General features: G+C 35.3%; 4 protein-coding genes and 1 pseudogene across 4 annotated transcripts; all 5 read right to left on the bottom strand.

Annotated features, from left to right (window-relative positions):
* Nucleotides 1–47,598: 47,598 nt before the first annotated feature.
* On the bottom strand, nucleotides 47,599–55,380 carry LOC123546631 (solute carrier family 23 member 2-like). The gene is made up of 8 exons (XM_053550949.1): nucleotides 55,116–55,380; nucleotides 54,518–54,675; nucleotides 50,655–50,743; nucleotides 50,441–50,511; nucleotides 50,061–50,242; nucleotides 49,357–49,477; nucleotides 48,564–48,720; nucleotides 47,599–48,075 (listed from the first exon to the last, which is right to left on the bottom strand). Exons 1-8 carry the CDS (start codon nucleotides 55,242–55,244, stop codon nucleotides 47,804–47,806), a joined length of 1,179 nt encoding a protein of 392 aa, XP_053406924.1. The 5' UTR covers nucleotides 55,245–55,380; the 3' UTR covers nucleotides 47,599–47,803.
* Nucleotides 55,381–56,174: 794 nt separating this feature from the next.
* LOC123546011 (solute carrier family 23 member 1-like) lies at nucleotides 56,175–110,864 on the bottom strand (annotated as a pseudogene).
* A 15,406-nt stretch (nucleotides 110,865–126,270) lies between these two features.
* Nucleotides 126,271–132,125, bottom strand: LOC123546010 (uncharacterized). The gene is made up of 3 exons (XM_053550439.1): nucleotides 132,119–132,125; nucleotides 131,671–131,709; nucleotides 126,271–130,794 (listed from the first exon to the last, which is right to left on the bottom strand). Exons 1-3 carry the CDS (start codon nucleotides 132,123–132,125, stop codon nucleotides 126,890–126,892), a joined length of 3,951 nt encoding a protein of 1,316 aa, XP_053406414.1. The 3' UTR covers nucleotides 126,271–126,889.
* A 6,106-nt stretch (nucleotides 132,126–138,231) lies between these two features.
* On the bottom strand, nucleotides 138,232–138,720 carry LOC128559221 (uncharacterized; the record flags this gene model as incomplete). Its single annotated transcript, XM_053550438.1, has 1 exon — nucleotides 138,232–138,720. A coding segment is annotated over one exon (489 nt), but the record flags the coding sequence as incomplete, so codon positions are not given.
* On the bottom strand, nucleotides 138,721–143,291 carry LOC123546008 (cilia- and flagella-associated protein 251-like). The gene is made up of 3 exons (XM_053550437.1): nucleotides 143,237–143,291; nucleotides 139,277–140,238; nucleotides 138,721–139,194 (listed from the first exon to the last, which is right to left on the bottom strand). The coding sequence occupies exons 1-3, from the start codon at nucleotides 143,289–143,291 to the stop codon at nucleotides 138,721–138,723; spliced, it is 1,491 nt and encodes a 496-aa protein (XP_053406412.1).
* Between the last annotated feature and the right edge of the window lie 888 nt (nucleotides 143,292–144,179).

Below are 144,179 nucleotides of genomic sequence, written 5' to 3'. Positions count from 1 at the left end.
CTGAAAAATGATAGATTGGGTGAAAATAAAAGATAAATATTCAATTTGGTAAAAATGCAAAAAGAATGTAAATTTTCTGCATTATTTCAAAGGTGTTTGCAATGCTTTACTACCTTCTGCACAATATTCTTGGTTATTTATAATTAAGAATGTCTTGCAAAAATGTTATGTCAATAAGTTTGTTCAACTAGTCACTTTCAGAAAACTCATTTTTATGGATCTTTGAGAGAAATCATTTTTTGCCTAATATGTGTGGGTTATTCCCTTTAAATTGGACTGCAGGATATTTTTGTAAAGACTAGATATCTAGCATTTGCAATGTTGTTGGACTGGTAGATGGGAGGACTGTGTTGGCACCATCACTATACTCCTCATGTCCACACAATAGCTTTTGTACTGATTGAAATATTTAAATCAAATATATTGTAGCTTATTGTAAGACCAGTGTTGGGATTGCATATAGTGCCATTGTTATGAAGGATAGAATTAATGAAATAAGAACAACAGAGCCAGCACAATAACACTAATGAATCAAATGAAACTAACCTACAGTAAGCTTGCAGTAGTACCAAAGCACTAAACCTTGGATTGCATGCAATAAACTTACGTCAGTACCAAGGGCTTGGATTAGTAAACATATGTCAGTACTAAGGGCTTGGATTGAATACAGTAAACTGATGTCAGTACCAAGGGCTTGGATTGAATACAGTACACTTATGTCAGTACCAAGGGCTTGGATTGAATACAGTAAACATATGTCAGTACCAAGTGCTTGGATTGAATACAGTAAACATATCTCAGTACCAAGTGCTTGGATTGAATACAGTAAACATGTGTCAGTATCAAGGGCTTGGATTGAATACAGTAAACTTATGTCAGTATCAAGGGCTTGGATTGAATACAGTAAACTTATGTCAGTATCAAGGGCTTGGATTGAATACAGTAAACATATCTCAGTACCAAAAGTAAACATATCTCAGTACCAAGGGCTTGGATTGAATACAGTAAACATGTCAGTACTTAGCTTGATAAGATTGAATACAATCTTTATCTCAGTACCAAGTGCTTGGATTGAATACAGTAATTATGCCCCTTTTTAACTTAAAATGTTTGGTTAAAGTTTTTGATAAAGTCAAATATCTCTGTTTCTATCAAAGCTATTGACTTGAAACTTAAAATACTTATTTACCATCAAAGTCTACACCAGGAGAAACAACCCCCATAACTCTGATTTGAATTTTGACAGAATTATGTCCCTTTTTAACATAGAATTTTTTGTTGAAATTTTTGATCAAGTCAAATATCTCTGTTAAAGCTTTTGACTTGAAATTCAAAATAGTTATTTACTATCAAAGTGTACACCAGGAGACACAATTCCCATAACTCTGATTTGAATTTTGACAGAGTTATGCACCTTTTTAACTTGGATTTTTTTTTTTACTGGCAAAGCTCTAATTCAGAGTCAAGCACTGAGAAAAGTCGAGCGCGCTTTCTTACGGACAGCTTTTGTTTAATTATCTCCATTTCTATGATTTACTCATAACCCTTTGTCTGGAGCATAACTCCAAACCTATTAAAGGGCATTGTTACGACTTTTCATAATGAACTCAGAATTTTGTAATTAGCTGCCTTTATTAAAGATATTTGCATGTCTGCATCATAAATTTTAATATGTTGGAAAGATTTTATTAATCTGCATACAGAGACAGAGGATATTTAGCGGTATAAGTATACTATACTATACAAGAACCATAGCTCTACCTTGTTTACTTTATAAATTAGCTCAATGTTTTTTCTTATTAATCTGCCTGATACTTAGTGTTTTCAAAACAGAAATGTACTTTGTGTTTTTGAAACAGAAATGTGCTAGGACTTGTAACTCTGTATTTTACTGACAAAACTGCGAGACAGTATTTTCTGAACAGAAGTGTGCTAGGACGTGACTTAAGCTGAATGTTTTACTTATAAATCTGCCGTATACTTATACGTTCAAAGGTGCTTTACATATAGCAAACACAGCCACACACGGCGCGAAATTCATCCTCTACTAGTACAGACACAGAGCAATCTGACCAGAGGGACAGAATGAGATAAAGCCCCCAGAACAGACAGAGAGAACGTTTTGGATACAGACGTGCCCCGGCTAACTTAGCCTAGCTCTTTGCGAATAGACAGTCTGGTTCTTTAACGTGTCCGGTGTATACTAAGCACCGATACACGCGAAGTCGTCTTTCCTGGGAAGAACCAGTATAGGCCTCTAGTTAGATGGGAGAAACTCGAGAGCATCTCAGAAATGTCCAGTGCCAGGACCAGGATTCAAACCCCAGACCTCTGGATTGACTGTCAAGCATGTTACCATTAGACCACCGGCCCACCTTAAATAATGGATCTACTCCATATTTTCTAAACAGTTGGAAACTTATATAAAATACCATCGGTTATTTACCTCATTAAGATAACATGCAGAGCACACAACCTATAGGTAGTGAATTCTTCAAAGTTGTGATATAGAACAAAAAGTCAATAGGAATATGAAGTTGTAATTAAGAGCACAAATGGTAAAGACTGAAAATTCAGTTTAAATTGGTTGACATTCACTGGATATTAGGTTGGCTAATGTAAGAGCTCTTTTGTAATGACCCAGATTCATATGTCGCATTTAAACTACTCACAGTCCCTTGTCTCCTACTTGTTTCTAACAATTTGATATGTCAGTTATGAATTGAAAGATAAAAATTCACTTAGTTGGAAGTAACTATTAAGACAATACCTGAAGCCAAAGAGCTATATAAAATGTATTTTATACTTCTTTGCTGAAGCTGAATTTAAGATTTCAGTACAGAATGATAGTATTTGTATTTTCTGAAGCATTTTCAATAATTTAATGTGTACATGAAAAAGATTGTCAAAACAACTTGATCACATTTTTCAGCATATATTGTACTATTTTATTGACCTGTCAAAATGCATATTGATTACATGATCGGTGCACAGAATATTTTAATCTTCGGTTGATTTTCGGTACATTCCGTACAGTGTACGGAAAGTAACCTGGAATTAAAATGGTTTATATTTATTTAAGCGTGTATACGGAGGTACGAAAGTCATGATAGCTCATTTGTCACTGTCGATAGCTTGTAACCTCGAGGTCTTAAGATCGAAACCGTGTAGTGTCTGTATTTTTTTTCACAAACACTTGGTACAGGTACATTTTTATCCAATATTTCCTCCATTGCATTTATGCAACTATTTTTTATTTTTATCAGTTTTTAGCTCGACTATTCGAAGAATAAGTAGAGCTATCCTACTCACCACGGCGTCGGCGTCGTCATCACACCTTGGGTTTAGTTTTTCGTACCAGTCCACATTTTGACAAAGTCTTTTGAGATGAACCTTTGAAACTTTCAACATTTGTTTACCATCATCATGGCCAGTTATAGGCAAGAGCACATAACTCCATCAAGGATTTTGGCTGAATTATGGCCCCTTTTGACTTAGAAATCATGGTTAAGTTTTTCGTACCAGTTCATATTTTGACAAAGTCTTTTGAGATAAAGCTTTGAAACTTTCAACACTTGTTTACCATCACCATGTCCAGTTATAGGCAAGAGCACATAACTCCATCAAGGATTTTGGCAGAATTATGGCCCTTTTTGACTGAGAAATCTGGGTTAATATTTCTACCAGTCCACATCTTGACAAAGTCTTTTGAGATAAAGCTTTGAAACTTTCAACACTTGTTTACCATCACCATGTCCAGTTATAGGCAAGAGCACATAACTCCATCAAGGATTTTGACTGAATTATGGCCCCTTTTGACTTAGAAATCATGGTTAAGTTTTTCGTACCAGTTCATATTTTGACAAAGTCCTTTGAGATAAAGCTTTGAAACTTTCAACACTTGGTTACCATCACCATGTCCAGTTATAGGCAAGAGTACATAACTCCATCAAGGATTTTGGCTGAATTATGGCCTTTTTAGTCCCCTACTGGTTGAAAACCAGTTTTGGGGACTATAGGAATGCTCTTTTCCGTCATTCCGTCTTTCCGTCATTCCGTCATTCCGTCATTCTGTCATTCCGTCATTCCGTCATTCCGTCCGTCCGCAATTTCGTGTCCGGTCCATAACTCTGTCATCCATGAAGGGATTTTAATATTACTTGGCACAAATGTTCCCCATGATGAGACGACGTGTCATGCGCAAAACCCAGACCCCTAGCTCAAAGGTCAAGGCCACAATAGGAGGTCAAGGTCAACAGGGCTTTTTTCCTGTCCGGTCCACAACTCTCCCATCCTTGAAGGGATTTTAGTATTACTTGGCACAAATGTTCCCCATGATGAGATGATGTGTCGTGCGTAAATCCCGGCCCCCTAGCTCAAAGGTAAGGTCACAATTGGAGGTCAAAGGTCAACAGGGCTTTTTTCCTGTCCGGTCCATAACTCTCCCATCCATGAAGAGATTTTAATATTACTTGGAAACAAATGTTCCCCATGAGGAGACGACCGTGTCATGCGCAAAACCTGGATCCCTAGCTTAAAGGTCAAGGTCACAATTGGAGGTCAAAGGTCAACAAGGTTTTTTTCCTGTCCGGTCCAAAAACTCTCCCATCTATGAAGGGATTTTAATATTATTTGGGCACAAATGTACCTCATAATAAGACGATATGTCATGCACAACTTTCAGACCCCTAGCTCAAAGGTCAAGGTCACACTTAGCAGTCAAATGTTAACATAGCATGAACAGGGTCTGTTTCGTGGTCCGGTCCATAACTCTGACATTCATTAAGGGATTTTTAATATTACTTGGCACAAGTGTTCCCCATGATGAGACGACGTGTCATGCGCAAATTCCGGACCCCTAGCTCAAAGGTCAAGGTCACAATTGGGGGTCAAAGGTCAACAGAGTTTTTTTCCTGTCCCGTCCATAACTCTGCCATCCATGAAGGGATTTTAATATTACTTGGCACAAATGTTTCCCATGATGAGACGACATGTCATGCGCAACACCCAGTACCCTAGCTTAAAGGTCAAGGTCACACTTTGAGATCAAAGGTCAGAGGATTTTTTTCCTGTCGGTCTATAACTTTGTCATGCAAAGCAGGATTTAGATATCAGTTGGCACAAATATTCCCCTGGATGAGACAAATGTCATGCGCAAGAACCAGGTCCCTAGTCTAAGGTCAAGGTCATATTTAGAAGTCAAAGGTCAAATTCAAGAATGACTTTGTATGGAACATTTTTCTTCATGCATGGAGGGATTTTGATGTAACTTGGACCAAATGTTCACCACCATGAGGCACCCTTGTTTTTAGATTACATCCTTTGTTGTTACTATAAATAGATTTTATTGTAACTTTTTTATTACTGGCAGTAGAGAAAAATCGAGACCACTTTTTCTGTGGTACAGCATGCATGTTACATCCAATTTTTAGGTGTATTTTGACCTATCTCTACCTGGTAAGAGTTTTTGTGGACTTATATTATTATTATTATTTTTTTTTTTTTTTTTTTTTTTTTTTAAAGATTAATTTCCCTTTGTTGTTACTATAAATAACTTACATGATAACATTTTTATAATCAGCCAAAAAAATTCAATATGAAAACAACTGTGGGTTTTTATATATGCACATTTTAATCCAAGTGTGTTGTTATAATGTTATAACATATTGTATATGTAGTACAATATTGTTTATACATCATTGACAGATATCAGTTCATTATGTTATACTGCAGTAGAAAAAATTAGGTGCCTTCCAGTAGGGGACTTTGTATTGCATGGCAATACTTCATTCACTTGTTTGTCTTAGAAATCTGGGTTAATATTTCGTACCAGTTCATATTTTGACAAAGTCTTTTGAGATATAGCTTTGAAACTTTTATCACTTGTTTAGTATAATAGTCTCTATCTGTAGGAAAGAGAACATAACTCTGTCATCTATTTTGGCTGAATTATGACCCATTTTGGACTTTGAAATTGGTTCTGTTTCCATACATGTCCATGTTTTGTCAAAACTATTTGACATATGGCTTTTAAACTTTGAACACTTGTTTATCATTATGATTTCCATCTGTAGGCAAGAGTACATAACTATTTTGACTGAATTATGGCCCTTTTTGGACTTTGAAATTGGCTCATATATTGCCATTTAGTGCAAGACTTATCGAAATCAAAGTAATACAGGAACATTGTTCGTCTAATGTATTTATTTCTTTTGTCTGAATATCCGTGGAAATATTTTGACACCATTCTTCAATCAGTTCTTCGAATAGTCGAGCGCGCTGTCATCAGACAGCTCTTGTTAGCTCATCTGATTTTTTGAAAAAAAAATGATAAGTTATTGTCATCACTTGAGCAGTTGTCGGCGTCGTCGTTGCCTGGTTAAGTTTTATGTTTAGGTCAGCTTTTCTACTAAACTATCAAAGCTATTGCTTTGAAACTTGGAATACTTGTTCACCATCATAAGCTGACCCTGTATAGCAAGAAACATAACTCCATCTTGCTTTTTGCAAGATTTATGGCCCCTTTTGTACTTAGAAAATATCAGATTTCCTTGTTAAGTTTTATGTTTAGGTCAACTTTTCTCCTAAACTATCAAAGCTATTGCTTTAAAACTTGGAATACTTGTTCACCATCATAAACAGACCCTGTACATTAAGAAACATAACTCCATCTTGCTTTTTGCAAGAATTATTGCCCCTTTTGGACTTAGAAAATCAGTTTTCTTGGTTAAGTTTTATGTTAAGGTCAGCTTTTATCCTAAACTATCAAAGCTATTGCTTTAAACCTTGCAACACTTGTTCACCATCATAAGATGACCCTGTACAGCAAGAAACATAACTCCATCCTGCTTTTTGCAAGATTTATTGCCCCTTTTGGACTTAGAAAATATCAGATATTTTGGTTTTAAATTTTATGTTCAGGTCAACTTTTTCTCTTAAACTATCAAAGCTATTGCTTTGAAACTTGCAACACTTGTTCACCATCATAGCTGACCCTGTACAGCAAGCAACATAACTCCATCCTGCTTTTTGCAATAATTATTGCCCTTTTGGACTTAGAAAATCATTTTCTTGGTTGAGTATTATGTTTAAGGCAACTTTTCTCATAAACTATCAAAGCTATTGCTTTAAAACTTGCAACAGTTTTTCACCATCATAAGTGGACACTGTACATCAAGAAACATAACTCTATCCTGCTTTTTGCAAGAAAGATGGCCCTTTTTAGACTTAGAAAATCATGGGTAGGACAATATTTCTATTATACAAAAAAAATCAGATGAGCGTCAGCACCCGCAAGGCGGTGTTCTTGTTTAATTTCTATTCTTTTGTATTATTTTTATTCATGGTCTAATTCAGTATATTACAAATTTCATAAATATGAATTAAAACAAGCTATTTTCATGATTCAGTTTCAATCGCTAAAATTTCAGTACGAAATGTGAAGCCCGTGAATTTTGATTTTCACGTGCCCCTTTGTAATTTAAAACATATAAATCAAAAACATATAAATCAATAAACAACTAAAACTGAAAAAAAAAAAAAATGTTCTCGCTCTTGGACTCGAACCATCAATTTCCCGCATAGTAGCCATGTGTTGTAACCAATGAGCCACCGATACAAATGCAGGTACGGGTTTCACTTACAATACTTATTTAGATATTTAGAAACTTAACCAAAATTTATTTCCGTAAAACATACGGATAGCACCGAAGTTGGGCCGAATTTTATAATATCAAAGCGTATAATGTATGCAAATTTGACAGGTTAAAAATAGCACAATAACTAATAGGATTATACTTAAGCCTAAGTCAGGCTTCTTGCCTGGGCAAGCTAAGTAAGTCCCAATGTTTGACTGGCATTCAATATGAGTTGAAATAAAATAATCATCTTTACTAAAGGGTTATGTCAGGATATGTCAAATATCATGTTTTTTTATGTCTATGACCAAAATTGGTCTCTTAACACAACTGGTCTCTTAATACAACATAATTTGTTCTGTATAAACACAAATGGAAACTGAAAAATTGGACTTTTAATGCAAGGGGGCTCTTATTAGACATGGTCTCTCAAGCAAGTTTGACTGTACGTATGGTGACAATAACAAATGTTATATCCTTTTCATGCTTACAACAACAACAACAAAAAACAGCCCAAAAACATAATAGCAACTTATGGCCCTTTCACTTTTTTCCGCCAATTATATAAAATTCATTTTGAAAATTTGGCTGAAATGTCTGTCAAGAGCTATGAAATACAGAAACATTAGAGGTCTAAGGGAAATGCAGAAAGGCCGGACAGTGATGAGTTTTAGACAACATCAAAAAGGGCATTCGAAAATATCATAAGAATGAGATATTCGAAAAATCTCCGAATATGATTGTTCAGTTATGGACCCATGTGAGATATGTGTTTTTTATGTGTGCAAATATTATTTCATAGATAAAAGGCTGATATATCACAGTCAACCCAAGATATTCCTTAATTGTAATAAAGGGCTTAAATTAGACACCTCATAATCATTAGCAAAAACAAAAGAAGTCTATTGTGACCGAGACCGAAGGTCAACAGACTTTGTACTCTCCCCACTGGACTAAGCTGGATGGCAATTTGATTTGTATTTCAATACATTTAACAGAAGAAAAAAATACTTAAAAGTGAAATCAAATTATGATTCTAACACTTAAGATTGTCTTTCATAAATTAAAAGATTTTACCATGTATTGACTTGTCGATTAAAACACGTTTCGCAAAATGACGTACTTTTGGCTATTCCGGTTTACTCTGTCCATTTACTTAAACCTAAAAAGGATTCCAGATTAGAATCCCTTTCTGGTGTTAGAATGGAAATAGATTTTGAATTTTGAGTGATTAATTAAGATGCATCTGAACGAAAAAAGTGTTTTATTTGCCAACAAAGCACGCAAAACTAAAATCTTAATTTCCTAAACATAAAATTTCTATTTTTGTGTATTATAAGTCGGTCCTTTATTAAAAGTATATAAATATTTCATCTCTAAGTAAATACCGATAGATAATCTTTTTCAAAAGCTGCCAGCTTTTAGTTTGAAAAATTGCCATTTGAAAGTCACAATTTATAAAATTAAATACATAGTTTTTCTTTAGATAATTTTATGATGCTGGAAGACCATTTGACGAACAGCAAAAGGGCATAATATCCCTCCCACACTCTTCCCCCCTGGTATCTTGACTGGTCACACTACACCTCTTATATACACAATTTGATTTACATTATCTGTGAGCATATTGACTGAATATGAAAATATCTGAATTGTGAAAGAACTTTTTGTTCCAACATTACTTCTTGAAACATCAGTTAACTCTGATTTATACATAAAACAGAACATAGTGTAGGCAATATTTTCACTTTAATATTAATTGTTTGATAAAATCCTTTCTCTAAATACTGTGGAATATGGACTTACTTTGGGGGAGCCTGGGAGATTGAACCTTTATTGAAATAGAGTCTGAAATACTCTATAATTTATTTCTAAATGGTATCTGTCCACATATTGTCTTTAGCAAAATATCTACAGTCTTATTATGTCTCCCCCAGGAGACATATTGTTTTTGCCCTGTCCGTCCGTCCGTCCGTCCGTCCGTACGTCACACTTCATTTCCGAGCAATAACTGGAGAACCATTTGACCTAGAACCTTCAAACTTCATAGGGTTGTAGGGCTGCTGGAGTAGACGACCCCTATTGTTTTTGGGGTCACTCCGTCAAAGGTCAAGGTCACAGGGGCCTGAACATTGAAAACCATTTCCGATCAATAACTAAAAAACCACTTGACCCAGAATGTTGAAACTTCATAGGATGATTGGCATGAAGAGTAGATGACCCTATTGATTTTGGGGTCACTCGTCAAAGGTCAAGGTCACGGGGGCCTGAACATTGAAAAACCATTTCCGATCAATAACTAGAGAACCACTTGACCCAGAATGTTGAGACTTCATAGGGTGATTTGTCATGAAGAGTAGATGACCCCTATAGATTTTGGGGTCACTCCGTCAAAGGTCAAGGTCACAGGGGCCTGAACATTGAAAACCATTTCCGATCAATAGCTAGAGAACCACTTGACCCAGAATGTTGAAACTTAATAGGATGATTGGTCATAAAGAGTAGATGACCCCTATTGATTTTGGAGTCACTCCATCAAAGGTCAAGGTCACAGGGGCCTGAACATGGAAAACCATTTCCGATCAATAACTAGAGAACCACTTGACCCAGAATGTTGAAACTTGATAGGATGATTGTACATGCAAAGTAGATGACCCCTATCGATTTTTGGGTCACTCCATTAAAGGTCAAGGTCACAGGGGCCTGACCATTGAAAACCATTTCCGGTCAGTAACTTGAGAACCACTTGACCCAGATTGTTGAAACTTAATAGGATGATTGGTCATGCAGAGTAGATGACCCCTAACGATTTTGGGGTCACTCTGTGAAAGGTCAAGGTCACAGGGGCCTGAACATGGAAAACCATTTCCGGTCAGTAACTTGAGAACCACTTGACCCAGAATGATGAAACTTCATAGGATGATTGGTCATGCAGAGTAGATGACCCCTAACGATTTTAGGGTCACTCTGTTAAAGGTCAAGGCCACAGGGGCCTGAACATGGAAAACCATTTCCAATCAATAACTTGAAAACCTCTCGACCCAGAATGTTGAAACTTCATAGGATGATTGTTCATGCAGAGTAAATGACCCCTATTGTTTTTGGGGTCACTCCGTTAAAGGTCAAGGTCACAGGGGCCTGAACATTGATAACCAGTTCGATCAATAACTTGAGAACCACTTGACCCAGAATGTTGAAACTTCATAGGATGATTGAACATGCAGAGTAGATGACCCCTTTTTATTTTGAGGTCACTTGATCAAAGGTCAAGGTCACAGGAGCCTGAACAGTGACTTGAGAACCACTAGGCCAAGAGTGTTGAAATTTAGCGGGATGACTGGACATGCCAAGTAGATAATCCCTATTGCAGCCAACCATCAGTGTCTCTTTGACTTTCGCTCCTGACCTCTATTGATTTCTTGCCTATAGGACTTTGCATTGGGGGAGACATGCGCTTTTTTACAAAAGCATTTTCTAGTTATTTATTGATCATAGATAAGTTTTGTCTGGTCCTTTACAGATGTCAAAGTTATTCTTCAGTTAGTTACAAATATTTCTTATGTAGGAACTTACATAAATCAAGAGAATTAAAGACTGTTACATGAGTTTTCTGAAACCTTTTCTATATTGTACATGGTCTATGAATGACTAACAGATTGACACTTGTGTAGTTACAGTTCTATAGGCTTTAATTCTTTGCTAAAACCAAAATGAAACCACTGTCCAGAGAGATGTTATGCATAATAACATAGTTAGAAAAGTGCCACTTTTAATACTACATATATAAAGGGAGGTAATAAAAACAATAGATTTAATAAAGTTTCATACTATGCTCATCAGTATTCAGTTGTTTGATGAATATTAGATGAAACATTCAAAACAATTATCTGAAATAGGATTTAAGAAATATTAATATATTTTATGGTCATAGCAAAAAAGGTGGCAGTCAGATTTTAAAGCCGTTAAGAATTATTGTATGTTCAGATCTTTGAAGTGTTGGCAAGGTTTGTGATAATATAGTCACTTTTTGCACCCTTTGATGAATGAATGAATGAATGATATTGAATGAAAAAATGAATGTGAATTAATATATAAAAATGAATGAATGAAAAGGTATATACATGGTAAGTTTTAATTTTTTTATCCAAATAATTGTAACGAAGTTTTATAATATTTTCAAAATACTCTTCATACTTTGTGATAGAAGAAATGAAGTTTTATCATGCAATACTTTAATAGAAGAGAATAAAATCAAACAAAAAAATGTTTTAAATACCGTATGTTATTTTGGTGAGTTGTTGTACAGAAGCAGGTACATTTGAAATCATAACACATTGTTGTATTTTTAGAAACTTACCTTTATTGTTTCAGATAGAAGAGTAAATATCATCATGATATCCGTGTTACCTATTTAATATCTTGTAACACTTCTACAAATTAATAAAAGTTTAAATGTATTTTTGTTCTATTTCAGTATACCCCAATCACTACTTCGAAGAATAGGTGGATATCGTTTTTTTCTAGCACGACTTTTTGAAGAAAAAGTAGAGCTATTGCACTCACCCGGCATTTGCGTCGCCACTGGTTAAAATTTTTGATAAAGTCAAATCTCTGTTACTATCAAAGCTATTGACTTGAAACTTAAAACAGTACTATCAAAGTCTACAACAGGAAAAACAATCCTCATAACTCTGATTTGAATTTTTACAGAGTAATCCCCCTTTTTAACTTAGATTCTTTTGGTTAAAGGTTTTGATTATAAAGTCAAATATCTCTGTTACTATTAAAGCTTTAAACTTGAAACTTAAATTTATTTTTTAGCTCAGGGTGAGCTATTCTGATCACTCACCGTCCGGTGTCCGTAAACTTCTACTTAAATGACATCTCCTCATAAACCGCTAGCCCAATTTCATCCAAACTTCACAAGAATGTTCCTTGGGTGAAGCTCTACAAAAAATTATTCAAAGAATTGGATTGCATGCTGAACTCTGGTTGCGATGGCAACCGAAAGGAAAAACTTTAATAATCTTCTTCTGAAAAACCAGAAGTCTAGAGCTTAGATATTTGGTGTGAAGCATTGCCTAGTGGACCTCTACCAAGTTTGTTCAAATCATGACCCCGGGGTTAAAATTGACCCCGCCCTAGGGGTCACTTGATTTTACATAGGAAAATCTTAAGAAATCTTCTTCTCAAAAACCAGAAGCCCTAGAGCTTAGATATTTGACATGAAGCATTGCCGAGTAGACCTCTACTAAAATTGTTTAAAATGACCCCGGGGTCAAGATTGACCCCACCCCAGGGGTTTCTTGATTTTACATAGATTTCTATAGGAAAGTCTTCAAAATGTTTTAAAAAATAAACTAGAAGGCCTAGAGCTTAGATATTTGACCTGTAGCATTGCCTAGTAGACCTCTACAAAATTTGTTCAAATCATGACCCCCGGGGTCAAAATTTACCCCGCCTCAGGGGCACTTGATTTTACATAGGAAAATCTTCAAATTTTTTCTAAAAATAAACCAGAAAGCCTAGAGCTTAGATCTTTCACATGCAGCATTGCCTAGTGGACCTCTACAAAATTTGTCCAAATCATGACCTCCGGGATCAAATTGACCCCACCCCCGCCCCATGGGTAAATTGAATGTACATAGAAAAATCTTCAAAATTTTCTAAAAATAAACCAGAAGGTCTAGAGCTTAGATATTTGGTGTGAAGTATTGCCTAGCAGATCTCTACCAAGTTTATACAAATCATGACCCCTGGGGTCAAAAATGACCCCGTCCCAGGGGTCACTTGATTTTACATAGGAAAATCTTAAAAAATCTCAAAAACCAGAAGCCCTAGAGCTTAGATATTTCACATGTAGCATTGCCTAGTGGACCTCAACAAATTTGTTCAAATCATGACCCCCGGGGTCAAAATTGACCCCGCCGCAGGGGACACTTGATTTTACATAGGAAAATCTTCAAAAAAAAATTAAAAAATAAACCAGAAGGCCTAGATCTTAGATATGTGACACGTTGCATTGCCTAATAGACTTCTACAAAATTTGTTCAAATCATGACCCCCGGGGTCAAATTGACCGCGTCCCTTGGAGTTACTTGATTGTACATAGAAAAATCTTCAATATTTTCTAAAAATAAACTAGAAGGCGTAGAGCTTAGATATTTGTCATGTAGCATTGCCTAGTGGACCTCTACAAAATTTGTTCAAATCTTGACCCCCCAGGGTCAAATTGACCCAGCCCCAGGGGTTACTTGATTGTACATAGGGAAATCTTCATAAATTTGCTAAAAATAAACCAGAAGGCCTAGATCTTAGATATTTGATATGTAACATTGCCTGGTAGACTTCTACAAATTTTGTTCAAATCATGACACCCGGAATAAAATTGGCCCCGCCCCAGGGGTTACTTGATTGTACATCGGAAAATCTTCCAAAAAATTTCTAAAAATCATCAGTTTGACATTTGAAACATGTAGCTCATATTACTCATGTGAGCGATCCAGGGTCATCATGACCCTCTTGTTTTATTTAGATTTATATGGCACCAAACAGGATTACAAATTTTGGTTTCACATCTCATTTACATCGTAACAAAAACATGAGGTATGAAATTAAAATTTGCATGCCTGCTGGAATCACACTGTTACAGCAAAACCAAGTGTGAAAATCAATCCCCATAACTTTGATTTGAATTTTGACAGTTATGCCCCTTTTTAACTTAGAATTTTTGCCTGTGTTTGTCGTCGTCATCTTCAGTCGCTAACAATTTGACTGTTAACACTCTAGAGGTAATAATTTTGGCCCATTCTTAATGAAAGTTGGTCAGAATGTTACCCTTAAAAAATCTTGGACGAGTATGATATTGGGTCATCTTGGGTCAAAAACTAGGTCACCACATCAAATGAAAGGTAAAGCTTTTTAACACTCTAGACTAAGAGGATACATTTATGACTCTCTCTCTATGAAACTCAGTCAGAATATTAATCCGGATGATTTCTAGGTGAAGTTCGAATCTGGGTCATGTGGGGTCAAAATCTAGGTCACCAGGTTAATCAAAGTAAAAGCTTGTCAAGTTCTAATCTGGGTCATGTAGAATGTGACCTACTGACCTACTTTCTTGTTTTTGTAAGATACAGCCTTGAAGTTTGGCTGACATGAACAGTTTAGCACACCGGTCTTAAAACTGACTTTCAGTGACCATGAATGTGACCTACTTCCTTATTTTTAGCTTGACTATTCAAAGAAGTCTTCGGGGTTATAAAACTAGTTGATAGCATCAAGTCCCATAACTCTGACCTGCATTTTGGCCAAATTATGCCCCCTTTTGGACTTAGAAAATCCTGGTTAAAGTTTTGCATGCAAGTTCATACAGCTATTACTTAAAGATCTTAAAACTGACTTTCAGTAACCATAAATATGATCTGCTGACCTAATTTCTTGATATTTTAGCATCAGTTTGACATTTGAAACATGTAGCTCATATTACTCAGGTGAGCGATCCAGGGTCATCAGGCCCCTCTTGTTTATAAAGTCAAATAGCTCTGTTTCTATCAAAGTTTTTGACTTGAAACTTAAAATAGTTATTTACTATCAAAATCTACACTAGGATAAACAATCCCTGTAATTTTGATTGAATTCTGACAGAGTTATACCCCTTTTTACTTAGAATTTTTTTGTTTTGGTTTAAAAGTATTAAGTTTTTACTGGCAAAGCTCTAATTCAGAATCAAGCACTGAGCGTGTCTGTAACGGACATCACTTGTTCTCATGCAAATTAATAGGGGCTCTTTTTTCCAAGAGACATGTTGTTCAAAAGTGAAATGGTGTGCATTAGATATGCACATTATACTGTAAGAATAACTTGATCATAATCATTATATAATTATTGTATTGTTATCCACCTAGCAAAAGAGAAGAGGTTGTCCATACAACTGTATTCCTGTCAGCTCTGTCCTCAGTATCTTCGAATACACTTGAAGGATTTATTATACCCCAACAAAACGAAGTTTGGGGGTGTGTATAGGAGTGAGTTTGGTGGTCGGTCGGATGGTCGGTCCGTCCGTTGGTTTTCATGGTTTCCGGACAATAACTCATGAAAGGTTTGACCGATTTAAGACCTGCTCCAGTCCTACCTTTTAACCTTAAAATGTCACTGACAAAGCATGAAAATCCTGATTATGAACAGTGACGCCTGTCAAAATAGAGTCTATTTTATATAAAATTCTTTATAAATTATCTGTCAGGTTTTGTATGCTAAAGTGCGGTGCGTGGCTGTTAACTGTTACCTATTGTAATCATGGGTTGCATACACACGATAGAATTGAAGTACAGGTCAAGTTACACTTTGAGGTCAGTAGGTCGAGGGTCAAGGCCACAGTGACCTGAAACAGTTAAACGGTTTCCGGATGATAACTTGAGAACATATAAGCCTAGGATCATAAATTTTTGTAAACAGGTAAAAAGTGTAATATGATAAAATAGAGGTCAAGTTCGCCTTTGAGGTTAATAGGTCAAAGATCAAGGTCACAATGACATGAAACAATTAAATGGTTTCCAGGTGATAACTTGAGAACGCTTGGGCCTAGGATCATGAAAATTGATAGGAAGATGGTTATGACCGGTAGATGACCCCTAATGATTTTGAGGTCAGTAGGTCAAAGGTCGAGGTCACACGGAACATCTAAACAGTTTTCGGCCCGCCGTTACGTAACTAAAATACTGTTGAAAAACGGCGTTAAACCCAAAACAAAACAGTTTTCGGACAATAACTTCAGAACACTTGGGCCTAGGATCACGAAACTTAATAGGGAGGTTGCTCATGACCGACCAGCAGATGACCCTGATTGATTTCGAGTTCAAAAGATCGAAAGTCAGAGTGACACTGAAAATTTAAACCTTTTACGGACAAAAACTTTGGAATGCTTAGGCCGAGGATCATGAAACTTCATAGAGAGGTTGATCATGACCAGAAGATGACCCCAATTGATTTTAAGGTCAGTATGTCAAAGGTCAAGCAAGTTTGGCTTCGATATTTGCTTAGTTCTTTGACAAGGCCATATTGTGGGGGTATAATTCGTTCAACTCTTGTGACAACTCTAGTTTAGCCTTTTGGCGGCAAGTTATTCTGGGGGCCTCTGTGGACGAGCGTTTAATGGTCGCTGACATAGAATCACTTGCCCCTCACCAATGTGGGTTCAAGTCTCACCCGGGGTATTGAATTTTTCAAGTGAGGAAGCCATCCAGCTGGCTTACGGAAGGTTGTTGATTCTACCCAGGTGCCCGCTCGTGATGAAATAATGCATGGAGGGGCAACTGGGGTCTTCCTCCACCATAAAAGCTGCAAATTTGCCATCGGACCTATACTTGTGTTGGTGTGACGTTAAACCAATTAAACACAAACAAAAAAAAAGCAAGTGATTCTGCCTTTGCGACCAGGCTGATCATGGTATGCACTGTTCGCTTTTCAGTAAGTAAATTTTTAAGTGAACACCCCTTTGAATAATAAGTGGTACTGCCCAAATTGAATGATTGACCTGTCCATTTAGCAGGAAATTTAGCAGGCTAACGAAGGGTTAGCTTGGTTGGATCATCTCATCAGTATGACCTGTAGGACACAGATGCAATAGTGCCTGTCAAATGTCAAGGTCACATTTACTGAAAGTCATATGTTTAAGCCTTTGCATTTAGTCTGCTCAGTAACTTCTAATCCCTGTAAATGGTATTTCCAAAACTTGGATGGAGTGAACATCTAATTATGACAACTGGCTGTGAATTTGTGGACTTGGGGTTTTCTTTGGGATTTTGCTCCACAAGGCCACAGTAATTACCCTTTCCTTTAGTCACAAATATGTATTAAGGGCCTGGAAGTTTGTATTGCACATATCTCAAAAGTGCTTGACCTGGAGTCATAATGTTTAAAAGAATGTTATTCAGTCTGTGAAGTGCACCTGGGATTTTATTTGGGATTTAACCCTTTGAACCCTACAACTGCCCCCCACCACCACCCCCACACCCTACACACAAACACCCACCCACCCACCCAAAAGCTCCTTCTTGTGTTTCCTGATTATGTTGGTTGTATCCATACCACAACCGTAATATAAAAGTTTACTTAGTTTAGCATTGACATAAGTAATGTAGGACTGTGTACAGTGATATGAAAAGCAGGGCACCAGTCACACATCTAATTTATTCAATAATTTTATATAAAAAACCCCGATGTAATGATAGACACAATGTAATCAAACTTGAAATGCAACTCATAGGCAAAGAATGCTTTTTAATGTTGAAACCTTTGTTTGCTCATTGAGTTAACTTATTTTTTAATGTTTACCAAAATTGGATCCAATGTTGTATAGGATAATAAATGTCAACGTCACATGAAATATGAAAAAATGCAGATTTTAAGCCTGTTCACACTCAAGTGTGTTTGTTACTTGATTTACACCAAACGGGTCAAATGATAGAAAAGTCAGGATTCGACCCTTCACTCCGTTACAGTTTCAATGAATATTTGATATTTTAAGTACAGATTTATTTAAAAAAAACATATCTGACTTAACCTTAATACAGCGTTTTACACAATGAGATATTATATTTCTAAACCACTTAGCTCAATAGGGAGAGCCCAGATCTACAGAATGCGGGGTAATAAGTTTGATCGTCAGGCGGGGCATATGTTCTCCATGACGATTTGGTAAAAGACATTGTGTCTGCAAACCTTTGTCCTCCACCTCTGATTCAGGTGGAGAAGTTGACAGTTACTTGTGGAGAACAGGTTTGTACTGGTACAGAATCCAGGAACACTGGATAGGTTGACTGCCCACCATTACGTAACTGAAATACTGTTCAAAAACGGCCTTAAACTCAAAACAAATAAATAAATATTAGATGAACAAAATATGTTGGTTCCTATCTTGAACCATTTACAACAGAGTTATGCTCACTTGTTTTTAAGTTTGTGTTCACTGTGGCACCTTATTTATTTGTGGCTGTTCCCCAAATTTGATCAGATGATGAAAGATCACAGATTTCTTTCTAAAATCAGCTTGATGGGATAATTGGTGTTGTAGTTATTTGGCCTTGAAATATTTTAAGCTAATGTAAGGATTATAGTTATTATTTACCGCTAACATTTCATTTTTGTTTTGTTTTTTAGCTCGACTATACGAAGTATAAGGAGAGCTATCCTACTCGATCCCGGCGTTGGCATATTTCCGCATTCCCACCTTGGTTAAAGTTTTTTTACACTTTCTCTTTCTTTTACTTATCTCTGTAATTACTTGATGGATTTGATTCAAACTTAAAATAGTTATTCCTCATCATCACCCACATCATCTGACATAAGGGCCATAACTCTGGCACCAATATTTCATGATTTATACACGAGGCCCCTTTTCACTTAGATTTGCAGGTTAAAGTTTTGATGCACTTTCACTCTTCCTCTGTTATTACTGAATGGATTTAATTCAGACATAAAATAATTGTTCAACATCATCACCAACATCATATGACACAAGATACATAACTCTGGCACAATATTTTCATGAATTATTCCCCCTTTTTACTTAGATTTTCACCGCCTCGGTAGCCTAGTGGTAGAGCGTCCGCTTCGAGTGCGGGAGGTCGTGGGTTCGATCCACGGCCGCGTCATACCAAAGACGTAAAAAATGGTACTAGCAGCTTCTTCGCTTGGCGCTCAGTATTAAGGGGATAGTGTTAGGACTGGTCAGCCCGGTGTCAGTATAATGTGACTGGGTGGGGTATCATGCCATGTGTCTACGGCGTGATATTCCAGTGAGGCAGCACTATAAAGATGGGCATTGTGCTCACTGCTACAAGTAGACACCGTCGTTTATATGACTGAAAAATTGTTGAAAAAGACGTTAAACCCGAACACACACACACACTTAGATTTTCAGGTTAAAAGTTTTGATGCACTTTCACTCTATCTCTGTTATTACTTAATGGATTTGATTCAAACTTAAAATAGTTGTTTAACATCATCACCCACATCATATGACACAAGGTGCATAACTCTGGCACAAATTTTTCATAAATTATTTCCTCTTTTTTTTTCTTAGATTTTCAGGTTAAAGTTTTGATACACTTTCACTGAGCTATCTCTGTTATTACTGAATGGATCTGTTTTAAACGTAAAACAATTGTTCACCATCATCACTCACATCATAATGGCACAAGGTGCATAACTCTGGCACCAATTTTTCATGAATTATACACCCTTTTACTTAGAATTTAAGGTTAATTTTGATGCATTTTCACTATAACTCAGTTATTATGAAATGCATTTGATTCAATCTTGAAGTAGTTGTGACAGCTCTTGTCAGAAGTCCCCCAAGGGGGCATAAATTATTATGTTATGACGCCGATGTCCATCCGTCCGTCTGTTAGCCATTTCGTGTCCGCTCCCTAACTCTTGAACCCCTTGAAGGATTTTAAAGAATCTTGACAGAAATGTCCACCACATCGAGATGATGTACACAGCGCATGTTTTGGATGGCTCACTTCAAGGTCAAGGTCACAATAAGGGGTCAAATTTCAATGTATATATGACTTTGTTTTGTGTCCGCTCTTTAACTATTGAAGTGCTTGAAGAATTTGAAAGAAACTTGACACAAATTTTCACCACATCAAGATGACATGCACGGCAAATGTTTTGGATGGCTTACTAAGTTTAAGGTCACACTTAGGGGTCAAAGGTCAATATATATGACTTTGTTTTGTGTCCGCTCTTTAACTCTTGAAATGCTTGAAGGATTTGAAAGAAACTTAGCACAAATGTTCACCACATCAAGACAATGTGCAGAGAGCATGTTTCAGATGGTTCGCTTCAAGGTCAAGGTCACACAATGTGCAGAGAGCATGTTTCAGATGGCTCGCTTCAAGGTCAAGGTCAAAGGTTATACCTTCGGGCGTATATTGCTCCGCGTTGTGGTGCTCTTGTTTTAGGTTGCATTTACATACCTTATACTATAATTAATGTAAAAAGAATTCTTTCTGTGTGGTGGCAAGTTTGAACCATTTTAAGACTGTGTATCTCGTTCTCCGGCCAAGTGATTGAAGTTGCAGATACTGACACTTGCCCTGCATCAATGTGGGAATGGAACTCTTGTTGGGAAATGTTTAGAAAGCTATCTAGCTGATTAATGGAAACTTTTATACGAAGTGGCAGAATCTTCCCAAACAATTTACTGGCTCATACTACTGGACCAGGTACTATAAATTGGGAAATTTTCATTTGGTGAAATTTCACACCCAAGAGACATTTTTTGTGAAGAAATGGATTAGCGAGCAGACAACTGTAGAAAAGGCAGGAAGTTTTCAGTGATTTCCATAAGATTCATGCAGTTTGATCGCAATCTGCACTGTTCGCCATTCAGTCAGTACTTTTTGGTATGCACCCCTTTAAATGGTTAATGGCACTGTCCAAATTGAAAGATGGTAAGTTAATTGTATAAATTTAGCAGGGTAAAGGTTAAGGGGAAGCTTCGGCTCTTGATGATATTCTTGATGATCTTAAACTTTCAACTGTGAAGCCAATCCAAGCAAAGTTGAAAAAATGAACATAGAGAGATCTTCAAAAGACTCAATGTTCAATAACTTTAAACAATGTTTTACAAATTCTGATGGTAGGCCCAGAGACCTTGAAAATGGAAGCCATTACTGTATATGAAAAATGTGGTTACAATTGGTAGAAAGGAATGTGCAATACTGAATTATGTTACATCGTCGGCATCGGCATCCTGATTTGGTTAAGTTTTTAGCTCCACTATTCGGAGAATAGGGGGCTATTCTACTCGCCTCTGCATCGGCAGGACCATTCTTGGTTAAAGATTTTTGGCAACCTTTGTTTTTCTGTCATATCTTTGTTACTGTTGCTTATGTCTTACTGTAACTTCACATAAACATTATCCAGTATACAAATAAAGTATGTGTAGGGGCTGAGCCCATTTTACCCAAGGTCAAGGTCACCAATGAGTTATACTTAGGTTATTTTTAAGGTTCAAGTTTTTCGGCAACCTTTGTTTTTCTGTCATATCTTTGTTATATTACTTATATCTTACTGCAACTTTACATAAACATTGTCCAGTATGCAAACAAAGCATGTATAGGGGCTGAGCCTATTATACCTAAGAACAAGGTCACCAAGGTGTTATACGTAGGTAATTTGTAAGGTTAAAGTTTTTCGGCACCCTTTGTTTTTCTGCCATATCTTTGTTAATATTGCTTATATCTTACTGTAACTTCACATAAACATTGTCCAGTATGCAAACAAATTATGTACAGGGGCTGACCCCATTATACCCAAGATCAAGGTCACCAAGGTGTTATACTTAGGTTATTTTTAAGGTTAAAGTTTTCGGCAACCTTTGTTTTTCTGTCATATCTTTGTTACTATTGCTTATTTCTTAACCAAGTACGTACAGGAATGAGCCCATTATATCTAAGGTCAAGGTCACCAAGGTGTTATACTTAGGTTATTTTTTAGGTTGAAGTTTTTCGGCAACTTTTGTTTTTCTGTCATATTTTTTTACTATTGCTTATACCTTACTGTAAGTTCACATAAACATTGTCCAGCATACAAACAAAGTATATGCAGGGGCTTGGCCCATTATACCTAAGGTCAAGGTCACAAAGTTGTTATACTTGGGATTATTTTCATGTTAATATTCCCAGTGAAGGGAAAAGATGGCGGTATTGAACAGGAAACAAGGACGTAAACATGCTTTAAAGATGGAGTCAAAAAATTGAAAAAATATCACTGGACAATTTATAAACAAATAAACAAATGAACATTAATTTCATTGTGTAAATAGCTCATCTATATCCTATGGAACATTTTTATTTTGAAATCCCAATTACTGCTTGCCTTTATTCTCTTGGCAGATCAGGAGCTTAAATATTTAATGTTTTATCAATCTCATATGAATGATGCAAACTATTTCAAATGTTTTATTTTATCAATGTAATTAAAGAAATAGTATTTTAACACTGCTCACTTTTACTTTAAAAAGAACCCTATTTAACAAACTTCGTTTTCTGGACATAACTTTGATACTATATAAGATAATGACTTGAAACTCAAAATATATCTTTACCATCATCACCTGCATGTGTGGTAACAATCCAAATAACTCTTATTTGTATTCTTGACAGAATTATGCCCCTTGGTGTATCTTCCTTTTAAAGTAGAGGTCTCTTATTGAGACATATATTCATTTTACTGTCAAATCCCCAATAGTGGAGCGCGCTTTCTTACGGACAGCTCTTGTATTTAAGCTGGTATCTCAGTAACCACTTGTGGGAATGGATTGAAACTTCACACACTTATTCACTGTGATAAACTGACTTGCATTGCACAGGTCGCATAACTCTGCTTTGTTTTTCTTTTCAAAATTATGCCCCTTTTTCCACTTAGCAGTTTTTAGCTCGTCTATTCATAGAATAGTAGCGCTATTGGACTCGCGTGCGTCTGCGCCGGTGTAATGAAGTATTTCGACCCCCATAGAATAACGACCCCCCGGTCATTATTCTATAGAAAATGTGACTCCTTTCCTGTAAAATATTGACTCCCCTTATAAAAAACTGACTCCCTTTGAAAACTCTATAGAATAACGACCCCCGGTCATTATTCTATAGAAAAACTGACCCCTCCAAGTAAAATACTGACTCCCTAAAGATGACTCCCTTCGAATCTCATAGAATAACGACCCCGGTTATTATTCTATAGAAAAAGTGACTCCTTCCATGTAAAATACTCACTGCCGAAATTACTACATTCGAACTCTCATACAATATCGATTCCCGGACATTATTCTATTTAAAAAAGTTACTCTTTCCGTGTAAAACACCGGCTCCTAAAAAGACTTTCGACGATAATATCTATTAAAAAGTGATCCCCACCAAACCTAACGGACAATTTTACTAGATCTACAACTCTAATACCCTCCATTGCCAATAGTTAACATTTTGATTGTACTACTACTACTGGTGCCACTACTTCGATTGCTATTACTACATGTAATTCTTCTTCTTCTTCTACTACTACTGCTACTACTTCTACTACTACTACTACAACAACTGCTACTACTGATACTACTATACCTGCTTCCACTAATACGTCTTGTACATCTACCTCTTCTTCTCCTGCTGCTGTTGTTGCTGTCACTTATTCCTCTGCTGCTGCTGCTGCTGCTGCTGCTACTACTACTGCAACTGCCACTACCACTGCCACTACTACTACTACTACTACTACTATTACTACTACTACTACTTTCTATTGTTGCCGCTACCGTACTTTACTGCCACTGCTATTGCAACTTCTATTAATACTAAGTTCTATGCTAGCAGTTTCTTGTGCAGTTTTTTTCTGAAGAATTACTTCATACCGAAGTTTGCAGGGATTATTGACACTGGTGTGTTTTGTGAACGTATTGTGAATTGTTATTTTCCTGAAAAAATGTATACACCAAGATACAGCGTCTAAAAATAGAATCCCTTTTCCCTTTGCGGAATGCTCTAATTTCTGTGTCAAGTGATGGTATCTGGGGCTAATGGTCAAACGGAAGGACGGACGGACGGACAAGGGCAAATCTATATACCCCCTCCCCCGAGTGGGGGCATAAAATGCAGCAATTAGGCCTTAGATACAGGAGTTATCACTAAATTTGACCAAATGACCGGGGGTCGTTTTTTTATGGGAGTCAATATTCTTCGTGAGGTTCAGTTTACTTCACGTGGGGGAGTCATAGTACTATGATCTGGAGGTCATAATACTATGACCGGGGGGTCACTTTTTCTATAGAATAATGACCGGGGGGTCATTATTCTATGGGGGTCGAAATACTTCATTACACCGGCTTCCGCGTCCCGATTTGGTTAAGATTTTGTATGTAAACTGGTATCTCAGTAACCACTTGTTGGAATGGATTGAAACTTCACACACTTATTCACTGTGATAAACTGACGTACATTGCACAGGTTCCATAACTCTATTTTGTTTTTTTACAATATTATGCCCCTTTTTTGACTTAAAAATGTTTGGTTAAAGTTTTGTATGTAAGCTGGTATCTCTGCAACCATTAATGGGAATGGATTTAAACTTCACACATTCATTCACTGTAATAAACTGACATGAACTAAGCAGGTTCCATAACTCTACTTTACATTTTTTCAAAATTATTCCCCTTTTTTCACTTTGAATTTTTGGTTAAGTTTTTGTATGTAAGCTGGTATCTCAGTATCCACTAATGGGAATGGATTGAAACTTCACAGACTTGTCCACTGTCACGAGCTGACAAGCATCGCGCAGGTTTCATAACCACAGACTTGTTCAATGTCATGATCTGACATGCACTTTGCAGGTCCCATAACTCTTCTATGCATTTTTTCCCAAAATGATGCCCCTTTTTTGACTTAGCAGTTTTTGGTTAAGTTTTTGTATGTAAGCTTGTATCTCAGTATCCACTAATGAGAATGAATTGAAACTTCACACACTTGTCCACTGTCACGAGCTGACAAGCATCGCGCAGGTTTCATAACCCTGTTTTCCAATTTTTACAAAATTATGCCCCTTTTTCGACTTTTGTATTCATTCAGTTGACAAGGATGTTGAATAGTCGAGCATTGCTGTCCTCCGACTGAGCTCTTGTTGGTTAAGTATTTGCATGTAAGCTGGTATCTCGGTATCCATAATGGGAATGGATTGAAACTTCACACACTTGTTCACTGTCATCATCTGACATGCACTAAGCAAGTCCCATAATTCTACTTTTTCAAAATTATGCCCCTTTTTCGACTTTAAGTTAGCAGTTTTTGATTAAGTTTTTGTATGTAAGCTGGTATCTCAGTACCCACTAATCAGCATGGACTGAAACTTTACACACTTATTCACTGTCACTGTCATGATCTGACATGCAGTGCACAGGTTACATAACTCTACTTTGCATTTTTACAAAATTATGCCACTTTTTCAACTTAGAAGTTTTTGGTTAATTTTTTGTATGTAAGCTGGTATCTCGGTACCCACTAATGGGAATGGATTGAAACTTCACACACCTGTTCACTGTCATGATTTGACATGTAATGCAGAGGTTACATAACTCTACTTTGCATTTTTACAAAATTATTCCCCTTTTTCAACTTTTATTTTCATTCAACTGACAAGGCTGTTGAATAGTGAGCGTTACTGTCTTCCCACAGCTCTTGTTTGATTTAGCAATTTTGGGTTAAGTTTTTGTATGTAAGCTGGTATCTCAGTACCTACTATTGGGAATGGATTGGAAATTCACACTCTTGTTTAGTGAGAAGATCTGACATGCATTGCGCATGGTTCATAACTCTACTTTGCAATTTTACAAAATTATGCCCCTTTTTGGACGTCGCAGTTTTTGGTTTAGTTTATAGGTAAACTGGAAGCTCACTACCCAATAATGGGAATGGACTGAAACTTCACATACTTGTTCACTGTGATGATCCGACTTGTATTTTCCTGGTTCTATAACTCTGTTTTGTACTTTTACAAATTGTGCCTATTTTTGTTTTACTTTTATATTCATTTAATTTAAAAGCTGTTGAAAAGTTTAGTGTTAATGTCTGACATCTCTTGTTTTGTTTTATAATCCCAAGAACAATGCCTTTCCTACATTTGAAAACACTATTTTGAAATGACAGTCAAATTTTATTATTTGTATTAATGTCGTATATCTTGGTTTATAATCCTAAGAAGAGTGCATTTTCACATTTAAAAAAACTGTTTTCGGTCTGTTATATTCTATCAGCCATGTCTCTTACAAATCTATTTATTACATGCATTTTATACTTTGCATTATAGTACACAATGTACAGTTTAAATAAATTCATCAGCTTTTCATTTTTTTATCAAGGAGTTTTACTGTTTTGAGGTGAGATCATAGTTCAATTCAATGAATTTTTGTACATTATTTCAATTTTAAAAATATTTTTCATAACTTTAACACTATAATTATGATATACAATGTCACTTGTGTCTATCTGTGCTATTTATTGCTGCCTGAAAAATGAATAAAATGCTATACAGTTGTGTTGCTTATTTTCTTTGAAATAAAAGGTCATACAATCACATTTGATTTTAGATGTTTTGGAAATCTAACAGACATTAAATGACTTCCCTTTAGTAAGTTAATAAAGGGGAGATTACTCTAACCAAATTCTTTTTTCAATCTTGAGTTATCTCCTTTACCCCCTTGACGCCATTTTCAAAATAAGGGAGAGGTTACTCTAATCGAATTTCTTTTTTCCATTTTCTATCTGAATTTATCTCCCCTACCCCATTGATGCCATTTGCAAAATAAAGGGGAGGTTACTCGAACAAAATTATTTTTCCATCTTAAATTATCTCCCCTACCACTTTGACACCATTTGCAAAATAGAGGTTACTTTAACCGACCAACTATTCCGATCAAATTACTTCCCCTACCCCTTTGATGCCATTTGCAAAATAAAAACGGTTACTCAAACATTCTTTTTTCCATCTTAAGGTATCTCCCCTATCCCCTTGATGCCATTTGCAAAATAAAGGGGGGGGTGTAACTCTTCTTTTTTCATCCTAAGTCATCTCCCCTACCTCCTTGATCCCATTTGCAAAATGAAAAGGATCACTAACCAAATTCTTTGTTCCATCTTAAGTTATCTCCCCTACCTCCTTGACGCTATTTGCAAAAGAAAGGGGAGGTTACTTTAACCTGCTACTTATTCCAATCTAAAGTTACTTCCCCTACTCTCCTTGACGCCATTTGCAAAATAAAAGAGATCACTCTAACTGAATTCTATGTTCGATCTAAAATTATCTCCACTACCCCGTTGACGCCATTTGCAAAATGAAGGAGGAGTCCCTCTACCTGAACTCTTTGTTCCATGTTAAGTTATCTCCCATACTCCCTCGACTCCATTTGCAAAATGACAGGGAGGTCACTCTAACCGAATTCTTTGTTTAATCTTGAGTTACCTTCTCTTACCACTTGACGCCATTTGCAAAACGAAAGGGAGGTCACTCTAACCGAATTGTTGGTTCCATCTTATGTTATCTCCCCTACCCCCTTGACTCCATTTGCATAATGAAAGGGAGGTCACTCTAACCGAAATCTTTGTTCCATCTTAAGTTACCTCCCCTTACCCCTTGATGCCATTTCCAAAACGAAAGGGAGGCCACTCAAACCGAATTCTTGGTTCCAACTTGGGTTTTTTTTGTTGTTGAGTTTAACGTCGCACCGACACAATTATAGGTCATATGGCGACTTTCCAGCTTTGATGGTGGAGGAAGTTCCCCTCCGTGTATTATCATAATATATGGTATAATAGATCTTTTACATTTGATACTTGCATGAATATGATGGAGCCGGTACAAGTATTTATATAAATCTAGGTTTAAAATCTTTATTCAAGTATATATTTTAGTCTTTCGCATTTGAGTTTGTTCAGTAGATCTACCAGTGAAAAATAAGACTGATATATATTCAATGCTTCGAAACTTAGCAAATACCAATCTTATTCCACTTATATATACAAGTATTTCACCAAAAAGCGAAGTGCAAATTCTATCTTTGTAACTGCGCTAGCAACGTTCGCATTGTCTGCATGACGCTGATCGTTTAATATGCTGACATCTAGAATAGCACATTTGGTAACCATTGTGGAGCTTTTTGTTATGTGCAATTAATGTTATCATTGAAAGCTAAAAAAAAACGAAATATATAATAAGAGACATAATATTTCATTTTGAAAGCACATTTTAGTCCGACTACCCGAAACCATTATTCATCAATTTATAATCAATTTTTATGTCCCGCTTTCTACATGTCTATGTGAACTGAGGTGGGTCTATTTAAAGACAAAACGGACCAACCAAACATCAAAATATTTTAAAAAATATTCATAAGATCCGGAAAAAACTTCAATTTGTGGGGTACCGTTTAGGTTATAACACACTAAATAGTTGTTCGTTATTCTATATAAAATTGACCTATTTCCAATGGCCGCAGCACACATCAGGACCCATTTTAAATGTCTGTAACCTACATTTTCTTGAAGAATAATGTCAGTGCTAAATAAAAATCAAAAGAAAAGTGGGGGTCATGTTTGATGCAAGAAAAATAATTTCAGTCAAACACAGAAGCTGCAAAATCAGCTGAACAATGAGGCCCTAAATTACACTGGTGGTGTATGATCTAAGTTTCCATGAAAATTTTTGTCATGTTGTTATTTCATTATGAAAATGCTACCTACATGTCAAGCATATATCTCTCATATGATATTAGCAAAAACATTGCAAAGAAAATAAGGAAAATAGCTCTACAGAGCAAAAAAATAACTGAGAACTATTTGTATCCGCCATTATTTTTCGCGCCATTTTTCTGTTTAGTGTCTGTATGCCTATAAGAAAAAAAAATTCTCAGACACTGTGCCAGTTTCATTTGTAATGTACAAGAAACCTAAATGCATGAAAGATACAAGGTTTTAGCTTGATATCAACAGTTTCTAAGGTTTTATGGCATTTTCAGTACCATAAGACAAAGCATCAGATTTTGTCAAAAATAGCTGTCGTGACATAATTTTGAAGCAGTTACCCTAAATGCAGCGTTGTTTTGCCCTGTTTGGACATTTTCTACTCTGATCTGCATACAAAGTACACATTTAAACTGTTAAATTTGTTCACTTTTACCTCTAGTGGCCAGAAATTGGCAATCAGTAGGCTATAAATATGCAGTTTTTGAGAAAAAAAAATACACCCAAAAACAGTGAAAATGTGATATTTTTTGGTTTTATCCTCATTTTCAACAAAATTGCAATAATTTTGTCATTTTCTATCAAATTCTAATCAAAGAAGCCCATTTCCACCATCATCTGGCCAGATTTCAATTTCTACCACTGTCATCTTATAGGTTATAACACACTAAATAGTTGTTGTTATTTATATAAAATTGACCTATTTCCAGTGGCCGCAGCACACATCAGGACCCATTTTAAATGTCTGTAACCTACATTTTCTTAAAGAATAATGTCAGTGCTAAATAAAAATCAAAAGAAAAGTGGGGGTCATGTTTGATGCAAGAAAAATAATTTTAGTCAAACACAAACTGCAAAACCAGCTGAAAAATGAGACCCCAAATTACACTGGTGGTGTATGATCTAAGTTTCCATGAAAAATTTTGTCATGTTGTTATTTCATTATAAAAAATGCTACCTACATTTCAAGCATAGATCTCTCATGTGATTTTAACAAAATAATTGCAAAGAAAATAAGGATAATAGCTCTACAGAGCAAAAACACTGAGAACTATTTGTATCCGCCATTATTTTTCGCACCATTTTTCTATTTAGTGTCTGTATGCTTTTATTTGATTTTCAAATAGGCCCTTTTCTATTTGAGTTTAAGTAATTTTATCCTTCTATACTGTGATAAGTTTGTTCAAATTAACGTAAACGTTTATATACTGTGATAAGTTTGTTTTAATTAACTTTATTTTTTAAATAGCAATTTTATTTATGTAATAGAAAAAGTGGAAAACAAACTATAGTATAATTCTACCAAAGTAGTGTCCTTTAAATTTAACTTATTGTTTCTACTGTGATCTCTTATGTGATATCTTCACATGACATACAGCACTACATCTCAAGGACCACAATGGAAATAAGAGTTTATTTAACTCTTTTTTTGTGTGTGTTATCCTTCACATATACCGTTGATTGGCATGGCTATGATAATTCATACATGTTTATCGTTTGTTGCATATATTAATATTATACTTGCCATGTAACTGTACATTTTATGTTGAAATCCATCTATCCATCTGTCTATCTATCTATCTATCTATCTATCTATCTAAACGAACGAAGGTATAACAGACTATATCAATTGTCCAGTAGGCTTAGGCTTAAAGCAAGGCTGTTGGGCTTCCCCTATTTTGTTTTTAGTCTTTACGATGAACTAATAAGACTTATTGAGGAAAGAGGTAGCAGAGGTATTCAACTTTTATTGTGAAAGATGATTTAGCCTGAACTGCGGGCTTCAAAGATTATTGAATTTTAAATGAATTTTGTAATGAAAGGAAAGCAAAAGTTAATTCTACAGAATCTAAATGTTTGGTTATTAGAAAAGTTGAAAGACGATAAAAAAGAGCATTGGGTGTATAATGGCCAAACTCCTAAGTTGTTAATAGCTTTATTTACGTAGGTGTTACATTAACTGAACAGTTGTCCTTCAATAGAATAGCAACAGATTAAGTTTCTTCTCATCTCGGTTCTGATAAATATATATGTGAATGGACAGTTACCTTAAAAGGTATGTTCAGCATGTTTGATACAAAAACTAGTCCAGTCTTGTTATACGGGGCTGAAATTTGGAGATATACATGTTAGCACCACCGGAATTAGTATATAATTATGCCTGTAAAAGATATTTATGCGTCAAACATAAAACAACAAATGCTGCAGTGCAGGGTGATTGTTGGAAGTTTTCAATGTTCATAAATACAAAGAAAGAGTCGTAAGATACTGGTGATTTTTATTCTAAAATGGGACCACATAGGTTTGAAAAAATTATCGTGTTATCCTATGCTAAAGTGCTTAGACAATAGTGTTGGCGCTGTGTTGTAAGAAATATGTTTGGTAGTAATGGGGTTGGATATGTTCGGTATGACCAATGTTTGAACAATGAAGATGTTTTAATAAAAGCCTTTGTTTTGCCGGGATGGCGCTCGATGATACATGATAACCAATTGGTCTGCGTATTGGCACTTAAGACTACTTTTGATCATGAAAAACATTTTGCTGAAATAACATGACATATCTATGCTTGTCATGTAGGTAGCATTTTCTTAATGAAACTAGAGCTGCTTTTGAGAAAAGCGCATGTCTCCCACAACTACCTAATCATCTGAATAGTAAAAAAAATATAAGTTTTGAAAGTACACTTCATGACTAAGTTTTGGTCCAGTAATTCAAGGGCCATAATTCCGAAGTGCCTTGGCCGATTTGACTAGTTATCGAACTTCGCCGAGGCCTTATTGGCAAACATATTTTGTTCATGTTTGGTGAAGATCGGATGAGAAATGTTCGACTTAGAGTGCGAACAAGATTTGTGACAGACAGACAGACACACGGACACACAGACAGGAGTAAATCAATATGACATAATAATAACACTACAGAATTTGTCATGTATACATGGTAGATCATACACCGCCACTACAATTTGGGGTCTCATTGTTTAGCTAATTTTTGCAGTTTAAGTGTTAGACTGAAAATATATTTTTTTCTGCATCAAACATGACCCTTGCATTTCTTTTTATTCAGTATTGACAATATTCTGCAGGAAAAAGTAAGTTGCAAATTCGGTCCTGATGTGTGCTGCAGTCATTGGAAATATGTGAATTTTATAAAGAATAAAGTAGAACAGCTATCAAGTGTGAAATAACTTTTAACAAGAACATTAATTGAATACATTTTACTAAAATACGATTCGCAATATCATAGAAATCTATATCATAACAACACTTCCACAAAACATATGTATATCAATATTATATATGTCAAGATACGAGTTATATGACCCAAGAAAGTGCCTACGCCTTTAGTATCTTGAACAATATAATGGGACCAATCGCTAAGAAGACTATGTCTCAGAGTAGCTGACAAACTATGTAGAATGTCCTTTGTTAAAACATATAACTGGTGAGACCATATACTTCATATATACATGTATATTTATTTCTCTGGCTACCTCGCCTAAATGATTTGTGTACCAATGATTCATAAATGATTTCAATTATGAGCTAAATAATTACAAGGATCAGGCGAATCACTCAATGTTTCAAACTAAAAGCCATCAGCTCAAAAACTTATAAGCTGGGGATAATATATTTGACTGGTCTTTTTGTTGAAGTTCCCGTCTTTGAATCGACAACATACGAGTCCTTTCGCATAGATGTTCAGCCTATGTTCTCTTACTTGAAGCTGCAACTCAATATGACTGCCCTGTCTCCTGGATGCTCAGAACTTTTATGCTAAAATATAGCATTAAACCACCATATATGTATGACCCTTATGTCTTGGCTGTTCTTCACCAGTAACTTTGAGCCTCGTCTGTGAGCTGGAACTCTCTTACTGACTCAGAAGATAACCAGCTTTCCGATGCTAAGCCTGTATTTGCAATCGTCTATCCCGTAAAGGTTCAATTTCTATACGCTGGCCCAAAAGCTCGAAACCTAGTTACAATCCTGCAACTCTTCTTTAGTCTCAAACTTCTTTTGTCTTCTTTTATATAATTTATCTGCCCTGACAGTGTAGCTGCAATAGCTCATTTATGAAAGGTACAGGGATAAATTTAAAGTTGAAAACTCGATCTGTTTACATCAATCGCTGGATACAGAATGACTTCATTGTCATATGTCCTTTCATTGGTGCTATTTTTGGAACTTGTTTCTGACTGGTCCCAATTCGAATATATTTTACGAGTACTTGCTCTAACAAACAGTTGGTTCCCTTTTACTATTGTATATAACTTAATGTGTGATGCTGAGATGCAGCTATCACTGTTATTATCCCGAGTAATCCATAACGTTACAACACATTAAATAGCTGTTCTTCTTTATTCTACATAAAATTGACATATTTCCAATGGCCGCATCAGGACCAAGTTTATATGCCTGTAGCTTACATTTTCTTGTATAATATTGTCAGCGCTGAGTAAAAATCAAAGGAAAAAGGCGGTCATGTCTGATGCAAGAAAACTATTTTCAGTCAACACACAAACTGAAAAGTCAGCTAAAAACGAGACCCCAAACTGTAGTGGTGGTGTATGATCTAAATTTCTATGACAAATATTGTCAGGTTATCATTCCATTGTGAAAATGCTACCTACATGTCAAGCATAGATCTGTCATGTCATTTCAATAAAATGATTGCAAAGAAAATATGGAAAATAGCTCTACAGAGCAAAAAACTGAGGACTATTAGAATCCGTCGTTATGCGACTACTATTAATTTTTTTTCGCGCCATTTTTCTAATTAGTGAAAAAGAAAAACCTGAAAAAAAAGTTTTAATGTAATTTTGCATCAAAACCATGATTATCAGATGGGAACTGAACTTACTAAGAAAATATGTACCCATACTCATATGTTTTGTTAGTAAATAAGGAAGTTATCCCTGCTTTACGACAATTTCTACTGCTGAATGACTCGGCAAATTTGTCTGTATACATCACTATTGCCCCGTGTTGAATCTGCTGGCAGTATGTTTTCCGTCTTAGGTAAACTGCTTACTGTTACTAACAATAACCAGCTTATTATATGTAAAAACAATGATATGAGACAATTTCACATAAAATCGACAATAATTCTGGTCAAAATGTTGCTTTTATGGCGGCCATATTGGATTTAGGACGCCATTTGTTTTCTAAATTTCTACATTTTGCGCAATATAGTAATCTAATGTTGTGCCAAATTTGGACCTCTTTATATGCTTAATTCTTTTTTTATGGGTCGATTCCAGAAATCCGCAGTTTCATTTATATCTTTAACATTTTACCCCAAAAATAGACATTTTTCATCATGATACTTTTCTATACTTTTTATATGTTGTTACATACATCTTGTATAATACTTATACAACAATTCAATTCTTTGCGAGTTTTTTCCTTTATTTGGCATTTTGGCCATAAATGGCCTTAACATTCGGTAAAATTTGTAATTTGTATTGAATAATATAAGAATTTATATACATGTATATATTTTTGCAAAAGAATTAATAGTACCAGTTTATGTTTCCTTGTATAGTATAAAATACATTTATTTGTCAATATCTTTATGTAAGCTCCATCATGATACCTTAAGACTAAAACTATTTTATTTGACTTCATGTGTCAGAAGATTATATATTATCACATACCATGTTTCCTTCTATAGTATATATTTGTGAATATCTTTATATAAGCTCCATCTATGCATGATACCTTAAGACCAAAATTATTTTATTTTAACTGGACTTTATGTGTCAGAAGATTATATATTATCACATACCAAGTTTCCTTGTATACCAAAATATCAGGCTTCTGGCGAACGTTGCGGCAGATTTGCCGCAAACGTTTTGGTGAATTTGCCGCAAACTTTCTTTTGGCAAACTTTTACCATGCAAATTAGTTTGCGGCAAATTTGCCGCAAACAATTTATGCAAATGAATTTGCAAATGAAGTTTGCAGCAAATTTGCGGCAAACCTAATTTGCATGGTAAAAGTTTGCCGCAAATTCGCCAAAACCTTTCTGGCGAACTTCTGGCAATGTTCTGGCGAGCTTTTGGCAAACTTTTTATGCAAATTAGTTGGCGGCGACTTTGCAGCAAACAATTATGCAAATTTGTTTGCCGCAAATTTGCAGCAAACTTTTGGCGCTAAAGTAACATACCTTTTATTTTTGAAGAACAAAGGATATATTTTCAAGAAAAGTAAGAAAAGTCTATTAAATTAGCAAAATATCATCTGCTAATAATGATTTATCTTTTCTAAATAATTTTAAAGAAAAAATACAAATGCACGAGATCATTATGATAAAGTATGTCCTTAGTAAATATGTTTTATGCTTACATGGGTTTGAAACTCTTTAAACAGCCAATAAAAACAAAGAAGAAATCATGTGATACTGTTCTGGCAATCCTCTGGCGAACTTTCACATCTGGTCAGATAATTAAAAGATCATATGGCGAATGTTTTGGAGAAGAAAATATAGATAAAAGATTCTGGTGACGTTTTGGTGAACAAAATCATGTGATAAAGTTTCTAGCGATGTTATGGCAAACTCTTAATTCAGTAAAGTCTGTGGTAAGTTTGCAGCAAAGTCACCGAAACGTTTGCCGAAAGGTCGCCGCTACAGGCGAACTCCTGCAAACATTTATTACTCTGTTCTGGTGAACTAAAATCACACTGGCCATAGCTTTATCAGATCAAGTGGTTCCAACGTTGTTTGAGCGGTGAATTTAACGCCGATCAGATGGAGAAATATGGCCGATACTACAAATTTCCGGTATTGTAAGTATGATTTAAAGGAATTTCTACCCGTTAAATAAGCAATCAAATGAAAACGATGGGTGCACCTGGAGCGCAAATGTGTCTATGTTTTAGCACATATGTCTATTTAGCTGAGATTTGTGCCGTTTATTCAAACACTTCTGTACAGACCGACGGGGGAAGGAGATTTTTGACAGTTTTTGAAAATATCGCCTCAAATATAGTGTTTATTGGGAGCAAGTAACTGTTAAAAAACTTTTTATGTAAAGGGCTATCTCTTAAAACAAAGCGTGTGTATTTTCATAGAATTATTCAGGGTTGTTTCTGAACAATCGGCCGAAAACCTAATGCAACGCCGTTTCGAGTGGGTCGTCATGCAACGCAATCAAGTGGATACCGTTCTGTGTCTTACTTGATAAGTCTCATCCGTCTTTAAAAACAGTCATTAAAGCCTATTCTTGCATAAAACCTTTGTTTTTTGCCGATTTCGGGCATGCACAAACAGGGAAAAAACGTGTACAAACAAGGAGATTCTCGTGAGCACGCGCTGTTGGTGAACGTTTTGAATATGCTGTTGCGGGTCCAACGTAAGCAAATTATGGATCCCGAATCAATTTTGGCCGAAGTCGAAAGGTCCGAGATTTGTGAAATCTTTTCATCTGCATTTTTATTAAAAATATCATTTTTCAACCTAACTTTACTTTAACTTGTAATAAGCGCTACCTCTCTTGATACGCGACTGAATTGACGTTCCTTATTATTGTATTGTTACGCGTATTTGACTCAAAGTAAGTTTACACGCCGCGATTTAATCCCTGAAAATGATAGGCAAACAACATTTACAAAAATACAATTTCGTTTTCCAAATTAATTTGAGTCGAGAAAGTTGACATGCTAACTATAAATCTTACACTAAAACTTTTAAAAAATGTTTGTGTCTACTTTACACATCTATTCAGTCTACTGATGTAGTGATGGTGTGTAATGTAAAGCATAAACATGACGAAGCGTAAAGTTTGAAGGATTTTTCCATAGTTAATGAACATTTGATGAACAGAAGGTATTTATTATATATTTTTCAATTTATTTGTAGATCTCACCAACCATGTTTGAGTTTATAAATCCAATCTAAGTTGATTATATCGATGTTGGAAAAATTCAAATTTTTGTGTTTATCAAACTTTGATCGCGATTGGGTGGGGTGCAAAGCAAAATTTTCTAGTTATAGGCCTAGAGATTTCATTTTTAACGACATGAAGAATATAGGTATCGATGCCAGTTTCTATTAAACGATAACATTTACATTTAAAAAGCGTAAGGGACAGACTATTAATTTAAACCAAGCAGAATTGTGTTCTGTCGGCACCTCACCTGCAAATTGTGTAAAGACAGGATGCCGTGTATGCCCTTTTCTCATAATTCCGAGCCTCTAAAGCTAAAGTTCATACCGATATATCGGAAAAAGGGGGAGTCATGCTTATTTTACATATATTTAATATTAAAGAAATTGCCACAACAAGAATGTCCGTTCGACATGTATAAAATATGCACTGTTTCTGTATGTCCTGGAAATGCATAAATAAAACATGTGTCCATAACAACCTGAAACGGCCGACTTCGACCGGCTAATGTCAGCTGAATAGTCTTGTTTTTTCGGTATTTCCAGCACTTTAGTTGTGTTTTATGCAAGAATAGCGATAACACACGTTTGTTTCGTAAAACAATATCTGCAGAATCCCTCGGGCTATGTTGGTGCACTCGCCCTACGGGCTCGTGCACCAACCAATCCCTTGGGATTCTGCAGATGTTCTTACACAAAAAAACGTGCGTTAACCCTACAACAATGAATAAATTTAGAGAGTTTTATATCATTATAATGATCCCGCCATTTCTAATATCTTGTACTAAATATATATAATGCATTTTATGCTCGCTTAACATTTAACATGTTTTTGCGGACATTGTCAAAAAAACATGAACACAAAAACATAAAGCAAGGACGAACATCGAACAATACCATTAAGTAAATAATAGTAATAATTCGTAAAAACAAGAACCATTTATTATACTGATTTAAAGAGTCAGCCCGCTTTTGGCATGCTGTTCAGTACCATTCGTGGGGGAGATAAATATCCGTGAACTGGTTCTTGTTTTAACGAACTAATACTATTATTTACTTAATGATATTGTTCGATGTTCATCCTTGCTTTATGTTTTTGTGTTGATGTTTTTTGACAATGTCCGCAAAAATCTGTTAAATGTTAAGCGAGCATGAAAATGTAAAAGTACAATTTATTAGAAATGGCGGGATCATTATGGTGATATAAAACTCTCCAAATTAATTTATTCATTGTTAGACTTTGAAAATAATGACTGTTTTTAAGACGGATAAGACTTCGCAAGTAAGACACAGAACGGTATCCACTTGATTGCGTTGCATAGCGACCCACTCGAAACGGCGTTGCATTAGGTTTTCGGCCGATTGTTCAGAAACAACCCTGAATAATTCTATGAAAATACACACGCTTTGTTTTAAGAGATAGCCCTTTACATAAAAAGTGTTTTAACAGTTACTTACTCCCAATAAACACTATATTTGAGGCGATATTTTCAAAAACTGTCAAAAATCTCCTTCCCCCGTCGGACTGTACAGAAGTGTTTGAATAAACGGCACAAATCTCAGCTAAATAGACACATGTGCTAAAACATAGATACATTTGCGCTCCAGGTGCACCCATCGTTTTCATTTGATTGCTTATTTAACGGGTAGAAATTCCTTTAAATCATACTTACAATACCGGAAATTTGTAGTTTCGGCCATATTTCTCCATCTGATCGGCGTAAAATTCACCGCTCAAACAACGTTGGAACCACTTGATCTGATAAAGCTATGGCCAGTGTGAAAATGTTTGCGGCAAATTTACCGCAACTTTGCGGCTAATTTGCCGCAAACTTTTCATTTTGGTAAGGGTTAGTATAAAAATACATATATTTGTGAATATCTTTATGTAAGCTCCATCTATACATGTTACCTTAAGACTAAAACTATTCTATTTTAACTGGACTTCATGTGTCAGAAGATTATATATTATCACATACCGAAAACACACAGCTATATTTTACATTTTGCGTGATTGTATATGTGTTTCAATAGAAGTACTTGGTAACAAAAAATTAACATTGGACCATTGAATATGAATTGTTCACAATAAGTATGTTTGGTTCCGACCATGTTATTTGTGACCAACATCAATAAAAAGAAATTGTTATTGTCATTTTTGTTAACTAATAAAATCTAAAATCCTGGAAAATAGTTTATATTATATTATTAAAGGCACTCGCTACATTTTTCCGGACGGGTCGATATTTACCCCAACACCGTGCCAATTTGGTTTCGATGTAGCTCACTGTAGACTTGGTGCGGTCTTCTGTGCATGCCCGGAAGTGATTATCTAATGTCGCGTGCGGCAAAAATAATCGCAAATTATTGTATGTTCGCATGCATTTAATGTACAAAATGTATAATATACTGACTAAAGGTAATGGTAAGTATCACCATGGTTACAAAATATATACATTTAAAGTTCTTTTAGTTCAAATTGCTTCAATCCGACATATACTGGAGTCTGTTATATAAGAAATACCAAAGTTTTCAAAATTGTTCTGTTGCAGTCAATTATTGTACGTAAGTCAATTGTCAACAATTTTGCCAACTTTCAGTTTGAAAGAATGGCTTCTGTCGGAATTATGCCCCATTCAGACAGACAGTCCACACCTGCAAAAAAACGTGTCAGGGGCATAGATAATGCCAATTTTTCATTAAATATAGTATCATACGACCTTACTTTTCTTATTTCTAGAATTTGTTTGCAAGAAACAGCTAGAAGTACACGAAAAATAATCGATTTCTGTCATTCTTACCTAAAATGGTGTCGCTGATGCAAAACTGAGATGTGGGGAATCACCTTAAAAATCAGAATTTTGCCTACTTTCCGAAAAAATCTCAAATTTGCCCCAAATATGCAATTGATATGCCACGTTTGTCTTAAAATGGTGCTTATTGCTCAATTCTGATCAGAAAGTACCAGTTTTACATCGGTTGAAGCAATTTTCACGAAGTGCGAATTTTTCATTTTAGGTATGATGGTATTAAATGCCTCCGCTACTATTTTCTATATAAAATTAACAACATATAACATATTTTTATCAAGATTTCTAGCCTTTCACTTCCTGTGAGACTACCCTTGTCTTGAAGGTGTGTCTTTAGGCAATCAAAATATACCCAGAAAATATGGGGTTGACCATAATGCAGTGAAACCATGGTCACGTGACTGAGACATGTGATGAAAACGCTAATATTGCGTAGGTAGACATCAGGAAATACCTGCTTTCACTTTCATTTTACAAGGCAGCTTCAAATCAACTTTTGAAGCATATAACGTAGCTTAAAATCATCTGCGGACATTCATTTTTACAATCGAGCATCAATAAAGCTTATATCTGGCATGAAAATCGCCTTTACTAGGCGGGAAAATTGCACTTTATATTGATATGGACTATATTCGAGTGAACCACGGAGGCATATCCGGCTAATTGCCCCCTTCATGCCTATAATACCAGCGCTGAAACTCTGCATTGAGTCACAGCTGTTTCTAATCCCGTACCGTACATTCGTAAACTATAGGTTTTGTTAAAAAAGGGGCGGAAACTTGCATCGTTCTATGCCATCAAAACGCTTCAGAAACACCTTAAAATCCGCTTATTAAGAAATCTGCCGTTTGATAATTATATATATATATTTCTAAGTCATTTGCTCAAACACTGAATGAGTATTTCGTACAAACCTGCGTAGTATAAATGCCCGCCACACCCCACCTCGTTGTAATTTGATTTAAGCGAAATCCAATATGGTGACCTATCAATTTTCTTTTTGTTTTAGATTAGGTAGACATAACCAAAGGTATGTGCAGAATTTGATTAAATTCTATTATGTGAAACTCGATAAAATAGCAGAAGTACCAACTTAAAATTGACAAAAATATGCAAAATTTTGGGTCTGCTGAACAAGTATTCTTTTCTTTACAAAATCATGTTCTTTTGATTTCCCTGAGCATGTTTCAAATAGATATATTGTTTTCCGTTATAAAAATGCTTAGATAATCAAATTTGTGCTGATTATTGTACTTTACTGAAATATATTTTAAGATTACAGAAATTTTGAAAAATGTTTAAAATAGCACCATATCTAGGGGCAAATTAAATTGAAACAAAGCTGGTGACCTAGTATTTTTATTTATTTTTCAATACATCATAACATGATCTTTTAATACAAAACATTTCATCAAAATCTATTATTGAGAAAAAAATTACGAAACTGTAGCGAGCGTCCTTAAAAGTCCACAAGAGTTTGCTATTTTTACTAGCTAACAGTCTATGATACGTTAGCTGAGAAGAACTTAGCTACAAAGTATATTTTTTATGTTTCCTTTTTGATCACAGAGTTCATGGAAATCCCTGCGTGGTCCTCTAATGCAACTTGATTCTCATATCCACCGTTTGCTAATGTGTTCTCTTTACTATTTGAACGACAACATGTACATGTAATTTCCTTGTCAAAAGTTGGAGACACGGGTATGTATGAGCAGCACTTGACTCGTTGTATAAATTTTGTAACATACGGATACTTATAAATATCGGCAGAGTGGTTTGGGTCTATATCCTCGGAATCTTCATGTAAATTTTTTCGCCATGAAAGAAGTCCCCTTTCTTTATCTGTTCCTACAATTTAATTAGAAATAGCCATTGTTGAAATGATTTATGAATAGTAAAGAAAATATTCAGTAATATTGTGTTCAATTTTTCGAAATAGTGTTGTCGTTTTTTAATATTGAAAATGAACAACCAATTGATAGGACTGGAAACGCGGCATGTTTCATCAAAGTAATTCTGCACGTTTAGAAAGTATTTTCTACAACGTAAACATAATTACAAAGCTTAGGGGTATGCTGACTAAATTCAGGCCATAAAGAGATAGGTTTTGCTCTGTGATTTTATGGAGAAATAAAAAGATATAATTGTATATCCACGCATTGAAAAAGTATCTACAATAAATATTTAAACGACACTTTTCAAAATTTTAAACTTACATATTATATTTTATCATATGGTCAAATTAAAATATCGACCCGTATGCTTCCTTCGAAGATATCAGCCATTGATTAAAATGAGCTGATTTAGTGACATAATATGGAATATTTTAGAAGACAACATTTTTGGCATTATATCTTATATTTAAAAAATAAATATTTCAGTCTTATCAAATAATGCACTGATTGTAATTGCTTTTATTGCGTGATTAACATTTCCGTATGACGGAATCAGGGTTAATTCTAGATTTTCTTCATAAATAATGGTATATCATCGTGCGAATTTAAACCGTTACTACATAAATGTAATATTATTATAGTTTAAAGATATTTTCCTTGTAGAATCGCTTCACTGAAACCGAATATTTGATTTGTTTGTTTGTTTTGGGTTTAACGCCGTTTCTCAACAGTATTTCAGTCATGTAACGGCGGGCAGCCGTTAACCTAACCAGTGTTCCTGGATTCTGTACCAGTACTAACCTGTTCTCCGCAAGTAACTGCCAACTTCCCCACATAAATTATCAGAGGTGGAGGACGAATGATTTCAGACACAATGTCTTTAATCAAATCGTCACGGAGAACATACGCCCCGCCAAAGGATCGAACTCGCGACCCCGCGACCCGTAGACCGACGCTCTCCCTACTGAGCTAAGCGGGCGGGCTATTTGTTTGTTTGTCTTTGTTTTGGGCTTAGCGCCGTTTTCCAAAATATTTCAGTTTAGTAGTGGCAGGCAGTTAACCTAGAATTTTTACTCATGTACTAACTTTTTTCCGCAAGTAACTGCGAAATCCCCACGTCAATCAGACATGGAGGACGGAATGACTTCAGACACAAGTACAATGCCTTAAATCGAATTGTCACGGAGAACAGAGATCTCGCCCGGTGGAAACAGAATATTTATATCTATAGGTGTAATTTGCATAGCGGATAAATGTATAAAACTTATATTGCTCAATAAGCGAACAACACTTCAAGACTGGAAATATGATAAGTCAAAGTTATGAACATTTCTAAAACAAATTAAGCTACTTCTTACCAGGCACAGTATTATCCAATACACAACCAACGATCCCACCAACAAACATGGAAGTACCGAGGAGAAGCTCAATTATCTGGTCTATGTCTGAATATCCTGAAGGAACAAAAACGTAATAGCAGATTATCTCGTAGTACAGTGCAAAGCACATGCAACCAGTGCTACACATGGCAAAACAGGCCATTCCCGCAAGTCAACTAGTGCTACACATGGCAAAACAGGCGATTCCCGCAAGTCAACCAGTGCTACACATGGCAAAACAGGCGATTCCCGCAAGTCAACCAGTGCTACACATGGCAAAACAGGCGATTCCCGCAAGTCAACCAGTGCTTCACATGGCAAAACAGACGATTCCCGCAAGTCAACCAGTGCTACACATGGCAAAACAGAGGATTCTCGCAAGTCAGGCGATTCCCGCAAGTCAACCAGTGCTACACATGGCAAAACAGACGATTCCCGCAAGTCAACCAGTGCTACACATGGCAAAACAGGCGATTCCCGCAAGTCAACCAGTGCTACACATGGCAAAACAGGCGATTCTCGCAAGTCAACCAGTGCTACACATGGCAAAACAGACGATTCCCGCAAGTCAACCAGTGCTACACATGGCAAAACAGGCGATTCCCGCAAGTCAACCAGTGCTACACATGGCAAAACAGACGATTCCCGCAAGTCAACCAGTGCTACACATGGCAAAACAGGCGATTCCCGCAAGTCAACCAGTGCTACACATGGCAAAACAGGCGATTCCCGCAAGTCAACCAGTGCTACACATGGCAAAACAGGCGATTCCCGCAAGTCAACCAGTGCTACACATGACAAAACAGACGATTCCCGCAAGTCAACCAGTGCTACACATGGCAAAACAGACGATTCCCGCAAGTCAGGCGATTCCCGCAAGTCAACCAGTGCTACACATGGCAAAACAGGCGATTCCCGCAAGTCAACCAGTGCTACACATGGCAAAACAGACGATTCTCGCAAGTCAACCAGTGCTACACATGGCAAAACAGACGATTCCCGCAAGTCAGGCGATTCCCGCAAGTCAACCAGTGCTACACATGGCAAAACAGGCGATATCAACCAGTGCTACACTTGGCAAAACAGACGATTCCCGCAAGTCAACCAGTGCTACACATGGCAAAACAGGCGATTCCCGCAAGTCAACCAGTGCTACACATGGCAAAACAGGCGATTCCCGCAAGTCAACCAGTGCTACACATGGCAAAACAGACGATTCCCGCAAGTCAACCAGTGCTACACATGGCAAAACAGACGATTCCCGCAAGTCAACCAGTGCTACACATGGCAAAACAGGCGATTCCCGCAAGTCAACCAGTGCTACACATGGCAAAACGACATTCCCGCAAGTCAACCAGTGCTACACATGGCAAAACAGGCGATTCCCGATCAAGTCTACTAAAACATTCCATCACAGTGCTACACATGGCAAAACGACGATTCCCGCAAGTCAACCAGTGCTACACATGGCAAAACAGAGCGATTCCCGCAAGTCAACAGGCTTTATGCTACACATGGCAAAACAGGCGATTCCCGCAAGTCAACCAGTGCTACACATGGCAAAACAGACGATTCCGCAAGTCAACCAGTGCTACACATGGCAAAACAGACGATTCCCGCATAGTCAAACCAGTGCTACACATGGCAAAACAGGCGATTCCCGCAAGTCAACCAGTGCTACACATGGCAAAACAGCGATTCCCGCAAGTCAACCAGTGCTACACATGGCAAAACAGACGATTCTCGCAAGTCAACCAGTGCTACACATGGCAAAACAGGCGATTCCCGCAAGTCAACCAGTGCTACACATGGCAAAACAGACGATTCCCGCAAGTCAACCAGTGCTACAGATGGCAAAACAGACGACTCTCGCAAGTCAGCCAGTGCTACACATGGCAAAACACGATTCGATTCCGCAAGTCAACCAGTGCTACACATGGCAAAACAGGCGATTCCCGCAAGTCAACCAGTGCTACACATGGCAAAACAGACGATTCCCGCAAGTCAACCAGTGCTACACATGGCAAAACAGACGTCAGGCAAACAGCGATTCCGCAAGTCAACCAGTGCTACACATGGCAAAACAGGCGATTCCCAGCGTAACCAGTGCTACACAGGCAAAACAGGCGATTCCCGCAAGTCAAACCAGTGCTACACATGGCAAAACAGACGATTCCCGCAAGTCAACAGTGCTACACATGGCAAAACAGACGATTCTGCAAGTCAACCAGTGCTACACATGGCAAAACGAAAGACGATTCCCGCAAGTCAACCAGTGCTACACATGGCAAAACAGGCGATTCCCGCAAGTCACATGCTACAGCAAAACACGATCCGCAAGTCAACCAGTGCTACACATGCAAAACGACGATTCCCGCAAGTCAACCAGTGCTACACATGGCAAAACAGACGATTCTCGCAAGTCAACCAGTGCTACACATGGCAAAACAGACGATTCCGCCGCACAGTCAACCAGTGCTACACATGGCAAAACAGGCGATTCCCGCAAGTCAACCAGTGCTACACATGGCAAAACAGCGATTCCGCAAGTCAACCAGTGCTACACATGGCAAACAGCGATTCCCGCAAGTCAACCAGTGCTACACATGGCAAAACAGCGATTCCGCAAGTCAACCAGTGCTACACATGGCAAAACAGCGATTCCCGCAAGTCAACCAGTGCTACACATGGCAAACGACGATTCGCAAGTACGATTCCGCAAGTCAACCAGTGCTACACATGGCAAAACAGACATTCCCGCAAGTCAACCAGTGCTACACATGGCAACAAACCAAGGCGATTCCGCAAGTCAACCAGTGTTACACATGGCAAAACAGACGATTCCCGCAAGTCAACCAGTGTACACATGGCAAAACAGTCGATTCCCGCAAGTCAACCAGTGCTACCATGGAAAACAGCGATTCCCGCAAGTCAACCAGTGTTACACATGGCAAAACAGACGATTCCGCAGTCAACCAGTCTTACACATGGCAAAACAGACGATTCCGCAAGTCAACCAGTGCTACACATGGCAAAACAGACAGATTCTCGCAGTCAACAGTGCTCACATGGCAAAACAGCGATTCAGCAGATTCGCAAGTCAACCAGTGTTACACATGGCAAACAGGCAGATTCCCATAACCGTGACACTATGGAAAAGGTTTAAGTACGTGTTACCTGGAACGGCTAGATCCGCAAGTCACCATGTAACTAAAGAAAAGGTTCATATACAGGCGAAGTATAACATGATAGAATGGCAAAAAGACGATTAGCAACAACAAGGGCTGACAATGCAGAAACAGGCAACAGCAGTAACAGTGTACCAGGCGGATTCAGCAGCTCAACAGTGAGTTCATAAAACATTGCAATAAAATGTCACATGCAATAGCAGTCTTAGCTAAACTGATTACCTCAATACAACCAGAATAACTCAAAAAGACATGACTTACCAATAACGTAGTAAATGCAAGCAAGTTCCGGTCTAAAAAGCGACAGGCTGATAAACTGATAGCGAGACCTAGACTGTAAGTTCTGTGAGCCTAACTCTACAGATTCCAGCTCATATAACAGAAACTCGCATATCAAACCTGAACATCAAACAGTCACATACTCGCAAAGCATGGATCTGATATGCAGTCAACGAGGCTCCAAACTCCAAACACGCGTCCGACAGGATTACCCTGCGTAGAAAACCAAGGTGAACCTTTAAATGTAATACATTATATAGCCTCACGAAATATTACATGAGTTTCCGATTTAATAACTGCTAACATGAAAAGGAATAAGGAGCTACACTGAATAGTGAAAAAGTCCCCCAAGCGATACCCAGCTAATCGATAACGAGTCTTCTCGCAAAACAGAATCTGGTTAGTAATGAACGTCGTCAACTTAACCTACACCTGGCAACAGGTCATAAGCTGCGACCAACCGCTTCGCAAGTTAACATGTGTCACTATTCAAACTTATAAAGTCACTGGAGGCATAATAAAGTGCTCATGCAAAAAGACAATTATGAAGACATGCTAACCTTTAGTACTTCTAATATGACCTTGACCTAACTGGGCTACATGGCAACTGGGTCTTGCAATGTAACATGCTACAATTAGTCAGCGAAGATATTATGCAAGTACATTTTTCATAAGATCCCTTCCATTGATGGCAAGTTATGGACCGGACAAGAAACAGACCATGTTAGCATTAAATCTCTAAGTGTGTCCTTGACCTTACAGTTAAGGGTCTGGATCTTGCGCATGACGCGTCGTCTTGTCTTATTATGGGGAACATTTTAAGTTATTTCAAAATCCCTTGATGAATAGCAGAGTTATCAACCGGACAAGGGACAGACCCTATTAACCTTTGACCTCTAAGTACGACCTTGACCTTAGAGCTAGGGGTATGGGTATTGCGCATGACACTTCGACTCATTATGGCAAACATGTACACGTATGCCAAGTTATTTTAAAATTTGTTGATGAATGGCAGAGTTATGGACCGGACAAGATAAAACTATGTTAACCTTCAACCTCTTAGTGTTACCTTTACCTTAAAATTAGGGTCTGGGTCTTTCACATGACACGTCGTCTTATTTTGGTAAGCATTTATGCCAAGATTTTCAAAATCCCTTTACGGATGGCAGAGTTATGGACCGGGCACGAAACATACCCTATTAACCTTTGACGTCTAAGTGTGACCTTGACCATAGAGCTATGGGTCTTGATTTTGCGCATGACACGTTGTCTTATTATGGTGAACATTAATGCCAAGTTATTTTAAAATCCCTTTATGGATGGCACAGTTACAACCCAGACAATAATTTACACGGACGCACGCACAAAAGCACGGACGGACAGTGTGATTTTAATATGCCTACCTTCGGGGGCATAAAAATGAAATACGAGTACTATTCTAGGTGTATACTATTACCTTTGTTATTCCTATGGCACCTATGTTGTGACTGTAGGAAGTAGTACCATGTCCTGCCCCTACCATACCGGAAACGATACTGGCAATACCTTCCATAGCTATTCCACGATTGACAGCGTGAGGTGGTGGGGGCGGGGCTCCTGTCATCCGGGCGGCAGCATGATAATCACACACTGATTCTAGAACTGAGACCAAAGTGACCACCAAGAATCCGACATAACCCACAGAACTAACTGTCGGTGTACCAAACTGGACTGAAAACATATTGATAGTGGCGATAGTTTTGAAGTTTGGTTCATTCTCTCAAAGAAGTCAGAAGTATCCACAAGGTAAACCACCTGTTATCAGAAGTCATTTCACTTCATATGATGATACTAGATCTTGTATAAAAAGAGGCGCAGAAATATATATATATATTTTACTCACGTTATTTCATGCGACATTAAAACTCATTTTGATAAAAGATGTTATTTTCATCAGTTAATATCACTTCTTGTATATCTAGATGTTTTTCAGGTTTTGGAAACGATGCAAATATAAATTCGAAGTACTCATCTCCATCACGTTCCATCCTAGATGAAAGGCGGTTTATTCCTTGCATGATTAATTTTAATCGTTTAACTGAACTATTAAATAACGATTGAATACTAATTCCAAATATTACAGGGTGAAAAAATTCTAAATTCTAAATTGCTTATCTAATGTACTTTTTTGTAAATGTCTTTATAGTTAAAATACGTACAAGGATATGGGAAATACAGCCAAGGAGCCCTCTCAACAGCATCCAGTTTGGCGTCTGTCCTCACCAAATAATTAGGATCCGTGGAGTTGTTGGGAAACACATCAGAGGCGGTAAGAATAAAGCAGAAGAACCAACCAACACCTAGACTAAGTATTACCTACATAAGTGAAGAAAGAATATCATTTAGTAAATGCCTGCTGTTTCTTTGGTCTTACAATTACAATTTTGACTAATCAGTCAACTAGTTCAGTAGATATATCACAGTACCATAAATCACTGTTTGGACTAATCGACAGTTTGAGAACAGTTAAATACTAGTACAGAATCGCTATAGTTAGGTTTACTGATATGAAAGTGCACAAGAGCTCAATGAGTGGAGCACATCTCCAATACCTCAAACTTCAGACCAAAAATGCACTAGAGGGCACCATTTCATACCTGTATATAAAAAACTTTCCTGGAGGAGACCTCACTCTTCCCCTCAATATGGACAGAGACCCCCCTCTCATACCTACCCACCCTCGGCGCTATGAACCTTGCCGTTGACGCCTTTGTTCTAAACTGGTGCCCCCGTCAAATATATCTGGATTAATAACAACTAAAAACCGGTGTCCAGAAAATAAAATGGTGGTAAAAGATCAATATTCATCGCGGTCACAGCAAAAACTTAGTATGATAGTTTTAAATGTCAACTTGCTTATATGCCATCAGCACCTAAAAGCCGTTGTGTCCAATTTATATTAAACTTGTATTGGTTCCTTTGAACTTTAATTAAGTACTAACGCATACATACCGAAAACAGTTGAAATAACGGGAATTTGACAATGTGAAAACGTCTTTGCATGGTCCATGCCGGAAATGGTGGGTTTATGTTAGCAAGGTAGGCGCTGAATAGCAGTGTGAGCCCCATCGACCTGCAAGAAATCTCTAGCAGAGTAAACCTTACAGCTCTGTAAGAAATGTCGCGTCAGCTGTGTATTGCAATAGATGTGTTAAAACTTAAACAATTGTTGAATAAAACGCAACATGTTGTACAAACATGATGTGGTTTGAAAAGAAGGGATTTATAGTAATTCAGTAACATAAATCGAAGTGAAAAGTTATGTGAAAATTAGACAAATATGGTGCATAAAATAGTTTTTTTTATTCGTATAGCTACTGCGGCCATTTATTGCACGGTAACATTATTGTTGTTCCCTTAGGCATTACCATATTTGGTAAATCAATGAATAAGATGTAAGATAATCATATTTTGTAGGTCAAAATGTAAATATGATATAAATGTAAAAATGCATTACGTTTATTCAGAAACATATATTTAAGTGTATTCAACGTAAGTTTGCCAACGATACAGTATAAGGAAATATGGACAGTATTGCGGTATAAATTTTGTCTGTAGTTTGAATTTCATACGTTTTTCACAATTTCATCAGCAAGCTATATCAATTCTGACATAAGAAACACTTTACAATGTGAACAAAGAAAAGTTGCACTTACAAAAATGCAATACCCCAGTGCTGATTACATAGCTGTATCAAAATACTGACAAGGAGGGGACCAATCATAGTTATTGTTGGTGCGATTGTTAATGGTCCGACAAACCTCAGTAGGATGCCAAGTACTCCAGTACAGCCAAGCACAACTTGAGTTATAGAGGCAACAATTAGATTTCCCTGGATCTGTAATTGCCATTGGAGTAAACTGAAACACTCGTCTTTCATAAAGTTTATGCAAGCTTCACTACAATATGCAGTTTATAGTTTTTAAATGTTACATCATTTTCAGTATTATTGTTTACAACACTATTGAGTTGTATGAAAAAACAAGTTTCTGAAACAAATACTAGAAGGGTAATCATTATTATATATTGTGTTTACTTCTCTCATTCTACTTTCCCATAGTTCTTCGCGGTCTGCTCCAGTGTCCGTGGAATTCAAACTGTCATCATCTTGTAATAAAAAAGAACTTGACAGATCAAATCTGGCATTTCCGTTGGTTTACAAATGTTGTAATATTCATGACATTTCTTATAGACAATTTTTTACAACAGTAATGCAGGATTATTTGAATGCAGTAAAACACTTATTGTACCTATGTTCGGACATTTCCATTTGTCTGAGGCCATCATTGCAATGATCGGTAAAAGAAACAAATTAGAGCCTCCCTGCACTATGCCAAGTCTGAAAATATAAGGTAAGATAAAATAATTTATTAAATTCTCACTTCCATGATGTAGAGATGGTAACTACCCAAGAAAATCTAAGCGGAACAACCCTGAATTGACCAATAAACTGAAGCCAACATAAAACATTGGTCAGAAGTGAAAGAAAAATGAGATAGGTCCTTTTTCCAACAACTGATCAGGCAGACAAAATATGACATACATTTGTTTAAATCTCTTTGTATTCAATATACAACATGCACTCTTTTTTCATGGCATACACTGACAGTTGTGTTATAAGTTATAGTGAGGCCCTGATAGAAAGTTTAGTAGTGCATGAAGATAAAGCAAAATAATGCATGAATTCCTTTAAAGAAATATTACGAAATTAAGAAACGTTATAAAGTTTTGATCTTTTAGCCAAAGTTATTTACTGTTCTCAATGATGATAGATTTTTTTACACAAAACTTATATATTAAAATGTAAAATGTATATATCCAACAATAAGAAATGACAAATAAAGTTAAATTGGTATCACGTTTGTGTAACAAAGTAGCTAGATTGCTTATATTCACCACTTCAATGAATCATTTTGAAAGTGTTTCTTATGTTTTAGTCATTTTGAAGCATTTCTGTAACTACTCAAGAATACTTTACTGCAAATAATCTAACACAAAAAGTCATTGTCATCAAATATAATTACAATGTTTTAAGGCAGTGGTTGTAGTTACAACATTTTAAGGTAGCTGATAGGTAATGACTCTATGCGATGTATTTTAAGCAATTCAACACTCTCTGGAAGGAACTATCACGATCACTGCTTTCCATGAAAAACGAATAAATGCTGGGAAAGGATATGGACATTACTTTATTTGATGATTTTCGTTACAGGTGAACTACCTTAAACAAACTATAAGGTGTTTTATTTATTGTTGTAAACAAAGTAAGCGGGTAACTATAGATATCAACATTAATTTATAACTTGAACTGTTTACACAACTTGAAAAAAGATTTTTGTTTTGTTGGGGCCTCTCATTTGACAATTATATCAACAATTATCACCTGAATTGAGAGCATTCATGAGTGGAAAATACTGATGGTAAAATGGTGTAGGGGTTTGTTTACATTATAAAATCTTTAATAACTTCTTTCAGGTAAATTTTTGATATGGTTTTGGTAAGCTTATAATAAAGAGCATGTCATTCTCTTTCACTCAGAGTTTTTCATAAGTTTTAGACTCTTGGAATGTCTTGGAATTTGACTTTATTAAAAGACAAAAAGAAGTTGACTATAGGCTCTTTCAAAGTGTTAAAAGTTGACTAAACTTACACTATACTATATTGAATTCATTTACCTTTGGAAACTTCTGATATAGACTATAATTGGGGAAATCCTAAAATCATTGAAAACGGTCAATATAAGAGTTGTCCAATTTGCTTCAGATGGTTTGAGAAAGTCATTTTTTAAATATCAAATATTTCTATTTTTACATGGAGAAGAGGAAAACCATAAATATATTAGGAAATTGGTGCACTTAGCTATTATTTCACTCTGAAAATAATCCTTAAAGATGAATCTGAGTTTTTTAGGTACCATCTCTACATGATGTAAACACAATACATTATTGACATAAAAAAAAACAAGGAATCATTTCTTCCGAAAGAAATATGACAGACCGTGTTTACATCTTCTATATATAAAACACCGTAAAACATACAAGCATTGCATACTAAAATAGTCAGACGTATTACATATTTGCTTTCATTGACATTAAACTTTATTAAACATAACACACGTTGTGCATATTAAAATAGTAAAATGTATTACATATTTACATAATCGGGGTTAATCTGTATACTTTAAAACTAAAGAGTAGAAAAATCTTCTTCTAACTAAAATTTCATGGCAGAAGTGCAAATGTTCCCTTTACGTTGACATATCTATTATAGCTCTTCATGGGATTACCGTTTAACCTTTACCCTGCTAAATGTCTAAAATGGACTGGTCTATCATTCAATTTGAGCAGTACCACTTGTTTATCAAAGGGGTGTTCACTGAAAAATTACGGACTGAATAGCGAACAGTGTAGATCTTGGTCTGTACTGGTCGCAAAGGCAGAATCACTTGCCGCCAGCAGGCTAAAGAAAGGAAACCACTCTTAGAACATGAAATTAAGCTGAGAGGTAGCCCAAAGAGTTTAAACGTATTTATTGTTTGGTTAGACGGCTAAGTCGTTTGCAGGAAATAACTTGACGACTGACGACGATGGGCATTGGTCATTCCGGAAAATGTTTTAAAATATATACTTAACAAAAGAAATCCAAACTACTTGTTTGATAATATAATATGTGATCGCAATATGAATGACAAGCAAAGATGTACCGCATACGTTCATTTCAGCTAGATTTACATTTAAATAGATAATCAAGTACGATAAAATTGACACTGACATTTTAAACTTTTATACAGTTCAGACACAGGTGAAAATAAGTTTTCATTTCATATATCACTGTTAAATGCATATAGAATGACATATTAGATGAATACCTCCAGATTCCCTACTTTTTCGCATTTCTTTGTATTCAGTTCGTGTCCTAACTGTGGAAAGCAATATGGGACAAAGGCTAATTCCCCAGGTTAATTGACATAGTTCTTACAGTACAGTAATACATTCGGGCGAAACCCATTAAGACGGGTTGATTGCAATCAGTACAAGTTCAAATATATGTCGTATTACATAAAAATCATCAAAGTTTTATTCCGTGGTTATACCCAGATAAAAGGGAAAACAAACAGACAGACATGCTTCCATTTTAAAACGTATACAGAAACTCCAGTTCAAGCGTTTTCATGCGGATATTTGTCGTTTAGTTAAACGGAGATTTGAATCAAAGTTGTTAATGTATATCAGATACGAAATATTTAGAACGGTCACGGTTACTAGATAAAAATACGGAAGGAAAAAAGGAACATAATAGAAGAAACATATCTTTTGAACTTTTTATAGACAGAGTATATGTTTAAAAGTCGACCAACTCGTGTTGTAATTATTACCGTTTCATTTAATTTCAGTCTGATATATTACGCCCAACACATTTACGTCCAAAAACAGGCGTAATCATTAGTGATTCAAATCCCAACATAAATTGTAAACTCAAGAGTATGAGAAAAAAAGAACATTTTTTTTAATTTGCTGTATCTGGTACATTTATCTTTTGAATAGAAAAGCACTTCAGCATGCCTATCTATAATAGAAAATCAGTTATTAAATATATGCACGAAAATTTAGGAAGTCGTGCCCGCTTTGACCACCGAGGTTTATCCCGAACAGCACATGTCAATTATAATATACAGATCTCTCCGCAAAGATGTATTTTTCAAATGTTTTCAGTCCGTTAGTTTCTTGTAAAAATACAAATCTTATTGCGCTAATACATTTGATTAGAATTAGCCTGAGAAGTTTTGATTCCTTGTAACTGCAAAATCTAACTAGAACCGGTAACGTGAAGTTACAAATAACGCGAAACAAATCGATATTACAGTTCAGTGGGTGGCTTTCTTGACGAAAAGATCATTACATGTTAAGTTTAAGATCTAGGCAAATCCAAGCACAAGAGAAAATGCCATCCAAAAATATTTTTCTTTTAATCATATCATCGACAGGGGAGATTAGAGACACGTATTTGGACTAGTTTTAGGTGTACTGTCTAAGATTTATCCTTGTTTTCAACATTTTTACAATTGAGTCATATGAAAATATATAATGACAGAATTAAAATGATCGCAATTTACCTTATACCAAACAGTGTCTGAAGAATGGTCGCCACTCCACACATAAACAAAGTTATACTCATTAACTTGGAAGTCAGTTCGTAATTCCCCTCCGCACAGATAAGTCCGGGTATAAGATAGGGCAGGGATAGAGTTCCTCCTATACACATGATAGCTTGCTGTAGAAAAAGAAAAAATATAGTCAGTCCCGAACATCACCCAACACTTGTTGCCTTTTTTACATTTATTGAAATAAATGTTTTTTAACAGCATACCGGCTAACATGAAAATATTTGATAATTTGTTAATAATGCAAGCGGTTCCCTTGGTAAATAGCTGCTTTGTTCGTTTCAATAGTTTTCATTACAATCGTTTGAGAAATATTGTTCAAAATTGCAAAAAATTAGATGAAGTAATGTTGAAGTACACCAACATTTTCACAAATAGACAAATAATGCTTTATAAAATAAAGAAATCTTTTGAAAGCAAATATCCAAAAACCGAATAATTTAGTTCAAAGAGAGACAAACAGTGCTTTATAAATTAAAGAAAATACCAAAATGTCAAATAATTTTGTTAAACAGTGATTTTTTTAGGTTTAAAACTAAAGAAAAATTACCTGCAAACCGAAAAGAAAACATACTGGAGGCGATGGAACGTCTTCAACACCGTAGAGAACGTACCGTGGTTTCTCAACGTCTACGTTCACGTCAGATTTGCGTTCAGTTTTATTACGTTCAGAATGCATTATTTACTATACGAGCTAAGATATAAAATATCACAATCTCTTTTTTTCCACTTACAAACGTTAAATGCATCTGCACAGATAAACTGATAAAAGTCCGTTACGCTGAGGTGCTCCCAAATAGGTCAAAATGCGAGCAACATGAACATTTTGATACAATGTAAACAACACGGTACACCTTAATTACATATCACAAAGCCGGAAAAAATTAACCATTTTACCAGTATAACAGGTTTAATGATAATATATTATTTAAATAATAAGATATAAAAGCATGTATCTGTTGTTAATATCTATTTTACCTGACACTGGTTGCATGTATTATAACGCATTATTGTTACTTTAAGCTCTTGTTCAAGTAAACAGGTAATATAAATTGAGCAAAACAGGTAACCCACCATCTATTCATAATTTTGATGATATATTTTTTAAATTAAGCGCACGCCCAGAGCAAAATGTTTGTGATAACATACCAACACTTAAACAAAATCAAACTGTGCTATCATATAAGTTTACTCATTTTACCTCATTTTCACTTAACCGATTTTAGAAAAGTCACAAAATACACTTAAATATCTAGAATTACAATCTAGCGAAAACCGTTATGATGGAAGAAATGAACAACGAAAATAAGATAATATTCTTCTATTAGGAAAGAGCATTCGCTAGTGAGCTGATATTATACCGTCTTTTTTATTAGTATTGCTGTGACTTTTGTTAAATGAATGATAGTTAAATGAAAACAAAACAATGTGAATATTCTTACACAATTTTTATTTTTATTTTTCAAATTGATGATGACTGGAAGAGAACACTGTTTGCTACTGCTATGTTTAACTTCTATGGTGAAATTAACTTTTTTGAAACATATTTATTCTTTTATCAAAAATACGTCACTGAATATTCTGAGAAAATTGGCATTTTCTGTCATATTTAGGTCACATTGGAATGTTTTAGTAGTGAGCACATTCAAGAACCACAAAAGTATTTTGACCATAAGTTCAGCTCCTTTCGCAGAATTTATCGCTAGACTTTTTTGCAGGTCTAATATTAAGAAATTCAGATTTGTTTAAAAATTGAAAGTTTCCCGAACCCGTAATGTTAAAAGCACTTTCATCGGATATTTTCTTTAGTAATGAATAAATTGTAAGACATTGCATGCAGTTTGATAAAACAACATTTCTTGATGAATGGAAACTAGGAATTTACTACATTTAGACATTTTTAGTATTTACGCCGTTTTGGGGCAAATGTGGCCTTTTCCAAAAGTTTAGTATGTTATATATAATTCTATGCTGAATTAAAAAAAAGTACTTTCAGTACAATGTGTATTTCTAAGACGTTAGCCGATTTGTCAAAACTCGTTTCCAGTTTTGTTCAGTATAGTTAAATCAGTTTTTATATAATTTATATGATATGTTCCGTGACAACTGAATACTAAATGTGTAAATGTACCAACTACTACATCATAAATTTTCTTAAACTTCATATCTAGTAAGCAAAGGATATAGAACTACTTGCTGTCTCATACTTGTTAAGAAACATGATGTGCAAAACAACCAAATTACAGCAAGAATTCAATACACAAAGCTACGTTCCAAGAATGCAAACATCCAACTCCCGCCCCCCAGACACACCCAAACACATATATCATCGTCTGCAGTCGTTACTTTGACAAACCGGATCAGCAACGTTTGGTGTCGGCTCAGATTGAGCGGTCTTGGTGATCTTGGGTCAGAACATTGTCTTTTTCTATTATTTAGATGGATGGCATACAGCGCAAGATGTTTGCATGGAAGAATTCATATCAAATATGTGTTTGATACGTTAACTTGACAGAAACATCACGAAGTAGCACGATTTTTACTAAATAAAATAGGTACGTTAGTGTATCAAATATTAATTAAAATATTCGAATATAAATTTACAATTACCCTGCATCATTGTAATAACGAGTAGTGCATGTCACTGTAGTTCAACTATTCATCTGTCTTTCCATCTTTGCGTTTTAAATACAGTAAAACTGATAAAGAAAATGTATCTATATTGTCAGTTGATAATATATATGAAAGCCGGACATATCTGTATCTAAAATCTTTTTTCATTGTGTGTTTCGGGGGCTTTGTTGGGCGGTGTCCCTATTGCCATATTACCCTGTGTCAGCATTGTTAGAAGATACATTGTCAACCTGGGCTGTCGTGATATGTGTACATTTAAACATGTTTACCATGAAAAGGGTATAAATCCAGAACTATAATTCAAACATGTTTGATAATTACGATTTTTCTTCATTAAAACGTTTCAATACAGAAAATATTTTTTGTATAACATAACAGTATGCACTTAACTTCTATCATTGACAGCCTTTTTGAGTTCAACGATGCAGAAGAACCATAACAATCAAACAATAATTCAAACATGCTGTCGTTTATATTATTGCTCTGGAATAGCACTATATAACTATGGTAAAAATATCATTCAATTATCTGCAAAAATGTAAACAAACAGGATGAAGCAATTCATATGGACAGAAACTAATTAAGTCTAAGGATAATGTTAGATGTTTTGCTATTTTTCTTCAGATCAGATTATATTTTTTTTTCACATAAACTGTTGTTTTTTTTTCTCGTTCTTTAAATTTATACACCAAACATTTTAGAAAAAAACCGGAGAGCATTTCTACAGAAATAAAATGTGGAAAGTAGATCCCTCGGAAGCACCAAGAACAAGGCAAACAGTGAAAATTGCAAACTCGGTTTGATTGAGTCTGTTCATGGGCAGTAATGGAAAATGCAACACTGCCCACGCCCCTAGCACCGGCTTAAGCAGTATTCAATCTTTTAATCTAAATGAGTTGAAATCAATGATCTCGAAGGACCAGAAAATATAACAACACTGAGATGAAGTTGGAGCGACTTTTTACGGCCGCTACACAGCACTTAACACCCTCTGATGTAAAGAAAATACAATCTAGAAAGTAGATCCATCGAAAGCACCGAGAACAAGGCAAACAGTAAAAAGTGCAGACTCGGTTTGATTGAGTCTGTTGAGAAGTTGTTGCTGTACTTGGAAATGAAAGTTTTTTATTGATTATTTAAAAACTGTCTGTGGTCTATATATTTTGCAAGGAATATCAATACATTTTAACGGAATCTGTTGTATATGCTTTTAGTGCGGGTAACGAAATTTTGAAGTTTGATATTTTATCAGTTCTACTTTCATATTCAGTTTGATTTTTTTCGAATTATTCTCAATGTAAATGAATGAAAATATAATCAAAGTGGATGAAAAATGTGAAGTGTTGGGTTGATTGTTATAAAACTGTTCTGCTGAGGGACAAAAGGTTAGAGGTAGGGGACCTCTATATTTAATAGCAATTTGCAATAGCAGACAAGCTAATTCAACAAGTGTTTTTGACAGCAATGTGATGTTGATCAATTATACCCTATAGATATTTTGTACACACTTCATACCCACTTATGTTTGTAGTTCACGATGATTTATAGGTGTTCTTTAACGAATTTCTTCTTTTTTTGCGACGGTTGCTTCACCGATTGGAACATAAATTATACAGTTATCAATCGTCGCATCAGTGTATTCATTGCCTCTTTAGAAGTATCTTAAAGTTTATGGACCGATGTTAATACAATTTCGGCAACCGGAATCCACCTGATCGGCATGTGTGTACTGAAACAAAACGGAGAACTTATATTCAGAGGATTCTGAAGCTGCGAAATCTTTTATCCCGACAACACTATGCCAAATTGAAATTTTGCATGCGGCATTTGTTAATCGTTTTAAAGTGAACACTTTAAATAAGGTAGTTTGCTCATTACTCAGAAAATGTTAATATATAAATTTATAAGGAATGTAATAGAGAAATACAGCATATGTGCATGCAATGTCGTTTGTTTGTCGATTTCAATCGTAATAAATTTATATCTTCAATTTTATTAATCTTCTGTTTAATATAAAGTACTAACAGTTATGACAATATCTGTTTGCTCAAAAGATAAGGTTGTGATGCCAAACATTGTTACCGGGAGAAAATATATCTACAGTCGTTTATGCTGAAACTGTAGGTAGGTATAAGGTGGCAATAAGCTATGTTTATTACTGTGCATTTACTCGGGAAGTTGTTATTGATATGACAGAAAATAAAAAATAAATATCAAACAGCAAAAGCAACGTTCAAAGAACGCATCCTCCTCAAGCACAACACACGCTCACACATAACAAGAAGAAAAACCACTACAAGGGAGTTCCTTAAACTAGTTTATGGTGCGCACCCAACCTCACTCTTAACCACCACCATATTCCAAAGTCACAGGGTAGTATAGATGAAAATATTATCCAGGAAAGTTAAATATCTAAATTAGGCAATGACGACGGAAGGCATGACAGGTAAACATGAAAATGTTCTCGTAAATTTATATAAAAAGCAAACCTTTAGAAACAAAAACAGATGTACTAAATGCCTTTTTAGAAGACAGAGCATCAAGAGAAAAACCATTCAGGGTTTGACAAAACAGGCGAGAACACAGTCATCAAAACGGCTCAGTCCTTGTTGGATTTTAAGATTGTTTTGTCAGAAACAATTGAAGGGGGGATAGGTATGTTTTTTATGTTTCTTTTTTGTTCATAGATTCCATAACAATATCACTGTCTTCAACAACAACTTTATTCTCATATCCTCCAGTTGCGAATTTGTCTTCTTTCAAATCTGAACGGCAACATGTACATGTAATTTTCTTGTCAAAGGTTGGAGACACTGGTATGTAGGAGCAACACTTGACTCGTTGTAGAAATTTTGTAACATATGGGTACTTGTAAATATCCGCGGAATGGTTTGTATCTATATTTTGGGTATCATCTTGTAAATTGCTTCGCCAAGAAAGTAGTCCTCTTTCTTTATCTGTACCTATATTTAAAGAATATGGTCGTTACAATTATGTAAAATTGATTTACACTATTAGGTTGATGAAATAACATTCAAAATACGCCAGTCAAATAGATCTACTGCTCTAAAGTGGTTAGAAAGATTTGGAGTGGACACAAGTTTTAGCTATTTGATACGTGATCTCCAAGTGTGTTCTCTAATTGACCGCGTGACCTTGGTTGTGCGCTCTGCACGTCGTCGTGATGCGGTAAATAACTGATGCAAGTATTATGAAAATCATCCTTGCGGTTAAGAAGATTTGGAGCGGATGCTAATACGGATGGATGGACGAACGAATGGTCGGTCGGGCGTGCGTGACTCCAATTTAGCCCCACTATGCTTTGTTTCTGGGGCAATAATAATAATAATAATAATGATGATAATAATAATAAGGTATCCTAGTTACTGGTAAATCTGACATTTCCGATCAACTAATGTTCCAATAACTGGCAGTAGATCTATCATTGTTTTATCAACAAGTATCTTTGGGATGCAGTTGCATTTATAAAATCACATGTATCCTTTTCATGACTGAATGCCAAAGCTTGTGTTGAAGATAATATAACATGTATGAAAACTTTTGTTTTCATTTCGACCACATAAATATCCAGTAAAGCAATTTTGAAACTAGTAGTTTACTAACATACAAATATATTGACGATTACAAAATATTTTGAAATATAATAAAACTTCCTTACCAGGCACAGTATTGTCCAGCACAAAACCAACAATCCCACCAACACACATTTGAGTACCGAGAAGAAGCTGAATTATCTGATCTATATCAGAATAACCTGTGGAAACAAAGTCGCTTGTATCTCAAGAACTCACAATGCCTTACTTCAATGCATTATATTAGCATACTGCAAATTTTCTTACTAAGAACAAAATTCTCATGAAAATAAAACTAAGTTATGAAATTCTATATTTACTGTTAGATTTAGTAGATTTGTCTTTTACTTTTGTACCTGTAGTAAATTTAGCAGCAAGTTCCGGATCTTTAAAAAGTTCAGGCATCATCAAACCCAAAATAAATGATGTCCCCAACACTGTAAGGTTTCTTGTCGAGTCCAACTCTATGGATTTCAACGCTGATAATCCAGAACCCATTATCATACCGACTAACACTGTCAATACTCCGCCAACAACTGGATCTGGTATTATAGTAAGTACGGCCCCAAACTTTCCAACGACACCACTGATCACAAGTATGAGCCCTGCCGTCAAAAATACAGCTCGACTTAGCTACCTTCATATATACGATATAAATAGCTATACAATATAAATAGCATATCGCAAATAGTTTACGCAATTACAGTATAATACGCATTCGTTTTACGCAATACAATATAATAACAAACAATACGCAATTACAAGTATAAAAAACGCATATACAAGTATAAATACGCAATATACAAATAGCGCAATATACAAATAACGCAATATACAAGTATAAATAAGCAATATACAAGTATAAATAACGCAATGAACAAGTATAAATAACGCAATATACAAATAGCGCAATATACAAATAACGCAATATACAAATAACGCAATATACAAGTATAAATAACGCAATATACAAATAGCGCAAGATACAAGTATAAAAAACGCAATATACAAGTATAAATAACGCAATATACAAATAACGCAATATACAAGTATAAATAACGCAATATACAAATAGCGCAAATACAAATAAATAACGCAAGTATAAATAACGCAATATACAAATAACGCAATATACAAATAACGCAATATACAAGTATAAATAAGGCAATATACAAGTATAAATAAGGCAATATACAAATAACGCAATATACAAATAGCGCAATGTACAAGTATAAATAACGCAATATACAAAAAGCGCAATATACAAGTATAAATAACGCAATATACAAATAACGCAATACGCAATATACAAGTATAAATAACGCAATATACAAGCATAAATAACGCAATGTACAAGTATAAATAACACAATATACATATAGCGCAATATAGAAGTATAAATAATGCAATATACAAAAAACGCAATACGCAATATACAAGTATAAATAACGCAATGTACAAGTATAAATAACGCAATATACAAGTATAAATAACGCATTATACAAATAACGCAATATACAAGTATAAATAACGCAATATACAAGTATAATTAACGCAATATACAAATAGCGCAATATACAAATAGCGCAATATACAAGTATAAATAACGCAATATACAAGTATAAAAAACGCAATATACAAGTATAAATAACGCAATATACAAATAGCGCAATATACAAGTATAAAAAACGCAATATACAAGTATAAATAACGCAATATACAAATAGCGCAATATACGCAATATACAAGTATAAATAAGCAATATACAAGTATAAATAACGCAATGAACAAGTATAAATAACGCAATATACAAATAGCGCAATATACAAATAACGCAATATACAAATAACGCAAAATACAAGTTTAAATAACGCAATATACAAATAGCGCAAGATACAAGTATAAATAACGCAATATACAAGTATAAATAACGCAATATACAAATAACGCAATATACAAGTATAAATAACGCAATATACAAATAGCGCAAGATACAAGCATAAATAACGCAATATACAAGTATAAATAACGCAATATACAAATAACGCAATATACAAGTATAAATAACGCAATATACAAGTATAAATAAGGCAATTTACAAGTATAAATAAGGCAATATACAAATAACGCAATATACAAATAGCGCAATGTACAAGTATAAATAACGCAATATACAAAAAGCGCAATATACAAGTATAAATAACGCAATATACAAATAACGCAATACGCAATATACAAGTATAAATAACGCAATATACAAGCATAAATAACGCAATGTACAAGTATAAATAACACAATATACATATAGCGCAATATACAAGTATAAATAACGCAATATACAAATAACGCAATACGCAATATACAAGTATAAATAACGCAATGTACAAGTATAAATAACGCAATATACAAATAGCGCAATATACAAGTATAAATAACGCAATATACAAGTACAAATAACGCAATATACAAATAGCGCAATATACAAGTAAAAATAACGCAATATACAAATAACGCAATATACAAGTATAAATAACGCAATGTACAAGTATAAATAACGCAATATACAAATAGCGCAATATACAAGTATAAATAACGCAATATACAAATAACGCAATACGCAATATACAAGTATAAATAACGCAATATACAAATAACGCAATATACAAGTATAAATAACGCAATGTACAAGTATAAATAACGCAATATACAAATAGCGCAATATACAAATAGCGCAATATACAAGTATAAATAACGCAATATACAAATAACGCAATATACAAATAACGCAATATACAAGTATAAATAACGGAATATACAAGTATAAATAACGCTATATACAAATAACGCAATATACAAATAACGTAATATACAAGTATAAATAACGCAATATACAAATAACGACAATTACAAGTATAAATAACGCAATGTACAAGTATAAATAACGCAATCTATACAAAATAGCGCAATATACAAGTATAACAAACGCTATTTACAAGTGTATTTAATAACGCAATTATAACAAATAACGGCAATTATACAAGAATTAATTCGCATATACAAGTATAAATAACGCAATATACAAATATAAATAACGCAATATACAAGTATAAATAACGCAATATAAAAATAACGCAATATACAAGTATAAATAACGCAATGTACAAGTATAAATAAAGCAATATACAAATAACGCAATATACAAATAACGCAATATACAAGTATAAATAACGCAATATACAAGTATAAATAACGCAATATACAAATAACGCAATATACAAGTATAAATAACGCAATATACAAGTATAAATAACGCAATATACAAGTATAAATAACGCAATATACAAATATAAATAACGCAATATACAAGTATAAAAAACGCAATATACGAGTATAAATAACGCAATATACAAGAATAAATAACGCAATATACAAATAACGCAATATACAAGTATAAATAACGCAATATACAAGTATAAATAACGCAATATACAAATAACGCAATATACCAATATAAATAACGCAATATACAAGTATAAATAACACAATGTACAAGTATAAATAACGCAGTATGCAAGTATAAATAACGCAATCTATAAGAAAACAGAACGCAACCAAGCTAAATAATAACAAACTAGGTTTGACTGAGTGTATTCTTCTTAATTAGTCTTAATTAGTTTAGTGAACATTACCTTAGTAATCCCGATAGCACCTATGTTATGACTGTAAGAAGTAGTACCATGGGCAGCCCCTACCATACCCGAAACGATACTCGCAATACCTTCCATAGCTATTCCACGGTTGACAGCGTGAGCAGGTGGCGGCGGAACTCTTGACATCCGGGCGGCTGCATGATAATCACATACTGATTCTAGAACTGAGACCAAAGTAGCTATCAAGAAACCAAAATAACCCACAGAGCTTACTGTTGGTGTACCGAACTGAACTGAAAAATACAAAAATAAAAATAAAGGAGTTATTAAATAATAAAATCTCTGAAAAAAAATCTGTTACTTTGAAACGTGTCCAAAAGTGTGACTTCTCCTGTTGGACGTTTGTTCTGATATTGTAAACAGCAAACACTCATATTTCTAGTTTTTAAAATGTTTTAAAACTTCTTAAAAGAAATTAATTACATTTTTCTATCCCTGCAATTGCTTTGAAACATAATTGATGAGCCTTGTTCCCTATAAAGATTATCAATCATCTAATAATTTAAGTAGTTAAACAATTAATAAAAAATCCCTTATTTAATTGTTAAAGTGAATGTTAAATTAAGGAAATTTGTATATACAGCAAAATTTTGTCAGCTGTGCAGTCATTATATAGTTCTGTAAATTGAACAATAAAATGACAGACTGGTTTGATGTTAATATTGGAGCACAAAACACAGCTAGAAACTGTTGTTGAGCCAATTCTCTACTACTGTGCAGGTTTTAATGAGGTTACAGAAAACGTCCAGAGGTTGAAACTGTTTCAAATAAAGCAAAACGTTTATATTTTGGGGTAAGTAAAATACTTCCAGCCTGACAGCTTTTGGAAGTTTGGGCTGGACAACAGTTGAATCCAATCAGCATGTTGAGGTGATCTGATTGTGGCGTGGATTAAGAAACATGGAAAATGATAGACATGTTATGATGTTAAATGTATACACAAGGTATCTGTTAATGAAGGCAAGTTTTGGGAAACACATAATATGATATTGTTTGAAAAGATTGGTTAAAATGGGTATATACTGTTAATAGGCCGTGCAAGGCAACATGTATTAGAATGGCGAAAAAGAAGTTAATTGAATACCGACATTATGAAATGGAACAATAGTTTACATAGGGTTAACAGAAATACAAGTAATGGCAACAAATTAAGAGCATTTAGAACCTTTAAATTGTACATATATATTGCTAAATATATCAAGGGAAAAACTCCGTATTCATGTCAAAGTAAGGGCCTGTAATTCTCCTTCTTGCATTAGAAATTGGACAATATGCCAAACCAAATGTCCCTGTTAATGAACGCCTCTGTATATACTGTGATATAGAGACGTTGGGGACGAGACCCATTTTCTTATAGATTGTAATTTTTAGTGATCTTAGCTGTAGCATAAAGATTAGACCCATAATAATGCGTTTCAATCTCTGTCAACAAAACTCAAATGTTTAATGAATACAGATTGTTTACAATTCCCTGTAACTTTATGTTGAAAAGAAGAAAATACACAACATAGTTTGACATATTAACATGATTAATTTAATGTTTAATATCTTGTGCAACAATATTTCAGTCCTTATTATCATTTTAATGTGATGGGATCATTTAGTCAATACTTTCTTTTTATTTGAAGTGCTTTAAGCTGTGACATAGCCCATGCATTTTGTTAAACTTTTGTACCTTACATTCTTCATAATTTATACCACAAATAATATTTAAAAGAACAAAGACTGTATATCATAAATACGAGCAATGTGATCTCATAAACATTATTCGGTACCAGTGTCTCATAAGCCATATTTGACTGGGTTTATAACAAATGCGTTTTTTTTTTAATTATAGGTGCTGGATTATATGTATACTGTTTGTACAGTTACACATGTGAACTTTAAAAACAATAAAAGTGTATCGTATTAAAATTCACACACACACGCGCGCGCGCGCGCGCACACACACACACACACACACACACACACACACACTACGGACGTACGCACACTTTAAGCATAACTAGAAATATAGGAAGAATCTTTTGAATATGAACTCGATATAGTAAGTACAGAATCGAAAATGAATGTCATTTCTACTAAGTATATCCTTATATCCTTACGTAGTTTTTCACATAATAATTATAATTTGAGTACGCATACTATATGATTTTATTACGCATACTGTTATATAATTGTGTTCCTTTTATGTTGTAATGATTTAACAACTACCTATACCAATAACAAACGATTAAGCAGCACTTCCAATTACATATAATTGAGCCGTGCCATTAGAAAACCAACATAGTGGCTTTGTGACCAGCATGAATCCAGACCAGCCTGCGTATTCACGCAGTCTGGTCAGGTTCCATGCTGTTCACTAATGGTTTCTCTAATTGTAATAGGCTTTGAAAGCGAACAGCATGGATCCTGACCAGACTGCGCGGATGCGCAGGCTGGTCTGTATCCATGCTGGTCGCAAAGCCACTATGTTGGTTTTTTCATGGCGCGGCTCATATAACAATAATTCAGAACGAAATTTTCATGTTTCTATCTATTTAGCCATACTTTCTGAAAGCTGTAGACAAACTTCAACAGAGTTTGGATTCGATTTATAGTTTGACTGAAAGATTATTAAACCTGAATGTAAAATATGTTTTTGTTGTGAAATCACTAACTGAAACTGTGTAAATGATGAGTGATTACATAGCAAAATAAAACAACTAATAAGACAATAATAGATAACAAATAAGAAGTCAATGTATCTACATCCCCTCTCTCCAACATCCTTTACATTGAATGAAGATCGATTTAGGAACACCAGTATCCTCCAGAATGATATATGGTACATGTGATTAAGTCATTGATTCTGCTGGTTACAGTCCTAAATTCAATTCCAGGCCGTTTCTTTAAAATATCATTTCCATATCCCGGTACACATCCGGCTTTAAATGTACCTATGGGATTTTCTATGTATTTTACAGGTTAAACGTTTATTTTTCAGTCTGTTTTAATGTATAATTCAATTGAATGTTTGTTCTTTGTAAACGTTATGTTGTAACGCCACCGTTTTCGAGATGAGCATTCACTTGTTTATTCAAAATAAAATACGGAATTGAAATTTTAGTCCACCAGGTTTGTCAATGTCCAAAAACGTTTAGATAGACACTATTAAATTGTAAATATTACGGAATAATTACATTTGAATAACCAAACATGTTCTGTCTGAAAGAGGTTTTACATTTATAACTGTAAAATACGTACACGGGTATGGCAAGTACAACCAATGAGCTCTCTCAACAGCATCTAGTTTGGCGTCTGTTCTCACCATGTAATTAGGATTGGTGGAGTTATTCGGAAACACATCAGAGACGGTGAGAATGAAGCAAGAGAGCCAGCCAATACCTACACTCAGTATAATCTGCAAATATAACTGACTAATGAAAAAGTGGGCCCTAAACGGATAATTAGATAAATGATCATTTTTACTTTATCTATAAATATCGTGAGATAATTATGCCGATGTGCTTCTTTTAACCTGTTTATGCCTTATATTAATCATGTACAATATAAGTTTAACTGGTATTGTTCATTTTGAAGTTACTGTCTCTTATGAAAAACATTCCAACATATATTAACAGACAGATACCGAAAACAGTTGAAATATTGGGAATCTGACTATGTGGCAACGGCTTCGCTTGTTCCATGCTGGAAATTGTGGTTTTATGTTAGCAAGGTAGGCGCTAAAGAGCAGCGTGAACCCCATCGCCCTGTAAGTAATTAATAAAAGTGTCGTCCATCGGCGTGCAAAAAATCAATAACTCATCGGCGTGCAAGAAGTCAATAGCTCATCGGCGTGTAAGAAACCAACAGCTCATCGGCATACAAGAAATCAATACATAATCGGCGTGTAAGAAATCTATAACTCATCGACGTGCAAGAAATCAATAGCTCATCGGCAAATCAATAATTCATCGGCGTGCAAGAAATCAATAACTCACCGTCGTGTAAGAAACCAACAGCAATGAGGGCCCAATCGCTGTTTAAGTAATCTGATGTAAGATTTGTTATTAATGGTTTAATCAAAACAATAATTGAATTAAGGAACAATTGCTATAATGGCAGACATGATGTGCTTTCAACATTAATATAACAAATATATAGATGCATTTCTAAGCGTTGATGATTCATCCCTTAATTCGAGAAGTAAGAATAACCAGCATAAGAATACGGGTAACAGAACGTTCTTTAGACTAATGCCAAAAGCCATTGTACATTTGATCAAGGATTATTATAATACAGTTATTCAGAGAACTAAAATCACAAACAGCTTAAACTATAATGAAATAAGAATAACAACTGTATCCATCTGAATGAAACAGACTGTATATAAATAAATACTTACAAAAATGCAATACCCCAATGCTTTTTATTTAGTTCCATTAAAATGCCGATAACAGTTGGGCCAATCATAGCTATTGTTGGTGCGATTGTTAGAGGTCCAATAAACTTCAAAAGGATGCCGATTGCCCCAGTACAGCCAAGTACAACTTGTGTGATAGAGGCGACAATAAGATTACCCTGGATCTGTAATTGTGACATATATAAATACTTTTTTTAAATTTCGAACATGCTTTTTACCTTTTAGTGAAACTAAATAATTGTTTAAAGAGAATACTTGAGAAATTTAAGAAATCCATTGATTATATTAAAATAAAAACTGGTGTTAGCAGTGTTTATCTTGTTTACTTCTCTCATTCTGCTTTCCCAAAGTTCCTCGTGATCTCCTCTAGTGTCCGTAGCATTATTATTGACATCATCTGGTAAGAAAAGAACACCATTGCAAATGATAGTTTTCTTTATCATAATGATGCAGATATCATAGAAATCCTTTTTTCAATGAATTGTCAATGGAATTGAAAGATTGTTTATTAAAATATATGAAGTGTATTCCAAAAGTACTTATTTACCAATATTCGGACATTTCCATTCGTCTGTGGTCATCATTGTAATGATTGGTAAAAGATACAAAGCAGAACCTCCTTGCACTATGCCAAGTCTGAAAATACAGAATATCAAAGAAATAAGTAGGTAAATTCGTTCAGTAAAATGGTACTGAATATTAACATGTGCAATATGATACTAAACATAACTTTAAAAGACAAACTTATCCCACAGCCTTTATTCAGTAACTTTTATTGACTAAAGTTTGTAAATGACATAACTGAGCAATACTTGATGTTAAACGGTATGTATAATAAATATCATATAAACACAGATTTCACATGTTCCTTTATTTCATTTTGATTGGTATGTTTATTATCTTGCAAGAAGAAATTCCAAAGTTTACCTGTTTTGATGTTAAAACAGTAAAATCAGTTTTATATTTTGCGTAAATTTTGACAAACAGAATATCAGTAAAAAATAGGATAAATATCAAACAGGCATTGCCACGTTCTAGAAACACAGCCTCCCTAAGATGAAACCCACAGCACGCAGAGGTGCACAATTCCACCACATACACTCACATACAAAGCAAACACACGAGGACAAAACAAACAAATAAAGGAACACAGTGGGGTACCGTCTTGGAACGGTCAGTGACAAGAACACCACTGGGAAGCTGAAACCGGTTTATGGTGCGTACCCAACCTCACTCTTACCTCCACCATGTTCCAAAGTCACGGGACAGTGTAGATAAAAGTATTCCCGCCAAGTGAATCTCTAATATACGCAATGGAAACAAAAGGCATGACATGTAAAACACAAAACTGCTCCTACATAATTATATAAAAAGCAAACATTAAGAACCAAAAAATGTATGTACTCAATGCCTTTGCAGAAGGCAGAACATCAAGAGTAACACTCTGAAGGGCCTAATGAAACAGACCAGAAGTCTTAATTAAGACTTGATATTATCCTTAACCTTCCAGTATTTTACCATGCTGCTTTGCTGGTTGAGGTAAACCATCATAATCGCTGTTTATTAATAACTATACTACATATTAAGTATATAGTTTAAGACTCCCAAAATGTTTCCGCTTCATTTTAAATATATGAACAAATTCAGGCGAAAAATAGATTAAAATCTAAAATAAAAATTTGAAATATACCTTATACCAAAAAGTGTCTGAAGAATGGTAGCCACACCACACATAAACAATGTTATACTCATTAACTTGGAAGTCAATTCGTAGTTCCCCTCCGCACAGATAAGCCCTGGTATAAGATAGGGCAGGGATAGTGTGCCTCCTATACACATGATAGCTTGCTGAAAAGAGTTTGTAATATATAAAAGATAATAGGTAAGGGTAGATTTCTCGGAAGCACAGAGCACCTAAAGACCAATCTTGAAGCTCAGACAATGCATGCTGCTTTCGCTTTTCACTGTTATAAAAACATATCCTGTCAGGAAAAGTAGTCCAAACCAGATAAGTTTCTGTAGAAATGAAGGTAACCAAAAATCAAATATACATTAAGAATCTTTCGAAGTATAAAACGCACCATAGCAAAACGATAGCTAGTTCTCTTTGATAGGGTAATGAAATGTGCAGTACCTCTTAGGTCCCTGACGTACATGGCAATATCATAACAGCATTGCGTGACGTACATGACAAAGTCATAGGAGTGTTGCCTGACTTACACAGCAACATGATACGAGTGTTACGTGATGTACATAGAAAAAGCAAAGCGTTGCGAAACGTTCATGGCAACCTAATAGGAACATTGAATGACGAACATAGCATCATTAAAGGACTGTTGCATGACGATTTCCCTGTGTATGTGTTACGTGTAAACTAATGCTTGTCTCATTTAAATTTTCCATATTTAGCTCACCTGAGCAATGCTCAGGTGAGTTATTGTGATCGCTCGATGTCCGGCGTCTGTCTGTCTGTCAGCATTTAGCTTGTGTTTAGCTTACAATATAGGCTGTAATCAACTGATATTCATGAAATTTTGTCAGAATAATAACCGTGATGAAAACTAGGCAAGTTTGAAATGGGTCATCTAGGGTCAAAAACTAGATCACTAGATCAAATCAAAGAAAAACCTTGTGTGTGCGACAGAGGCTGAATTTTTCAATTGATCTTCATGAATTTTGGTCAGAATAATTACCTTGATAAAATCTAGGCCAAGTTTGAAAATGGGTCGTCTGGAGTTAAATATTAGGTCACTAGGTCAAATCAAAGAAAAACGATGTGTATGCGATAGAGGCTGTATTTTTCAACTGAACTTCATGAAATTTTGTCAGAATGATTACCGTGATGAAATCTAGGCTGAATTTGAATATAGGTCATCTGGGTTTAAAAACTAGGTCACTAGGTAAAATCAAAGAAAAACTTGCGTTATGCAATAGAGGCTGTATTCTTAAATTGATCTTCATGAGTTTTGGTCAGAATGATTGTCTTGATGAAATCTAGGCAGAGTTTGAAAATGGATTATCTGAGATCAAAAACTAGGTCACTAGTTCAAATCAAAGAAAAACCTTGTGTATGCGATAGAGGCTGTATTTTTCGATTGATCTTTATGAATTATAGTCAGAATAGTTACCTTGATGAAATCTAGGTTAAGTTTGAATATGGGTTATCTAGAGTCAATAAGTAGGTCACTAGGTCAAATCAAAGAAAAACCTTGTGTATGCGATAGAGACTGTATTTTTCAATTGATCTTCACAAAATTTTGGTCAGAATGATTACCTTGATGAAATCTAGGTCAAGTTTGAATATGGATTATCTGGGTTTAAAAACTAGGTCACTAGGTCAAATCAAAGAAAAACATTGTGTATGCGATAGAAGCTGTATTTTTCAATTGATCTTCATAAAATTTAGTCAGAATGATTGCCTTGATGAAATCTAGATCGAGTTTGAATATGTGTTATCTGAGGTGAAGAAGTAGGCCACTAGGTCAAATCAAAGAAAAAACTTGTGTATGCGATAGAGGCTGTATTTTTCAATTGATCTTCATGAAATTTGGTCAGAATGATTGCCTTGATGAAATCTAGGTTAAGTTTGAATATATGCCATCTGGGATCAAAAACTAGTTCACTAGGTCATATCAAAGAAAATACTTGTTTAAACTCAAGATATCTCATTTTTGGTCCAATCCTAATTGAATTTGGCCAGAATATTTGTTTCCATGAAATCACTAGGTCAAACATGTTTACACTGTTCTGGCGTTTTCTCAGGTGAGTGACCTAGGGCCATCATGCCCCTCTTGTTTCTTTAAAATGTCAAACTTTTCACTATTTGTATTTCCAAAGAAATAATATACGTATAGACTGCATACCATTAGTTACTCTAAGTAATAAAACTCGTTTCATGACTTCTCGTAGTTACTTAAATGCTTACTAAAGAGAACAAAATAAAAATCTATGTCTTGTTTAGCGAATCGTATGAATTCGTTTCAAGAATACAATGATATTTTGTGTATTATCATCTTTAGGAGCCTAAGGTAGGTGTTGGTGATCGAGACGACAAGTACGAGGCTACTTGACATACACTGAGATGTCCATGCGTACTTAAAACGAGTATTGTATTCTTGCATACAATTATCACACAAATTCTATATTTTCCGTTAAATTCCATAAATCCTGGTACCATTACTATTTGTCATTATGTCGTTATGGAAATTGTAAACATTTAAGTTATCCATGACTGGATCACACGTATGATCGGTATACAAAATTTGCTAATGAATATTTCAATATTTAAGTGACATGTTTTTTTAACATACTATGATGGAAAGTTGGTATTGAATATTCTTGCAATACTCCTTGGTCCACCAGATCCGTACAGTTCTGTCATAGCATTTGAAAAAATGAAAAAGAGCCTCGATGGCCCTGGAACGCGCCATGACTTTCAGAGCTTAAACAGGCTAGAGAGTGTAAAACTTTGAAAGAGAACCATAATATGCTCCAAGTGTCGAAGTTCCAGAGGTAGTAGAAGTTGATTACATAAATAAATGTGACATATGACAAAACTGTTCAAACACTATATGCTTCTTATGTCTTGGTGCAGGTTAATACTACATACCACGTCTGATGATGATGCATCCATCACCTAATGACAGGAAACTGTTTAAGTTTTCTTTCTATATTTAGCTCTAGTGGTCCCTAAGTGAAGTTATTTGAACGAATTTGGGAGAGGACATTACAATGACGATACAGACCAAGTTTGGAGACGATCAATTAAGCTATTTATAAGAAGAAGTTTTTAAAAGTGTCTATATTTTAAGCGATCTAGTGGCCGCTAAAAGGGGTCAAATGACCCTGTTGTCATAAACATGGGAGAGTACCTTACAATGATGCTATAAATCAAGTTCAGTGGAGATCGATCAAGCGACACTTGAGAAGACATTTAAAGGTACTTCTGTTTTTTAACTCTACTGGTCTCTAAAGGGACCAAGCTCTCAAACATTTAAACAACTTCTTCCCATGAACCGCTCTCAAACTTGAATAAATTTGGCTTAGGACATAATAATGATGCTACAGACTAAGTTTGCTGAAGATCCAAATTAGCGGTTCATGGGAAGAAGTTGTTTAAATGTATTTCTGTTTTTAGCTTTAGCAGACCCTGAAAAGGGCTAAGCGCCCCAACACCCAATTTTAAAGATCCATTAAGCGGTCATTAGAAAAGTCATTTAAATGTATTTCTATTTTTAGCTCTAGTGGCAAGTAACAGGGGCCAAGTGCCACTAATTGGAAAAAAATGGGAGAGGACTTGAAATGATGCAGATCACGTCTTATGAAGATCCATCAAGTGATTCACAAGAAGAATTCGTTTAAATGGTATTTTATTTTTAGCTCTGGAGGCCCCTAAGATGGGCAAACCACCATCATTTAAATAAAGTTATGAAGAATCTTATATTGTTGCTACAGACCAAATTTTGTGAAGATGCACCAAGCGTTTCTCAGGAAGAAATCATTTCAATGTTGTTGGTTTTTTGCTCTAGAGGCCACACAAGGAGACTTGCTGAAAGACCTGAACAAAATTAACCATGACTAGGTTTGGTGCCATTCTGACCAGTAGTTTCAGAGGAGATATCATCTGAAGAAATGTGTGGATGGACGGACGACGGAATGACTGACAGATGGACGGACGGACAGACGACAGAAGGAGCGTGATCACAAAAGCTCAACCCGAGCACTTCATGCTCCGGAGAGGTAATAGAAGTTATAGAACCGATCAATAACGTTTACCCCATATTTTGAGAAAAAGAAATTCAAACATCATAGCAAGAAAGGGTAGTTTTAAATGTAACTTAACAGCATATAAATTATGCATATTACTCTGCAGAACAAATGTCAATTTACTGATATATACATTGAATTTCAAAACAGGACTGCATAAAGGGGCTACAATTTCAGACAGATCAAGGCCTTTAAAAACTACCCATTTTCATAAAACTGTTTCCTGTCTTCGGTTTTGTGTATTTGAAATATCGCCCCAATTTTACATTCATTACTAGGTGGACTGTAGTTTTCACCAATTATTTACTTTATTTCCTTACAAATGACGTCTATCTTAAAGGGAGACAACTATGAGAATAATTTAAATATCCAGTCATATGGGACCATTCTGCAAAACATGTAATGGACGGGTAGATTGTTGGAAAAGATGTTGTGTGTTTATACCCTGGTCACAAGAACGCTACGAGCTCCGTACGAGTAGGTTTTCAGTCGAATTTTGGCAAACTCGTCCGGCGTCCGCACGGAAATCATTGATTCGTTCGACCGTCTTGCGAATTTTTTGAACGCGTAGAGGATTCTGGAACTCGGTGAAAATGTTTCACCGAGCTCCCGAGTTCATTACAAGCTCGTAGGGATTTTCGAAGTCGGGAGCAGCTCACAAGAGCCGCGTACGGGAACCGCACGGGCCCCGGAGGAGCTCGTACGGGCATAGCACAGATCTGAAAAAAAAATGCGAGTCTTGCTGATGCTCGCACGACTATCGTAGGGGACTCGCACGATCAATTTACGATGTCCGTACAATATTAAGGACACCGTACGGAGAACGTGCGTTGACCGCACGGGGCTCGCAGGGCGTTACGATCAGCTGAGTAGCTACCAATGGACATTTTTTCAGACGTCGCAAAGCTAGCTTATTCTTGTCGCAGGGACACCATACAGACACCGTACCAGCGCCGTACGAGCCAACGGAGGTACGGCCGGACTCCTTCGAGCTCCGTCAGACTAGTCTGCGATGTCCGTACAGATACCCTACGATTGCATCCTCTAAAGATCGTAAGGGACACGTAAGTACTGTGACCAGACGCAACCATTGTACAGAGATCGTAAGGATTCCGAAATTGATCGAGTCGTACGATTTTTTAAAACGGTACGGACATAGTACGGTTTTGTGACCAAGGCATTACCAGATATTTCTGTGTTTTGGTGATTTATTCCTAAGCCTTAACGTTAAGTACGCAAATCGCCTAATTAATGCCTTGGTCACAAAATCGTAAGATGTCCGTACGGTTTTAAAAAATTGTATGAGTCCACCAATTTTAAAATCCTTAGGTCTCTGTACAGTCGTAGCGTCTGGTCACAGTACCTACGTGCCCCGTACGATCTATAGAGAATGCAATCGTTGGATATCCTTACAGACATCGCAGACAAGTCGTGTGGAGCTCGGAAGGAGCCCGGCCGTACCTTGTACGGTGCTTGTGGGAGCACGACACTCGTACGGTGTCCGCACGGTATCCGTGCAACAAGAATAAATCAGATCAGTTCGGCCACGTCTGAAAAAGTTCCATTTTCAATCGTAGGATATCCGTACGGACATCGCAGACAAGTCGTACGGAACTCGCAAAAGGCGCAGCCTACCTCGTACGGTGCCCGTTGGCTCGTACGGCGCTCGCACGGTGTCCTGCGACAAGAATAAACCAGTTTTGCGACGTCTGAAAAAATGTCAAATTGTAGCCACTCAGCTGATCGTAACGCCCTGCGAGCCCTGTGTGCACGTTCCCCGTTCGGTGTCCTTAATATCGTACGGAAATTGTACGTTGACCGTGCGAGTCTCCTGCGACAGTCGTGCGAGCATTAGCAAGCCTCGCAGTTTTCCAAATCCGTGTGATGCCCATACGAGCTCTTCCGGGGCCCGTGCAGTTCCCGTTCGGGGCTCTTAGGAGCTACTGCCGACTTCGAAAATCTCTACGAGCTCGTAAAGAACTCGGGAGCTCGGTGAAACATTTTCACCGAGTTCCCGAGTCCTCTACGAGTTCAAAAAATCCGTATGACGCTCGTACAAATCAACGATTTCCGTACGGACGCCGTACAAGTTTGTCAAAATTCGACTGAAAACCTACTCGTATGGAGCTCGTAGCGTTTATGTGACCAGGTTATTAGTCTTTTCTCCCGTTCATATATGCCCGGATTTAGTAAAAATATGTTTCATGCACGAATACTTTTAAAAAAATTTATAATCATATGTAAATTTGTATATTTCCAGTAGCCAATGAGTCGTATAATTCTTAGAATCGACAAACACAGATATATTTTTCATTATAAAAATATTCCGCTACCATACACAAAAGTTTGGCGATGATTTGTTCGAATTTCACATGTAATTCCATTAATATGTACACATACAAAGATGTATCATGGAACGCAAAAAGGTTTAACTTTAAACAATATAGTAAAAGAAGAAAGCAGAGATTTACCTGCAAACCGAAAAGAAAACATACTGGTGGCGACGGAACGTCCTCAACACCGTAAAGAATATATCTTGGTTCCTCAACGTCTATGTTAACGTCGCTTGTCTCTTCTGTCTTATTACGTTCGGAATCCATTATTTATTTTGATTATATGGAAGAAAGATGTAAGACAACACGATCATATATTTCACTAGTAAACTGTCTTTATAACAGCCTAACATAAATTCATGTGTGCAGGTAAATAGATAAAATCGTTTTTCTCGTCTCTGTTACGCTTAATTGCCCCCCAAATGCACGATGCATTTATTTTATTACATTCTTGAAAAAAAAAATAGCATACATTTGTTTTTAATTAATTCAAACAGCTTTTATGCAACTAAAGTTGAACTGAAATGCAACATAATGTTTAAATGTCATGTGTAATCAACCGCAATTAATTAAAATTTAACACTATATGTCGGCAATCGGATGATGACATAATAATAAGTGCACCTAATATTAGGCTTTCCTAAATTTCGGACTTAAAATCATGTGGCTTTTTCTTCTGTAGGCTTCTAAACACAGAAATGTGTTTATGATGCTCACTCATACCAACCCTAACTCTCATGACGAACTTATCTTAACGCCCGAGATCAAAATATGTATAACCCAGTTAATGTCGTGGTTGTAGGTGGACATGGACTCAGATTGTCATTATTAGGAATGTAAAACCTCGTTTAAAACATACACAACAAAACAAAATATGAGCCATCTGGAACTGCCACGTTCACATACGATACGCAGTGCATACTAAACGCTCTATAAATTCCCTAAAATTTTTCAAAATTGATCTTAAGTACACACGGAAGAATCTAGACCAATAGCTTATTAAAACATCTTTGTCGTCTTGATCTATGCGTGTCAGAATAATAATCGAGGATGTATTACAATAACATACAGATCATTTAAATATACAATATATGACGTCTATTTGCAATTTGTTTAAATATAAGTTGACACACAGACACAATTAAAATTGAAATGTTATGATACAGTATGCTTTTACATATCGTAATAAGACAAACAGAACTAAATTGTTTCTACACAGTCATAATTAAAATTGAAGTACTATAGTACATTATATACAATATCTACATTTCCTAACTTTATAATATCTAAAACGTTAAAGAAGAAGACAAAGAAGACAGATGAAATTCTATGTATCGAACTTGAAGTAAAAAAGCAATTTTTTCACGATCATTACAAATATGCAAATTTATATCAAATTTTGAGCTCTAACTATTCTATACATGTAATCAAGTCTGTAAAGAATGCATCCGAACAGAATAATACAGATTCGGTTTGACTGAGTCTGTTCATGAGAGGTAATGAAATGTGCAACATCCCTCACGCCCCTAGCACCGGCTTCAGCATAACTCGTTTACACGTTTGTTGAATGGACTCCATGGTCCCAAAGGACCATCAAAGATAACAACACTAAAACAACAAATTTTGTTTTTATATCATGTATTTTCAATAGTTTTAACCAAATTATACAAATTGTACCAGCGCAACGTCACGTGCATTGAATAATGAAGTCACAATGTCGTGATGCCAGAATACTTATCTATGTCGAAAAATATCAAATAGCTCTATATGATCTCTATACTTCTTTTACAGTGGAGTACGGCAGAGCATGTATATTTATTTTGGTGTATGCATTTATTTACATCTAAATTCTATATCTTTATTGACGTATATTTTGAAAGGAATTTCTGAATATTTATTATTCATATTATTTCGCATTCAAGCTTATTCTACTCCATTGCAATACCAATTTCATTTCACTAACATATATTCTTGCATTTCACCGTAACAAACTTCAGTATTACTCTAGGGTGTAAGGTATTACTTACCTACAAGAAGGGTGCACTTTATGTGGAATTATTAGTCCCCTACTGGTTGAAAACCAGTTTCGGGGACTATAGGAATGCACTTTTCCGTCATTCCGTCCGTCCGTCTGTCCGTCCGTCCGTCCGTCCGTCCGTCTGTCTGTCTGTCTGTCCGTCCGTCCGTCCGCAATTTCGTCTCCGGTCCATAACTCTGTCATCCATGAAGGAATTTTGATATTACTTGGCACAAATGTTCCCCATGATGAGACGACGTGTCATACGCACAACCCGGACCCCTAGCTCAAAGGTCAAGGTAACAATTGGAGGTCAAAGGTCAACAGGCCTTTTTTCCTGTCCGGTCCACAACTCTCTTATCCTTGAAGGGATTTTAGTATTACTTGGCACAAATGTTCCCCATGATGAGATGATGTGTCATGCGCAAATCCCGGACCCCTAGCTCAAAGGTCAAGGTCACAATTGGAGGTCAAAGGTCATCAGGGCTTTTTTCCTGTCCGGTCCATAACTCTCCCATCCATGAAGAGATTTTAACATTACTTGGCACAAATGTTTCCCGTGAGGAGACGACGTGTCATTCGCAAAACCTGGACCCCTAGCTTAAAGGTCAAGGTCACAATTGGAGGTCAAAGGTCAACAAGACTTTTTTCCTGTCCGGTCCATAACTCTCCCATCTATGAAGGGATTTTAAAATTACTTGGCACAAATGTACCTCATAATAAGATGATATGTCATGCACAACTTTCAGACCCCTGGCTCAAAGGTCAAGGTCACACTTAGCAGTCAAATGTTAACATAGCATGAACAGGGTCTGTTTCGTGTCCGGTCCATAAATCTGACATTCATTAAGGGATTTTAATATCACTTAGCACAAGTGTTCCCCATGATGAGACGACGTGTCATGCGCAAATCCCGGACCCCTAGCTCAAAGGTCAAGGTTACAATTGGGGGTCAAAGGTCAACAGAGTTTTTTTCCTGTCCCGTCCATAACTCTGCCATCCATGAAGGGATTTTAATATTACTTGGCACAAATGTTTCCCATGATGAGACGACGTGTCATGCGCAACACCCAGTACCCTAGCTTAAAGGTCAAGGTCACACTTTGAGATCAAAGGTCAAGAGGATTTTTTTCCTGTTCGGTCTATAACTTTGTCATGCAAAGCAGGATTTAGATATCAGTTGGCACAAATATTCCCCTGGATGAGACACAATGTCATGCGCAAGAACCAGGTCCCTAGGTCTAAGGTCAAGGTCATATTTAGAGGTCAAAGGTCAAATTCAAGAATGAATTTGTAGGGAACATTTCTTCTTCATGCATGGAGGGATTTTGATGTAACTTGGACCAAATGTTCACCACCATGAGGCACCCTTGTTTTTAGAATTACGTCCCTTTGTTTTACTATCAATAGATTTTATTGTGACTTTTTTATTACTGGTGGTAGAGAAAAATCGAGACCACTTTTCTGTGGTAGAGCATGCATGTTACATCCAATTTTTAGGTGTATTTTGACCTATCTCTACCTGGTAAAGAGTTTCTTGTGGATTTATATTATATAGATTTTTTTTTAAAAGGTTAATTTCCCTTTGTTGTTACTATAAATAACTTACATGATAACATTTTTATAATCAGCCAAAAAAAATTCAATATGAAAACAACTGTGGGTTTTTATATATGCACATTTTAATCCAAGTCTGTTGTTATAACATATTGTATATGTAGCACAATATTGTTTATACATCATTGACAGATATCAGTTCATTATGTTATCCTGCAGTAGAGAAAATTAGGTGCCTTCCAGTAGGGGACTTTGTATTGCATGGCAATACTTCATTCACTTGTTTACAATATCACAATACTTTTCCTGCATGTGCATATTCAGACATGTTCATTATATAATGATACTCGTTGTATATATAACATAAAAATTGAATTTCTTGAGACCTCTACAAGAATGACAATAGTTCAAGCCTTGAAACCAAAGCTTAGTATTACTAACGTATTTAAACAAAGGACTTATTTTATACCTCTTTCAAATAAAAAGGTTTTATTATGATTATTGTTGAGAATTATACTTTACATTATGATCTCATAAAGTGTTTTCCTGCCAAGTTTGACATCCATCTTGTTCTGAGATTGTTCCCCAAAAGAGTAAAATCCTAGAACATATCAAATATAATCTCCGGCTGGCTAAAATTGCCATAAGATTGTGAATACAAATGTTTCCTACGTATCCCCTTTCTTAATTCTGGCTTTGAAAAACAGATGTTTGATGTACAGCACCTTTACATTTTAACGATACATTTTACATTTTTATTGTGCTTAACGGGACATGTGGTTTACTCAAGGGTTTGCATGCATGGCTTGAACTGTTGATTGTCGTCTGCCTGTTCTGTTTGGGCCCTTTATGGTTTTTCTCTTGCTGTTCTGCCTTCAACAAAGACCGTTAGTACACGTTAATAAGCTTCTTTAGTATTGAATTTCATTTATTTTACACAAAATATCTGTGAATATTTTGTCATGTCGATTCAACATATCGCACCATATGAATAATATTGCCAGGGGAGGGTAAGTTTTTTTAATTGCCAAACTCAAACACATTGTTACTTCCCTTTATCGGTTCAGTAGACATTGCCATCACATATAAATTGGGCTGAATTTCAGCCGAGTCATGTTATTCATTTTTTTAATTTGTAGTTTGTATCTCAATAGTTAATTATGATATATTTTACTTGTAAAACGAGCAAAAAAAAAAAAAATAAAAAAAAAAAAAAATAGTGCAGTATCTTTTTCTGGTGTTGTGACGCGCACCTGCTAAAACTGTAAACACAGTATTTTGAGTACAGTTATAGAATTTGACGAATCGCATACTGCAAATATAGATACATTAAATACTTTCGTTAGGTTCTTAAAGGGTGACACATAAATGTCATTTGCCTGTATATTATTATGGCAATCATTTAATTTACTAAGCGTTGCCAAGCGTGTCTGTCGCCATTTTAGGATCACATGGTTTTACCATAGTCACGTGATTTTCTTGGAGGCAGGGACGATTGTTTGAAAATATTCCTGCGTGGAGGTTGGAAAATTGTATGAGACTCCATACATGAATGTACAAATAAGGTTAGAAATCTGGCAGATGGTATATCGGCGCAGCTATGAACCTTTACATATGTATATATCTATCAGTTCGGTCAGAAAATACATGTTTTGAATTTTGACACTCTACAGTTATTGACAAAATGGTAAAAATACTAAACGTATCCACACAAGCACATGCTAGATATCATAAAATATCTTATTTTTCCGATACCCGCAGCAGGTTATTGAAAATGTAATTCCGAATAGCGGTAAAGGCTAAAATACTCAAGTGCAAATATTCGACGAGCTTTAAAATGGTGACACAGAATATTCCCATTCACTCAAAATTGCATGAAGTATTGAAAAGCCAGAAGCAACAGACATAGCGTTTTAGGATTCTTTTTTGTCCATTGAGTTCATTACAGTGTCCATATTTTCAACTGCAACCTGATTCTCATATCCACCATTTGCAACCGTCTCCTTCAACATTTGACTGGCAACAAGAACAGGTGAATTCTTTGTCAAAAGTTGGAGACACTGGTATGTAAGAGCAACACTTGACTCGTTGTAGAAATTTTGTTACAAAAGGGTATTTGTAAACATCCGCGTAATGATCTGGATCTACGTTCCCGGATTCATTTTGTAAATCTTTCCGCCATGCAAGTAATCCGCTTTCTTTATCTGTACCTACATTTAGAAAAGATCAACGTTATAATGATTACATAGATTAAATAAATTTATTTCGTCAATAGCATAACAATAAAATATGTCAGTAGTAGTGCTCTCAAATTTAAAAAGTAAAAGAAGTAATAATCGAGAAGTACTACTGGTAAATACAAATTTATTCAGATATCTAACAGTAGTATCATGTATCATCAACAGGTTTACTTGTAATCAATTGAAAAACCGATCGTTTATACCGTTAATTTGCCGACAAGTCTTTTGGTTGAAAAAACACATCTAAAGACGTCAATAGATCTGCGAAGGAAAAAATGATTATGTTGGCCAACACACGAAACTACATTCCAAAATATTCCAAAAGTGTAACACAATGAATATTTCTTAAATTTCTTACCAGGCACAGTATTATTCAATACATAACCAACGATCCCACCAACATTGAAGTACCGAGCAGAAGCTGAACAATCTGGTCTACATCTTCATATCCTGTGGAAGCAAAGGCATTATTAACAAGAGCACCGCCTTGCGGGTGCTGACGCTCATCTGATTTTTTTTGTGTAATAGAAATATTGTCCTACCCATGATTTTCTAAGTCTAAAAAGGGCCATCATTCTCGCAAAAAGCAGGATAGAGTTATGTTTCTTGATGTACAGTGTCCACTTATGATGGTGAAAAACTGTTGCAAGTTTTAAAGCAATAGCTTTGATAGTTTATGAGAAAAGTTGACTTAAACATAATACTCAACCAAGAAAATGATTTTCTAAGTCCAAAAGGGGCAATAATTATTGCAAAAAGCAGGATGGAGTTATGTTGCTTGCTGTACAGGGTCAGCTTATGATGGTGAACAAGTGTTGCAAGTTTCAAAGCAATAGCTTTGATAGTTTAAGAGAAAAAGTTGACCTAAACATAAAACTTAACCAAGAAATCTGATATTTTCTAAGTCCAAAAGGGGCCATAAATCTTGCAAAAAGCAGGACGGAGTTATGTTTCTTGCTATACAGGGTCAACTTATGATGGTGAACAAGTGTTGCAAGTTTTAAAGCAATAGCTTTGATAGTTTAGGATAAAAGCTGACCTAAACATAAAACTTAACCAAGAAAACTGATTTTCTAAGTCCAAAAGGGGCAATAAATCTTGCAAAAAGCAAGATGGAGTTATGTTTCTTGATGTACAGGGTCTGCTTATGATGGTGAACAAGTATTCCAAGTTTCAAAGCAATAGCTTTGTTAGTTTAGGAGAAAAGTTGACCTAAACATAAAACTTAACCAAGAAATCTGATATTTTCTAAGTACTAAAGGGGCCATAAATCTTGCAAAAAGCAAGATGGAGTTATGTTTCTTGCTATACAGGGTCAGCTTATGATGGTGAACGAGTATTCCAAGTTTCAAAGCAATAGCTTTGATAGTTTAGGAGAAAAGCTGACCTAAACATAAAACTTAACCTGGCAACGCCGACGCCGACGCCGACGCCGACGCCGACAACCGCTCAAGTGATGACAATAACTCATCATTTTTTTTCAAAAAATCAGATGAGCTAAAAATGAGCGTGCTAATGTCTCACTTCACTAAATGTGCTAAATGGTAATCACATAAATGATGGTAGCGAGTTCTCGAGCAGAATGGTCGGTTTTGGATACAAGTTCATAATTCTTATTTGATTGTTAGATTGATCTCAGGGACAATACTCAGACAGTGGATATTTTTATAGACTGTATTACTTTTCTCAACAATAGTCTTTACGTGTCCTGTAGACGCCTTAACTATTGGCTCAGTGTATATTTTCCATTCTATTTTTTTTTGTGATCCATTTATCTGTATGCTAGAGCTCTGCTTATGGCGGTGCTAGTGGATTTTATTTCATTACCACTCGTGAAGAGACTCAATGTTATTATTTCGCTTGGCTGTATTTGATATAGTAATGCTTCCAAATGATCATCTTATAGATTGTTTAGTACTACTATATACCTGTATTGAATTTAGCAGCAAGTTCCGGATCCTTGAACAGTTCGCGCATCATCAAAGCCAATATAAATGATGTCCTAATACGGTAATGGTTCTTGTTGAGTCTCTATGCATTTCAATGTTGATAATCATGTCCCCATTATTATACCGAGCACTACTGTCACTACTCCTCCGATGATTGGATTCGGTATTATAGTAAGAACGGCCCCAAACTTCCCAACAACACCACCGATCACAAGTATTAGCCCTGCTTTCAGAAATACCGCCCGTCTCGCAACCTTTAAAATGTTAATAATGATTCAACTAAGAAACATTATTTCATAGAGCTACTGCGTTTTTTTAGTAACCAAGAAAATATAAACCGATTTAAACTACTACAATGGTGGACATTACCTTTGTTATTCCTATAGCTGCTATGTTCTGACTGTAAGAAATAGTACCATGGGCAGCCCCTACCATACGGGACAAGATACTGGCAATACCTTCTATAGCTATTCCACGGTTGACAGCGTGGGGAGGTGGTGGCGGTAATCCGGGCTGCTGCATGATAACCGCAAAAGAGTGACTACCAAGAAACCAACGTATCCCAGAGCTAAATAATGGCATCCCGAACTGAACTAAAATACAAAACTAAGGGTGTTTGTTGTCTTTGAATGATGTTGAAGTATCTAAAGCAAACCGCATTTTTTTTATCTTGAATAAAACAAATACAAACTAGTACGTAGACAAAGTAACAGAATTTATTTACAGAAGATATTTAATGCTAATAATTTAAGGTCGATTATGCTGAAAGTTTGCAAGACATCTGAACCACCTCGGTCAGCTTCACCGAAGAACCAGTACCACAGATATCCAATACGGCGTGGTCCTAGTCCTACAATGGGACTCGAGCAACGGCCCTCGGCACCTAATCCATTAGAACACAGCTACACACACAAAAAAAGGTTTAGTATTTCTACTTTAAAAAAACAAAAAAACTTATGATATGAAATTATTTACAAAATTCAAGCGAGCATGTAATTTCCCGTATAAAAATAAAATGAGGTATGTAAGCTATGATATTTGTTTAGATGAATGAAAATAAAATGAATATATTACTTACTTAAAACGTTTCGAAGCTACATGAAACGTGAAAGATAAAGTTATTTAATATACGAATTTATGAAAAAAGCAAGATACAAGATATTTTAAAAATCCCTGTTGATACAGTTACTTATAACTTTATTAAATACAATGGTACCATGTTTAATGTTTGATATTCTGCTTATAAACTAAACCTAATATTTAATAGGCCATGAAGAAAATGGCACTCAAGCCGTTGAAAATATCGTTACGTCTATAGTGGTTTAAAATTGAGAGAAAATACGTTACCAGCGACATATACCTTTTAATGTTATCTTGGAACATACTACAATACTTATAACTGTTTTAACTAAGCAGACTTTTACGGATATGAGTAAAACTAAAATAAATTCAATATGAAATATCTTTAGAGGGTCTTGCACTTCAAACCTGCATAGAAGCTGTACTTAAAGTGACAGAAACAAAAAAGCATGAGATTTTAGTTTTACTGTATATATAACAAACAACTATCTTTATTGTGTGCAGGTGATTTAGCCTTAATTGCAGACAGAGTCGTCGGGATTCAAGGATTATTTGTTTTTTTAAATGTTTTTTGTAATAAAAGGAAAGTAAAGTTAATTCTACAAAATCTAAAGTTTTTGATTATTAAAAAAGGTGAAAGACTATAAACAGAACAGTGGGTGAATAATGGCCAAACTTTTGAAGTTATTAATAGCTTTATTTACGTAGGTGTTACATTAACACAACAGTTGTCCTTCAATAGAATAGCAAGCGATTAAGTTTCTTCTCATCACGGTCCTGATAAATATATATGTGTATTGACAGTTACCATAAAAGGTATGTTTAGCATGTTTGATACAAAAATTAGTCCAGTCTTATTATACGGGGCTGAGATTTGGGGATATACAAGTTAGAAATTAGTACATAATTATGTATGTAAAAGATATACATGTTTCAAATATAAAACAACAAATGCTGCAGGCCGATTGCTGGAGGTTTCCAATGTTCATACATTCCACAAAAAGGTCGTAAGATACTGGTGTATTTTTAAAATGGAACGACATAGGCTTGTAAAAATGTTATCTTGTTATCCTATGCTGAAGTGCTTAGACAAAAGAGGTCAAACAAATTGGTGATGTGGTGCAAGACATATGCTATGTAGTAATGTGTTTGGATATATATTCAGTATGACCAATCTTTGAACAATGAAGTCTTTGTTAAAAAATTGAAGGACCAATATTTGCCGGAACGGCACTCGATGATACATGATAACCAAATTGTATGCGTATTGGCATTTAAGACTACTTTTGAACATGAAACAAAATTTAAGTGTTCTAACGATTATCCCAATATGCATGTTTCTGTTAAAAGACGCTTACGCTAAAATGACGTGACATTAACGTGCGATGGCATCAATGTTTTTGTTGCGACCAAGAAAGAGTTCTACTGTATTTTATCTACTGTTTCAGATTAAGGGCATATTAGAATTAAAATAATGTAAAGCAAAATCGTGTTTGCCTAAATTAATACACTCAAAATCAGTTATACGTCGCCAGGATAATTTACTCGGGCTACGCCCTCGTGAAATTATTCCGCGGACATATAACCTCTTTCCGCGTATAAGTAACGATAAAACACGATTTTTCTATACATTACTGCATATAGAAATGACTTAGGAATGTGCCATGGATTCGGATTTGACCAGTTTGTTTCTTTCTAGTCATATTTTCTGTACAATTTCCCTCGACACTCGAAAAGTGAAAATTCTAACGTGTTTATCGCAACATTAGAGAGTTTGAGATTTCGAACTTCGCCTTCCCCTTCAACGTCTCTCATATATATTTTGGGTAAAACGTCACCGATATGCGTGTAGTTTATTTATATCACACGTTGCTACTAAAGTTTTCCATGTAATATCACGTAAGCCTAAGACTTCTCTTTATTACTATGCGAAACAAAAAGGTTAGTTTCAGGATTTCTGCTTATTAAGTTATTTGATTATCCATATATATAATTAGACTAAATTTGATGCGAACCACTATCAATAGGTATAAGAATAATGAAGTTTTGTATGGCTAATGATTTTAACTAAATACATTGAATTGAACTTGGAAGTATGAAGTTATCAATTGATTTTGAGAAACTTTGAGATTTTGTTCAAACTTTAACTTCTACGGCACATTTGTGTCCCCAGGCGGTATCGATTATACCAGATGGGCATTTTTGTCGTACGAAGTGAAGTTTTGAACGTCCGAATATGTGATATCACGAAAGTCGAAACTTCATGCTTTTTACATCTACTCTGTCCACATACTCGGTATCAAAGACTGAAATCTTGATGGAGGCACATGGCATGATAGTCATTTTACTTGAGAAATAAATAATTACTCGCGATTATCATTTGGTGGAATATTTTATTTTCACATCCAAATAAAATCAATCTGTTTTTGTCGGACACTGAGTACGACAATTGCGTTTTAATTATAAACATAAAATGGTACTAGTAATACGGAAAATTCCTTTGAAGCATCAGACAATTTCAGATCTGTGATATCATGATGAGAGACGTTTCCTGTTAGCCGTATGGAATAACTCCATTCTTGAAATGCACGGAACCAAAGCCTGGCAGAAGAAAATTGTGGGTTAATTCCCCCTTTGATGCTTACATTTTACAAAGAAAGTCGGTCTTGAAACTCGGTGTGACCCTACCCCTACCCCCCCCCCCCCCCCCCCCGTCCCCTGAAATGGGCGAACCCCTCTTTAATGTTGGTGTCCCTCTAACCAAAATTCCTGGATCCGCAGAAGCTTTACTTATAAAATAGTATATCAAAATCATATTGTGCTGTCTGAGAGTTTGGCATTATACAGAGTCATACATAGTGTCATTATCGCGTCGATATGATCATTATAGGTTATTAACTTTGTATGTGGATATATGCACGAGTTCTGCAGAGGTAATATTGCGCGACTTTAGGAGAGCAATATTGTCCGCGAAAGAATGATGATAACGTTTTTATTACATATCCACTATCAAATGATTAATTTATATCTAAATTATCGTTCTGTCACGAAAGACAGGAAAAAATACGGAAAACAGTTCTCCGAAAACGCAATAAACAAATCAAACTGACGCGCATTAATATTTTCCGCGAAAATGACGTCAACTTGTTGTCGCAACGTGCGCTCGGACGCCACGGACGTCACGCGATTCTTTCCATTACAACGTTAAGAAAACACTCCACGTCCTATATTAGTCCAACTCATTTCAGTCTGATAAATTACTACGTGCCAGTATCTAATAGGTCCGATTAATCAAAGTGTAAAAGTAAACAAAATATTGCATAAATTACAAATTAAACAAACACACAATTACAATAGCAACAAAAATCTAAAGAACGAGATCCGCAATGGACGGACCGTCAGGGGAGGTAAATAGAGTCACGGATTGGGACTAGTCCGATATGAAAGCGTTCAACGTCATGACATGGAAAAATATTGCACGATCGCGGTCCATTGAAACCCAATGGAAAATAATTTTAGGTATGTAATAATCGTTTTTATTTCCTCTCATGTATGATTTACAATCGTGCATTGTATACTGACTATACTGACATAATTTTATATAAAACCTAAATGTTCGGAGCAACACTAACGAGTTTTTACATTGTTCACATTGTTTTATCGTTTTATTTATTTATTTATTTATTTTTGTTTGTTTGTTTGTCTGTTTGTTTTGTTGTTGTTTTTTTTTTTGGTAATCGCTCTATATTAATTAAAATGTTTTTAATTTTTTCATTTTTAAAACCACTTGTAAAATTCCTGCCATTTCGGACAATTTGTATCAAAATGCACGAAAAACACGATCATAATTATAGATAAATTGAATGGGCGGATTAAAAGAAGTAAGGTTCATTCTAATGTTTGAAATCTCAAGGAATTTTAATCGAACTTCAACTTCATACGTTAACTTCGCAAGAGACGTTGAAGGGGAAGGCGAAGGTTGAAATCTCAAACTCTCTAATAATGAAATTGTTATTACTTGATTCTGTTCCTTGGTGGATTATATATTTGCAATATTGATTCGGATTTCATCATTTTCAGCTTTTAAAGTTATTCTTGCATTGAAAATTAAGTCATCCTTGCTTTACACATCAGTTTCACTTTCATTTGTAGAGAAATTTATAAATATTTGGAAGAAGTGGATTTTGTAAGTAACAAGGTAAGTTATTACCAACAATTTATTTATTCTGTTTTTGTTTAACAATGCATTTGAGTGCCAATTCACATGCGTGGATCTATCTTAGCAAGTCACATAAAGTGATCACCTACTTTAATATTGGAAAAAAATAATAGCATGATTTAGAAGACCTTTTGCTCAGTTACAGATTTTTATAGCTTTATAAAGGTGACTTGCAGTCAAAGTAAAATTTTGATGTATGTTTTAATGCGTATAAATTTGAAGTTCTTTTGAAGTGTAAACAATAGACCATGTAACTTTTAGCGCGAATTTACTACACATGTACATATGCTACACTCGACAGGTGGTTCTGTCCAAGGTTTTTCCAATTATTAAAGCGAGCTGTTTTAAAACAAATTCCAATGTCCTGCAGTTACTGAATGCTCAAGGGGGCAATTTATCTTTTACCAGCTCTTATATTAAGGTCCAATTATAGTCCAAATCTTAGGACGATTTGAGACCGCGTGATAACTTTTGACTCGCTGTCTTGGTGGGAATGTTTTCTGGTACATACATCTCTGATAATTAATTTATGTTGACATTAAAGCATTAAATTGCCTCGTTGACATGTTTTGAATGTATATTTTGTGTTCTGTTTCTGCCATTTAATGCTATATATAATTTGAAACCGGTGTCAGGGTAGATTTCTCTTTGCGCCTGTTTACACATATTTCAGAAGATTTAAGTCTCTTTTTTTTAGTTATAAGGTGTGTTCAACCAAAGGTGATGTTTCTACATGAATATTAATGTTTGATTTATTGGAGCAAGTAAGTTTGACCAGTATGTTATGACGTTTTTACTTTTTAATGTCATTGGTTTCCTAACATTAAAATGCAGATACAGGTAAGGCTTAGAGGGATGACAACTATAAAATAACAGATCATAAAACAAGTCATCCCGATAAAGCCAAATAAGTAAGGCTAGTCCAGGGATTAAGTTTATCGTTTAGCACACAGTGTACAACTATAGCTTTCGTTGCCTTGATCTTTGCTGCTTTTCATGTAGATCTTTTGACATGGAGTTCTCAGCATCTGGACACCATTATTTTTGAAGGAGACTATGTTTATCGAACTATTGTCAATGAAAGGTTTAATGGAGATGTAAATGATTTGTTCGGTCATCACGATTTACCTGCAGAAGTGACTATATTTGGCACTAACTATGAACAAACTTTAAAAAACACGCTTTTTGGTGCAGTTAACACTCATCCAGCTGTAACCGAAGCAGGAGGTGTTTTACTGATTGATGCTTTACATGTTGCATTTGCTGAGTCACAATGGCTGATATGTACTTTTGGTGGAAGTACAGTTGCATTTTTTTTTATTGATCCTGAAAACATATTATTATTTGATTCCCATTCCCGCAATGTTGATGGATTTGTTGATCTTGATGGTTCAAGTGTTTTGTTGCCTTTCATCAGCATTTTGTCACTTTCAGCATACCTGAATCGCATATGCAGCAATCCAGTTTTTAATATATCATCTGTTTCAGTCAGAAGAAGTGACAGTACTGTTGTATCTTCAGCGTTTTTATTGTTTGTTTGGGTTTAACGCCGTTTTTCAACAGTATTTCAGTTATGTAACGGCGGGCAGTTAAGCTAACCAGTGTTCCTGGATTCTGTACCAGTACAAACCTGTTCTCCGCAAGTAACAACCAACTTTCCCACATGAACATGAACCAGAGGTGGAGGACGAATGATTTCAGACACAATGTCTTCTATCAAATCGTCACGGAGAACATACGCTTCGCCCGGGGATCGAACTCACGATCCCGCGATCTGTAGATCTGCGCTCTCCCTACTGAGGAAAGCGGGCGGGCGTGTTTAGGAGAAACATTTGTTCATGTTATAACTCCCAACAGCTCAGAACCGATAGAGTTCTCTAATGATACTGATGCTGGCAATTCCAGTTTGAACATGTCCGATGACATTGGTACGGTTGCAGTCGAATTTGTGGATGCTTTATCTATGCACGTTACTGATCACACTTATGTCGCACTTGCTGGTCGAACCCCTAAAGGACTGAAAAAACGTGGTAAAAACGTAGGAGACATACAGCTGTTAATGACTGCTTGACATCTGTATATACTGCTGAAAATAGCCAAGTAAATGAGGAGCAAATAATGGCTTGTGTAGCAGCACTTGAGGAAGTTTTTCTATCAGCCAGAATAAAAATTCGCTAAGTGCAGATAAGCCTTCGAGGAATGTACCCAGTAGGGACATGCTGTGTAATAGGGAATATGAGCATTACATACAAATAACCCTAGTTATTGGTGTTGCTGCTGCGATCGATTTCTGTTTAGTAGTGAGGTTCATCATATGGCCTTATATAAAAGTAATGGTTTGCTAGATGATTTCGGAATAGATCCAAATCTTTTTCCACATGTCGTACAATAACAAAGAATGAAATGCCTGTAATATGCTCTTGACTGAATGGTCTTACAATTGATGCAATATCTTTTGAAGTATTTTGTTTAAGTTATCTTGAAAAAGTACAAGTCTGTATGACGATGGTCCTTCTTCCAGGAGGACAATATGCTGAAAAAGGTTTAGTAATTGACCTTCCTAGAGACATGGAGCCAACTTTAGGAGAGTTTCATGGGCTGGATGGAATGTGTATAGTTCGGTTTGAGCATGGTTTAGCCTTAGGGTCTGCTGGAAATTTTCTAATAGACCCATTTTAGGTAGTTAGGGCTGCTTCTTGGTTACAAGAACACAATGCTTTGTATAGAAGTAGTAGTATTTCTGAAGTGATCAATTTGAATGAGTATAGATCTACAGACATTGGAATCTTAGAAATACAGCTAATTCTTTGGAACAGGTCACAATAGTTCCAGTTGATTTTTCTAGTAATTACAACTGTGCACACGTTGATATGGGAGACAGACCTAATGTTGTTTTGCGAAGCAATAATGCTAATCAAGTGTCTGTTTATGAGATAGAGTATGGTGAAAAGAAAGCATTTCCATGGCTGTTTCCAGAAGGGAGGTTCGGATTTACCTATAATCACACTAAACGTATCAAGCCATCTCTCTATTTTTGTTATCGTTTGTTCAGTAGGCATGGGTTTTGGCAAAAAGACCAATTGATGACAGCTATACACTTTGAAAGAAGATTTGCATGACTTTTGAAATATGTAATTGGTGGTCCAGACAAACCTAGGCCAGGTGAAATATTACTTTCTACGTGTCGAGTTTCAAAACAGAGGATCGCCACATTATCATTTATTCGTCTGGATTGAACATTTACCACTTGGAGTGAATTCCAGCACATCTGAAGTAATTAAACAATGTATTTCTTCAACCATTCACCCACATATTCCTTCCAATGAACAAGATTCCCATCTTCATGATTTAGTTCTTAAACTTCAAACACATTCCCATTCGAAATATTGTATGCCTTGGATAAAGCCACCATATCGTTTAGACTTCCCCAAACGTGAATGTAAAGAAACACATATCGTGTCCCATATTATGGCTGTAAAAAACAAAGGTAAATTTTATGAAACTTTCCGGCCCAAAGACTCCTTGTTTATTAAATCTTACAATTCCTCTATCTTAAGACATTGGCGTGCAAATATGGGCATTCAGTTAGTTAATGACGCTGACGGAGGGAGCAGCTTACTACGTTTGCCATTACCTTTGCAAGTCTGAGCCAGATGAACTGCTATTAGATATTTGATAAACACAGTTTTTCGCAACAATCCAACTATGCCGCCCTTTCAGGGATCTGTGTACTAAAATATAGACGCATGTCTCTCAAGAAGCTGCTTTTAGGCTTAGCAATCCTAAGCTTATTCAGTCGTAAAAAACAGTAGTTTATGTAAATACCCGGTCACAGCATAAACGTTTCAAAATGTTGAAGTCGTTTAATGAAATTTCTGCCTTGGATGACTTGGACACCAATATCTTTATTTCTAACATTCTAGATTACTACAGAGACCGCCCTCTGTATTTAGAACATGTCTCTTTGTAATACTTTGCTGCTTGGTACATAAATGCCCTGGACCATCCGACAAAACAAACACGAAAGTCATCTGAAAGAATATTTTTACCAACATACAACATATGGCTGAGGATACGCATTTCCTCAGTTGTTTTACGATTTTCTACTCATTCTATATCCAATGACGATTACTACTTTTCCCTGTTAATGCTTTTCTTGCTGCACAGGAATGAAACTGAAAAAGTTGGTAACTACTATCAGCCAATGGCTAAACATGCATTGTTAGATTTTACTATGCAGCTTCACAACTCTTTCTTAATGCAGGTGGAAACCAGTATCCGTCGCATACGGCTTGCTGGATCGAAACATTGCAAATGATGTTCATGTTGCAATTGATGTTTGTGGAACGTCTCAACCAGTAGCATCTAATATTTTCATAAATAAGTCCATTTCTGAAGAAGATCTGATTTCAGCGCACTACCACCCTGATGTCTGCATGTCTCATGACAAATGGTAAATTCCAAGTTCAGTTGCTAAGGTTACCTTCCTGTCTAAAAATGCTTTGATTGTTGTAAAGAATCATTTTGAGTCTTATACAGAAACCCCATTAAGACTCTTTATAACAGGTGGTGCAGGAGTTGGCAAGTCATTCCTTTTAAAGATGGTTGTTGCTTTCCTGCAGTTGAGAACTGTCATAATCTCTGGTGTGTCTCCTGTTAAATATTCAGCGCCGACAGGTAATGCCGATCAGGTTTCTAGGGCTAGAGGACAGTGAAAAGGCACAAACTGTAAAAATGGCGCTTTTTGCGGATGACGCACTGAAAAATTATGAGGCTGGTGATAGAATCAGCATCAAAGATGCATACCGATGGAAAGAAAGTTCAACATTTTCGACTAAAAAACATCTAAAGTTGAAGTAAGTATTCATTCTCACCTCTCACCGATAATTTCACTGAAAATGATTTTGTCCCCTTTTTTTCCAGTAAACCTTCATTTTCCAAAAAAATCATCACAAAGACCTATTATTAGCTTGTCTTCAGATTTATTCATAAAATTTTATGACAAAAAAAAAATCAGAACAGATTATTCTTAAATACTCTTGCAATACTTGTCTTACATCAACAAAATATACCAATGCCTGCGATTTTCACTCAGTTTAAATATTTTCACATATGAATGTTTTGGGTGTCATGCCCTATATTTAAAGCTTTATAGCCTTATATTTTAGTCAGGTCACACTGTGAAGTATAACATTCTGCAAAATATTTTTTTAAGTCACTTGCCCTTATAATTTCACACTTCAAGAAAGACTATATTCACACCAGTATGTTATTACATCAGGAATTATTCAATTGTACATTAATCAACATTTTTCCTGTCTAGTTTCTGCCACCAGGACCTCTGATGTTTGAGCTCAGAGATGAAGATTGTATCAAAGATGCTGATTTTGATCAAGATGTACGGTCTACACAGGAACCAAAAGAAATAACAGTCATTTGCATATCCTCTGCCCACAAGTACCAGTGCTGCCCCAAACCAGGTACACTGTAGTTTTATTGTCAATCCTATACAAGTTTCCAATTTCCTGATTTCATTGCCTGACCATCATGAACTTATTTATGCTTTCAGTTTGCTCTTTTTATAAAGTCTGCTAATATCTGATTAATTTGACTAAGTCGGTTCCGTTCTGTACTGTAATGTTAGTTTACACTATTAACTAGTGTGGTGATATCACACACTCAGCAAAACAAGAATATCTAGACTGAAGCTTGTATTGTTTGAACATTGCTTATGGATGTTGGTATTACCTGTAGACAAATTTTCTATGCATAAACTCATGCGCATTTATCTTTGTCAAAGCATTATCTCAGAAAACAGTTTCCATTTAGTTATACTTTATACAAGTGCGTTTGCATTTCTACACCTGGCACTAAGTATATTTCACTACTTTCAAACAATGTTTTATTATACTGATGTAACCCTTTACTTCACAGAAAAGTATCTTATCCATATTTTACTTGACCATTCTATTCCAGAATGCAGATACAAAAATCTGGACAATGGGAAGTGCCCATTATATAGTTGCGAGTCACTAACTCAGACCAAACACTACAACACTGCTGTTATCATTGTATGCCACGGCGGCAGTTACATTATATCAGTATTATTTGATATTAAAAAATATTCTCCCTCCCAGTTATACTACCAGTTCAGTGTTAGTTGTAGATAAAAGATGTAGACTAAAACAGCAAAACGACTACGGTAAAATTAGTAATTTGTATTGAATAAAATGAGAATTTATATACATGTATATATTGTTGCAAAAGAATTAATAGTAACAGGTTATAGTATAAAAATACATATATCTATGAATATCTTTATGTAAGCTCCATCTAAGCATGATACCTTAAGACTTGTATATTTTAACTAGACTTCCTGTGTCAGAAAATTATACAAAGCACGCAGTTATATTAACATATTGCGTGATTGTATACAAGTGTGTCAATAGAAGCATTTGGTAACAAAAAACAAACTTAACATTGGGCCATTGTACATATGTTGTGCACAATAAGTATGTTTGGTTCCGATTATGCTATTTGTGACCAACATCAATAAAATAAATTTTCATTGTCATTGTTGTTAACTAATAAAATTTAAAATCCTGGAAAAAAGTTTATATTATATTGTTAAAAGTCCAACTGTGTTGGCTATTTTTTACTAACTTATAGTCTGTGATACGTTAGCTGAGAAGAACATAGCTACATTTTTTTCAATGTTTCCTTTTCGACCACAGAATTCAAATTCATGGAAATCCCTGCGTCGTCCTCTAATGCAACTTGATCCTCATATCCACCGTTTGCTGATGTGTTCTCTTTACTATCTGAACGACAACATGTACATGTAATTTCCTTGTCAAAAGTTGGAGACACGGGTATGTATGAGCAGCACTTGACTCGTTGTATAAACTTTGTAGCAAACGGATACCTATAAATATCCCCAGAATAATTTGGATCTATATTCTCGGAATCTTCTTGTAAATTTTTTCTCCATGAAAGAAGTCCCCTTTCTTTATCTGTTCCTACGATTTAATTAGAAATAGTCATTGTTGAAATGATTTGTGAATAGTAAAGCAATTATTCAGTAATATTGTGTTCAGTGTTTTGAAATAGCGTTTTTAGATATTGAAAATGAACCAATTGATAGTACTGGTAACACTAGCACGTTTCAACAAAGTAATTATGCACGTTTAGAAAGTATTTTCTGCAATGTAACAATTGATTACAAAACTTAGGGGTATGCTGACTAAATTCAGATTCTATATATAATAGGGTTATTATAACAGTAGCTTGATCTGGGATGCAGTATTCGGCTCGAGTGGATTTTGCCAGATCGGATCTCACGAGGCGCGCAAGCGCCGAGTGTGATCCGACCTTGCAAAATCCACTCGAGCCGAATACAAAGTCCCAGATCTAGCTACTGTTATAATGACCCTTTTATTATGTACCTTTACCATTTTGATTCTTGTTTTGTCTTGAACAAAATCTTCAATGTTTATCGAAATTAAATGGAACATAGTGAAGTTTTTATGTGCGCTTTTTATAGAAATGTGTCGGGTCATGCATATTAATGACAATAGTCCGGCAGCATACAATACGGAAGGTACAATACGGAATTTAAAAGGTACAATACGGAATTTGTGGCTGTCTGTTCATATTTAATTGTGAAATACAAGCAGATTTTTTACAGAATTTATATAGGTATATAATAAAATTGTATATTCACGCATGGAAAAATATCTACAATAAAAAAGCTGTATTTCAACGACATTTTTCAAAGCTTTAAACTTATATATTATATTTTATCATATGGTCAAATAAAAATATTCAACATGTATCCGTATGCTTCCTTTGAAGATATCAGCCATTGATTAAAAAGAATTGATTTAGTGACATATGGAATATATCAGAACATTTTTGTTATTATAATATATTATCTAATTTTTAGAAAAATAATAATATTTCCATGGTTTACATTTCCGTATGACGGATTAATAAATTCTAGATTTTCTTCATAAATGATGTAAAGCAATGCTTTCTGGTTTATTATTGTGCGAATCTAAACCGTTACTAATATCATTATAGTTTTGAGACATTTTCCTTGTAGAACCGCTTCGATGAAAACGAATATTTGTTTGTTTGTTTGTTTTGGGTCTAGCGCCGTTTTCCAAAATATATCAGTTTAGTAGGGGAGGCCAGATAACCTAACCGGTGTTTGTGGATTCTTTACTAGTACTTGCTTGTTTTCCGCAAGTAACTGCCAACTTCACGTAAATCAGAGGTGGGGGACAAAATGACTTCAGAAACAATGTCTTTATTCGAATCGTCACGGAGAACATAGATCTCACCAGGTGAAAACCGCATACTTATATCTATTGGGGTATTTCGCATAAAATAAATGTATACAATTTATATTGCTCAATACGCGAACAACACTACAAAATTGAAAATATCATAAGTCAATGGTATGAACATTTCTAAATCTAATGAAGCTACTTCTTACCAGGCACAGTATTATCCAATACACAACCAACAAACCCACCAACAAACATGGAAGTACCGAAGAGAAGCCTAATAATTTGGTCTATATTTGAATATCCTGAAGGAACAAACAAATAACATAAGAATAGCTTGTAGTACTGTGCAAAGCATATACAACCAGTGCTACACATGGCAAAACAGGCGATTCCTGCAAGTCAACTAGTGCTACACATGGCAAAACAGGTGATTCTTGCATGTCAACCAGTGCTACACGATTCCCGCAAGTCACCCAGTGCTACACATGACAAAACAGGCGATTCCCGAAAGTCATGATCAGAGCTACACATGGCAAAACAGGCGATTTCCTCAAGTCAACCAGTGCTGCACGATTCGCACAAGTCAACCAGTGCTACACATGGTTAAAAAGGCAATTCTCGCAAGTCAACCAGTGCTACACATGGCAAAACAGGCCATTCCCGCAAGTCAACCAGTGCTACACATGGCAAAACAGGCAATTCACACAAGTCAACCAGTGCTACACGCTTCCGCAAGTCAAGCCAGTTGCTTACACATGGCAAAAACAGTCACATTCCCCCGCAAGTCAACCAGTGCTACACATGGCAAAACAGGCGATTCCCGCAAGTCAACCAGTGCTACACGCTTCCCGCAAGTCAAGCAGTGCTACACATGGCAAAACAGGCAATTCCCGCAAGTCAACCAGTGCTACACATGGCAAAACAGGCGATTCCCGCAAGTCAACCAGTGCTACACGCTTCCCGCAAGTCAAGCAGTGCTACCATGGCAAAACAGGCAATTCCGCAAGTCACCAGTGCTACACATGCAAAACAGGCATTCCGCAAGTGACACTATGCTAAATGTTAGTAATTTCGCTTCAGATAATAATCACAAGATATATTATAAACTGATACTAATGTAACTAATGTAAAAGTGATTCACATATACGGCGACAGACATAACAGAATAGAAGGCAGGTTTAAAGGGACACTCTTTGGAACGATTAGTAAATAATACAAGGGGAACTGGCGTTTGAAAGCTTTAGTAACTAGCTAAACCTACAATTTTACTCTGAATACAGCACGCGTTATACATGAAAGTTCGATAAAACATTGCCAATAAAATGTTCTGATTGGAAAAGCATTTCTTGAACATACACATTTTGCTAACAAACAAATGTAATATTGTTCTCATTTTATGAACAGACTATACTCAGAAAAAATGACTTGCACTTATATACCTGTAGTAAATTTAGCAGCAAGTTCCGGATCTTTAAAAACGTCAGGCATCATCAAAGCTATAATGAGTGACGACCCCAGCACTGTAAGGTTTCTTGTCGAGTCCAGCTCTACAAATGTCAATGCTGATAAACCAGAACCCATTATCATACCGATCAACACAGTCAATACTCCGCCAACAACTGGATCTGGTATTATAGTAAGAACGGCCCCAAACTTCCCAACCACACCGCTAGCAACAAGGATTATCCCTGCTGTTAGAAATACCGCCCGGCTTGCAACCTTTAAAATGTAAAAAGCGATTTTATAAGCCTTCCTACAAAACTTCAATTAATTTCTTTCTGAAATAAGAAAGAAAACGAAATACTAGTTTGACAAATAGTATTACCTTAGTAATTCCAATAGCACCTATGTTGTGACTGTAGGAAGTAGTACCATGTCCTGCCCCCTACCATACCCGAAACGATACTCGCAATACCTTCCATAGCTATACCACGGTTGACAGCGTGAGCAGGTGGGGGCGAGGCTCCTGTCATCCGGGCGGCAGCATGATAATCACACACTGATTCTAGAACTGAGACCAAAGTGACCACCAAGAATCCAACATAACCTACAGAACTAACTGTCGGTGTACCGAACTGGTCTGAAAAACACATTGATAGTAGCAATAGTTTTGAAGTTTGGTTCATTCTCTCAAAGAAGTCAGTTTGTTATTCAAAGAAGTACCCAAACAGATAAACCACAAATTATCAGAAGTCATTTCACTTCATATGCTTATGTTATTTCAGCGATGCGAGATCTTGTATAAAAAGAGGTGTACAAAAATTTAATATTTTACTCACATTATGCATTACGACATTAAAAGTCATTTTGATAAAACTTATACATGTTATCATTTGTTAAAGTTGATGTTATTTTCTTCAATTAAAATCATTTCTTGTATCTCCAGATGTTTTTCAAGTTTAGGAAACAATGCAAATATAAAAGATAATAGGTAAGGGTAGATTTCTCGGAAGCACAGCCTCAGAGCCACGCATTCGCAAAGTAGGCCCACAACAAAAAGAAGTTGTAACGGAAAAATATTGCAGACGGGTTGCTTCAAAACTCCAACAAGCCCGCCCGCTTAGCTCAGTACGGAAAGAGTTGGTCTAAGGATCGCGGGGTCGCAAGTTCGATCACCGGACGGGGCGTATGTTCTCCGTGACGATTTGATAAAAGACATTGTGTCTGATATCATTCGTCCTCCACCTCTGATTATTTATGTTGGGAAGTGAATTGGCAGTTACTTGCGGAGAAAGGGTTTGTACTGGTACATAATCCAGAAACACTGGTTAGGTTAATTGCCCGTCATTACATGAGTTAAATACTGTTGGAAAACGGGGTTAAACCCAAAACAAACATTTTTTTTTATAAAAATCCAACAAGCACATTTTAATTTTATGCAAAATATAGGTAGAGGGTGTGGAACGGGATGGGGTAGAAAGGTGCGTGGGAGAGGGAATTGAAGGGGAAATTAGAACAAAGATGAATATACAAAGGGAATGCTACGTTCTTTAATTACAGTTACACTACAACGTAAACCACAGTAGCGCAGACATCCATGTACCAAAGACACACACACACTAACATAGATAAACAGACTCGTAAGATATATCAACACTGAAGAGCACCGTCCAAGACACACAAGCGCGCATATAAGCAGGAAAAACAACAATCGGGCACCGCCTAAGGATTCCGGCAGCCAAAATTAAAGTGGACGCGATAACTTATTAATACTAAAGTTGGGTGGGGGCGTGGGGTGGGGATGCCAAAAACAAGGGAGCGCAATTGCATGTGGAAAGGATGGGGCAATATGGGGAGTGAGGAGAAAGAGGAAAGAATCTCTTAACAACAAACAAGACAACATAGTTATTATGCAACACAAAATACAAGACAGACAGAAAACAAGTTGAAAATAGGGGCACCGCCTTGGAATGGTCAGTAACCTACATAAAGGCAACTGGGGGTTTAAACGCGTTTAAGGCATGGAAGCCTCGCACTTACTCTATTCCTAACAAGTCCGACAACACAATGCCAACAAAACGCCAAGAACAAACAAGACCACACACGCAACACAAAATACGAGAGACATAAAACAAGTTGAAAATAGGGGCACCGCCTTCGAACAGTCAGTGACATATATAAAGGAAACTGGGGGGTTAAACGCGTTTAGGGCATGCCAATCACGCACTTACGTTATTTTCAAAAAGTTAGACAACACAATGTAAATAAAATCCCCGCTAAGAAAGGCTCTAACATTAGTTAAACAAAAACTTAAGGTAAATCTAAGGTATAATTACACCAATGTACTCAATAACTTGTCTGAAGTTAGAGCACCTAGAGCCTAAATTTTAAGGGCAACACTAAGAAAGCTGCAAGAGAAAATTCCACTCCCTCCGTCCGTTTTATGTAGGATTTAAGAGAAGAGCATCATTGAGTCTTAAGCTTTATAGTCATCGCACCATCAAATAGGAAAGCTTAGCGATTAACTGCAGAGGGGTCACTCACCAAACATGGACTGTGCTTCACGATTTTTTGCATCGTATCGTCTTTTTTATAAACTTTTTAACACATTTTACAAATATCTGATTAAAATAAAGACTATGTTTAATTTTCCGAATTTTATAAACTACATCTCCATAGTATTCCGGGTGTGTAATCCAAGTTTTAAAGTGTTTTTAGGTTAGTATTATATTTCTCTAACAGTTTGGACGATCTATAGTAAAATTTACTGAAAGCTTTCCGTAGCTTATAATAACAGTAACCCTGTTGTAATAAAGTCGAAACACTTATCTCCACCACATTTCACCCTAGATGAAAGGCGGTTTATTCCTAACATGATTTAATAATGGATTCCGAACTGAACTATTAAATAACGAATGAATACTAATTCCAAATATTACGGGGCAAATCCCTATAATGACAAAAATACAGATTCTAAATTACTTATCTAATGTACTTTTTGTAGATGTCTTTATAGTTAAAATACATACAAGGATATGGAAAATGCAACCAAGGAGCCCTCTCTACAGCATCTAGTTTGGCGTCTGTCCTCACCAAATAATTAGGATCCGTGGAGTTGTTGGGAAACACCTCAGAGGCGGTAAGAATAAAGCAGAAGAACCAACCAACACCTAGACTAAGTATTACCTGCAAAATGGAAGAGCGAATATTATGAAGTAATTGTCTGCTGTGTCTTTGGTCTTACAATGACAATTTAGACTGACCAGTCAGCTAGTTCAGTAGATATATCACAGTACCATAAATCACTGGGCGAATTCGTATGAAGTCATTCGCCATGTATCGTTGAGTTGTGTGGAGTAATTTTCAATTAGATAACAGTAAAGTATTAGTACAGAATCATAAGATTTACTGATTTGAATTACTACTAAAACCCGGTGTCCAGCAAATAAAAAGGTACTTGATAAAAGATCAATATTCATCGCTGTCACAGCAAAAACGAAGTATGATAGTTTTAAACGTCAACTTGCTTATATGGAATCAGCACTGAAAAGCCATTGTGTCTAATTTAGATTAAACTTGTATTGTTTCCTTTGTCCTTTAATTAAGTACTAACTTATACATACAGAAAACAGTTGAAATACTGGGAATTTGACAATGTGAAAACGTCTTTGCACGGTCCATGCCGGAAATGGTGGTTTTATATTAGCAAGGTAGGCGCTGAATAACAGTGTGAGCCCCATCGACCTGCAAGAAATCGCTAGCAGAGTGAGCTTTACAGCTCTGTAAGAAATTTTGCGTCAGGTGTGTATTGCTATATAATTGATAAAACGTAAACAATTGTTGAACAAAAATCATTATGTTGTACAAACATGATGTGGTTTGAAAAGACGGGGATTTATAATAATTCAGAAACATAAAACGAGGTGAAAAGCTGTATGAAGATCGAACAATATATATTGAATATATAGTTTTACTATTTGTATAATAGCTATTGCAGACATTTCGGGTACGGTAACATCTTGCTGTTCGCTTTACCATATTTAGTTAATCAATTAATAATAGTTTAGTTAATCATATTTGGTAGGACAAAATGTAAAAATAATATAAATGTAAAATACATACATTTTAAACTCTTATATCTAACTGTATTTAACGTATTTTTGCCATAGATACAAGATGTTAGGGTTATAATAATAGTGGCTTGATCTGGGACCGCTGAGTGTGATCCAACTTGGCAAAATCCACGAGAGCCTAGTACAAAATCCGAGGTCTAGCTACTGTCATAATGACCCTTTTAATAAATATCTCCACCTTTTTGTTTGTTGTTTTGTTATTATCGAACGAAATCTACATGGTTTATCAATGTTAAAATAGAACTGAATGCAGTTTTTGTGTGCGCCATTTATACAATTGTGTCCGGTCATGTAAATTAAATAGGAGGCACAATACGGAGTTTTTCTGCCTGTTCGTATTTACTTGTGAAATACAAGCCGTATTTTGACAGAACTTATATAGGTATATAATAAAAGGAAATATGGATAGTATCTCGGTATCATTTTTGTCTATTGTTGAAACTTTATACGTTTTTCGCAGTTTAATTTTTATCAACAATCTAGATCTACATAGGATTGTTATAAATACTGCATAGCGGTATTCTATTTTCAGGAAATAGATATAGAGCAAATTTCTGCATGCTGATTATTCAACTTCTTTGTTGAGTAAAAGATAATACATTTTAAATCCTAATAAGCCAGTGAAAGTAATTCTGTTATAAGAAATATTTGTACCATATAATTTACAATGTTATCAGGGAAAAGTTGCACTTACAAAAATGCTACACCCCAGTGCTGATTACATAGCTTTATCAAAACACCGATAAGGATGTGACCAATCATGGCTATTGTTGGTGCGATAGTTAAAGGTCCGACAAACTTCATTAGGATGCCAATTACTCCAGTACAACCAAGCACAACTTGAGTTATAGAGGCAACAATAAGATTTCCCTGGATCTGTAATGGCCATTGGAGTAAACTGAATTACTAGTTTCTATCAAAATATATATGCAAGCTTCGTTACAACATGCAGTTTATGTTTGCTTTTAAACGTTACATCATTTTCAATATAATTGTTTACAAGACTATTAGTATAGAGTTGTATTTAAAAACAATTTTCTAAAATCAAATACTAGTAAGGTTATTATTATATATAGGGTTTACTTCTCTCATTCTACTTTCCCAAAGTTCTTCTTGGTCTGCTTCAGTGTGCGTGGCATTCCAACTGTCATCATCTTATAATAAAAAACGAACTTGACAGAGCAAAAGTGGCATTTCTGGTGGTTTACGAATGTTGTTATATTCATGACAGTTCTTATATATAAAAGTTCACAACAGGAATGATAATTATTTGAATACAGTAAAACGTTTATTGTACCTATGTTTCGGACATTTCCATTCGTCTGCAGCCATCATTGCAATGATCGGTAAAAGAAACAAATTAGAACCTCCTTGCACTATACCAAGTCTGAAAAGATAAGATAAAATAAGAGATCAGATAATTTATTAATTCTCACTTTCCATGATGTATACTCTATACGTTATTGACATAAAAACAAAGACAACTTTCTTCTAAAAGAAATATGAGAGACCGTTGTTTACATCTGCTATGTTTAAAACATTGCATTACATACTAAAGTAGTCAGACGTATTACATATTTACTTTCTTATATTAGGAGTACGAGACACTGTTATTGTCATTCTCTTTGTTCAAAACTTTATAAAACATAGCCCACGTTGTGCATATTTAAGTAGAAAATGTATTACATATTTACGTTCTTAGACTGTACACGTCAAAACTAATATTAAAGAAGAGCAAAAAATCTCCTTTTTCTAACTAAAATTTCACGGCAGATCATCATGTTATCACCTTACAATTGTATGACCAAAAGATTACAGACAGTATCTTTAATGTCGTCATATAACATTAATTGATACTATTAAGTCACTCTTTCAGAACGTTTTGTAATCATTTCAATACAGACTGGTTTGATGTCAATACTGTATTCAAAAAAAGCTGTTTTATCCGTAATTTCATATCACATGCGCAACAGCGCTATTGTGGTTTTCTGCGCATGTGATATTATTTTTCATATCTCCCGTTGGGTGATATGATATTTTTGCATTTGTTAAAAGACTGCAACGATCAATTTGACGAGGTACATATATATATCTATATATATATATATATATATATATATATATATATATATATATATATATATATATATATATATAATTATATTATAGGAATAATTTTTTTCTAGTTTTCATGCATGTGTGAACCCTGTCGATTTTTTGTTTGTACTGATTTACTCCCCATATATCAATTTTGAATTGAAACTATGACCATTGGATAAGAAATGATCTGAGAAAATGAGTGCTCAAACTTAAATAGTTCGTTTAAGAATAAGTAAGTTATCACCGCTTTCCGAACGGTACTGCTCGCAGTTTCGACTGTCCCAACGTTGAAAAAGTACATAACGTTTCGACTAAACTAGTCATATTGCTTGAAAAAATCGCCAAACTTTCGGAGTGCTATCTAGTAGACTGTCTTTATTCTTTTGCCGTTATTAATATACTTTTTAATGTTTATTTCAATAAATCATTAAAGCCATTTTGTTGGTTTTCCAGTAAATGATTTTACCTCTGTATGTTTTCCGTATAGTAAATTAAATGTTGCATTTCTAAGAGGGTAATACAAAACATATTCACCCTCGAAATATGAATATAAATCTCGGTTGGTATTCATATATATGGATGTGAACATAGGAACGCAATATTTATATAATACTAAAACACAACGTCAAGCTCAATATGTTGATGTATTTAGTTACATGATACTTAAATGCTTGATGGTTATATTCAGGTTTGGAGTAGAAATATTAGGCTAAGCCGTGATACTGCATGGAATGGAATGAGAAGAAATAAGCTTAGATTATACAAAACATTCAAGCAAACTTTTGATGCTGAACATTATTACATTAAAACAATATTGTACAAAAATCTTTAATAGATCATACAGGGGTGCTCTGGCTAAGTTTAAAAGTGGCATTGCTAAAACTGGTTTTGAGCTAGAACACTATGGTCTACCTATGGAGGAATAACCTTGTTTTCCCTGTAGAAATTATGTTGAGGAAGTTCTATTACATTGTTCGTTGTATAGTTCCATTCAAGCAGCTGAATTTATGTAAGTAATATACTGATACTGATAACGTAGGGTATTATTGTGAAACACAGACATTGTATTTTCATTGGCAAAACCTGGTTTAATGTTTTTAATATTACTGTATGGTTGAATAAGATACGATGTATTTGGGAACATTATAATTATACCGTATCATCACGTATGTCTAGTGGTGTCTGTATACTAATTTAAGGATCGTATGCTAACCCGTCTACTCTGATAATATTTTAGATCATTTTTAAATAATTGAACAATAATGCTCGTTTTTTAATCTCTTCAAACTGTTTCAGTTTGTTTTTATAACCTTTACCCTGCTAAATTTCTAAAATGGACTGGTCCATCATTCAATTTGGACAGTACCACTTATTATTCAAAGGGGTGGTCACTAAAAATTTACTGACTAAATAGCGAACAGTGCAGACTACGAACTTGCAGGCTGATCTTGGTCTGCACTGGTCGCATAGGCAGAATCACTTGCCGCCAGCAGGCTAAAGGTTAATGTTTGTTTTCACTACAGTTTAGTTTAGCATCAGTCAGAAGTCTTTTAAATTTGTAAATCTAATATACATTCTATAAATACCATTTTCAGATGTTAACCACTATATTACAGTGCGGACACTATTTCTGTTTCAAAAGGCTAAAGGCATGTATATGTATATAATGTGTCGTATCTACATATCATGCAATAGATTTGGGATGGAGATTTTATTGTAAATTGCATAATAGTCTCTCATACTTCTTTAACGAAATGTTTGTATGATTATTTTATGTGTAAATGAAACTGTTTTTATGTTTGTAATGATGCAGAGTGAGTCATTATTGAACATATTTTATCTTATAATACAAACTGTTCATTGTGTTACAGAATATATTGAAACATTACATATCATAAATCCTTATAAACCGGACAGTCTGATACAACATGCTTCTCATTTTCAATAGATTGGGTGCAGTGAAAATAAACTGTGCAACAAATCTTGAAATGTGTAAATTTGCACGAAAGGGCAGTTTTGAATATGACAAAATATATCACAAAAGGATCAAAGCATAACACAAAACATTACTCCGGTGGTACATAAAGTTCTTGGTAGTGCAAACCTTTCCCTTTAAGTTGACATGTCTGTCATCGCTCTGCATGGAATTACTGTTTAACAGCACTGAAAGGCCACTCTTAGAACATGAAAATTTAGTTGAGAGAATAACCCAAAGCATTAAAAACATGCTTATTAATTCTTTCGTCTGAAGGAAAAAATTGACGACTGACGACGATGGGCTTAGATCATTCCGAAAAATGTTTTGAAATATATACTTAGGGAAAGGAAATCCAAACTACTTGTTTGATAATTTAATATGTGACTGTGAATAATTTAATATTAATGATTCTCTACAATACGAAGGACAAATTAAGATTTATCGCACACGCTCATTTCATCTTGACTTACATATTAATATACAGTCAAGTACGATAATGTTGACATTGACATGGTGAACCTTTATACATTTCATACACAGCTGAAAATAAGTTTTCATTTCGTATATAACTGTCAAATGCACACAGAATGACATATTAGATGAATAACTTCAGATTGCTTACCTTTTCTACAACGCTGTGCATTTTAATTCGTTTATATTATAAAATGTCATAAACACTGGTCATACCTATGGAAAATAGTATGGGACCAAGGCTTATTCTATTAGGTTATTTAACATTGCTCTGTGCAGTACTGTACGATAATACATTTGGACGAGAATCCATTCGGATGAACTGATTCGAATGGGTAAGAGACCAAAATTATACCGTATTGTACAAGAAATGTTAAATAACATTTTATTTCGTGTTTTTATCCAGTAAAAATGAAAACAAATAGAGAGACAAACTTCCATTTTGATACGTACAAAAAATGTATATAGAAACTTAAGTTCGAGCATTTTGCGGAATTTTGACGTTTGGTTAACACCGAGATTTGAATCAAAGTTGTTGCATCGTCCGGTATTTTCTCCAGGAAATATTTTGGACGGTCAGGGTCACTAGGTACAAATTTGACCCGCTGACCTGAAGTGAAAGAGGGAACAGAATAGAACAAACGTTACTACAGACATTTCGAACATTTTATAGACTGAATGCATGTTTAAAGATCCTCCAGCGTGACGTAATCATCACTTTCATTACATTTCAGTGTGATATTACGTTCAACTCAGTCATGTCCGAAAACGGGCGTAATCATTGGTGATTCACATCCGAATATACATTGTAAGCTCAAGAGTATAAAGAACAAAACCAATATTTTAATTTTCTGTATGTAGTACATTTATCTTGTGAATAGAAAAACACTTTAGCATGCTGTTCTATAGAAAAACAGCTATTAGATATATGCATGAACACTTAGCACAGTGTGAAGTCGTGCTCGCTTTGTTCATCGATGTTTATCCCGGGTGTTCATGTAAGAACAGCGCATGACAATAAAAATATCTAGATATCATGTTTTTCCTGAATGATTTCAGTATGTTAGTGTTAGTTCCTTATAAAAATACAAATATTATTATGATAATGCACGTAGAATTAGCCTGAAACGTTTTGCTTCCATCTATACAGTACTGCTACATGACACTGAACGAATCAGTAACCTAATAAAACTGTGACGGTCACAAATAACGAAAAGACAAATCGATAATGTAGGTAAGTAGGTGAATTTCTTCAGGAACGGCGAAATGATCATTACCTAACATATCACTTATTACACAAATGCATGACCAGAGAAAATGCCATTCAGAAATATTCTTTCCACCGTTAAAAGTGGAAACTCCATAGGTCGCTCAACACGACAAAAAAGCCTGTTCCTGGACGGTAGTGTAAATGCATGCTACCGTCCACGCCCTCTAGCGAGTTAATAATCATGTCTTGAAGACTGAAGTACCTCGATTATGCCGATTTTAAATGACTGACAGGGGAGGTAACTAGAGACACATATTTAAACTAGTTTTAGGTGCATTGTCTAAGATTTCTCTCCATTTCATTTAGTCATTTTTAAAGATCAGTCAAAGGAAAAAAATAATAATAGAATTAATTAAGATGGTCGCAATTTACCATATACCAAAAAGTGTCTGAAAAATGGTCGCCACTCCACACATAAACAAAGTTATACTCATTAACTTTGAAGTCAGTTCGTAATTCCCCTCCGCACAGATAAGCCCTGGTATAAGATAGAGCAAGGATATAGTTCCTCCTATACACATGATAGCTTGCTGTAGAAATAGAAAATATAGTCAGTCTCAAACATCATCCAATACTTGTTGCCTTGTTTTACATTATTTGAAATAAATGATCTTTTAATAGCATAAAAAATATTTGATAGTTCGATAATGATACAAGCGGTATTGCGTTGTTTGTTTCTATAGTCTTCATTACATTCGATCGTTTGAGAAATATTATTCAATATTGCAAAGAATAAGATGTTTTTAAAAACAATATGAAGTAATGTTAAGTACATGCAGACAACCAATGCTTTATACAATAAAGAAATCTTATGAAAGCAAATATCAAATTACCGAATGATTTTGTTCAACGGAGGCATGCTGTGGTTTATAAAATTAAAAAGAGATACCAAAGTGCCAAATAATTTTATTAAACTGTTTTATATGTTTAAAACTGAAGAAAAATTACCTGCAAACCGAAAAGAAAACATACTGGAGGCGATGGAACGTCTTCAACACCGTAGAGAACGTACCGTGGTTTCTCAACGTCTACGTTCACATAAGATTTACGTTCTGTTTTATTACGTTCAGGATGCATTATTTACTTGCGCGCTAAGATAATAATCTTAATAATCTCTCAATCTCTTTTTCCACTAACTAACTTTAAATGCATATGCACAGGTAAACTGATAACAGTCTGTTACGCAGAGGTGCCCCCCAAAAGGTCATGATGATTTAAACTATAAGATATGACAGTAGGTTTCTGTTGTTAATATCTATTTTACCTGACTCGTCAGTCAGGATAAACCCTAACACTGATACTGTTATCTTAAGCACTTATTCAAGTGAACAGGTAATATATATTGAACAGAACAGGTAACCCGCCATTTGTTATTTTAATGGTACAATTTTGAAATTAAGCACACGCCCAGAGCAATATGTTGGTGATAACATACTAACACCTCAACAAAATCAAACTTAGGTACATGTATCATATAGATTTACTCATTTTACCTCATTTTCACTTCAATTGATTTTAGAAAAGTCACAAAAAATACACTTAAGGAGGTAGGTTACCTTGTTATAAGGGTAAAATCAAATTAGTTGAACCGCAGCATCGTTTTGTATTTCGTGTAATATGAAGTTTTAACTGCTAAAATCTCAGATTCGTTTGTCTCTGTCCCTTCAAGTTCAATTTTTAACCAGTTTGAAGAACATGACCCTCCAAATGTATTCATTTGAAAGAAGAAAAAATACGATATTTAACACTTTTCAGTGTATTAGTAGTTTCATTTAAAATCCGTAGAAGTCAGCATAATCTATAATTAACGTATGCACGTTAGCTTCTAATATAAGCTTTAAATATATAGTCGCGGACTCGTGTTTCCATGGGAACGCATTCTTTTCATTTTCAACACAATTATGTATAAACATAGGGGTTTTCGGCGGATTCAGTGCCAATTTTGTAATGACCAACATGAACATTTTGGGTAATTGTTAGCAAAATACCAACACTATACATGGTACCCTATTTTCTTAATGTTTAAAGTAACCATGCAACAGATATGTTTTAAAATGGTTAAGGTCTTGCCTTTGTCGGTAATTCTTATCAATAATATTGAATTAGATTACTTCTAGTTGAGTAAGCTTAAAACATATTATTCTAACGTAATTATATTTCGTGTTATCTCTTTATTCAAACAAATTCTAAGCTTAGAATACTTACAGAGAACACCTCTCTGGCATTTTTCATGGGAAAATCGTTCAACATGCTACATATTCTCACGGATATGGTAAATGAAAATAAAAACCGATGCTGTGTTCTTAAATAGACTAGTGTCAACGCTTTGAAATTACATTTAATACATAGTCACCGGCTTCGTTTCATGGTAACATCAATTCAATTCAAAGAAACCACAATTTTCTCTACTGAAATTTGAGACAATTTTTAAGATCTTAGTTTTAGTATAATAAGTAACAAATATCAACGGAACCTGAAAAATAGGTTTACAAATCGCCTGCTAGATTTTTATTTGAAATGACCGTAACAAGTAACCTCTCACCCAACTATATTCCAAATAACTTTGGTTATCATCATCCATTTTCTTACATTCCGCGTAACATTTCAATATAACTACACAAAAGAAGCAAAATATTGATTATTATTCAGAGCAAAAACTAATAAAAAATATTTCAGCAAATAATGGTTATTTGAAAACAGTTTGAATAAAGAAAATGCACAGAATTACGTACTTTCAAGATAAAAGCTATTCATTTTGCGCGGTAACTGACACGTAACGTCATGACGTCAATGACGTCATTTTAAGGCAACATTGTTTTGAAGCGTTTCTGCGGCAATTTATTCATTATTTCTGCATTATTAAACCATAAAGCGTCAGATCGAAGACAGGTCTATTATTTGTTTTCAGAAGAATGAATATACAAACACATTTAGTTTGTCGTAAACGTCGTCGTAAATCGTCACGTTAGCTTCCGGTTGGACATGCGCACATACAAATATGAAGGTAACCTACCTCCTTAAGTGTATAGAATTTACAAGCTAGCGAAAAATATGGAACGCCCTAGCTATCCAAATTTCAAGACTGTGTCTTAAACAAGTAGGTCAGTAGGTCAAGGTCGAAGTCAAGTAACCCTAATTACTTGAGGTAATTATAATTAAACGGTGTAGGAAATATGATCAGATAATATAATTTTTGAAGTATTTTTAGCTCGACTATTCATAGAATAGTAGAGCTATTGGACTCGCCCATGCGTCTGCGTCCGCGTCTGCGTCGGCGTCCGCGTCGGCGTCGGCGTCAGTGTCCGCGTCCCAATTTGGTTAAGTTTTTGTATGTAAGCTGGTATCTCAGCAACCACTTGTTGGAATGGATTGAAACTTCACACACTTATTCACTGTGATAAACTGACTTACATTGCACAGGTTCCATAACTCTATTTTGCTTTTTTACAAAATTATGCCCGTTTTTCGACTTAGAAATTTTTGGTTAAGGTTTTGTATGTAAGCTGGTATCTCAGTAACCACTTGTGGGAATGGATTGAAACTTCACACACTTATTCACTGTGATAAACTGACTTACATTGCACAGGTCCCATAACTCTATTTTGCTTTTTTACAAAATTATGGCCCTTTTTCAACATAGAAATTTTTGGTTAAGTTTTTGTATGTAAGCTGGTATCTCAGTATCCACTAATGGGAAAGGATTGAAACTTCACACACTTGTTCACTGTCATGATATGACATGCAGTGCGAAGGGTCAATAACTCAACTTCATACACTTGTCCACTGTCATGAGCTGATAAGCGTTATGCAGGTTCCATAACCCTATTCTGCTTTTTTTAATAAATTATGCCCCTTTTTCGACTTTCTTCTTCATTCAATCGACAAGGCTGTTGAATAGTCGAGCGTTTCTGTCCTCCGACAGCTCTTGTTTCCTATATAACCTATATAACTCATAAAACAAGTGACCCCCGGGGTAGGGTCTCTTTTCATCCCAGGGGCATAATTTGAACAATTTTGTTTGAAAGTCACTAAGCAATGCTACATACCAAATATCAAAGGCCTAGGCATTGAACTTACAGAAAAAAGATTTTTAAAGTTTTTTTTTACTATATAAGTCTATGTATAACTTGTAACCCCCTTGGTGGGGCCTCTTTTTAACCCAGGGTAATGGTTTGAAAAATCTTGGCAGAGGACTACAAGGCAATGCCACTTAACAAATATCAAAGGTCTATGTCTTGTGGTTTTACTTCTTGACAGGTTTAAACTTCTTCTCAAAGTTACCCGTGTACAAACTTACAAACTGAAACCAAATCAGATTTTTGAATATGATAGAAAGTCGCTATGTACACATGTGCAAATTAAAAAAATCTTTCAACTGATTTATAAAGGTAATTTCAAAGTGTGGTTTAGTTACTTGGGACGGAGATGTTGTCGATTGATGGAAAGGGGCGTTTTAATTATGTGTCGGTTATAAATCACTAGATCAATATTTCCATTGACTCCATAATGATATTTAATTCTGCAGCTTGATTTTCCAAGGACTTTCAGATATTTCCAAGTTGTTGACGTTTTCATGTTGTTTTTAATATGACCTTCAGCGTGTTGTAAACAAAGCAGGCTTCCGGTTATTCAACGAACTGACGGCATTGACCCATGCTTACTTAACTACTGACATTTGCCACTGTCTTTTTGCCGCGGATTGTGCATTTTTTAACAAAATATTATAAATGCAGTTTTTGTTTTTAAAAACACAATGGCGTCGTGTTGATTTCACAGATATTCGATATCAATGTGCCTAAGTGTCCATGGTAATTTAGTGGATGCACCATATCTTCACCGTACGGAAGCCTATTAGGGACATTTTATCTTAGTTTTAGAACACAGATGATACACGAAAATTTGAAGAAAAAAATTACAGATGATGTAAATATATTTACTTGTACATGTTCATGATGTTAAAAAACCTTTCACACGTTATACTCAGAATGTGTCATGCTCTTGTCTTTCCACATGTGGACAGTGAACAATACATAGAAAGGACGTGTTCATCTGAATCTTTGTTATAGTATAATAGGCGTTCTACAATAATACGTTTCTGAACCAGTTATTTGTTTTAAAGAAGAGTGATGACTGTCGTTCAAGTAAATTGTGGACTAACGGACGGACGATAGACAAAAGACGATACTAAAAGCTGTATGAGAAATTTGTTCAGTTGAGCTAAAAATCCTTTTTCTATCATGTAGGTTTCTATGAATTTTTTCAGGTCCTGCTAATCAACATAAAAGTGCTATGGATTGTTACGTCAGTATTCCAGAAACAGTTGCACAAGCTACAGCTACAAAAATAGATTTGATAGAACAATAATTTTATCACGGATGTTGATGGATATGATAAATTTAAACCTTACGGATTTTGTATTCTTGGTGCTGTGGATGGTTACAGGTGGAACCTAATTTGGTTTAAAGTTTTGCAGAGTAATAAAGACCCTTTCCTTGTTATGTTTTATTTCGGAGCGTTGAAGATGCTTAGACTTGTCTCTAGAATCTTCCGCTGTGACAATTGAACCGAACATTCAACCCAATAATACCGATAGTATATCTGGTCTCAAAGGTGTTATTTATTGAAGAATTGTTTCTAATCAAATAATATAGGCTTGGTAGGGAAGTTTAAGACACTCTTTTCCGTTTTAGCTAATCACTGTAATATTATTCATAGGCGTAGGATCTTCTGGAAGGGTTGCGAATGAGACGGCTGGGGTAGGTGCAGGAGGGGGTTTCTTTTTGGTCTATGTCTCCTCCAACCACTTCAGCAATTATATTTAAAGTTTATAGATGAATAATTTTCCTTTTTTCATTTTTGTTACCTTCTATCAATGTGTGTCTGTAGTCATTTGAAAGCAGGTAGCAAAAACTTAAAAAAAACACGTAACCGGTGTAATAATGCCTTTTTATGATTATATCTTTTAAGGACGCTCGCTACAGTTTCGTTTTTTGTTCTCAATAATAGATTTTGATGAAATGTTTTGTATTAAAAGATCATATTATGATGTATTGAAAAATGAAATAAAAATACTAGGTCACCAGCTTTGTTTCAATTTAATTTGCCCCTAGATACCTAGATATGGTGCTATTTTAAACATTTTTAAAATTTCTGTAATCCTAAAATAAATTTCAGTAAAGTACAATAATCAACATAAATTTGATTATCTAAGCATTTTTATAACGGAAAACAATATATCTTTTTGAAACATGCTCAGAGAAATCAAAAGATTTTTTGTAAAGAAAGGAATACTTTTTCAGCAGACCCAAGGGCTATTTTTGCATATTTTTGTCAGTTTAAAGTTGGTACTTCTGCTATTTTATCGAGTTTCACATAATAGAATTTAATCAAACTTTGCACATACCTTTGGTTATGTCTACCTAATCTAAAACAGAAAGAAAATTGATAGGTCACTGTGGCAACGTTAAATGTCGCAACGCCGCTAAATGTCGCAACCACCGTTATATGTCGCAAGGTTGACGTTAAATGTCGCAACCACCGCTAAATGTCGCAAAATCGCCTGCCGCTAAATGTCGCACCTTTAACGTTAAATGTCGCAAAAATTTGCCCATCGTTATATGTCGCAACTCCAACGCTAAATGTCGCACAGCAAAATAAGAGTTAAACAGTCTTTACAACTTAGAGATAAGATAAGAGGTAATGCATGCTTGCATGCATCAGTATGCAATGTGTTGATTTGGAAGGGCTGAAATGACCTTTTACTCTAATCTGACGTTTGCTTTTCAGTGGTCCCGCACCATACATACGTTATATATTCTATATCTAAAGGTTTGAGCACTAACGTAGTACTCGCCACAGTACCAAATTTATTTCAGGTCTGAACTATGTAATTCTATGGAGTCCTGTTTAGCTCATGAGATATTAAGCTCGCGCTCCGTATTGTCGCGCGTTGTATCGCATGTCTTTAGTCGACCTTAATTTCGTTACACAACAGCCCGGGGGCCAGAAATTGTTGATGGAGGAGGGGGTGGGGGTAGGGGGTGGGGGACCAGTTTAAAACAAAAGCGTCATCGGCGACGTGCGGTAGGTACGGGGTTCCTCTATTCGTATTTGTGGGAAAGTTTTTTTATGTAGGCCTACAGGTATGAAATGCTGGCCTGTGGTGCATTTTTGTCTATTTTTTTGAGGTACGTACTAGAGGGGCACTCCCCTTATTTTAGGTGGTTAGGGTCTTTTCCCATTCACAATTTTGAAATACAGGTATGGAATGCTGGACTTTTACTGCATTTTTTATTCAAAATTTCGGTGTATGGGAGGGGTTATCCCTACCATTTTCGAGGGCTCAGCGGCTCTCCCCGGGAACGTTTGAAAAGCAGGTATAAAATGGTTGCCTCTGGTGCATTTTTTTGTCTTAATTTTAAGGTACTGGAGGGGTACTCCCCTCATTTTAAGGGGTCAAGGGTTCTTCCCCCTGGGGAATTTTGAAATATAAGTATAAAATGTTCGCCTTTGGGGCGGTTTGGGTCTACATTTTGAGAAAATATTATTTCCAAAGTAGTCGGGTGCAACTTAGATGAGTATAAGTCACTACTAAGCCAACAAGGATGGGGTTGGGGGTGGGGGATCGGCTCGGGCCGCGATCCGGGCCTGTTACACAACAGGATGTTTAACTACGCGACACGAAGACTGTAACTGTGTTTTGTACCACCTGTAGAAAACGAATATTTTCTATTAATCAGCCATGGATTCTATTTCTTTGTTTGGAGGTTTACATTTCAAATCATAAGGTAACTATCAAGCTTCAATGGCGGAGAAAGATCCTATGTGGCCCTTTGTACATATTTTTAGGTAAAGCGGGAATTTTGATATTATTTTACTTTTAGTCTCTTAAAATTGTTTGGTTTAGTCTCATTCCCCTAATTATCCTACTTTTCCGCCTACCCACACATAACCCCCTCTCTCTCTCCCCCCATCCCCTTCAGAAATGTAAATATTTATATTTTCTATTAATTGTCTTGGTGCTGTGTGTTTGTGTCTTAGATTTCTGTGTCGTTATTCACCCCGTTCCCCACCCATACCCAACCCCCACAAACAAACAGTATCATTACCAAATCGTATTTAGTTAGAAGAAACCTCAGAATATTTCTGTCCTAAAACACTGGTCCTATTACAAAATAATAAATATTTTTCTTGCGTGACTGTTCAAACAAGGTGGAACTCAGGTGAGCGATCTAGGGCCAACAAGGCCCGCTTGTTGCTATACGTAACAACACTTATCATTAAGATAATTATTTGTATTACATAACCCTGTTAATTTTTCTTCCTTCAAAAAAAGTAAATATGCACAAGGAATTGATAGTCATAGTGTCATAGTGCGACATTTAGCGTTGGTGTTGCGACATATAACGGTGGGCAAATTTTTGCGACATTTAACGTTAAAGGTGCGACATTTAGCGGCAGACGATTTTGCGACATTTAGCGGTGGTTGCGACATTTAACGTCAACCTTGCGACATATAACGGTGGTTGCGACATTTAGCGGCGTTGCGACATTTAACGTTGCCACAGTCACCATATTAGATTTCGCTTAAATCAAATTACAACGCGGTGGGGTGTGGTGGGCATTTATACAACGCAGGTTGGTACGAAATACTCTTTCAGTGTTTGAGCAAATGACTTAGAAATATATATATAAAATTATTAAACGGCAGATTTCTTAATAAGCGGATTTTAAGGTGTTTCTGAAGCATTTTGATGGCATAGAACGATGAAAGTTTCCGCTCTTTTTTTTAACAAAACCTATAGTTTACGAATGTACGGTACGGGTACGGTACGGGATTAGACTCAATGCAGAGTTTGAGCGCTGGTATAAATAACACACTCCAGTATATATCGGATTGAAGCAATTTGAACTAAAAGTACTTTAAATGTATATATTTTGTAACCATGGTGATACTTATCCTAACCTTTAGTCAGTATATTATACATTTTGTACATTAAATGCATGCGAACATACAATAATTTGCGAATTTTTGCCGTACGCGACATTAGATAATCACTTTCGGGCATGCGCAGAAGACCGCACCAACGCTGCAGTTAACTACATCGATTAGAAACACAACCAAATTGGCACGGTGTTGGGGTAAATATCGACCCGTCCGGAAAAACTGTAGCGAGTGCCTTTAAAATAACAGATGTTCATTGGTTTGTCCGACGTTTGGTTTACCCCCCATGTCAGATAATACCCCGATTGACGTTACACGTCACCTACATGATGGCACTGAAACATACACGCAAGAACATTGCGGCATTTAAACATGTAAACACTTGACTCTGGAAGATTGGAACATGAATTATAATTTATTTACTGTCAAAGTAGAATCTAGTTGACATTTGTGGTGCCTACAACGCAGAAATTGTAAACTACGCACACTACCAGATATAAATGCACCGATGTTGAAGTTGAAACTTACCGGGCTGAAACATTGTCTTACGGTGAAAATATAAACAAATAAATTCATCAGTTAGAAATTGCTTGTTTCAGAAAATTTGATGTACTTAGTACTGAAATATTCGAGTATTTAGTCGGCATATAACGGAAGCAGAGTAGAATCTTACAGTCATGTTGCAATCGTAGGGTGGAATGGAATAGCTATATTTTATCGTAGATTCGTGTATATATGGGCGATTTCGCTATTTGTTTATATAGCAACTGCTGCGGATCGTATTAGAATTAGCCGTGGCCATTGTCTGGCTTTGTAAACTCCCAATCAAAACACAAGATGCATAACGTCACATGTTTAATAATAACTCTATGAGGTCTGATGACTTTAGTTTAAATACATTTTTAGAATTTTCATGACACTTATTCGGACAGACGTACGGACAAGGAAAAATCTAAGTATCCTCTTCAACAACAAAAGAAATGAATTGAGGGGTAGGTTGGGGGCCACAAAAACATACCAGTTTAATACAATCATTCTTTTGCAGAAACTGTTGAAACGGTTAATATCAAATTTATCATGTCTTCTTCATGTTTTCATGTAGTGTGTTTCGGAATTACATCAAGTTCTCAGGTCTATTCTTGAGCATTGCCTTTAAGTTCAGTGATATGGATCTATCTAGGTTAGAATTAACAGCACAGTATATTTCATGAACTTTTAAAAATGTAACAACATGTCATCTTTGGTATTGCAACTTATAATATATTTGTAGGACTCGGGTGCCCCCATTTAGCACCTGGCCGCAGATTAGTCTTTGTTTGGTATATCGTTTATGACTTCCTATTGCCATTGAAATAAAATGAAATGAAATGAAAAGGAAAGAAAGAAATGAACTTTAAACTTAAAGAAATGAAATGCCCCCGTTTAAACAAGTGAAAAAGGATCTTAAAATGATGCTTCAGACCGACCAAGTGTGATCCATATCATGCAAGAGCTTCACGAAAAAATGTTTTAAGGTATTTCTATGTTTAGTTCTAGCGGCCCCTACAAGAAGGCCAATGCACTTTTTAAAACAAATTTTGGAGATGACCTTATAATGATGCTACAGACCAAGTTTGATCAAGATCCATCATGTTGTTCATAGCAGAAATCAAAGTAATTTAAAGCTATTTCTATTTTCAGCTCTAGTGGTCACCAAAAGGGGTCAATTGCCACAAGCCGGCATGATAGTGATGATACGACCAGTGGGTGTTATTTAGTTGATTAGTGACTGAAGTTCAGCCCGAATCCCAATGACAAATCGTGTTCTTTTTTCAAATTCCCAGTTTAAAACATTTCTCAGCTTACCTTGAAAATGCATTGTATTTCGTAAATTTAGTGCCATAGAACAAGCGTAAAGCTGATCCTGTAAATAGTTTCTGAATTTCACTAGCCCCTAATGAAAAAAGTCCATGTTTTACGACACAATTTTGCCAAATGTATAAACCCAGACCCCATTCCAAAATATGTGTATAAGAACACTGTAAAAGTGTCGGTTCTGTGCCTCACAACAGATCTTCAAGGATTATAGAATTAAAGGGTAAAAATAAGGTATATTTTTTCAAGAAATGGAAAAGTTCCAGGCTCAAAAGGTAAAAATGGATAAGATTGATAAAAAAGTTTTCATAACAGCGATTTGCTGCAACTGACTCACGTCATGATTTTAGCTCTGAAACAAGTGTTGCTTTCTACGCCGTTCAAGAAGTATACAGAAATACACCATATCCAGTATCCTCGTTAGTAAATATGTGCCTGTGGGTGTAGCCGAGTAACCTAATTGGCGTTCAAAGGTGAAACCAAATATTAAACTATTATTCAAACCCCATGGTGGGTAAATTGAATGCTTAGTTTACAGGGCTTTTTGAACTTTTTAATCGAAAATAAAACGTACACAAGAATAAACTGCATAGATATCTTAAAATTTGTTTAGGAAGGTTATTTTGAAGAATCTTAAATACATGTAGCAAGCCAGTTGTTTTAGGATATTGTAAAGTCCGTCCAAAAGGTCGCATTTACGTCACGAGTTTAACTTGAAATAGTTCGTTCTTCATGAGATGAAGTTGGCTGTAACTTTGTTACTTGCGGCGGATTTGCTCGCAAATCTAATCCATCACCAAGACTCGTCAGAAATTATATCTTCATATGATCGGCATTCAAAGCCGTTGTACTAAAGACAAAACTTGTCTTCAAACCATGTCTCTAAAACTGACATCGACATTAGTCGTCATCCAATTGTGACACCTTAAAAGCTCGCATATCGTCCCGTAGAAAAAATGGAATGCCCTATTTGTATGGCTCTGGGTAAGTGAAACATGCTAATTTTATTATGGACGGATCCAAAACTGTCAATCATTAATGTTTACATTAAACAGACTGTCCAATCGGGAAATTCAGTCCATCAAATAAACAAACGTGTGGTAAACATGGACGGATCCAAACGGAAGGGGAAGAAGATTTTTACATTAATATTCCTATGGCAAAATACAATGCATATCCGTAGCCCTGACCAACCTATAAACCGGGTCAGTCCATTTTATAAGTACAACAATACGGCTGGCCCATTTAAACGAGTTGTACGATTGACCTAGTTTACGCAATAGACCACACGCGGTTTGTTTGTGATACCGCTTGTGAGCACTTGACCTTGGTATGAATAGAATAACAATAGCGGAAGGAGTTAGATGAAATTTATTGACAAAAACTGGAACTGTCTATTAGGTTTTATGTGACAGATATATGTTTTTCTGGAAACATAGGAACATTTTTAATAGCATATTATGTAAAATGTGTTGTGTTTTCTATAATATTGCATGTAAAACAAGATAAACATTTAGTTGACCTTTGAAACTGTCGAATAAATGACAAGACCGAATTATAAGGAACTCGTTGGGGTCACAAAAAAGGTTCGCTATATCCCGAGTAGGTTATTTCCATATAGCGAACAATCACTGAACTGTTTAACGAACATTTACGTAAAGAGAACTGTGATTTGAGTCATTGTCGATGTCTTTAATTGCTGTTTTATTAAAATAAAGTTGAATGTACGCATTTATAGTCTCATATTGATCTGTCATTTTAATTCCTACTGCTCATTCCAATTCAGTTTTTTATCAGATTTTCTCCTTGAGTGTACATGTATCTATCGTCAAGGGCACTAACTTTTTTGATAAATTTGGACTTGTATTCAATGATTATCGCCAGTTATAACAAAACACGACCAGTACTTTTATCCCACCAAGTTAAATTTACATCTGTCCGAGCTGTGAAGCTAAGATGATTGAGCTGACACCATTTTGGCCCTTTTGTTTTCAAACTTAATATCTCGAGCGTGCGACATCTAATCTCGTGTGCACGACATCTAATCTCGAGCACACAACAACTAATCTCGAGCGTACGACATCTAATCTCGTGCGCACGACATCTAATCTCTAGCGTACGACATCTAATCTCGAGCGTAGAGCGTACGACATGTTATATCTAGCGCAGGGCACCTAATCTTGAGCGTAAAGCGTACGACATCTCATCTCGAGTGAACGACATCTAATCTCATGCGCACGACATCAAAATTCGAGGTACGATATCTAATCTCCAGATAAACTAAATAAAGTAGTTCATGCATTTTTGTGTGTGTTTTGCAAAAAAAAAAATGATAAAATTCACAAACAACGATTCTTTTTGCGATTTTTTTTTGTTGGTTGATAAATAAAATTCACATGTCACCTATATGCCACCGTACTTTTATCACATATTTTTGTCAACAATTGTTTGAATGTAAGTAAAAATTGACGCTTCTAAAGCTGAGGTATTAGCTTTGTGGATTCCATAGTAGATATCGGGGGTTTATGTTTAAGAACCAAGTCCATGTTTACTGTACCTTTGAAAATTTTTTGGCGAGTGCTGAAGTCTGTGTCCTTGCCGATAGCACTTTAAATAAGATATTTCAAAATGTTGTATTTGTATAAAAATTAAAGTCGGTTCCACATTTCCCTTGATCAATTTTAAACCAATATAGTCTAGATTCTAGAACTCAAAAGGCCGGGTCGCGAGGCGTAAACTTGGCGTAAACAGAACGCTTAAAGAGGCACCACAAAATAACTGTATTCTTTTGTATTTCCATGATGGTAATTATACATGAAAATGCAAATCATGTATAATTAACATCATGGAAATACAAAAGAATACAGCTATTTTGTGGTGCCTCTTTAATAGTGTCTTTTTGCCCACGCTCCTCTAGTCAGCGTGTTTTTGTCCTGTGTCCCCGCTGTTTAGCTGCTTTTTGCCCCGCTACCCCGCCATATTAAGTCAAAAATCTCCGCTTTCGCCCCGAGCACTAGAGTCTTAAGAGATATTCAGTAGCAGCTATCTAAAAGATGTATTTTTTATCTGAAAACGCTTATACCAGTGTGTTAAATGTCGCTACAATTAGTATTACCAGAAATTGATAAAAGATAAGTAATTAAGATGCAGATAAGTATAACTATTAATCAAATTGTAAAGAAAATTGATCTCTACATAGTCGTCTCATTTTTCTAGTACTAATCATTACACTTTATTTATCAAAGGGCCACTATCTCGAACAAACCTTATTCATAAAGGGTGCTCAATGTATTCTTAGCATGTTTTCTCCTTCTCATTTAAGATGCTTCGTAAATTTCTTCGTACATGAACTTAAAAATCCACCTCTTACCGTTCTCAAGGGTATAAAACCTTATGTATCTCTACCTACCTTAAGTCGAATATTTTTTGTTTCTTAATGTACCAAATTCAGACTGGCGTGATTATAATGTTGAAGTCCTTTTCGTCCGTGTCAACGAATATGCATTTACATGTCGGCCTACATAATGTGATGATACATCATTCCGGGTGTGCAAGACCAAGTTCAAGAAGCATTCGAAGGTTTGTAAAGTCCCTGTAAAGTTTCGTTTCGTTGTCAAACTGAGTATGTTCTTGCAAAAAAAGAAGTTGTTATACAAAGACCCCGAAAGATATTGTTCGAGGTATAATGGCCTTGGTAAATGACGTACATTAACCGTCAGAACGCGCTGACGTTCCGATTTCCCAGGAAATCATGATTATGGCCCTAGAGGCATGTACCGTAATGGTCGTTTTCAGCTTTATCGCTACTATTTATACTATAAACCACCGGCCAAATAGTGCAGGAGATAAATATCAAAGCAACGTAGTCCAAGAGAGATATCTGTCTACAACCTATCAAAGCCATGTCGTCCGTCCATCCATCTGTTAGTCCCCAAATCATTGACGTACTGGATAACTCCTACAATTTTCAAACGATTTGAGCAAAACGTATGAGTCGTATATAAGCGTAATAGTAACTTTGAGAGTTCAGAAAACAGTATTAAACTTTAAACTATGTACTGATAAATTCAAGTGTTTGTAATGAGTGTTACCTTTATACCAATTGATAATATCAGGGACTTACTGCGAAACAAGTGGGTACTAAATGTGATAAGGTTATTTTATATCACATGCTTAACGTCGCGGGAGTAGAAATACTGCCATTAGATAAAACTAATACACCAGAGTAATAAAGCTTTGACGTCGACGTAAAGAAAGTAGAATGTTTTATGTTTCGGCTTGAAAAACTTACATGTGATAAAAAGAATATTACATTTGTGACTTTCCACATTGAACTTATTAATCTCGTTGAATAAGATTGATAAAATGCTCGGCAGAGCCTCGCATTTTATTATTTTATTCAACTCGTGTAATAAATTCAATATGAAAAGACACTTATGTAATATTCTCTATGTATAGTAATAGAACGAGGAAACGCAGTATTTTAATCATTCTAATTGACACTATAACAAATCGACGTCCCAGTGTTTGTGACCTATGTATTTTCGGAAATTGCATTCAAATGGCCACATCTTGGACTTAAAATCTGTTTATTGAACCAAGGTGGCAATCTTTAATAAAAAGTCCTAGTCAGTATACAAACGTATTTGATGTGATTTTACAATATGTCTAGCAACAACTTTGGCAAGAAAACCGTAAAAGAAATCACTCAGATGTTTTTAATTTCTAAAAAGTTTCTCGTTTTTACCCTACTTACGACGGGCGTTGTATCAAAATGGTTATAAGTCATATCCTGTTCATAAGTGTTCATTTCCAAAGTATGCGATATAGGGCCGTCACACATTTACGCTATTTCATCTAACGCGCATATACATGTATGAATTACATATGTACAAAGATTGTTTGTTAGCACAAGTTTACTTCAAATGCCAACACTTTATGCTAGAATGATTTGTAAAAATCATTACCACTTACAAAGCATAAATGTGAGCTTTATTATAAATATTACAGAAAATGCATAAACCTGAAATCAAATTAATAAATTATACATCGTTTACTCCGGAAAGTTTATCAATTCTGTATAATTTGCTAACATTAGAGCAGTTTTGTCATTGTCATTAATGCAAGTAGTTAGGGACGTCTCTCTGTTTTATTCATTTTTTTATTTGTTTACGCTACGCTGCGTACTAGCCGAACTAATCAATCGTAGACCCAGCGGAATTTGAATTTTGAGACTTGTTATCAATTACAGGTCGATGCCGGGATGTCTCCGAAATAATTATTTATTGTACCGTATGTAAAAAGGGCCTTTAATTCAAAGCCCGGATGTTATTTTAAGAACGTGTCTGAGTATTGGTGGAGGTAATTGTTTTGTTACTTTCCGGCCAAATTTATCAAAAGTTCCAGAAGTTGTTATAAATGTTCCAAAATGAGTAAAACTGGCAATTATCTGGCGTCAAATTTGTATACGTTTAAAACTTTATTTTTGGTGGAAGGCCGAAAGGTATGTTCCCATATCATGAATACAGTACATCATATATTCACACTGTGGCTGTGCCGCTCGTGAGAGTATTATGTATAACTATTTTATTCTTTATTTCAGCGCCATCACTGCATATACGTTACAAAAAAAATTATAATTTTAAAACTATTCTTACACAGAATTGTAAGGGGCTATCAGAGTAAAACGTATACAGCATTTAAAACAACATTGCAAGCTCTTTTTAACACAATTTTAAATTTCAAATGAATAAAATAAATCTGTCTACCCGAATAAAATAGTAAAAGTGGAAACAGGCGCAAAGATCTTTGATCCACTTACAGAAGGGATGATATTAAATGCTCGGCTCTGTTTTGTTCAGTCGGCTGTAAGTTAGAAGTTTCGAAGTCTTTATTATCTTTCTAACTCACCAACGAGCAACTTCAAAAGAAGTGTGCATCAATAGTACCTGCTAAAATGTTGTTGTGTGTTCACACGTTATACTTCACAAGATTAATTATACCGGTTATACGTCTCTTGATTAGTCCAACTTCAAATGTTCGTGTGCATGTATAATCATCATTAAATTTTCTGTCATGCTAAGATAATTTCAATCTTAGAAAATAAAGTATTCAACTGAATAAATGTATTCAGATCTTAATGTCCTATGCATATTAAACGAGTCTTATTTCAAAACACTTTCAATATTTTGATATTTATCTTGTTATGCTTTCTGAACTTACCTTATAGCGTTACATATCAAATGGTTATAGCGTTACAGTTGAAGATTCACAAATATCGACTGACTTTGCTGTCTCATAGCGGTGAATATTCGACTTTTTTACTGTGATTATATTTTCATACAACAGATTCTTTTATCGCTGCTGCGTTTACAATTCCCGGTGAAATTTGGTTCTTTTTAGTTATATATTTCAGGAAGGTAATTCCATCTAAAACGACGAAACATCCGGGTACAGAACCCATTAAGACAACGGCAATATATCCAATTATTCTGCTGACTAATCTGTCATCTTTAGCACTCGTTTTCTTCCTCACAGTTGCAGACAGTTTTGTTTTGTCTACTCGAAGTTTAGCGACAAGGTGTGCAACCTTTTCATCTGTTGTCAAGTTTGCCCAATCTTGATTATTACTTTTGTTTGTTATATATTTAGACAAATGTGTATTTTCCCAATTACATGCTGGAGGTGTTGTGGAGGGGACAGTTGAAGAACTTGAAGTTATCCATGCATCAATTTTCTCTTCAGTGTTTTTAATTGATGCGTTTTTTCCTGTGTCCTGTTCAGCATTTTTATTCGATGCGTCATTTCCTGTTCTCTTTTCAGTATTATATCTTGACGTGCTGTTCCTTGTTTCCTCTCTGGTACTCTTTCTTGATGTGTTTTTTACCGTCCTGTCTGTGACATTTTTTCTTGATGAGTCTTCGTCCGAAAAATCTTTTGCATGGTCACGTTTTGTTTCCCCTTTAGACAGTTTCATTTTATTACTTTTACTTGACGAGTTATTTGCTGCGTTCTCTTTCGTACTTTTACTTGACGAAGTATTTGCTGTTTTCATTTTAGTACTTTTACTTGACACTTTACTTGACTTCTCTTTCGGAATTGTTGATTTGTCTTCTTCTATATCATCTTCAGCACTTTCACCTGATGATTCTTTTGCTGGTACCTCTTTTTCTGTTGTTTCGTTCCAACTGTTAGTTGGTGAGTCATTAACTGTATCGCCCGTTTTCTCTTTAGTACTTTTACTTGACGAGTGTTTTGCTGTTTTCATTTTAGTACTTTTACTTGACACTTTACTTGACTTCTCTGTTGGAATTGTTGATTCGTCTTCTTCTATATCATCTTCAGCACTGTCGCCTGACGATTCTTTGGCTGGTACCTCTTTTTCTGTTGTTTTGTTCGAAATTTTAGTTGATGAGTCATTAACTGTATCGTCTGTTTTCTCTTTAGCACTTTTACTTGACGAGTGTTTTGCTGTTTTCTTTTTAGTACTTTTACTTGACACTTTACTTGACTGCTCTGTTAGAATTGTTGATTTGTCTTCTTCTATATCATTTTCAGCACTTTCACCTGATGATTCTTTGGCTGGTACCTCTTTTCCTGTTGTTTCCTTCGAACTTTTAATTGGTGAGTCATTAATTGTATCGTCTGTTTTCTCTCTAGAACTTTTTCTTGACGAGTTTTTTGCTGTTTTCTTTTTAGTACTTTTACTTGACACTTTTCTTGACTTCTCTGTTGGAATTGTTGATTTGTCTTCTTCTATATCATCTTCAGCACTGTCACCTGACGATTCTTTGGCTGGTACCTCTTTTTCTGTTGTTTTGTTCGAAATTTTAGTTGGTGAGTCATTAACTGTATTGTCTGTTTTCTCTTTAGTACTTTTACTTGACGAGTGTTTTGCTGTTTTCTTTTTAGTACTTTTACTTGACACTTTACTTGACTTCTCTGTTGGAATTGTTAATTTGTCTTCTTCTATATCATCTTCAGCACTTTCACCTGATGATTCTTTTGCTGGTACCTCTTTTCCTGTTGTTTTGTTCGAAATTTTAGTTGATGAGTCATTAACTGTATCGTCTGTTTTCTCTTTAGCACTTTTACTTGACGAGTGTTTTGCTGTTTTCTTTTTAGTACTTTTACTTGACACTTTACTTGACTGCTCTGTTTGAATTGTTGATTTGTCTTCTTCTATATCATCTTCAGCACTTTCACCTGATGATTCTCTTGCTGGTACCTCTTTTCCTGTTGTTTCCTTCGAACTTTTAATTGGTGAGTCATTAATTGTATCGTCTGTTTTCTCTTTAGAACTTTTTCTTGACGAGTGTTTTGCTGTTTTCTTTTTAGTACTTTTACTTGACACTTTTCTTGACTTCTCTGTTGGAATTGTTGATTTGTCTTCTTCTATATCATCTTCAGCACTGTCACCTGACGATTCTTTGGCTGGTACCTCTTTTTCTGTTGTTTCGTTCCAAATGTTAGTTGGTGAGTCATTAACTGTATCGCCCGTTTTCTCTTTAGTACTTTTACTTGACGAGTGTTTTGCTGTTTTCTTTTTAGTACTTTTATTTGACACTTTACTTGACTTCTCTGTTGGAATTGTTGATTCGTCTTCTTCTATATCATCTTCAGCACTTTCGCCTGACGATTCTTTGGCTGGTACCTCTTTTCCTGTTGTTTCCTTCGAAATTTTAGTTGGTGAGTCATTAACTGTATTGTCTGTTTTCTCTTTAGTACTTTTACTTGACGAGTGTTTTGCTGTTTTCATTTTAGTACTTTTACTTGACACTTTACTTGACTTCTCTGTTGGAATTGTTGATTTGTCTTCTTCTATATCATCTTCAGCACTTTCACCTGATGATTCTTTTGCTGGTACCTCTTTTTCTGTTGTTTCGTTCCAAATGTTAGTTGGTGAGTCATTAACTGTATCGCCCGTTTTCTCTTTAGTACTTTTACTTGACGAGTGTTTTGCTGTTTTCTTTTTAGTACTTTTATTTGACACTTTACTTGACTTCTCTGTTGGAATTGTTGATTCGTCTTCTTCTATATCATCTTCAGCACTTTCGCCTGACGATTCTTTGGCTGGTACCTCTTTTTCTGTTGTTTTGTTCGAAATTTTAGTTGATGAGTCATTAACTGTATCGTCTGTTTTCTCTTTAGCACTTTTTCTTGACGAGTGTTTTGCTGTTTTCTTTTTAGTACTTTTACTTGACACTTTACTTGACTGCTCTGTTAGAATTGTTGATTTGTCTTCTTCTATATCATCTTCAGCACTTTCACCTGATGATTCTTTTGCTGGTACCTCTTTTCCTGTTGTTTCCTTCGAACTTTTAATTGGTGAGTCATTAATTGTATCGTCTGTTTTCTCTTTAGAACTTTTTCTTGACGAGTGTTTTGCTGTTTTCTTTTTAGTACTTTTACTTGACACTTTTCTTGACTTCTCTGTTGGAATTGTTGATTTGTCTTCTTCTATATCATCTTCAGCACTGTCACCTGACGATTCTTTGGCTGGTACCTCTTTTTCTGTTGTTTTGTTCGAAATTTTAGTTGGTGAGTCATTAACTGTATTGTCTGTTTTCTCTTTAGAACTTTTACTTGACGAGTGTTTTGCTGTTTTCTTTTTAGTACTTTTACTTGACACTTTACTTGACTTCTCTGTTGGAATTGTTGATTTGTCTTCTTCTATATCATCTTCAGCACTTTCACCTGATGATTCTTTTGCTGGTACCTCTTTTCCTGTTGTTTCCTTCGAAATTTTAGTTGCAGAGTCATTAATTGTAACGTCTGTTTTCTCTTTAGTACTTTTACTTGACGAGTGTTTTGCTGTTATCTTTTTAGTACTTTTACTTGACACTTTACTTGACACTTTACTTGACTTCTCAGTTGGAATTGATGATTTGTCTTCTTCTATATCATCTTCAGCACTTTCACCTGATGATTCTTTTTCTGGTACCTCTTTTCCTGTTGTTTCCTTCGAAATTTTAGTTGGTGAATCATTAATTGTATCGTCTGTTTTCTCTTTAGTACTTTTACTTGACGAGTGTTTCGCTGTTTTATTTTTAGTACTTTTACTTGACACTTTACTTGTCTTCTCTGTTGGAATTGTTAATTTGTCTTCTTCTATATCATCTTCAGCACTTTCACCTGATGATTCTTTTACTAGTACCTCCTTTTTTGTTGTTTCCTTCGAAATTTCAGTTGGTGAGTCATTAACTTTATCGTCTTCAGCAGATTCACATGATCTATATCCTACTGTAAAAAGAAATATATATACAAATGTATATTGGTAATTGACAAAAAGAAATGCATCAAAGAAGCTACATTTTACGAAAAGATATTTCCAAAGGAGACACAGGATTTGATGCAAGAATAGTTCTTTTGCAGAGTTCTTATTGACTTTGAAATTAGAATGTCATTCTTTTATAAAACACAAGTGATTTAAAATAACTAGTTAACCTAAATCCTTCTTGCTAACAGTAATCAATATTTACTAGTTTGACTTTCTTTATCTCGAGATAGAGAGTTACTGAATCTGTGACTAAAGGCGAACTTAAGAATTACGGGTTTGAGATATTCCAAAATAGGCAAGATTTATATATCACTTCAAAATGTATAAGCACCTTGTGAGATTATTGTAAAAGCTGTTCATTATTCAGATCGTTAGTACTCTTCCTTTGTTAATAAGTAAGAACTACACACAGGAAACGATCGTAGGATAAATGTTATACAGGCATGTAGTTTATATTGAAAATCTTATCTTTGTTTTGCTTCATATCTCTAAGCAAAAGCAAATAGATCTGACATGAATTTTTATTTATTTGACTTCGACTTTAGAAATCTTTGAAAAGAAGGAATGTTTACTAGTATATTAGTCTTACGTCTCGGCACATACCGCAGAAAATGGAACGGTATTCTGAGTCATCATGCTTTAGTATATAATGATTCGTTTTTAGCTGTTTAAAACAAAGTCTGCAAAATGTTACTACTATGACAGCATAATTTAATAATTTTAATCAAATTTGTTGAAAGAATTGCCATTTTCTTAAAAGTTAGAACATTATGTTTAACATGAAAACCTTCTTCTCAATATTGTTTGCAACTTTTATCCATTTCAGTTTGAATAATTACTGTAATTGTCATCTTCATCTTCAAGACTAAGAACAAAATCTGAAAGGAGATAACTTCCATTTTTAGTAATTATGTATGCTTAATTGTATTATCTCATTTCTGTTCTGTATTACATTGTCACGTATGTTAGTTCGAGCCCCGCTCGGGGCGTTGAATCCTTCATATGAGAAAGCCATCCAGCTAGCTTACGGAAGGTCGGTAGATCTACGTATGTGCCCGCCCGTGATGAAATTAATGCACGGAGGGGCACATTGGGTATTCCTCCATCACCTGTTGGACAGTCGCCATATGACCTATAATGGTGTCTTGTGTGACATTAAACGAAACAAAAAAGTTCAGTATCTCTTTCTAAAGAATGAGACATTTTATATTGGTATTATCTCAGAGAGATTATGGATAATAAAAGAGAGAATTTATTAAAGAAACATATATAGTACTGTACCCTTACCTTTCATTTGGACAAGAGCACATATCAAAATTATTTCCAGAAAATGCATTGTTTTGTTTTAAAACGTTTCCTATCGTACTCTGGTCTGAATTCATAAGCAACCGCTGCTACATGAACGTTATATTTTATGTAAATGATCGCGATGCTGTGAAGTGAGAAAATAGACAATGGGACTTGGGTTAACTAATCATTTATTTAATATTTTCCATTGATATGACGATTAATGTGCATTTCAAATTTTCAATATCTGAATAATATAGAATTGATCACGTACGCAATATAAAATATTCGATATTAAACAGTTATTATATGGTAATGAGGTGAATATTCAAGTTTATGGACCTGAATATCACGTGGTCAGGTAAATGTACTTTGATATTCACCGATATAATCGTTCAGTAAATATTTCATTTCACAAAAGAGCAGTACGGTTATCATAAGTTCAACAGTAAACAGTATAAATTATTGCTGCATTGTTCATAAGAAAACATGTTTACAGACAGTCAACCCTTTTCCTACTAAATATCACTCGTAATGTGCTAGAAATGTAAACAATATTGTCAAAAAATAGAATCTACATCATCTTATTAAGAATTGTTTTCCCACTTTTCTTGCCATAATATGCAAATATGATTTCTGTTTGAAAAAAATATACATTAGTATAGCACGTGGGACTTTCTATGATGAATAACACTTTCTGTGGACATCCTTGAGAACAACTAGGTCTGAATGATGGATCAAACATCTGCTAAGTCCATGTCATACGTGTAGAAGCATTGCGCAATTTTCTGATTTACAATTTAGGCAGTTATTTTTTTCAGTTTAGTAATTTGTCCGGGGATATCAAAAACGCTTCTCACCCCAAAATGGACTCAGCTTATCTTTGTTCCGTCAGACCGTCTTGTTGTACTTATACCAACCATTAAAATACGTTTTAATGCCGTTTTAATGACATCTTTGTACATGAACAAATTCAAGTCTTCATTCTTCTAAGCCGGTTAAAATAAATAATGACATTTGACGTTTTATCATTTCAGTACATTGTTATACAACTAATGGGTTTATCAGTTTGTCATATTTTAAGGATTTACTAGATTTCCTAAAGTGAATAAAATGAACTAAACACGTGTAAGTAATATATTTACACCAAAATTGTTACTAATTGTATTACAGTCTATTTTCGTAATTGGTGTAATTTATTGAAATAATTCATATATCAAATAACCTCTTTGTACTGTATGATGTAATACTATTTCAATAGTTACAGTAGCAAGCAGACATGTTACTGGTTATAACGTTACCAGTTATACTAAATTGCGTATTACGAGTAATAGGATTAAGTTGTAGCGCCAGTGTACGCATTTACTGAACAGTCCTTGTATTTGTTTACGTTGACAAAAATAATGATTAGTTGTGCGTTTCATGATTTGTTTTTGTTAAAATAATATGCACTTCCTTTAAAAAACTTATAAAGAGGATATTACATGAGTGTGTTTTCATATTGAATTTATTAAACGAGTTGAATAAAATAATAAAATGCGAGGCTCTGCAGAGCATTATATCAATATTATTCAACGCGTTTAAAGACCCACCACGACCTACTGACCTACATTTTTCACTCACAAAATCTTCATGAAAATCATTTTTGAAATACAGGTAATATACAGTTATACTACAAGTTTTCAGGTATACAATTTAAGCCATTCCTGAATAAATGTTTTTTTACAACTTCATCTGCAAACTTATTCAGTCAATCTCTTTCCAGCATAGTTTCAAAAACATAGATGAATAACTATTTTACACTGTAGAAACAAAATGTAATTTAAAATTCACTAAATACACTGATTTCTGTACATATTGCTACAGTTATTCAATAAAATGTTAAGACATTACACACATTGTCTTGGCCTAATATATGTCACTGTCAATTTGTATCTACATACTTGTTATTTCTCATTTTCTTCATGCAAAGCATGTATAATTACCATCATGGAAACACAAAAGAATACAGTTATTTTGTGGTGCCTCTTTAATACTTTCAATGCGGAAAGTCACAAATGTAATATTCTTTTTATCACATGTTAGCTTTCCTGCCGAAACATCAAAATTCTTCTTTCTTTAGCTATTATAAACAAGTCAGTTTGACTATAAGGATCTTACATGCCTGCCTGTGTAAGACAGGGTTTTCCCTACCCGAGGGACAGTGTGTGATGAAAAACCGAGCGTTAGGGGGTTGGGAAAAAGCTGTCTTACACAGGCAGACTTAATGTTTTAATTAAGTTATACATTGGCTACACATGCAATCGCGCATTGGTTTTCCCAGAAGCTACGCCACCTATAGGTCATGCTTAATTTCAATATATCAAAACAACTGAATTGATATAATTTTTTATAATTTGTGATTTGACTCCACTGCCCTTCATAAAATCCTATTCTAACACGATCTGATTCATTTTCCTATTAAACAAAGAAGGCAGAAAACAGTGAATTATTTTACAACAAATCACTGTTCTGACTTCACCAATATTACGTCATGGCGTCAAACTGCATAGCGGCGCGCTGGAAAAGAAACCGATTGAAAACGGGCACATTTTTAATGAATGTCGTCAAGGATGTACTTAAAAATCCTTGGTAACGTGTTAGAATCGAAATATTATATCTCATTCAGTGATTTGCTCTTGAATAAATCATTGTTTGTCGTTCAGATGCGTATTATTATATCACTCGGGCTGCGCCCTCGTGATATAATTCCTTCGCATCTGAATTCCAAACAATGATTTATTCAACAACAAATCATTGAATGAGATATATTATTTCTTAAACCTCGATATTATTATAAGCTACCTATGGTCAACGTGTCATTTCAGCATCTCAAACGTAGATTTAGTTATCGAACGGAAATGCAAAAACTCGACGCCGCCATTCCTTCCATGCACCCTGCCACCAGCCTAATAACCAGTTTTTCAACTTTTGGAAAACCTGGTAGAGATTTCAAATTATTGTTGCTTAAGGTATTAGACCCATAATAGCAATGTTTAAAAAATGGCATTTGCTTAGTATATTTCTTACAGTTGACCGTGCTTCGCACTGTGTCGCAATTTTTAAACAACTTCTATCGTGCCGTTTTTTTTTAAATTTTGTGTAATTTATTATATTTCCTCAAGCTCAAGTAGAGACAAATTTCAAAGTGATGGCCTTTATCCAGAGAATTCATTATATCATCATTTTTTAAAAAAAGAAACATCAAACTGTTGGTAAACAATTATAAAACTGTCAATATAATTTTTTTCTAGGGTGCCTCAAGTAAACTGATTTAATGAGACAGAATTCTAACTCCAACATTGAAAAATTAAGGTCGAATCCTGCGGGTCTGTTTTGAATTTTGCTCACTTCATTCAAAAATAACTTTGGGGCAGAAGTGAAACCTACCTACATTTCTTCCACAATATGTAATCTAAAGAATGAAGGCAAAATAGAGAACTTTTACCGCATGGAACTCAGTATTTTTAAATATGTCTATCTCTACCCCTTCTGTTTCAGAGGTAAATTCACTCTGAACAGCAAGAAATCGCTTATCAAATGAAGTTTTTCCATTTTTGTACAACAATAAATCAATAGTAAGTCTGGGAAAAACTAAAAACTTACTGGAAAAAAGGAAAATAAGGAAAGAAATTGGTCCCAGTGGAGCTTGAACCTACGCCGCCGCCGCCTTTGCCCCCACCCTTAAAAAGAAGGTACTCTATTATGGGCCTAATACCTTAAATTAGACTGACTGCCTTCGTTGAATTTGTTGCAGGAGGCGAATTCACTTGTTCAGTTTACCCTATATGAACATACCACTTTGAAAGCCCTTTACAATAATATGGTGGTTTATACGGAAAATATTATAGCATTAATTTTGTAAAAACTAAGTGGCCAAAGATCTACAAGCATTTTTGTCCAGGATATATTGAGGCTACAAGTCCGCTGATTTTTGGCTTACAATAACTCCATACTTATCGAAACGAATAATGTAGTACCAGAATATACCTTTTCTCATGAAAATGGTCTAATCTAATCGAAAGACTCACATGTTACAGACAGTTTTAATGATGTTTATGTAAATGTTACACAGAATGCATAAACCTGAATCAAATTAATAAATAATACATCATTTATTTTGGACAGTGTTTATCAGATTCAATTCTGTATAAATTGCTAACAACAGAGAAGTGTTGAGCGACCTGTGGCGTTGACACTTTTTCTATTTTGTCATTGTCAATTATGCATGTTAAAACAAGTGTAATGTTACAGGGTGGAAATTTTTTTTAAGACTGAAATCCAGCCTTGAATATAATTTTCATTTGAATCTCCTGTATCACGTATCATATATACAATTAAGGGGCATCCATGGCCGAGAGATTAAGGTTACTTACTTCGGCCACTTGTCGCTCACCGCTGTGGGTTCGAAACCTCGTTCTGATTATAGAATTCTTTGAAGTGAGGAAGCCTTCCTGTTAGCTTACGGAAGGTCAATAGTTCTACCCAGGTGTCCGACTCATGCCTTAAATAACGCACAAAGGGGTATCTGGTGTCTTCCTCCGCCATCAAAAACTGGAAAGTCGCCATATTGCTGTATCAGAGTGACGTTTACTTCAACAAAAAATAAATAGATTAACTTAAAATCGATATCATTATCATGAAATACATTTCCATTCAATATATGAATTACATGAGACGGAAAGGGGTTTTGTTGTTGTTTTTCCTGTTGGGTTTAACGTCACACCGGCACAATTATTTGTCATATGTACTTTCCAGCTTTAGATGGTGGAGGAAGTCACCAGGTGCCCCTCCGTGCATAATGTCATCACAAGCGGGTTCATGGATAGACCGCCGACCTTCCGTACTTACTTATTTTGTTTCTGCTATCAACTTAAAAAAATAGAAGAAGCTAAAAACATTTATATAATGGTATTCCATCGCAAATCAGTCTAGGAAATATATAAGAATAACGAATGTATGTCACTCCATGCATACGCTTTATTAGATATTAGTTTCTGTTTGCAGTATTTCTGTCACTATTTTCTGTAGATTACATATCTTCAAATAAGAGAATACTTTCTATTTCAAAACAAATAATTTAAAGCAAAAGGAATTATCGACCATAAATTTGTCAAACTTACAAGCACATATCGTTCTCTGGTAGTGGTGTCCGAAATGTGCGATTAGCAGCCGTGGTACTGCTTTCTTTATTTTTGGTGGAAGGTCGAAAGTTATGTCTTCAAATGAACACAGTACATCATATATTCACGCTTGGCTTTGTCGCTGGTGGGATTATTAAGTGTAATTATTTTATTCTTTATTTAAGCGCCATCACTACATATACATTACAAGAAAATATAATTTTAGATTATTTACACAGTATTGTAGGGCTATCAAGTAACATATACGCATTTACCACACATTGCCAGCTCTATTTAACACTTACATCTTAATTTCAAATGAATAAAATAAATTTATGTCTACCAGAATAATATAGTAAAAGTAGAAACTCCACAGGACGCCAAGATCTTTTAGCCACTTACAGAAAGAAAAATATTAAATACTCGACTATGTTTTCTTCAATTCGTCCACAGGCGGCCGGATTGAAGTTAGAAATTTCGAAGTCCTTAATACCTTTCTAACCCACCATCGAGCAACTTCAAAAGAAGTGTGCATCAATGGTATCAAGCTTTTTCTAAACTTTTGTTGTGCTTGCACACGTTTCACTTCACAAGATTAATTATACCAGTTATACGTCTCTGAATTGTTCCAACTTCGATTGTCCATGTGGAAATATAATCAATCTTAAATTTGCTATTATGCTAAGATAATTTCAATATTAGAAAATAACAAATGTTCCATATGAATCCAATCTTAATGTCATATGCATATTAAACGAGTCTGATTTCATAACTTTCAACAGATATTGATCTTGCTGTACTAATTTTCTATTGCTTTTGTACGTACCTTATAGGTTACATATCAAATGTTTGTAGCTTTACAGGTAGAGATTCATATAACAGTGGCTAATATCGACTGACTTTGCTGTCCTATAGCGGTGAATATTCGACTTTTCTATTGTGATTATATTTTCACACAACAGATTCTTTTATCTCTGCTTCATTTACAATTCCCGGTGAAATTTGGTTCTTTTTAGTTATATATTTCAGGAAGGTAATTCCATCTAAAACGACGAAACATCCGGGTACAGAACCCATTAAGACGACGGCAATATATCCAATTATTCTGCTGACTAATCTGTCATCTTTAGCACTCGTTTTCTTCCTCACAGTTGCAGAAAGTTTTGTTTTGTCTACTCGCAGCTTAGCGACAATGTGTGCAATCTTTTCATCTGTTGTCAAGTTTGCCCAACCTGGATTACTACTGTTATTTGTTATATATCTAGACAAATGTCTGCTTTCACATTTAGATGCTGGAGGTGTTGTGGAGCTTACAGGTGAAGAAATTGAAGTTATCCGTGCATCAGTTTCCTCTTCAGCAGTTTTATTTGAGTCGTCTTTCCCTGTTTTCTCTGCAGCATCTTTATATGATACGTCTTTTTCTGTTTTCTCTTCAGAATTTCAACTTGATGCGGCATTTTGATTTGATGTGTCTTTTCTTGTTTTATCTTCAGCATTTTTATTTGATGCGACCTTTCCTGATTTCTTTTCAGAATTGTCACTTGATGCGGCCTTTCCTGTTTCCTCTTCAATATTTTTATTTGATATGTCTTTTCCTGTTTCCTCTTCAGCATTTTCATTTGATATGCCTTTTCCTGATTTCTTTTCAGAATTGTCACTTGATGCGGCCTTTCCTGTTTCCTCTTCAACATTTTCATTTGATATGTCTTTTCCTGTTTCCACTTCAGCATTTTCATTTGATATTCCTTTTCCTGATTTCTTTTCAGAATTGTCACTTGATGCGGCTTTTCCTGTTTCCTCTTCAACATTTTCATTTGATATGTCTTTTCCTGTTTCCTCTTCAGCATTTTCATTTGATATGCCTTTTCCTGATTTCTTTTCAGAATTGTCACTTGATAGGGCCTTTCCTGTTTCCTGTTCAACATTTTCATTTGATATGTCTTTTCTGTTTCCTCTTCAGCATTTTCATTTGATATCCTTTTCCTGATTTATTTACCGAATTGTCACTTGATGCGGCTTTTCCTGTTTCCTCTTCAACATTTTCATTTGATATGTCTTTTCCTGTTTCCTCTTCAGCATTTTTATTTGATGCGACCTTTCCTGATTTCTTTTCAGAATTGTCACTTGATGCGGCCTTTCCTGTTTCCTCTTCAACATTTTCATTTGATATGTCTTTTCCTGTTTCCTCTTCAGCATTTTCATTTGATATGCCTTTTCCTGATTTCTTTTCAGAATTGTCACTTGATGCGGCCTTTCCTGTTTCCTCTTCAACATTTTCATTTGATATGTCTTTTCCTGTTTCCTCATCAGCATTTTCATTTGATATGCCTTTTCCTGATTTCTTTTCAGAATTGTCACTTGATAGGGCCTTTCCTGTTTCCTCTTCAACATTTTCATTTGATATGTCTTTTTCTGTTTCCTCTTCAGCATTTTCATTTGATATGCCTTTTCCTGATTTCTTTTCAGAATTGTCACTTGATGCGGCCTTTCCTGTTTCCTCTTCAACATTTTCATTTGATATGTCTTTTCCTGTTTCCTCTTCAGCATTTTTATTTGATGCGACCTTTCCTGATTTCTTTTCAGAATTGTCACTTGATGCGGCCTCTCCTGTTTCCTCTTCAACATTTTCATTTGATATGTCTTTTCCTGTTTCCTCTTCAGCATTTTCATTTGATATGCCTTTTCCTGATTTCTTTTCAGAATTGTCACTTGATGCGGCCTTTCCTGTTTCCTCTTCAACATTTTCATTTGATATGTCTTTTCCTGTTTCCTCTTCAGCATTTTCATTTGATATGCCTTTTCCTGATTTCTTTTCAGAATTGTCACTTGATGCGGACTTTCCTGTTTCCTCTTCAACATTTTCATTTGATATGTCTTTTCCTGTTTCCTCTTCAGCATTTTCATTTGATATGCCTTTTCCTGACTCTTCTTCAGACTTTTTACCTGATGTGTCTTTACCTGAATCAAATAAATAAATAATATAACTTCGGAAATTGTTTATCAATTCTGTATAAATTGTTTACATCAGAGCAGTTTTCTCATTGTCAAATAGATATTTTGAAACAAGTGTAATGTTATCAGGTAGAGAAAAATTTTAAGTCTGAAGTTGTATACGAGTATATAATTTCATTTGAATTTTCTGTATCACATATCATATAATTATACACTTTAGGGGCCGCTGTGGGCGAAAGGTTAAGGATGCTGACTTCGACCACTTATCCCTTACCGCTGTTGGTTCGAAACCTCGCTCGGGTTGTAGAATTCTTTGGAGTGAGGAGGCAATCCAGTTGGCTAACAAAAGTCTGTAGTTCTACCCATGTTCCCGCACCGTGCATGAACTAATGCACGAAGGGGGCATTTTGTGCCTTCATCTGCCTTCATCTGCCACCAGAAACGGGATATTCGTCATATTGCTGTGTTAGTGTAACGTTACTCTCAACAAGATAAATGAATAGATAAACTTAAAATCAACACCATTATCATGAAATACATTGCCATTCAATTTATCAATTACAAAGGCCTGCACTACTTTGGTCTTATGGAGACTTTCCAGCTTTAGATGCCCGCCCCCCCCCCCCCCCCCCCCCCCCCCCCCCCTCTGCGCATTATATCATTACGGGCGGGGACCTTGGTAGAACCATCGACCTTCCGTAACTTACGTATTTTGTATCTGCTGTCAACATTTTTTGAAATTAAGCATAAAACATTAATATATGCGCAAACCAAGATCTTGATAATATACATAAATATGTAAAACGAATGTATTCCATCTCCACTACATGCTGCGCAGAACTTCAAAAGTTACTGTTTTGGCAGTATCTTCTGTCTCTATTCTCTGCAGTGCACAATATACTTTCAAATATGGGAATATTTTCTATATTATAAAACCTTTTTTAAGAAATTTATATGGACAGGCTTCATTAAAACAATATAAGAGATGTTAAGAATTTCGCCATACATCATCTTTCACTTTCGTTTGAACAAAAGACGTTTCGTTATCTTGATCTGTCATTTCAGTCAAATGTCAAGTGAAAACGACGACGAAGGTTATTTCATGAAGAGAATATAGGTAATTCTCTCCAGGTATACTTGACCTTTTCAGTCATGACTTTTCTAATTATGTAAAGAAAAAGGATTTTAAGTAAAATGTTGTATAGAATGATGATTTACATGTATGTACATTATTTAGATATAATTGAATGATATTTTGATCATCAGTATTTTGCAGAAATGTCGTCGTACGTCACTTTTTCTTTCACTAATCAAGCACACATTATTTCAGGATAAGTCTTTGTTTACGTGCAGGTCAAACTACGAATCGGAGTTATGATGTCTTATTTAAAAAACAAAATAATTTAAAGGAAAAGGAATAATTGACCATAATTTTGTCAAATTAAAATGCGCATGTCTTTCCCTAATAGTGGTGCTCGAAATGTTCGAACAGCTGCCGCAGTAGTGCTTTCTTTACTTTTGGTGGAAGGTCGATCATGACCACAGTGCATCATATATTCATGCATGTCTGTGCCGCTCGGGAGAGTATTACGTATTATTATCTATTCTTTATTAAAGCGCCATCACTGCATATACATTATAAAAAATCATAACTTTAAGACTATCCTACACAGAAGTGTAAGGGGCTATCACAGTAAAACATACACAGCATTTACAACACGAAGCCCAATTTCACACTTAATTTTAAATTTCAAATGAATAAGATAAATCCATGTCTACCCGAATAAGTGGAAACTCCACAGGGCGCAAAGATCTTTGAGCCGCTCACAGAAGGTATAATATTGAATACTCGGTTCTGTTTTATTCAGCTCGTCTACAGGCGGCCGGATATAAGTTATAAATTTTGAATTCTAAATACCTTTCTAACTCATCACCGATCAACTTCAAAAGAAGTATGCATCAATAGTACAAGCTTATCTAAATTTATGTTTTGCTTCCACAGGTTCCACTTCAATATGTCGTATGTATTCAGATCTTAAAGTCTGATTTCCATTCTTTCAATTTTTTGAAATTTATCTTGCTGTTCGATTTTCTAATGCTTTTGCACTTACCATATAGCATACCATATAAAAAGTTTATAGCTTTACAGGTGAAGATTCATAAAAAAGTAGCTAATATCGACTGACTTTGCTGTCCTACAGCGGTGAATATTCGACTGTTTTGTTGTGACTATAATTATAATTACCCCATCCATTTTAATTTAAATGGAAAAACATATTTAAATCTACAATAAAATTCTGCCGTTAAGATTCAAAATATTTTGCAGCTTTAATGACACATAAAAATGCTTCAAAATGGAAAGAAAAAAGTTGCATCTAAGAGATTTATGTAGAAAAAAAATCGTTTAAAAACTATTTTGGTTCTTTTTGTTTTTAATTTAGTTTGTATTTTTTAGATACATGTTATATAAAGTGCATTGTTGAAAACATTTATTTTAATTGTAGCTTATCATTATATATATATCAGTCAGTAAAACATCAGAACCAAACCTGATCTACTTTAAGAGATATTTGAAATTACCGACCCGTATCCTATTGTACGTCTCACATCAATTTTCTGCAAATGCCAGCCAAAAATAAGGGTGAACATTTTTTGCAACAAGAAGATTCGGTTTGATTAAATGGTACATTATTAGCCATATTTTAATTATTTAGTATTAATTTTTGTCAAAATATTTCAAGATTTTTTTTACCAAATGACGGATATCCCGAAAAAAGCACTCATACATCCTTAAGGCGTCATCTTTAGCACTCGTTTTCTTTCTTACAGTTGCAGAAAGATTTGTTTTGTCTACTCGAAATTTAGCGACATAATAAGATGTGCAATCTTTTCATCTGTAGTCAGGTTGTAGTTCCCAATTGTCAATCTTGTGTTGTGGAGCTAACAGTCGAAGTTATTCGTGCATCAGTTTCCGCTTCAGCATTTTTACATGATGCGTCCTTACCTGTTTCCTCTTCAGCATTTTGACTTGATGCGTCTTTTCTTGTTTCCGTCAGCATTTTTATTTGATGCTACTTTTCCTGTCTTCAAAAGGTTGACTTGATGCGGCTTTTCCTGTTTCCTCCTCAGAATGTTCACATCATGCGTCTTTTACTGTTTCCTCTTCAGCATTTTAACTTGATGCGTGTTTTCCTGTTTCCTCTTCAGTATTTTCATTTGATGTGTCTTTTTTTCTGATTATTCTTCAGAGTATTTACATGATGCGTATTTTCCTGTCTCCTCGGCTTTTTTATTTAATACGTCTTTTCCTGTGTCTTCTTCAGCCTTTTTTCTTGATGTGTCATTTCCTGTTTCCTCTCTAGCACACTTACCTCAGTATTATCTCAGAGATTATGGAGATAAGAGAGATTATGGAGATAAATAACAAATCGCCAAGCGCGACCAATAACATTTGTACCTAATTTATCGAAGAAACATACCTTTCATTTGAACAAGAACGCATATTAAAATTATTTCCAGAAAATGCATTGTTTTATTTCAAAATGTTTCTTTTCGCACTCTGATCTGATTTCATAAGGCAGCCGCTGCTACATGAACGTTATATTTTATACAAATGATCATATTGCTGTGAAGTGAGAAAACAGACAATGGGACTTGGGTTAACTTATCATTTATTTAATAGTTTTCCTTTAGTATGACGATTAATATGCATTTTAAATTTACAATATAGAACCACAGAATTGATCAAATCAAATAGTTGTACACAATATACAGTTATTAGATAATTGATATTTATTGTTGTTGAAGGATGATGAGGTGGATATTCAAGTTTATGGACCTGAATATCACGTCGGCTAGGTTTATGTACTTCGCCGATATTATCGTTCAGTAAATATTTCATTTCACAAAAGAAAGAGCAGTATGGTTATTATAAGTTCAACAGTAAA

This window comes from Mercenaria mercenaria, chromosome 9, assembly GCF_021730395.1.
Source record: "Mercenaria mercenaria strain notata chromosome 9, MADL_Memer_1, whole genome shotgun sequence".
Lineage (NCBI taxonomy): Eukaryota > Metazoa > Mollusca > Bivalvia > Venerida > Veneridae > Mercenaria > Mercenaria mercenaria.
Note: the sequence above shows the minus strand (reverse complement) of the source record. Positions and strands in the feature narration are given on the sequence as shown.

Excerpts from the sequence above, each read along its gene's own strand:
- LOC123546010 (XM_053550439.1), bottom strand. Across the intron at positions 130,795-131,670 it reads AGATGAAGATGACAATTACA|TAGGATATAGATCATGTGAA; the intron begins GTAATTATTCAA and ends TTCTTTTTACAG.
- LOC123546008 (XM_053550437.1), bottom strand. The coding sequence starts at position 143,291 with ATGCTGACGGAAACAAGAAAAGACGCATCAAGTCAAAATGCTGAAGAG. Across the intron at positions 140,239-143,236 it reads AAATGCTGAAGAGGAAACAG|GTAAAGACACATCAGGTAAA; the intron begins GTAAGGACGCAT and ends TATTTGATTCAG. Across the intron at positions 139,195-139,276 it reads CCGCATCAAGTGACAATTCG|GAAACAGGAAAGGCCCTATC; the intron begins GTAAATAAATCA and ends AATGTTGAACAG.
- LOC123546631 (XM_053550949.1), bottom strand. The coding sequence starts at position 55,244 with ATGCATTCTGAACGTAATAAAACTGAACGCAAATCTGACGTGAACGTA. Across the intron at positions 54,676-55,115 it reads GTTTTCTTTTCGGTTTGCAG|CAAGCTATCATGTGTATAGG; the intron begins GTAATTTTTCTT and ends CTTTTTCTACAG. Across the intron at positions 50,243-50,440 it reads GGGAAAGTAGAATGAGAGAA|ATCCAGGGAAATCTAATTGT; the intron begins GTAAACACAATA and ends TGGCAATTACAG.